General features: G+C 38.1%; 5 protein-coding genes across 15 annotated transcripts; 2 read left to right on the top strand and 3 right to left on the bottom strand.

Annotated features, from left to right (window-relative positions):
• Nucleotides 1–2,481: 2,481 nt before the first annotated feature.
• gkap1 (G kinase anchoring protein 1) lies at nucleotides 2,482–13,684 on the bottom strand. The gene is made up of 12 exons (XM_051904182.1): nucleotides 13,524–13,684; nucleotides 12,657–12,891; nucleotides 11,651–11,812; nucleotides 11,477–11,554; nucleotides 8,104–8,236; nucleotides 7,956–7,984; nucleotides 6,355–6,498; nucleotides 6,116–6,202; nucleotides 4,786–4,849; nucleotides 4,630–4,700; nucleotides 4,450–4,527; nucleotides 2,482–2,837 (listed from the first exon to the last, which is right to left on the bottom strand). Exons 2-12 carry the CDS (start codon nucleotides 12,882–12,884, stop codon nucleotides 2,796–2,798), a joined length of 1,116 nt encoding a protein of 371 aa, XP_051760142.1. The 5' UTR covers nucleotides 12,885–12,891; nucleotides 13,524–13,684; the 3' UTR covers nucleotides 2,482–2,795.
• Nucleotides 13,685–15,171: 1,487 nt separating this feature from the next.
• qng1 (Q-nucleotide N-glycosylase 1) lies at nucleotides 15,172–22,956 on the bottom strand. 2 transcript variants are annotated; one of them, XM_051904313.1, is made up of 5 exons: nucleotides 22,850–22,956; nucleotides 18,248–18,590; nucleotides 17,895–18,151; nucleotides 15,686–15,881; nucleotides 15,172–15,472 (listed from the first exon to the last, which is right to left on the bottom strand). In XM_051904313.1, exons 2-5 carry the CDS (start codon nucleotides 18,582–18,584, stop codon nucleotides 15,243–15,245), a joined length of 1,020 nt encoding a protein of 339 aa, XP_051760273.1. In that variant the 5' UTR covers nucleotides 18,585–18,590; nucleotides 22,850–22,956; the 3' UTR covers nucleotides 15,172–15,242. The 2 variants fall into 2 exon arrangements, with proteins under 2 accessions (XP_051760273.1, XP_051760274.1); XM_051904314.1 differs by having other exon boundaries at nucleotides 22,554–22,898.
• Nucleotides 22,957–23,889: 933 nt separating this feature from the next.
• On the bottom strand, nucleotides 23,890–37,602 carry hnrnpk (heterogeneous nuclear ribonucleoprotein K). Of its 8 annotated transcripts, none has more exons than XM_051902431.1 (19): nucleotides 37,456–37,602; nucleotides 36,446–36,555; nucleotides 36,021–36,071; nucleotides 33,944–34,041; nucleotides 33,808–33,864; nucleotides 33,135–33,178; nucleotides 32,257–32,329; nucleotides 30,423–30,536; nucleotides 30,217–30,345; nucleotides 29,819–30,135; nucleotides 29,635–29,724; nucleotides 29,187–29,240; nucleotides 29,009–29,051; nucleotides 28,594–28,606; nucleotides 27,616–27,657; nucleotides 26,033–26,068; nucleotides 25,202–25,263; nucleotides 24,957–25,126; nucleotides 23,890–24,868 (listed from the first exon to the last, which is right to left on the bottom strand). In XM_051902431.1, exons 2-19 carry the CDS (start codon nucleotides 36,501–36,503, stop codon nucleotides 24,838–24,840), a joined length of 1,482 nt encoding a protein of 493 aa, XP_051758391.1. In that variant the 5' UTR covers nucleotides 36,504–36,555; nucleotides 37,456–37,602; the 3' UTR covers nucleotides 23,890–24,837. The 8 variants fall into 8 exon arrangements, with proteins under 8 accessions (XP_051758391.1, XP_051758392.1, XP_051758393.1 ...); XM_051902432.1 differs by having other exon boundaries at nucleotides 37,460–37,593; XM_051902433.1 differs by lacking the exon at nucleotides 27,616–27,657.
• rmi1 (RMI1, RecQ mediated genome instability 1, homolog (S. cerevisiae)) lies at nucleotides 37,566–40,102 on the top strand. Of its 2 annotated transcripts, none has more exons than XM_051902429.1 (2): nucleotides 37,566–37,712; nucleotides 38,196–40,102. In XM_051902429.1, exon 2 carries the CDS (start codon nucleotides 38,227–38,229, stop codon nucleotides 39,859–39,861), a length of 1,635 nt encoding a protein of 544 aa, XP_051758389.1. In that variant the 5' UTR covers nucleotides 37,566–37,712; nucleotides 38,196–38,226; the 3' UTR covers nucleotides 39,862–40,102. The 2 variants fall into 2 exon arrangements, with proteins under 2 accessions (XP_051758389.1, XP_051758390.1); XM_051902430.1 differs by lacking the exon at nucleotides 37,566–37,712 and adding an exon at nucleotides 37,719–37,909.
• Nucleotides 40,103–43,096: 2,994 nt separating this feature from the next.
• ntrk2a (neurotrophic tyrosine kinase, receptor, type 2a) lies at nucleotides 43,097–108,484 on the top strand. Of its 2 annotated transcripts, XM_051903846.1 has the most exons (18): nucleotides 43,097–43,627; nucleotides 44,034–44,108; nucleotides 44,197–44,268; nucleotides 44,433–44,501; nucleotides 45,771–45,913; nucleotides 51,263–51,399; nucleotides 52,271–52,403; nucleotides 59,853–60,152; nucleotides 60,248–60,274; nucleotides 60,604–60,615; nucleotides 60,711–60,748; nucleotides 62,089–62,188; nucleotides 88,899–89,087; nucleotides 95,723–95,853; nucleotides 95,955–96,127; nucleotides 97,252–97,492; nucleotides 101,159–101,317; nucleotides 105,445–108,484. In XM_051903846.1, exons 1-18 carry the CDS (start codon nucleotides 43,422–43,424, stop codon nucleotides 105,628–105,630), a joined length of 2,391 nt encoding a protein of 796 aa, XP_051759806.1. In that variant the 5' UTR covers nucleotides 43,097–43,421; the 3' UTR covers nucleotides 105,631–108,484. The 2 variants fall into 2 exon arrangements, with proteins under 2 accessions (XP_051759806.1, XP_051759807.1); XM_051903847.1 differs by lacking the exon at nucleotides 60,604–60,615.
• Nucleotides 108,485–118,755: the final 10,271 nt, after the last annotated feature.

Raw genomic sequence — 118,755 nt, 5'->3', positions numbered from 1 at the left:
AGCTAACAGAAAACGTTCTCAGAACTATATGGCTAACATTCTGGCTCTCACAAAGTTACGAACAGACGTTCTCCCGGTAACGTTAATAGAATGTTTGTTCATAGTTATCTGGTCTTTAATAACGTTCTCTGAACGTTAGCACAAAAACGTTATTACATCATGTAAGGTTTTAGTTGGAAGTTCGTCTAACGTTTTTTAAACGTTACTACTTGTTTCAAAACATTCAACATTCAAAAAGTAATGTTGCTATAATGTTTGTAAAATGATAAAAATGGAACGCTCCCTTAAAGCTGCAGTCCGTAACGTTTTTTGGTTTATCCGAAATCAATTTTTGAGCAAGTACATAACCAGCCAGTGTTCAAAGCTATCTGCTTACCTTAGCCCGATTCACAATGGTAAGCTTGTAATAATGTTTTATAATTCGAGTGGTACTGGTGGGTTTCCGCGGGAAATTCGAGCATCCAGCCGTTCGTCTTTGCGTCATTACGTCACGTCTGTAAACAGAAAGAAGGAGTCCCAGCTAGTAGGCCATATCATGTGAGGATGGCGGATCATTTATAGCCTTTTCTCACAGCAGCTGCAATAGTTAAACTTATCATTTTGATGGCGGATTGTAATCCAAAATGGTCCAAATGACAATCATCAGTGACAACTGGAGATTCACCTGTAGTCACAAGCAAAAGTCTTTGGACTGCAGAGTGGCTACAGAAATTGAAATCTACAGATAACGCTAATACATACACATAGTCACGCAATGCTGATGTTGTTAACATTAACAATTTGAGAACAAAGAATAACAATAACAATAATTTGCACGTTTGAAGTGATCTGAGCTAAGCGATTGTTAGATTTAATCACCATTGGCAGCACGATTTATTGCTTTTTTATCAGTTGGTCAGAACAAAAGTGTCAGACATGATACTTTCTTGTTCAGATGACACTTTCCGGTGAAAATTCTTATTTTGGTCATACTTCCAAGATGTACAATCTGTAATCCTGAAGTACAGTATCCACGCCGTCTGACAGCAAACATTAAATTCATCCACGCTGAGGAGCTGTGCCGATGCACAACCCATGTAAAGATGATAATTTTGCAAATAACTGCAGGTTTCAAACAGAGATGGCAACAAAGAGGCAAAACTTATGGACTGCGACTTTAGAGTTTTTGCTAATCTTCGCATAAACAAAATGTTTTGACAAAATGTTCTGAGAACATCCAGAAATAACAATTCCACAACTTAATGGGAACATTATCAAAGTGTTCTTATGACATATTTTTGTTAGCTTGGTTACTGGCTAACTTACATTTTAGACACAATGCCAGCATCCGAATATGCCTCTTTTTCTATATTGCATGTGAAAAGCAGTATCATGAAATAAGGTAAGTCAAATGAATAATTCAATGACTCATTCATAAAGATGATATAATATAAAGATTCATTAAGACTTGTCGCCGCCTGCTGGCGTAGTGATGTAACGTAGAAAAAGTCACTGAAAAATGCCCAACGCTGATGCACAGACTGACAGTCTGTCTAGAACACTGTAGTTACACACAACACGAGTAAATTGTGAGGAAGACTAATGAACATGTAATATGTAGCCTACTTATTTCCTGAAGCAGCTTACACACAGTAGTCCTTTTGTAGGTTTACATGCAATGTGTGTAATGAATCCAAACATCCAGTATACTGGACATCAAATGTCCACTCAAAGAAAAATGAATGTTATAATTTATTTTTTATTTTTAATATATTTTTTAATTTAAATATGGTCATTCTACAGTAGTCAACATTTGAAGTGGATCAAAAAAGTTCATCAAAGGTTTTAGGACAACTTTGATGAAAGGTTTTGATCCACTTCAAATGTTGACTACTATACGTACAATTGTACAAATATATTTCAGAAAAAAAAATATGGGATTAATTACTTTTAATTAAAATAAAAATATTACATTATTATTCAAATTAAAAAAAATAACCCAGTGTCAAGTGGTCTCATGCTGACTAAAAAACATCCTCCCAAAAATGACCAATCCATGTTCTCCGAGTTACATAAAAATACCCAGAAGTTTCTTAGATAATCTTAGATATATTTGTCCAATATATTGGCTATTTAGAAGGATACGTTTATATAGGATCCCCTTCAAACAATCTTGCTTTTTAGCAAATATTAAATATATACTTAAATATTAATAAGCAATTTGCAAAAAGAGTATACCTTTAATGTACCTTAATAATCCCAAGCACACAAACAAAATATTTGAATATATTGTATATCAAATTAGATCACATATAAAGTGTTAAAACATGTCGATTTCAATGTCCTCTTAATTTTACTATGTTTGTCTTAAAGCATATTCCACTCGAATCATTATGGATTTATTGAGCGAAGTAAACAGGCTGAAGACGTTCGATACATTCATTAAACAATGCTTAGCATGAATGGAATAACAGATTGTTACAAATAAACAACTATAAAAAATAAGATTAACATCTTTATTGAAAAGAATTCAAGATTGTATGCCTTTCATTGATAGTGCACAGAACAGAAGTGGATTTATTCTACAGTGTAAATCCAGTGGCACTGACAGATGAATGTCCATTCCAGAGAAAATCATCCTCTGTTGTTATCATAAGCCACGGTGATCAGAACTGTGCAGCAATAAGCAGGAATACAAAATGCATGTATGATGGTGGTAGTTTGGTTAAGAGTGTGTGTGGTGTTTTGAATAGATTTTAAAGATATTAGCAGCTTGACAAAAGACATTCAAGCTGTCTGTCCTTTAACATGCATCTTCATACATCCCCTTCTGATGCTTTTTTACCCTTCCGGTTCCCCTGTAAAAAAGAAAATACAAACATTTTAAATTAAGATACTGGTGATGTCATATTTATTTTTCACTGTAGGATGAGTCTAAACATAAACAATGTTATGCTCATATTGATGACATTTTGACGATTAAAAAAAAAAAAAAAAAAAAATCCAGTCCAGACATAATTTTGATTAAATTCAACATATTAAAATCTAAAATATAATAAATTAAATAAAAATATATCAAAATTAAAACTTTATATATATATATATATATATATATATAAAACCAACTTGATCATGATCATTTTTTCAGAAGCTGCATCTGAAGTGGCATTTAGGTATATTTACACACTGTTTAATGCAGCTCAGGTGGCATGAATGTGAATTTTAAAAAAATGAATGATACTCTTAATATGAAACTAAAACCACCAGTAGGTGACGGCAAGTCACTGTCTTAATGAGTGAGTCATTCAATCAACCGATTCATTCAAATGGCTGATTCATTCAGAAGTGAAGCTAGTGACCGTCATGAATGGGTCACTTCATCATTGGCTCACCTGATTCATTAAAACCCTCAGATTCATTCAGTAATGAAACACGGCTGTGTGTTGCTCAGAGACACACAACAATTCTGCTGTGGCTTTGTTTGGAACTATTTTCATTAGCAAAACTGAGCAAATACTGACAATATTGTGTCTAAAATGTAACAATATTAACTTCTTATTTATTTCTGTTGTATAAAATCAATAACACATTTGTAATTGTGCAGATATTCAGGAAAAAACAGCACTCTTGCTCGTGTGATATTGCTGAACTATATCATATGACAAACATAAGACAAAAACCCATACAGGGCATTCTTGCCCACATATCTTGAATTTTAATATAATATATATATATATGTGAAATAACCAAAATATGTGGTATGTCTGAACAGTTAAACACGTTGACGATTCAATTTTCACTAAAAAATAAGCCTTGTGGTCATTTATTACTCACTTGTTATTTCTAAAGGCGGGTGCACACTGTGCAATTTTGGCCACGATTTGGTCGTCTGAGACAAGTTTTGAGAATCCTAAAAGATTCCTCTAATCCTAGGCTAAAATCTGTAGTCTTTGATCACTAGTTTGACATGTTCACAGACAGCCGATTAATGACCGTTGTGATCAAATTTTACCTCTGACACTGCCGGAATTTCGTCTGAAGATTTGGCGCAAAGTCCTGTAGTTTGACTTCTCCTACGACGAATGTCAAATTGTGTTTGTTTTTCAAGACAAGTCATGATCAAAATTAACGCTAGAGATGTCTTTGTTAGCCACCATTTCAGTCCCGCGTGTAATTCAGCTCACAGTCGCCGAACGTGTATGGGTTGATGATGTAAAACTCCGGACAAGTTGTTCATGCACACGTCCGTTTTTAAAGCATCTTGACTGTCGTACAGTCTGGCATAAATGACAGCTGAGATCACATCATTAAATGGGATTTAATGGTGCCTTGGAATTGGGTCCAAAAAAGTGGTCAAAAACTGTCTGCATGGAGAACTCACTGGGCAGTGACCCAGACACATACACTCATGAAGTTCTGCGGTACATATGCTAGAATGTGATAGTCATTGTAGGTTTGGATGCATCATACCTGATGTTTCGGTTGCTCTGACTGTAAGCCCTTCACTTTTGACCTCTCTTGCTCCAGAGCTGTGTGTAATTGTGACACCTAGAAAGGGGAAACAAAATTTGGTATGCTCAAAACATCACAACACAACACTAACATTAAGGCAACTGCATCCAGAGAACGACTGAATGTACAGACACACACCTGCGAGGACAACTCCTCTTTAATGTTTAGGAGCTCCTCCACCTGCAGCAGAATTTCAGCTTTGTCCTTCACTGAATATAAATAAATGTTATATAAATAACCAGAATAAATGCAAGATTTCAGTCTGTCAAGCTGTGTTTGCTGTAATGCACTTACTCTCTCCCTGTTGAAGCATTTTAAGCAGCTGACCGTTTCTGGCCTTCACTTCCTTGTATCTTTCCTGAAAAAGACAGCAATTTATCATTGAACAGAAACATACTGTTAATCACACTGAAATCATCAGTTGTTAATTTTGCATTAGTCAAAAAGACAAGACAAACATTTCATTAGAGACAGCAGAATATCAAAATCATCAGAGCAGTTATTTACTAACTTTATTCTAATTTAGCCTAAATGTCTTTTCTTATGTTGATTATTAGCCTTGATATTGTAATTGTAGTTATTATTGCCAAATAATATAATTCACATTCCAATAAAATGTGTGTGTGTGTGTGTGGCAAATGCATGCCATATTATTTATGCCATTCACTTCAGTTCAACCTGAGTTCTGCACTCTCAAAAAACTGTTATAAATCAATAAAGCTGTCTACACCAGTGACAAAAAAAAAAAAAAAAAAAAAAATTAGGTGCAATGTTTTTCCCCTTAAATTGATTGCTTAGATTTTATAAATTTACAGCACTTTTTTCTAACCTTTCTAAATATATCAGTATCGTATTTTGTCAAATTCTTAAATTTAATCAAATTCAATTACAATTAAAATAAGACACTATAGGCTGTTACCATTCAAGATGAAATCAGCAAAAGCCACCTTTGAGTCACAGTGAGTCATTGAATCATTCATCCAACCATTCATTCAGGAATGAAGGAAGTGACTCTTCATTGGGTCATTAGCCATATTTGAACGGGACTGATTTTCTAAACAGTTGAGCTACAATTCTTTTCACTCAACGTCTGTGATTTCATGTACTGATTTGGACGAGACTAACATCTCTGTGTTTATTACAGAGGTGTGAGTGTGTGTTTTCTAGATGTGGGTGATTGTAATCATTTTTTTTTTTTTTTTTTTAATTGTGCAGCCCTATGACACAGCTAAATGAAAAATTAGCATTTCTTAAAACATCAAGATCTAAAAATAACAATGAAAATAAAAGTTACCATTGGTTAACATTTTTAGGCCTGGTTTCACAGACAGGGCTTAGATTAAGTCAGGATTAGACCTTAGTTCATTTAGGACATTTAAGTAGCTTTTATAAACGTGCTTTAGAAAAAAAAAAAACATTACTGGTGTGCATCTCGAGACAAAACAATGGAATATGCAAGTTGCTTTCAGTTAAAACAGCTCAAACATGCATTTTGGGACTACGCTTAAGCCTTGTCTGTGAAACCGGGGGTTATTTTTGGAATGTTCATTAAAACTCTAAGACCGAAATATACCAATGAGAATAAAAATGCTGCCACACTTCATCGCTCATCACAACTTCTTACCTCCCATTGTGAAATTGTCTTTTTCAACTTCCCAATTTCCTGGTCTTTCTTTTCCAGTTCATATTTTAACTGTTCAGTTCTCACATCCTGAGAGTTTCAGAAAGAAAACAAGAACAAATTTTGGTGTTATACTGAGCTACATTCTACATTATGGTACATCTGACCACAAATTCTGCCTTTTCTTCTTTTATCTGCGTCAAAGACTGTGAATGAGTAAATATATTGGCAGAACGTCTGACCTGCTCCTGCTCTGAGGATGTGTTGACCTCATGGCCAGCACTGTTGCTGTACTGCTCTCTGCGTTTGTCACGTTGGACGATCTTGCTCACATCATCCTCTAGCTGGTTGAAAAACTTGTCGTCACGCAGCGCAGGATTCACAGGCTTAAAAAAAACAGGAAGAAGAAACTGCAAATCTGACAAACGCTTCATTCCACACTTTCAGTCAGTATCCAATAATCTCGTGGCATCACTGGAGTATCAACATGTAACACACTGTATGATGCTTTATCATAAGTGGAAATCATGAAGAGATTTCAAACGTTTTGATACCAAGCACCCCCAAATCTACCAATCCCCGTGAGAGGGAACCGAACCATAAAATATAAAGACAGCTGTAAATCCATTTATACCAGTGTTGTTACTGTTACCTAAAACCAAAACCATTAAATATCCTTGTCATTAATTGAAAAAAAAAAAAAAAAAAAAGATGACAAATATTAGATGAAAAGCTTAAAAATCTAGAAATGTTTCCTTGACAACTAACTGAAATTAAGTAAGTTTAAGTACAAAACTTACTAAAACTAAAACAAAAATAAATTAGAGCCAGTGTTATTTTACCCTGAGATAACATTATAGTTGTTAAATTTTTGAATCAGTTTATTTATATATATATATATATATATATATATATATATAAATAAATATAAATTTGGCAACCAGATGTGATAAAATATTTTTTTTTCCTATTTTATTTTATTTCAGCTAATGGTTATTTTATTTCAATTAAACTTTTTTTTTTATGGTTTCAGTTTTAGTTATAATAATTCTGATTAGAAGTAAATTTAAATATTTAAAAAAGTGACAAAAACACATAAAATAAAAACACTAAACTTAAAATAAACTGAAAAGCTCATTCAAAATATTAATAAAATGTTACAATTGTTTATAAACAATAAAAAAAAACTTAACACTGTAAGAAAAACATTAAGTATGATATTACAAAGACATCCAAAATTAAGCTATTATAAATAATTTTTTATATATAATTCTAAGTATTTCATGTCATCATTGTACCAAAGACAGAGAAAGTTAAGTTATAATTAGAATATTATCTAGAGAACATTTATTTTGTATTAAATTGACAATATCTTTTTCTACTCTTAGAGTAATATTATAATGTATGAACTTCTAAACAGATTTTTTAACTCATGAAGTGGAACCATCAAATGTATTAATTTTGTTAATGCATTAAATGTATTTAATATCTTAAGGTAACACTAACTTTGACAGGCCCTAAAAATTCATGTAGTAAAATTCTTTTTCGCTCATATTTTCTGTGGAGCCCTCTAGTGGCCCTCTGGGTGTTTCAAACCCTAGTTTGAAAACTCCTTATCTAAATTACACCAAGAATTAAGTGTTTATATGCAAATGGCATTTGCTTGAAATATATAAAACATTTATGGCTTTAGGGTATATAGGTAGTCATCATCAGTTCCATCATGCTTCAGATATTGCTGTCAGAACCGGAGTGACTGACTCTACCCTCATACCAGCCTAAACTTGTATGTTTCATATTAATTAGGCCTCTCCCATACATCTGCAACTACACGCTCACTCACCTCTCTGTCAGGCTTCTTATTCTGCTGATCTGCAATAGAGAGAGTCAGTTAGAACGGCCTCTATCCCTCTCACACAGCAGTATAGTAACAGAGATTTGTCCGCCATCTCTCTCTCTCTCTCTCTCGATAAGAATACAGCATTTCTCACCCACGCCACCCTCCTGCTGGAAGTCTTTAAGAGATACAGTGACTCGTTTGTCCTTCCCCTGTTGATTCTTCTTCCTGTCCTTCTTTCCTCCTGCCTTTGTCTTTGGTGACGCCGTCTCTGTTCTTTCAGGATCCTTGAGAGATTTATAACAATATACATTAAGAATCATGCAAAATATGAAAAAGCTGAAATAAGTAGTGCAATAGTTGCCATTCATAGTTTCATAATCAACTGCAATTATATTATATTATACAAGGTATTATAGACCATTTAACTTCTAATATACCACTCTAACCACAAGAGGGAGTAGTTACACTTGTCATTACATTTAAAAGAGCTAGGAATGAACCTTCACAAGAATGAACATGTAGCATATTGATGTTTTGGCAGTGTGGAGATGTAGAGAACAGTGGACTGGTGCTCAATACACTTAAAGGAATTGAATATCTATCATTTAAATCACTCTGTTCCTCAAACGCCTTAACCCTGTAAAGCCTGACATGAAATAATAGCCAGAAAAAAAAGAAAAAAAAACCTGTTTCAATATAGGTTCAATTTAGGGATATTTATATGGCCTAAAAGGTAGATGAAATTCTGATAGCTTGCCATGTAAATCAGTGAGATCTTTATAACAGTATAGAGACTACTTGCATAAAATGCATAGAAATATCAGTTGTCACTCTATATCTCCCAATATGCCTTAGTTAGATGATATTTAAATGCTTACTTTTATGATCAAAGCTGTAGTTTTAAAACATATAATGCAATGCAGTACAATGATGATGAACAAATAAAATGTTCCTCAAAAGCCTGTTGTATCATATTTGAAACTCACACTTTAACATGATTTTTCTAAAAAATGATGTATGGATAATCGAGTAAACCTAAGTTTCTTCAGTCCAGTAAATGTTCATTTTGAAATATTAAATCAGAGCTTTCTGTCCCTCCGTTGACAGCTACGTAACTGACACTTTGACACTTCAAGAAGTTCATAGAGAGATCTTAAAACTAATCCATATGAACTGAGTGGTTTAGTCCAAATTTTCTGAAGACACTCAAACACTTTATATGATGAAGAGATTGAATTTAGCTTTTATTCACATATAAACATTGATCAGCGAACAAACAGAAGCTTAACGAACCTGCTTGACGCACGAGAACAAAGCTCATTTGTTCATGTGAAAGCTCAAATGTGCTGCGGAAAGGCCCGTTCACAACAAGAACGATAACTATAAAGATAACGATAAAGATATAGTTCTAAAAATCGTTCTAAATATAAAAAAAAAATAGCAGAATCCACACCACAGTTATAACGATAACAATATAGAGAAACGATATTGTTAAAATCACATTCAGAACAATTTTTTTCCAGCTGTTGAATGATAAAACACTGACAGCCAATCAGAATCTGTACTAATTTAAAGGCTCGCGCATTTAAAATGGCGGACGGACATTGCGGAAAAGTTTAATCGTTGAGGTCCAGAAAAAGCCGCCACTGTTTGACAAGTCAAATCCCCTTTTCAAACATACTTCAAAGAAAATGGATGTGTGAAAAACAATTGGTCATACCCTCTGAATAAACTGTGAGAAGTATCAACGATGAGATCATTATGCCAGGCTAGCAAACAGCGTTACATAAATTTACCGCTAGTTTCAACAACATTGTCTTGCTTCCTTTGAAGTTGCAGTGAAAAAGAGTAGGCGTTGTTTTTATTCCACTATATTGACTTTGTCAGCTAAATTCACTGTTAGATTAGATCGATTACACTAGCTATTCACTCGAAACATAGCATGAGGACATCTGCTGGTTAAAGTCATGTAAATGCAACAAGAACAGCAAAAACATGTTCACATGTTGAAACCACAGCATGTGAGCTTAAGGCTGCGCTGAACCCAGCGGCGAGCGCAGCGCATACCGCACCCTGTGTGAAAGCCCCATTAGAATAAACAGACCGTTATAAATATAAGTTTAGCATAGATATATTTTCACTCGCTGAACACTGACTGAGCGCTTGAGAGTTTCGCTCTCCATCTGCGATCTGTACTATTTCAATTCAGCTCAATGGATGCGCAGCGTACCTGTATTTGACGTACCGCAAACTCTAGTGTGAAGGCGCACAACTCACCGTCACTTTGCTGAAAGCGCCGTTTCTAAAACACGTAAAGAGCAAAGCAACAGCAAAGAACCCCCATAACAAGATTGGACCACCTCCATGTTTGACCGTGGAGATGGTGTTCTTCTGCTCATAAACTTTGCAGCTTTGCCGAATGCCACTCTTGACCAAGAAGAACATAAAAGGCTGACTTGAATATGCTTAAATTCATTTGGATATACCTGTGGAGTTGTGGAAGAATGTTTTATGGAGGGATGTGACCAAACTGTAACTTTTCGGACCCATTGATCAGCGGTACATCTGGTGTAAAAAAGGCAAAGCTTATGAGCAGAAGAAAACCATCTCCACGGTCAAACATGGAGGTGGTCCAGTCTTGTTATGGGGGTTCTGTGCTGTTGCAGGAAGTAGAAATCTTGTCTGCATGAAGGACATCATGAATTCTCATGAATCAAGTAGGGCTGGACGATTATGACCTAAAATCAAAACCTCGATTAATTGAACATTTTACTTCGATTACGATTATTGAACGATTATTTTGTCTCTTTGGGTTTTTTTGCCCCCATAGTTCACTTACAAGGTTTGTACTGTAAATATGCTTGACTATTAAAGGTTGGATATTTTTTTCCTATTGAAAGAGTGATCTGACATAACAGCTCACTTTCAGCAGTTATTTTATTTATGGTTCGTAACATTTCTTACAGATTTCTGCAGATACAGATAAATTAGCACAGTACCAGTACATAATGAGAGCGACTGCGTGTGTGAATTAGTCATACCGTCTCTCTATTAATTGTGAAGCTGTAGGTTGCGAGTAGTTACTTAAAAAGTAGAAAAATATATGCTATAATAACTTTTGAGTTTCTAAGCTACTTTAGTGATAAATCACAGGACAGCGCTGACAACTAGTTTCTGCGTTCCTCACTGTGCGCGCAATCTTCACGTGAAGTGCAGCTACTATTTGTATGAGTGTTCGTCTCTGTGTGTTGAATATTTGGTGGAATTTGTAGAAAGCAGTGGTAACATGGAAACCAAAGACTATCTGTGAACCTGAAGCTTTTTCAAGCAAGGAATGGGCCAAGACTGCAGCAGAGAGGTGACAGAAGCTTCTAAGCACATACAGTTTATTGGAGGTTATAAAGAATAAAAGATTCTGCACTGCAATTCTTTTGCCAAGGTGTGCGTAGAGGGTTGAGTTTTAACTTGATATTTGCATGAAATTACATTTTTAGAGTCCTTTTATTTAAACTATGAAAATGTACCTTTTTATGTTCCTCAAATTCCAATTTACTCAGAATCAAGGCCTTCTCAAGGTCTGCCTCATACAGGTCACTGGTCAACTGTGACAAACACAAACATGAACATGTTTGCATAAAGCAAGGAGAGAAATGGGCCATAGGAAAGTCAAATTCTGGGTTTTTGGGAGAAAGGTTTACCTGTTCATCTCTCTGTTTCCACTCCTGCCAGTTCTCCTGGGGCTTGGAGCCATGCTGGACAGCTGCCGGGTTGACCAGATCATTCGCTAAATCCTGCAGCGTAAGTGTGGAGGGAGGTACCGCAGACTTCTGAGGGATCTTCTTAAAAGCAAGACTCCTGAGCTACAGTGTGTAACGACAAAGACTCTTTGTTAGTAGGCATTTAGCTGATGCTTTATCTAAAGTTATCTAAAGCTAAATCTCTAAGACTTTAGCCCAAAACATAATGACTACACCACCCTCTTCGCATGTAAGGATGTTAGAAACGTCAACGCTGACTCATCATCATTGCTATTTCCAGAAACAAACAAGGGGCCTAACAGCCTTTTTAGAAAACAAGATAGAAAGAAAGAAAGAAAGAGAGAGATAGAGAGACAGCTATAGAGACAGACAGATAGACAGATAGATAGATAGATAGAAGGGCTGGGACAATAAATCAATGCATCGTGATTCGTGGAATCGATTCTGCGATTCTCTCTCGAATCGATACTGAGCTTAGTTTTAACAGCAGATGGCGTTCTAGGCTAGCTTTTAACCGCACACTCAAATGCTCAAGAAGAAGAGCTCTCATGAGTTCGGCTGAGTCTGAGAATGTACTTGCACCTCAGAATGCTTTTATGATGCGAGATTAATGTAAACAGCCCACTGCAAACACCCTTGTAATCTGCTTTAACTTTTTCGAACTTTATGAATGATTCTCTTATAGAAGGTTCAAGTGGTGTGTAACGAATTGGAAGCAAGCAGAGTATGGGTGTTTCTAAAGCCATCTGCTGTTAAAAAACTAAGCTTAGAATCGATTCGAGGAAGAATCGCGATGCATTCGGAAAATCTCAGAATCAGTCCAGAATCATTTCTCGATTCGCGATGCATCAATTTATTGTCCCAGCCCTAATAGATATAGATAGAAAGACAGGAAGAGAGTAACAGCTATATAGACAGACAAAGAGATTATATGAGGCAGATAGACCTCATTGGCTTCACTCTGCTGCTGTTCCTTCTTTCGTCTTCTCTTCTCTTTCTTTTTGTCTGCATTTTGGTTGGTCTTCCCGCTGGGAGATTTCCCTGAGCGAGGCTTCCCTGCTCCACGACCAGCCTTTGGTTTTCCTGCATCCGAATCAGTGTCCGAATCAGAGTCGATCTGCAGCAGAGCAAAGCGTGACGCTGTGGTGGGAACTGAGATCACTGCTGATGCCATCCTGAATCTGCCAATGAGACAATCAACACATGATGGTCAGTTTGGATGCTGCTGCTTGACATGAAATGATTGTATCAGATTAGTGTGAGACATTTCAGTGAAGTGCTGGTGGTCTCTGGGACCAAAATAGAAGAACATATATCTTATTAATAGCATTCAAGAATCAGTGTAATGTACACATTGAGGACAACTCTTTTCGCATAATATACTGTTAATACACATAATACACACTGTTAATATAATACAATCAAATAAACCAGCTTTAATTTGTATTGCTCATTGAAAAGTATAAATCTGCGTGCTGCAGAGTTAATAAACACTTGTCAACTAGAATGTGTAGTAAGTCGATTTGTGCTGGATGGGTGAATGTAGCGCTTGCTAAAGAACAGAATTCGTTGTTATATTTTAGTCTGTTTAAAATGAACTGCCTACTAGACTACACATTATTTGACACCTAAAATGTCGCTAGCTTAGAATTTTTTTTTTTTTTTAGCTCGCCAGTGCTGAACACAAGTAACAAACGAGCCCCTATCGCTTTCATTTTTCCTGAACACGTTTCATTCAGTTCAACATGTCTTGTGTAAACCTGCCGGAGTTTTGAGCGTAGGCGCTGTTAAAATGAACTAAACAAACTTTTACCTGGTTATGACTGTCGGTATCCTCGCCTCGGCTTCGTGCAAGTGGAAACTGCAAACACAGACGAGAGCATGGCGGCCTGAACGGACACAAAAGCTTCAGTGCTATCATTGAGTAGATCATGTTAATAACCGTTCATATAGTAGTACTTACTCCAGAGGGCGCTCTGAGGCTCAGGAAGCAGAATCTTCTTTGAACCACGTTCAAATATCAGAGCGATTGTTTGTCTCTCTGAAGACATTTGTATCCTAAAAATAATTTAATTCTATGAATGTATATACCTGACATGCATAGTAGTACCTGCCGCAGTAATCTATAGGCTATAGGATTATTAAATAAATGTTTTATCAAGTAATCACAAATGACTGTTAAAAGTCTATGCTAATCAACGGTGAGAAAAGGAATGCATACCACGTGACTACGCCAACTGATAATTCAGAAGCGGTCTGGAAAATAATTTAGGCCTGAATAATGGCACTAGGTAACTTTAAAACATCTGAATTAAATGACACAAAAAGTCAAAACAGATCTCAGACCCAGAAACACCGCCCACAGCCAAGCCCCAAAATCCAATTTGACGATTCTTACAAAATTTTTTTAATGAAATATTAAAGTATTTATTATAAATTGGGCCTATTTATCTGTGCACATCCCCCCCTCCTTAATTTTTAAACTCATGTGCCCTTTAATCAAAATAACTTCCCCTCCCTCTTGCAGGACATCTCTTCTCTTCTCTGATGACATGTTTACTGGTGCGAGGGCGGGACAACCTGTCAATCACATGAGTTCACAGCAATAGCAACAAACAAGCCAACAGACAACAATCCAATAAATTCTCGATGGACAAAATAAAGTCCTGCCCTACATTTTTTCTTGTTCGAGAAGCCGTTTCACTCAGAAGTCACAATAGGGAAAACTGCAACTTTTGCTTGATGTCGACTTTAAGGCCCATTCACACTAAGAACGCTAACTGGGAATGGATAACTATAATGACTACATTCATTTTATTGTATATGCGTGCGTGCTAGTTAGCCTATGTCATCTGCTACTTTAAGCTCTGTTCTATCTTCTCCTGTATGTTGGACAGGACTCATAGCTTCTGCTGTTCACTTAAGCCTAGTGTCAAAAGACATTATAAAAACCAAGTCTACTACAGTTTAAACCTGAAATGCTGTTTTAAAATCAAGTTAAAATCAAGGTTTATTCTTAGCTTTTCTGTGGGTGTACTGATTGGCTGAGGTATGTCTCTAATGAAGACATGTTAGACATAATGAAGACATAGGCCCGGTTTCACAGACAGGGCTTAACCTAAGCCAGGATTAGGCCTTAGTTCAATTAGGATATTTAAGTAGCTTTTATAAAAGTACACTAGAAAAAAAGCATGGCTGGTGTGAATCTTGAGACAAAACAGTGGCATTGACATATTGTAAGATGTCAGTACAAGTTGCTTTCAGTTAAAACAGCTCAACATGCATTTTAGTCTAGGACTAGCTTAAACCTTGTTTGTGAAACCGGGTGATAATGTTTAAAATCTATGTTACTTAATACTTCATGGAAATGTTGTAGTATTGACTGTTGATATATACACACAATGACTGTTTCCCCTCTATTCTCTTTTTAACAAAAGTATTTATACCAAATGCAAATCACCTCATTTTAATAACTTTATTTAAAGGTATAAACAACATGATACAAAAAGAACTTGGCAAAAAAAAGATGCTGTCAATAGTAGATGCAGCGAGTGTGATGTATTGGAATATGTGCCATTTCTTTGTGGTGTTTTTTAGCATATGGCCACAGGTAAAAATCAATAAGAGCAGAGTTGATGTGACAGCTCTTCCCATCTCTCTCTTCCACAAGCTTCCACAGATGGTGCCGGATTCTCTCCACACACCAGATGGAGCAACCCCTGATCTCCACCTCTCGCCTCTCACCCGAGCTCAACAATTCACCTGTGAAAGAACTAATAATCACTACAACAATACTGGTAAGAGTATCTGTCTATTATGTAAGGATTAATCAATTATGTGACATAAAGATATTTTTGTGAAATTCACCTATAATCGAATGCATGTTGCAGTCCTTCAAATAGAACAAAGGTTTTGAATTGAACAAAAATCTCCAGATTAAATTAATAGGACAACTGGAATAAAGGCACAACAAACCGTTTTTCAATGTCTCCATAAGGGCATCAGAGTAACGTAAAGCCCCAAGGTACACAAGGCCTTGTGGCACCCTGTAGTCAGCAAACATGGTCAGGTAGTCAAGGTTAGGGATGTTGCCCTCCCCTCGTGCCTCCATGATGCCCCAAAAGTCTGCCACAAGGATTTGAGCCCTCTTGTAAAACGAGATCCTCTTACCCTACAATAAAAACAAAGTATTACACATTATGATGTGATGTATCTTGTGAAAAAGAAGTACACTTTAGCATACTTTTAAAAAAAGTACTTTTTACAGAAATAATATACTTTATAGTGCCCATATTATCCTTTATCAGATATTACCCTTCATGTAATATAGCTGTTTGTGTATGTAAAAGGTCTACAAAGGTTGAAAGATTAAAGTGCATGACAAATAAAGTGATTTTCTCCTAAAAGAATAATCGATTCTGAACTGCCGAAACGAGTCGTCAGTAATTCAAGTCTTACTTCCCGTAGGTTTGTATCATTTGCATAATGCCAGTCTATGGTCTTCATTAGCTGCCCACAAACTACTAAATCTACTTTGACCCGGCATCAATTACTGTAGTTGTAGCTTAGGCCTGGAAACTTTTGGTTCGTGTTGTTGACATGTTGAGAAGACGCTGTTTTCAGCGCTGAAAATCCACTTCAAAAGGATGAGAACTCATGCTGGAATTAATACGGTAAAGCCGACGCCACCGTTACTGTTCGTATCACAGTGTATCAAGTGAGGAAGATCCGGAGCTGAAATTCAGTTATGGTAATGGCCGTTTCATTTCCGACATGTGCTGTAAGTGGTAGATCAATCACAACAGACTGAGTCATCTGACCAATCAGAGCAGAGCAGGCTCGTGGAAAGGAGGGGTTTAGAGAGACTGGATTTTCGAATTAACCGTTTTCAGAAATGAGGTGATGTGTAATGTATATACGAAAAAAATTAAAGTGTTGTTTGATCTGGGTCCATGTAAACCTATTGTAGGAAATAAAATGAGGAACCTTTAAAATGGCATAAGGGGGACTTTAAAAGAATATACTTAAGTACAAACTAAATGTAATGCTTTTAGACTCTTAACTGCATATTATTTACAATTAAATGAAAATGTATTATAGTTTACATTTATATTAAACAATTAGTTGAACTTAAGAGTTCTTGTTTGACATGTTTCTATTTAAACTGTATTTAAATTACACATATGTAATGATAAAGTTGTAATTTAGTACATTTAAAATATATTTACTGTAGATGTAATACTGAATAACACACTACAGTTAAAAATTAAAATCAAGTACTTTACATTTGCTATAGTTTTTTAGTTAACACATAAGTGTACTTCTTTAAAGAGTACTTGTGCTTTAATACATGTTCAGTTTTCTTTAGTGTGTAATGCTGCTGTTTGAACACGAAAATTTTTGCAAAGTTACAAAGCACAAAGTCACTCCAAAGAGAATTATTCTCTATATCAGCGTCACTGTTTCTGAACTCCCTGAAACGCCTCCATTGTAGTCTTGAGTTTTCTTCAGAAACAAACATGTCACAATATTCCTAATTCAAATAATTCCTGTCCATGGCAAACGCAAAAAGAGGCCTGGTTGAGTTAGTTAGTTGTGTGTTGAAACTCACGGGTATGGTAAGGGGTGTGACATTTCCAAAACGCACTCAAAGCGATTCACCAATCACAACACACTGGTCCAACTGACCAATCAGAGCACACTGTGCTTTTTGGAAGGAGGTGCTTCATAGAGATAGGAACTAAACAGAGCGTTTCTGACAGACTGGGAAAAGAGGAGCTGCAACAATGTCAACTATGTGTAAATTATTTTTTTTCATGTAAACCTATTCTAGTAGACCCCAAAAACAAAATCAAGATTGAAAAGGGGCATAATAAGTCATAGCATAATAAAGGGGCATAATAAAAAAGTGAATTTTTTAAGTTCACTTAAGTGGTCTTTTATTTCAGTTAATATTATACTTGAAAGGATATTTAAAAAAAAAAAAAAAAAAAAAACTTTTAAAATTTGAAGTACACTACAAGTGCACATTCAATACAATTAAGTGTGCTTATTTTTCACAAGGGATCTAACATGCAAGTGAAAGCTAAGCAAGTTGAACTAAAGTTCTCAAAAGCCATGCTTTAAATGACTAAACTGAAATTGTACTATTGATTTCAAAAATGTTTAATGTGAATATATTCACCTCATATGTGGCTTCATCTCTGTATGACGGTATATTCTGAACAATATACTTCATCATCCTCTCTGCATCATTCTCACAATGACTCATGAACATCCGGAAGGATCCACCATGCTCCATGAGCACTCGTCCGGCCTCTGTTAGGGCCTGGTGACGCTCTCTCAGCATGGGCATGGGAATAGTGTTGTCCGAACGCAGGACTTTGGCCAGCTCGGCCTCACTGATCTGAGAGAAGTAGGTGGGGCTCGTAATGGGCACTCCTAAATGAAGACATCATAAAGTTGAACTCTCACAGTACACAAAATGGTTCTTATAAAATGAAAATGCTATAAATTCAGAGATACATATTCAGTCACCTTCATCCATAGCTCTAGTCACAGCAGCACAGAGAGACATGTACCCTCGATAGGTGTTTCCCCTGCATGTGACCTCACACTGTTCTTCCTCCTTCTCAGGCCAGAAGGAGAAGTTCATGGTGTCCGTCACAAATACCCAGTTGATGGCATCATCTGAGTCTGGTGAAGGTGCCAGAGGATTCATCATTTTCCAGCCGCTGGCTGTGAATTCTTCGCTGTCACGGAGCTCGTAAATCATCTGCGCTACACGTTCAACACCATCTTCATCCACGAAAACATCTCGACTCCGCTCGGCCACAAACTGACCAGACTCTCGAGGGGACAGTGGCTCCTCCATTGTTTTCTGTTTGGGAAGAAACATTACATGACTATGGCTATGTTCACAATTGAATACTTAGCTTGCTTAGTTGGGGACACTTAAAACTGGGCTGAATTGAGCTGGATGATGATGACTCGACTGTTTTCTGCAGAGCTGCTTCATAGCTGATTCGACATTGTATCATAATTGATGAATTCTGCAACATCGACATTGTTATTGAACTTAAAGGTGCAATATGTAATGTTTTCTGTCTGCTAGAGGTCGCTAGAGGCCTATTCAAAACAAAGGCGTAGCTTGATGACGCCAAGTTTGAGCGTGGAATCTTGGGACATGTGGTCTTCACCTCGACGGACGGTGGAAAAGAACTGGGATGGGACTCGGGAAGAAATCATGTTCATGGATGCGATTATTAACGTTACTGTAGTATGAAGCAGAGCAGGAGCGAGTGTTGTGGGAGCTGAACGAGGCCTCTGGAGCGATTGCACAACACACGCCTCAGAACATTTATTATGCCACAGTCGCCGGCGCCGCTTCCGCTTTTCCGGTCATGAGTATGAGGTAACACAGCTCTGTTTATCATATTAGATATATTCGAGTGTGCTGAAAATGATGTTATAACGTTACTCTGTGCGTTCGCTCAGCGGCTGCTGTGAGACACTTGTTTGAGACACACTGCAGTAAGGTAGATCGATTTTAGAATATCATATTAATAAATGCTGGATGTTGCTTGTGTTGATAAATGGCATGTAATTAATTTTAAAACGTATTGTATGATGGAGAAAATGCTGTATTACTGTTACTAAAAATAGAGCTACATCTGATTATGCTATGTTAGCTACTTCACAAAATAGTGTTTTTCTCTGAGGCATGGTAAAGCATGGTACTCGCGAAAAAATCAAGAAAATTAGATTTAAACAATAAGACTAAACGTGGTGAGCTATTTAACAATAATTAGTTTTCTGTCTATAAATATATCAAAACAGCTGTTCCCTTGTCTATTAAAACATGTAATATATTAAAGCGTCTTTGGTGTTTCCATGGTTTCTACAAAATAAAACCGGAAACCGAGGGTAACGCGGGTATGACGCAATTGACAGGCGACTCCTCACACGTCCCGGAGCCTTGGTTAAAATTGCAATTTTCTCACGATTTACAAATAGTTGCAAACATTTGGGATATTGTAAGTACTCAAGTGAACAAAATATATAACACTGGCCTAGTGGTTTTTGGATATTTTACTGCAAAATTCTTACATATTGCACCTTTAATTGAATCAACATTGAACTGATTCAAACTGAATAACAACACTATTGTCTTCTGTAGAGCTGCTTATAGCCAGTGCTGGCTCTGGATAGATTACTTGTAGATCACAAATTGTAGTCTGTTACTGATTTAAAATTACATGACAAAAATTGTAGTTAGTAATCCATTACATAACACATTTTAGGTAACATAATCTGATTCGTTTTGGTACTTTTAGATTACGTTTGACCTTACTCGTTTATCACATTGAATCGAATAGGATAATATTGTACCAAATTGATATAAAAATACAAGGAGAAAGAAAATATATTCCATTCTTTGTTATCAACAATATGAAGTGCAATAAAACATTACAATATGTAGACTGGGGTTTGTGATGGAACTGCACTAGGTTTGTGAGTTTAATAAAAAGCTTTTAAGTAATTGAATCATAATTTTAAAAGTAAAAAAAGTAACTGTAGTCTGATTTAAAAATGTAATATAATCTAATTACAAATACTACATTTTTTACTTAACCCAGATTACTTCAGTTATCAACCAGTACTGCTTACAGCTGAATTGAACTCATTTCATAATTGATTAACTTTACACAGTTATTGAACTGAATCAACACTGAACTGATTTCAGCTGAAATATGACACTATTGCCTTTTTCAGAGCTGCTTCCCAGCAGAATTGATCTGTTTGCATCACTGATCATTATTTTCCTGTTTATCCCTGTAAAGCTGCTTTAAAACCATCTGTATTGTATTTAAGAACTATAAAAAAGGTGACTTGACTTGACTTAGTACTGCATACTATTAAAACAAAGTTTGTGAAATGCTATACTATGATCAAAATATAGTATGCATCATTGTCACATGACCTCATTCTTGGAAACAATAAAAATAAAACAAAAAATATTTGTAATTCAAATCTAATTATGCATACTGTACTGAATAATGAGTCAAAATAATGAGCCATTATGTTAAAAATATAGGTTTGATATTACTTGTTCATTGGTTGTAGTGGAAAAGTTGAGCAAACTGCATTGTGGGATACTATATTTCACACAGGCTGCATCCGAATATGCATACTTACTATATGCCTATAATAGACGACAAACAGTATGTGAAAAACAGTAATATGTTGTAATTTACAGTATGCATAAAACAGTAGGCAAAAAGTACCTGGATGACCTATTTGTGCATCCAACAGACACTTTACTACATTATTAGGCCACGGGAGAAGATTTGTGAATGGCAGTGAGGCAATGCAACTGGCGCTGTAGGTCACATGACAATGACAACATGACATCATATGCACTTTCGGTCTTGTGGACTTAAGCCTCGGATATACTCCAGTTCAGACGCATACACAAACAGCTGCGGACAGCACGGATGTGGACTTACTTGTATTATTCCAGCTTTTGTGCTTTTGTAGCCGAGTGACAAAAAATGGGAGGCATGCGGATGTCCGCAAACAGCCTCCGCGTACACAATTTTTGACGATGACGTTTTTTACGTCACGTAGACCCTAGCGGACCCTCGCGCACTCATGGAAAGTAGAGCCGAGGCTTAACAGTAGGTAACAATGACTGCCGCATACGCATGTCCGTTAAGTCCCCCAGACCGTAGGGTGTCCCATTTGTCATTTTAGGTTTCAGAAGGATGCTCGCGAGTGCCACTTAGTGGTCGATATGCGATGCGCACTTTTGTCGAGCCCGCACCAAATAGGACTTGCTGGACATCCAAGTGTGATGTCAGAAGTCACGCCCGTGCCCAATACATCACCTCGTGACTCCCCACTAAACCACTTCACCAGAAATCCCATCCTGCAGGTAATTTCATTGGTTACAATGATGGGTAGGTTTAGGGATCAGTGTTGGGTGTAGGCAATCAGTACTGTGATTAACATGACCAATAAAATCTTAAGAATCGGCTGCGGGGCGGCATGGGCCTGGCTTCTGACGTCACACTTGGATGTGGGCCGGTTGGATGTTCACCGCAGGCTGTAGCGAGACGCTTCTCGCCCACACTGAAAGTCAGCTCTGCAGCAGACTTCTTCCCGACAGTCAAAGCGGCATTACGTCACGAAAGTGCGGACTCGTAGGAAGACCGCGAGTGTTTAGGGTGCCATTTGGGACAGGGCCAAGGCCAAATTCCAAACAGCATTTCTGAACCCTTCAAGAGCACTTCGGGAAGGGGGACGCCATTTGTAGGGGCGTTCCAAATGGCTGCATTACACGCAAATGCTCTGCTCCATCCAAAGTCCCCAGTTCAAGGGCTCTGCCCTTCGGAGTGAGTATATAGGGATGCTCACATCCGATTGAAATTCAACCTAAATGTAGTATGTCCAGATTATATTCATACTACATACAACCAAACTTTATAGAACATACTTTTTTTTAACAGTCATGAAGTATGTACTTAATAAAAAGAAGTACCTACTCAGAGAGTATGCGATTTCAGAAGGCAGTCCTCCTGTTAATGTACAGGTCATCTGAATATACTGAATATAACTGGAGAGTTACATACTATGCACAATATACTGCAGAAATTGAGTAGTAGCCTATGCTATTCCATCTTTGTTATTCAAAAATGAAATAATTAGCAATTAAATAATTCCTTAAAAATGACTTAGATTTCTTAATCCTTGTTTTATGACCATTTTTCAACAGTTGTAATTCTAACATTTTTCTAGAAACTTGCATTTTGTGTCATGTGCCTCGTTAAATAGTACTTACTGAAAAGCCCGTGTCCAAAAATCGTCGCAACTCAAATTAAAGTCCTTTTCAATTTAATCAAGCAATCTTGCTTTAATTTTCAGACCTGCTAGAATATACGGTAGTAGTCAAAGAGGAGAGTGCAGGAGGGTCTGTGTGTGAATGTCTCTTGGTACAAAGTACATTAGGTCGTTTATCTACTGCATATTTACTGACTTTTCTCCTCCTAAGTAAACCTATAACACCTAATAACAATTCGACTTTGGAAATACACACGCTGTAGTTTTTAATTTCCGTGTTGGTCAGGCTAATCTTACCGCTTGTTTTCAAGCTAAAACTCGTGTCACACCATCACGCGGATTTTGTCTGGCCGTTTTGGCTTCAAGCGGATTATAAATGCGCAAAAATGCGCAAAGTATACAGACAAGTTTTTGTACAAAATTTTATAACATGCATGCTATTTGGACCCCCAAAAGTATATGGACATGTAAAAATATCTTTGCAATTTTATATTATAAATAGGGCATATGTTGTTCAAAATGAGGACAAAAAGTCTTGGACACTTTCTGGCTGTCAGACTTCATGGAACATGTTTTTATGTTAATATATAATGACATATGACCTACACTACATCATGAAAAATTACTCTAGATAAACTGGTAAAACATATTTGAAAACATTGCTCAGAACAGAAAAGCTCTAGCGCCATTCGTTTGCACTTGGTTTGATATTTGTGCATCTAATGCAATACATTTCAGAGTTTTGTGTTTTAAGCAAATAAAAATGTCCAAATACTGTACAGTATGTTCAGGCTATATTGAAAACTCAACTGTGTCAAACAATATCTAAACTTCTTTATCACAAAGAAGGTGTGAAGCCATCAAGATTACTGTGGGCCAAAGTGCAAAAAAATCTCTTGAGGCAACCATTTAACTTCATATCTTGCATTGCTTGCATGAATGTTAAAGGAATAAGAACACAGGACAAAATTTTACTGAAAAAGATTCAAATATTGTTTTTGAGTTATATATGGCCTACACAAGTCTTTAACCCCCTTCTAATGATTGAGATTCCAGTAGTTCACTTGAGGAAAATGTAATAATACACAAGTTCTAGATAACTATAATTACATATTAGGTGAATATGGACCACGTCATTCTAAAATCAAAATAATATTTTGCTAATTCGTTTTAACTATTTAAGCCTGTTTTTAGGGCCTTACTTAACTACATTTGTAAAGTAGGACTTCACTTCATGTAGGTATTTTTGTTAAATGTTTGTCCAGACATGATCTTTTCATTTTATAGAAGGGGTGGGACATTAAGTGTATTGACACAATTTAATAATCATACCACACTGAAAAAAATGGCAATTCCTTTATTATTTCAGACAAATGACAAACTCTACAAATGTGCCTGGTTGAAGAACTTCAGAGAAAATTTGAGTAAAAAAATAAAGATAAGAAAAATAAAAGACAGGGAGAGTGAGAATTATCGTCCTGCTCCGACACAAATATAGTCTAAAACTTCAAATCCACTTATGTTTTCTTTTCTTCTTAAAAAGAAAACCGCATACAATGATTATGAGCCTTCTTTTAGGATGGCAAACCTACAAAAAATTCCAGAGGTAGAGTAATTTTTTTAAAACACTAGATTTTAAAAACCCAGCAACAGACAGGAGAAAACACATAAAAAAAAAAAAAAAAAAAAAAAAAGTACTGCAAGCCTTCAGTACCTGGTGAAAATATCTGTATTTTTGCTGAGGAAAAACATCACACGTATGAAACAGAGTGTAAAGGATATATTCATATGTCCATAGTAATCATTTTCCATAGTATCACTGGATATTTACATTTTATTCTCTATCAAATGCAGTTTTAGAACTCTCAGGAGGTGTTTAAAAAATAATAATAAAAAAAGAAGGGGGGGTTGAATGTGTACATTCTGGATCAAGCTTTTGGAATAGTGGAAAATTTTCCTAACTAATAAAACATTCACTCCAAAAGGAAAAAAAAAAAAAAAAAAAAAAAATCAACAACAACGTCCTGTTGAAAAGCAGCTATCTGCTCATCCAAGATTTGTGTGAAGTGATAGTTGGCCCATATAAAATTAATATAAAAACAACCAAAAGAAAGAACAATCCCACAAAATCCACAATCAAGGACAACCAGAGGGCTCAGGCTCGTATGATTCTATGAGGGATTCCTATAAAGGTGACAGACAAGGACGCGTCATGTGTCAGGACATCACGCGGTGACGAGGACTTGAGCTGCGGTTGGATGGATATCCTGAGAAACAAGGGCTGGTTAGTTCTGGCGTCCCAAGAGGTGTAGAGCGCTGGTGAACAGAGAGAGTGGGAGAGAAGATCAGTCAGCATCATAATGCTTTAGTCCACTGTGAGGTGATCACTCAATCTGTAACATACCTGTTCTGTAACAGGTACTGAGCGTTCTGGATCTGGTCTTGGGTTCCTGTGATGGTGATGATGCGGTCCTCAGAACCCTGTAGGGGCTCGTCGATTTTGATTGATGCTCCGGACTCATGACGAATCTGCTTGATCCTCTGACCCCCTTTACCGATGATCGATCCGGCCAGCTGAGAATCACAGCAGGAGGAGTTAAATACGTGTTTCATGTGTAAATGGTATCTCATCAGGAGTGATTTACTCACATCTTTAGGAATAGTCACTTGTGTGGTGATCACAGGACCTTCACTGTAACTACTTCTTCCACCTGAGCATAAAGAGAGGGAAATGTATCATAATGGGAGATGTACAACTGGAGAATTCCAATAAGTCTATTTGAATTTGAATATATATTATATATATGGCCTCTATAGCTCTGGACACACCAAACCGATGGTCAGCCAATGTCGGGCCTTTTTTTCATTGTGTTCTGCACTGCTGGCTCTAGTCGAACACCGCTGGCAGTTTTTTTTGCCCGATTCTGCATGTCACATCGTCAGCAGAGCTCGTCAGTGAGAGAGATCACTTTGATTGGCGGTTCAGCTTAGCGAATCAGCACACGAGAAATTTTTTTTAAAAAAGGCGAATCTGACTAAAGCAAATGACGGAGTAAAGAGGGAACACACTACAGGCACTTATTCTTGTAATTTCATCTCATTTGAACAGTAAATTATTTTAATAATAACATGGCTTTGTGGAATCAGGACATCAAAGCTACACGAGTAAGTCTGTAATGAGCAAGACTGGTGTAAACAATGGTTAAATCAAGCGTTGCTTGCTTTGTATATGCACAGTTCTAGCTCTTCCAGTTTTTTTCGAATACAGACTACTGCCACCTGCTGGTATGGGGGAGTCATGTCCTCACGCAGGCACAGAGCGTACGTTCTATTTGATTGTCGGCTGTAATCTGCGCGGTGTTCAAGCGCAACTCTTCTGCCCCAATCCGAGGTGACGCCACAGTCGGCTTTCATCAGTGCTAGTTCTTTGGCGTTGGTTTGGTGTGTCCCTATCTTATTATAACAGGATGGTGTACTTACCAGACTGATAGGAGGAATCCCAAGATGAATTATTGTCTGATTTGAGAAACACAAAAAGAAAAAGTAAATAATCTTCACTGTAACAGCAGTGGTTCCCAACCTCTTAACTCGCGGCCCACACAACCAAACACCAAGTTTCTGCGGCCCACTGCAAGAATTTTAACGGACCCGACTAGGTGTCGTGTTGGTTAATGATGACTTACAAACGGAGATTAACACTGTATTTACTGAATAATTTACTGAATTTACTCAAACTGGCAATGAACAGAAAATGCAGATAATGGGTTACACCGAGCCCAGGCCCGGTTCCAGAATCAAATCGGGTGCTCTAGCCTTAAAAGGGTTAGTTCACCGAAAAATGAAAATTCTGCCATTTATTACTCACCCTCATGTCGTTCCAAACCCGCAAGACCTTTGTTCATCTTCAGAATACAAATTAAGATATTTTTGATGAAATCCCAAAGCTCTCCAACTCCTCCATAGACAGCAATTTAATTACTACTTTCAAGGTCCAGAAAGGTAGTAAATACATCATTAAAATAGTCCACGTGACTGCAGTGGTTCAACTTTAATGTAATGAAGCGACGAGAATACTTTTTGTGTGCAAAAACAAAACAAAAAAAATGACTTTTTTCAACAATTTCTTCTCTTCCCTGTCAGTCTCCTACGCTGCTGACGTAGTGAATGCAGTGCAGCACTTCCGTGTTTTTACGTCAGAACGCAGTCTCATTATAGGTCGGCTCCTGCGTCAGCAGCTCACACATGCGTCGTGCTGTTCAGTGTACAGCGTCGGCCAATAATGAGTCGGCGTTCGGACGTAAACACAAAAATATCTTAATTTCTGTTCTGAAGATGAACGAAGGTCTTACAGGTGTGGAACGACATGAGGGTGAGTAATTAATGACAGAATTTTCATTTTTGGGTGAACTAACCCTTTAAAGCATGTGTATCAGACTTTTGTCTTGCCCATTGTTATGGTCACATTGACAATCACTGCAAATTTGAGAGTGAATTCCACATTTGCAGCACGTACATGGCTGTTTAATTGATGAAGCTGTCTACACTGCACAATAAATCTCTTTACATCATGTCTACACTTTGTTTGATAAAATGAGATTAAACAAAAGCGGTGAGTGGATTTGGACTAACTTAAACACATCTGACTGGCCTTTGTGTTCCAGAAATGTACAGATATGCCTGTGATTGGCTACATTGCTCAACACTGCAAAAGTATGTTGTAAATACAACCATTTGACAGTCTCCAGAGCGCAAACACAAACACGCCCTGGAGCATTTGCCAAATCTGTCGCCAATATCCTATTATTACAGCTTCAACTGTGGAACAGGGCTGAACGAGCCACAAGAGACTCTGGCACATAACAATTAGACCTTATAAACTAAAATCTTTGTGACTAACCCATTCTAATTGAAAGGTTGGTGTTTAGCATTTACTAAGCACTGTATTTCGGGCTGAAAAGAAGGAAGTTGCAAACGGAGATCAGGCTAGTCACTACTGTATTTTCTTCGTTTAGCTTTATTTTTTGTCTTTTTGATGTCAGGCATTGCTGAAGATTTATCCTTACTTGTAGATGAAGAAACATCTGCATTTGTCCTTTTCAGCGACCCTGTTGATAACCATTTATCCATGTTTAAATCTGTTGTAGCCTACAGTAACTGTATTCAGCAAAATGATGGCAGATAAATTGGTGGTCTATTCTTAAAACAACCGAACAGCGAGCTTAAATAGTGCATATACAGTAACAGTTTAATAAAATTTTTGTTATTTAATTATATATTGAATTATTATATTGAATTAGACATTTTTACATATATTAACAATTATTATTTTTACTAATAGTAAATAGCACCCCTCCACCACAATCTCAAAAACCACCGCTGTACAGTAAAGATATGTAAACTGTGCCACTCTTTTGATAGTCTTGAATGTCAAAAAAAGTGCCCCGCTTTACTTGAATTGAGTAAATAATTAAAACTACAGAGCCCCTAAAAGGACATGGTGATAGTTAGAGAGATGGATGGAAAAGTTGTGTTTCAGTACTTTTGCATTCACTCAAAAACATTTTCGTTTTGTAATGTAAATAATATGTTGTGGGAGGAAAAGCTATATTTCAGTGAATGCAAAGTTTAAAGTAAGAGAATGCAATTCTTTTTTTCTTTTTTTTGGTGAGAGAAAGGAAAAGCATTGAAATAATTTTCCCTTACATGTAATGTTTTCCCATCATCATGTCCCCTTATATTTTAAAAACTACTTTAGATAAACCCACCCCTAGACAACATACAACTAATAAAATTGTGGTTAGTTGCTTCACACACAGTCAGATAATCTTCCTGTCTAAGTGGGCAGTACACGGCCAAAGTAAGTTAGTCAAATAATTTATAAAACATTTCAAAGACTTTAGTGAGACTAAAAGTTGACATAAAAAGGTGAAACAAATTTTCCTCAAGAGAAAAAAAAAAAAAAAAAAAAAAAAAAAAACCATTTCATTATGAGCAATCTTTCGAATGCAGAAAAGCAAATATGTATTTAAAGAAAAACTTACCATATCCATCATTCTGTAAAGCAAGAGAGAACAGAACAGAAGGGTGAGAATCAAAAAACCAAACACAAATGTTTGAAGGCAACTTACAAAAAAAAATATGTCCCTCTCTTCTCTTTCCAAGGCACCTAATTACTCAAACATCATCTGTTACCAGGTAACACAGCTGAGCTGCTGTTTTGGATGCTATTGTTAAAGAAAACTTTTCCTCTTGTGACCGTCTTTTCTTTCATATTGTGATGTATATAAAAGTGAAATGCCTTCTCCAATATTTATTAATTTATAATTTTAAAAAAAGAACAATCCATTTTTATTTTATTGTGACTAAGTGGCATGGACTGTGGTTTTTAAAATGTAGTTTGAGTCATTTCTTGAAACTGAACTAAATAATAAAACTGCAATAAGACTGAATACTGACCATGCTGCCTCCATAACGATCACTGCGCCCTCGTCTTTCCCCACTGGAGAAAAAAAGAAAATTGATAAATATGGCATACAGTGATTAACTGCTTATAACATCCTACACAACACAAGAAAGCATTATAGCTGATAACAAGGGAAAACTTGAACAGCACTGATCCAACTGAAGAACTTACTGCCGCCTTTCTTCCATGTGGCCACGCTGGGAGCTGTAGGAGTACTGGTCATCACTGTAAAGTTAGAAACACAGCATTCATAAACTGTTAACCAACAAAATGACAAATCAATATTTAACGATAAACCAAAATTAAAATTCTTGGGAAAAAAAAAAAAAAAAAAAAAAAATTAAAAGTTTTTTAGACCCTATTTATGTTAAGGCTGGAATACACTACACAACTATTAATTTGAACAGTTATTGAAAAACTGGGCATCATACACAAAACAACTATACATTTTACACGCTAACAGACTTTAAAGTCAAAGTTCTTCAAACACTGAACTAGTTTAAAGTTGCTCCAAACATAAACTCATGCAGAAACATGCGCCTCAATGCATGTGTGTTCTAAAATCAGCTAAAAATATCAAAGACGTGTGATATTCTCCGACAGTCTGTGGCCATCATACACTATACGATTTTCTGTGACGGTCAACTCCGACTGCCCAAAATCTGCAGACTGGCTCTGACTTTCAGCTACTAGCGTTGACTTGTCCAGACTGCAAATAAGGGGAAAAATCAAGGCAAAAGGCATGTAGTGTATTCCAGTCTTTATATTTCAATGGAATAAAAATATATATCAGAATGGCTCACCCTCTCCTGTGGTGTGGGGGTCCCATGGGCATGTTTCGCGGGGGACGACCCCCTCCTCTCCCCCCTCTCTGGGATGGAGGGGGGCCCCTGCGTGGGCTCATGTCATCATAGTCTCTCCTGTTCTGCATGTGGTGGCCACCACGACCTCCACTGGGGGGCATTCGATCAAAGCCACCTCCGCTGCCACGCCCCCGCGAAGAGAAGCCTCCCATGGGCCTACGGCCCCGCTCTTCATACGTACTACTGAAGCCGCCATAGTCGTAGGTCTCGTCGTAAAAGTTGGGGTCGTACTGCTGAGCTCGACCTTTAATGGGAGCCTGGAAAGAGAGAGAGTTAATGAGAAACATGTCTAACAACACAGTGACAAACAGCCCTGGGAAATGATATGTCAGTCTGACCTCCACAATGAGCTCTAGCATGGTCCTAATGCACTGCACCACCCGCTCTGCTTTGCCCCCCACTAGCACCACACGGTCAGTGGACTGAGGACAGCACTCCTGAAAGAGCTTGATGGTGGTCTGGGTGCTCTAGAACAGAAGGTTTTTGATCAGCACAAATATAAAATTCATATTCTATGGTTAAAATTCTCATTTTAGTGTCTTACTTCACGAAGTTCCTTAATCTTGGCACCCTTCACGCCAATGATGCTTCCAGCTAGACTCTGATGGATAAGAAGCCTCAGCTCACAGTCAAAGTCCACGCCCTTATGATGTTGATACTGCTCCATTCAATCAGAGGCGAGAATCAGATGTTCATTTAAATATACAGTAACAGGTTCAGGGAATGTACAGCTTCTCATCGAGGGGTAGGTGACATAAATTACAATATTTTAATATAAGTTGGTCAAGTTAAAATTAATAAATAAATAAATTAGTGCTGTCAATTGGTAAAAAAAAAAATTAAAAAAATAATGAATCACTTTTTTTTTTTTTTTTAAATCGCTGTAATTAAGCGCGATTAAAAACATTTGAGTTTATTTTAATATTGTAATAATTTCACAGTTACTCTACAAATTAATGTAGAAACAATTTAAAGACAGTATATTTTAAATATTTGTGTAATGGCATCTTTTTATGAATGAAGGCCAGTATCACTGAAACTAATACTGGTACTGATGTCTCAATGAAATCGATTTTTTTTTTTAACATTAATTATAGACCTTTAACATTACAGTATAAATGAAATCTGTCAATTTCAATATTAGGCTTAAAAATAAATTTTAATTTAAGTGAACTTAAAACAATCCTCACATAAACCCATTATAATAAAATGTCAATTTACCTGTCTAACAGGTAGGACATATACAGAAATTGAATAAAGTTATCAAACACTTTACAGTCTTGACTGCATAAATTATAAATTAAATATAGATTAATCCTTATTAAAGCTACAATTTTCTCTGTTACCTTTGTACTTTGATTGGCATTAATGACAGACATCACAGCAACTGGTTTATTAGGCTGCTGTGACTTTAAGAGCTGCCGCTGCCAAACATGACGTGGGTCTGACACGCATCTCATTTCCTTACAACTCTTTAAGTTCATTTAAGACTGCTCTTATGAGGATACTAGACAAAACGGAAATTTTGGCATAATTCTGTGTGTTATTGTTTGTTCAAGCACGAAAGAAACGATACTGGTGCGTGTCTTTCTGTGCACGAGTCGTGTGTGTGTCACACGAGACATTCACAGACAGCGCGTTCTCGTTTATCTTGTGGCGCTTGAATGGTTTAAAAGCATTTGCGTGCATAAGAGCGTGATCATAATGTAACACTAGCCAAATTATGACGGAAAAATGGATGCTGGATTAATGCCATTAAAAACACTAAACTATTTAAAAAAAAACGTGTTAACGCACTAATTTTGCACTAAGATAAATAAATACGAACATTTATTTACTTTTTGTATATTTATATATATATATATATATATATAAAAAATATTATATTATATGATAATATTTTTACTTAAAAAATGAAATAAAAATAAATAAAACTATTTAAATTTAAAAAATAATAATAATAATAATAAATATTTTTAAAATTATCTGCTAAATTTGTCATGCTGGATTAATACCATTAAAAACACGTTAAACTATTTATATAAAAAAAAAAAAAAAAAAAAAACGTGTTAACGCACTAATTTTGCACTAAGATAAATAAATAAGAATATTTAATTTTTGTGTATTATATATAAATATTATATAATATTTTTACTTTAAAAATGAAATAGAAATAAATAAAACTATTTAAAGTCAAATTGCAATACTGAAATTTAAAAAAAAAAAAAAAAAATTATAAATATTTTTAAAATGTGATTCCGAAGCAAACCATTTTCTATGTAAATAAATTAAACTAAAATAAACTAAAATAAATTTGAAAATAAATGTGTATCACCCACCCCTACTTCCATGTCATATATGAATTGTGAAAAACTCACCTCTTCTAGAGTAGGTATGATCTTCAGCAGTATCTCAGCTACCGTGGGAATATCGGCACTGATGCTTAGGATTCTGTCAAAGTAATGAATCGCATTCCACGAGAAGAGAGAAGAGAGTGGATATTAGACACACGAACAGCCTGAAGAAAACCGTCAGTGCTTTTGTTAGCGCATTTAAATGTGAGGAGAGGGAACAGACCCCGAAGAGAGTCATGGAGTAATGCACCCCTTGGTCAAAGGGGAGTGGAGAACACAGGAAAACAAAGAAAAACAAACTGAAGCTCCTTCCCGTTGCTGAAATGTCAAGATACAGGGAAGGTCAAGGTATGAAACTGATAGAGGGGTGACAAAGTGCGGAGACAGAGAATGGCAGAGATGAACATGAAATCAAGCAGGTTCCAGATCCAGTAGAGAAAAGAGACAGATGATAGATAAACAGACAGGGGGGTTGGGAGTTGGGGGGAAGCAGTGGAGCAAAGTTCAAAAGTCAGATACCACAGTAAAACAATACAACAGACAAAAGGGAGAAAATGTATTTTGCACTGCCCCTTCACCATAAATAACTAAATTCAGCCTTGTATTAGCAAGAAACCTTTAAAATGAAAACTGTGGAGGAAGTACATTTCCCAAAGGTACAAAATGTTTCTGACGTCGGAGAGGGAAACAGGGTGGGAAAGGGCTTCCCTTACATGACAGAAAAGGCATTTGAACATAGCACAACAGCATTTAAATTCATATTGATCGTCATGGCAGCATCATACTCATGTTTCATGGCAGAAAGGGAGTAGTTTGTACATTAAGGATGTTAAAACAGTTCTGATATTGGCAGTAACAGAGCTGATATGACTTGGAGGTTGGAGTATCTGAGTGGCACGTACCGCTCGGGCCCACTGCTGTCTGGGACTGACACAGTGGCATTGTACTGCAGGGGGCGGGGCCAAGTACCCAGAGCAATCAAGCACACGGATGTCAATCAAGTAAGCCGCCCAATAGGAAGGGCGCGATTATGGGTGTGGCCAACCAGGGAGTCAGGAGGTCAGGCGGCAACGCAGGTGGGCGGTACGAGTCGATCCGGAATATGGGAATTGGCCAAAAATGAACAGAAAAATAAAAACAAAAACAAAAAAACAAGGAAAAGGGGAGAGGGAGTGGAAGAGGAATACATTTTTTAATTGGAAACACTTTCAGTGTGACTTTCAATTCTCATAATGTTGGAGGAGAATGGAGAACAGGAGAGGAACAGATTATGAGAATATGTACTAGGCCAAATACTATTTTAGCCAGCAACAAAGATTCAAATATACTCTTCAATTAACTCAAGAGTACAGTAGAATGTGGGGTATTTATTACACAGCACTGCTTTTGTAACACAAACTGCCTTGGTTCCACAAAATCTATCATTTTCTTTGGACAAGGATGATGAGTTTAAAGTGTTTTGTTGGTTTTTATACATATTAGCATTATCATATTATAACCCAGTTCTACAGACATCTGAGCTCCATCTACCACAGAAAGAGTGAGAATGTGCGAACTAAACAAAAGAGTACTCACATCTGTGCGCAGAGCTTTAATATTCTTCCCACCCTTTCCGATCACCGCTCCGGCATTCTGGAGGGAAGAGCCAATCGGCATTGAGGTACAGCAGTAGAAACGAAACTCAGAAGTCACGGGAAACTCAGGGACTTACTTTGCTCTGTAGCAGAATTCTGAGCTCCACCATGTCGTCAGAATTTCGTGATCGCTTATGGGGCTTGTCCTCCTCAGTATCCTCAGCAGAACGCTTACCTGAAATGGAATTCGCAACACATATGTTTATCATGTAAAAGTTGCAATGAAACGGAACTAGCGACAGATCTTTTCTTCTGTATTGTGACGTACATTAAAGCAGTGTTTCCCAACCCTGTTCCTGGAGGCACACCAACACTGCACATTGGATGTCTCCCTTATCTTTGTTCCACTCCAAACTTTCATGCCCTTCACTCGCTAACTTTCCTCCGTCTCATGGAGTCGGATATGCGTCATTGCTTACATTGCATGAGTGCCCACTACTGGCGGAACTCACGCATAAGGTTTAAATGAAACGCACTTATCACTTGGAATTCACTGTGGAGCTGATTTATTATTTAAACCCCTTTTACTAATTTGTTTTATGCACCATTCTAAATGCATATAAGCTGTTGGAGAAAATATATAAAATCCTATAGGTTTATGAGCTGTTGGAGAAAAATAAAATGACCAAAAAAAAAAAAAAAAATCAATAGTATAAACTTTGAACATAAGCTACGATTATTATGTGATTAAATCTCAACAATTAATATATTATACACTATTAATTCAAAAATAATTAATATATCTTGCACTTCAGTTAAGCACTGTGACATCACAATCAAGTTGAATTGTGAGATATAGAGCTGCTTGAAGTGTACACCGAAGTAGACTCGCTCCCTCTGTCAAAATCGAGGGGACAAGGGTCTGTCCATACAAACTTCCCTTGTTCAAGTGGACACACTTCAAAATGGCAGCGAGAATCCCCCGAGGGGAAGTGCTTAGTGAAGTTCATGAGTGTGTGTCTAAAAGTGGAGTGGAACACAGCCCAGTCTTGGAGTCTCTACTAATGGGTTGTATCAGGTGTGTTTGATTGGAAAGAGTTTGAGTTCAGAGTTGGTGTGCCTCCAGGAGCAGGGTTGGGAAACACTGCATTAGAGTGTAACATTATCGATAAAGAAAAATTTAGGTTGGGGAAATGTGGGGTATGCATCGGTTTTTGATTGGATGTTGAGATGTGGTTGTGGCACTCAATAGTGCAGGTCAACGATCTTCAACCTTGCTCCTGGAGGCCCGCTGCCCTGTAAACTTTATATCCAACCTGATTCAGTATGTGATTTTCAAGCAATCCTGAAGAGCTCGATTAGCTGGTTCAGGTGTGTTTGATGAGGGTTGGAGCGAAACTCTGCAGAACAGTGGGCCTCCAGGAGCAGGGTTGAAGACTTCTGGTGCAGGCAGATGAATGCAAGTTTGCAGGGGCACGTTTAAGTGGACTAAATGACTGGAGAATTTGGCATATGTCATCAATGAGAAGTTCGTTGAAGATCCAGTTAAGACACTTTGATTAATTTACGAGGTCAAAACAATGTTTTAAAAATTAAATCTATACACGGGATGAACCGCTCATAATAATATCTATAACATGCATTTAGAAAATAGGGTGAATTTTCATTTCATGCTAACTTTAGCCTACTGTATGATATTTGCTATCAAATTTCTAAGGCCTCTAAATAATCAACATGATCAAAAATTTGCTGAAAAACCTGTGGTACACCATCTACTACATACCTTCTGTTATCTGATTGATAGTTTAGCCTTTTTTTTTTTTTAGCAAGTAAAAGGCCATTAAGGGCCTATTTACACCTGGTCACTTCATGTGTTTTCTCTGATCAGACAGCTATCCAATCGTGAAAAGACGAAGTGTAAATGTCCTCAAGTGCTTTCGAGAGGAGGTGGTTTGAGACGCATTTCAGATGAAACTGGATAACTGTAAATGCATCTGGTTGTTGAAACCACATATGTAAATTTAACTCCTCCCAAAATGTTAAAAATAAATGTGTGAGAGCGTGTTATAGGCTATATGTTATAACCAGATATGATGGCGCTGCCGATGAGTAGCCGAGTATCTCTGGTATCTCTTTAAATGAAACTGAAACTAAGTCGCAGACGCTCAAAACACAATAATCATCATTAAAAGTAGTGAGACTAAATGATCTTACCAGTGCTGATGCCGCTCTTTCTCCTATTGCGGTCTTTGATCTTGAAATTAGCTGATGATAAATAAAATGCAGCTCATACATGTTGCTTTCATTGACGTGAACTCCGTTAAATTTGCATACAGCGCGGGATTTGAAGATCGGATTTATATCCGTTTTGCGGAGACACAAACTATTCCATTTCATAAATTAGATTTTTCTAACTATTATTTCATGTGTCTGGATTTAAAAGGTTAAACAAGATACTGCACAAGAAACAGCAGGATTTTGGGAAGTTGGGAAGTGGATGGTGAAAATTGGATGATGACTGACATTTTTTTTTTCTTTGGAAAAAGAATGCACAATAACAACATTCAATATATTGGTTCCATTTTGATTTTATGCTGCTTTATAAAAAAATAAATAAATACATTTTCACAGGATCTTACCATTACTGTCTTTGTTGCTGTAGGTCTCCTCTTCCTGCGGGTCGTTTTCTGGCTCCATTATCTATCTACAACAAGCGGAGATGAACAGCTCTCTCTTTCCTTACGGATGCCTAGGGGAAAACACAAGTAGTGCATGACAGAAAATGTTATATGACCTGATAGGATGCTAGTTCCAAGATTGTTTGTATGAACATTCTAGGGATCTCATCAGAATAAACGGTTCTCTTTTTGTCCAAGGAGTATGACTAGTGCAAAACACAGTATTTTAAGAGAAGTATTTAAAACAAAGCAGAACTGAAACTAAATGTTCTGGTAGCTATTCTGCAGGAATAAAAAATACTTAAATATGGACTGAAAAGCAATACAACGTACCAAAAATTAGAAAGAAACTCAAGAACGTATTAAAAACAAACCTACACTTGGGTTGTGTATCAAAATGTATTGGGCTGCCTACCTAGACAGCATTGTGCGCACTACAAGGGCATATGAACGTTCGAACGCGCCTGTGATGCTCACTAACTATTCGCCAAATTATTCCTAACGATGTTGTCTAGACATGCAACTTACAGTGCTTTGAGACACAGGATTACTGTAAATAAATTGATTAGTCGCCATCTTCCTGTACGGAATCAGCTGCCTGACGGGCTAATTAACAATAGTTTCAGGAAGCTAACGAGCTAGCTAACTACCATAAAGTATTTTTTCAATAGAATTACTCGTGGTTACTGCGTTTGGTGGTAAAAATTAATAAAACAAATAAATACAACGCAAACGCTTTCTTCAACACATGCCAAACTGTGGAAATTACAGTAGATGAAATAACTGATTAGGATTGCTAGCTTCCTTTAGCTAACAGAGATGAGGTTAGCTATCTAGCTAGAAAAAATGCAACTTAACCGTGTGCACAAAAATGCATATCGATAATTTAGAACTGTGAACATGTTTTACACTGGAATATATTGGTTTACTGTGTTAATAACAATAATATAATGATCAGGAAATGTACCTACCGACCTGTTCCTGTCTTACTCCCCCTTCGTAACAACAATGACGCACTAAATCTTTCTACCGCCGATGTAGCTCGGACCAATGAAAGCACCGCCCTCCACAAAGGAAACGCGCTCTGATTGGCTCAAACCACAGCATAACCGAAACTCCAGCAGCGTCACGGACAATCATTGGTCAAATGAAACGCCAATCTTTTATGACCGCGTTCATGATTAGCACGACTGGTCTTGCAGAAAGTACAGTTGTGTTTTGACATGAGGTAAGTTTAATTGTGATGTTTCTTTGTAAGTTATTCCATGAAGTATCAAAAACTAAATTAGTCGCTGTAAGGAAACCACAAGACGACCTGTAGTATAGATTATGATAGCAACACACTCATTAGAACAAAGTGGCGCTCTCAAAAATTAGGCACCATTCAGCCTGCACAGGAATAAAGATGGAATTACTCATTTTCTGGTAAGGTATCTACTTTAACTAATCATAAAAAGGATGTATATACTATAGTACAGTGTAGTGTTATATGGTATAGTATAGAAAGTTGCAAGTTATTTGTTTTTTATTTTAAAAAATGAAAGAAAAATGTTTTCAGAATATATATATATATATATACACACATAAGGTTTATTATTTAATCATAATTGGATGTGGAAGCATTAGGATTAAAATGTTTTAATATATGCAATAAGTCTTTATTTAAATCCTAATTCTTTACTACACATTTGCCTCTTCCCATGTTTAAAAGATAAGGCTCTAGTGTTTGGGACAGTGAGAGGATGTCCGTGGGTGAAGTCCAGGTTACCCAGGCATGGCTGCACTCTCAATGGCACGTCCAAGTCCCTCCTGCCTGGCTGGACGCTTGTGTGAACTGGATAAAGGAGGAGGCGGATAGAGAATCCCTGCCTCAGTCGCAGCTGAACCAGCGTGTCTTGGAGCAATGGCTGCTGACGGACCTGCGAGATCTGGCCCACCCAGTTCTCCCCGAAAGAATTTCGGAGGCGCTGAAGACACAACTGGACAGCTGTTACTGTGTTCAGATGGACTCCGTACTAGACATCAGCCAGCCTGCCTACACTCAACTGCAGCGTATTCGAGGAACCAACTGCTCCAATGATCAAGTCTCGGCTGTTACGCAGGAAACGCAGAGGCCGTGGGAGGCCAAGCCCACTCGCATGTTGATGTTGCAGCTCACGGATGGAGTGCAGAGTCTGGAGGGTATGGAATACAGGCCCATCCCGGCTCTGAGTACCAACCTGCCTCCCGGCACGAAGCTCCAGCTAGTTGGGCCAATCGTCGTCCGTCTAGGGGTGTTGCTCTTGAAAGCTGAGAACGTGAAGGTGTTGGGTGGGGAGGTGGAACAGCTTTTGGAGATATACTCTCAAGGAAGAGTGCTTTGTGGGACACTTGGTTTGCCTGAGGAGAACCATCCACGAGGTGAGGAACCGGATGACCGGGAGCTTCTGGCCAGCGTAGAGGCTGTGGGAGATCATCAGGTAGCCGACAGCGGCTATGACAGCCTAACTTCAGAAGCTTCCTCCAGACCATCTCACCATCATTCACAACCCCATCCTCAAGTGATGCCCATTTCCAGGGAAGACAACTGGGATAATATGGATGAAATTCCAGATGATGACTTCAGAAATATTCCAGACAATTTTGATGATGTTCCACAAAATGCCGCTGATGATATGATGGACTACATTCCTGAGGACTTTGATGACATCCCGTTGGAGGAGCTGGACAGTGTGATGCGCCCGATAGATTCAGAAGTCTTGCCAAGTACTCGGGAACACTCTGAAATCCAGCAACCTGACTCAAAGTTACCAACCCAGCCCAAAACGGAAGAACTTAACCCTCTAAGTTTTCGCTCCAGAACTCCTCTTAGCAACACTCACCAAAGCAGAAACTTAAATGAAACTCACGATACATCTGGTGCAAGTTCCTCTACAAACACCGTAGAGTCTTCTGGTTGCAAACGAGACGCACCTGTTCCCATGTACCTCTGCAGACTACAGGCAGGCAGTTGGCCACCCGCCAGCGTTCAGGTTTTTCGTCTACAAGCTTTCATCGTCACACTGGTGGGAAAGTTGCGCATTAGCGGCAGCACGTGGAAACTGGAGGCCACCATATCAGATGGAACCGGGTACTTGGACGTGGACCTGTCTGATGCCATGCTGGCCAATCTCATTGGCTTCTCGGCAACGGAGACCCGAGTCCTGCGGAAAGACCCGGTGAGACGCGGTGAGGTGGACAGTGGGATACTGCATTGTCAAAGAGAGCTGGTGGATATGTGCTGTATGATGAGCGTGCAGGTGGATCAGACGGGCAGAGGAGTCGTGTTGAGTGCCAGTCCGCTCTCTGACAGAGAATGCTCCGAGCTACAGAAAAGAGTGAAAGAGAGGAGGAATTAAGCACTGCTTATTCTCTTGACTCTCTTTTTAACCTAACCTCACAGTGTTTGTACTGATTCAGTCAGTGGGTTCAATGAGATTTGAGTGGAATAACTTGTTTTGGTTGTCTCAGTCTCAAGAAAACTGTTACATTTCAGAATTCATTGTATTCTATTTTCGTAATTGTTTTTGATCAATTTTTGTGGTTTTAATGTCTTCCGTGGTTTAATTAATTAAAAAATAATAAAGAATTCCAATTTCACTTGTTTTTTTTTTTATTTTTAGCACAATTTTTATTGTTACATTTTCTGGAGAAAATGTAAGGTGTTGTAGGTGGTTGCCAGGGCGTTGCTATGTGGGTTCTACTGTGTTCTGAGAGGTTTTAACGTGTTTCTTTATTAGAAAAGTAATAGCGCACTTTTCCCCATAAACCACATGATTTGAAGTACTACTATATCAAGTATAGTCATAACGAAGTGCAGTTGTAACACTGGAAGTCTTTCCAACTTTTTTAATGAGATCCTTTCTGAAAACATTTTAGAATTTTTAATTCTTACGTAATTTAATTTATTGTATTTTTCAATTTTATTTTGATTGGTTTTATTTCTACTATGTAATTGGTAGAAATGTACAACGCTGCCATGCCAAAATCGCCTCAGCTGCTGACATGGCATTAAAATTATCTACTAACTACCATGGAAATCTTTCCTCCTCATGCATGTTAGAACTCTCATCTGTGCGCACATTCACATTAGCATCTTCTCTGTGCATTGACAATTTCAAGCATGTGGACCACATTCCTGCAAATGTGGGTAAGTTATGCATTTTTATTGTGAATATATCATTATTCCTGTCGGCCCTGCTGAAACGGAGAAAAACAAAACAGCTAAGCCGTTTAACCAGTCCAGTCATAGCTGGTTTAGCTGGGTGGTTTAGAGGGGTTTTAACCAGCTAAGACCAGCCAACCATGCTGGTTTTCAGCAGGGTGATCATGAAAACCAGCAGCATCTGTTGAAATTACTGCTTTGTCTTTCTTGAAGTAAGGTTTTTAGGACATGATAGGTTGCTGAGAAAATCAGGCAAAAATCCAAGCGGTAACAGTTTGCACTGATGCTGGTGGAAGAATGTGTGTGTCATCACTGTGAAAATGAGTAGAAAGACATAAAAATACTAAACTGATACATATGTATTCCTTCAAAACTATTTGAAAACAATCAGAGTATAAAATGTGTCAGTGAATGAGAGTTATCAAATGGAGCACATTAAATATCAGTGTTACTACCATCCTGGGTAGTAAAAGTAGTAGGCTAATAGTAAAAGTGCTCCTTGTTTTCAATCATTATTTGTGGGAAATAGAAAATATGTTGGTAGACAGATAAAGACATTTAATGGAGAAACCCTATTCTGGTCAGTCTTTGTGCAGTACAGCAAAAAGCAACAATGCTACAACTGTAATTGATCTACACAAATCCGTCATCCTAAACAATAAGAGTGATGTTTGCCTTTAGCATGGATTTCATAAAAGTCCATAAACAAATACCAAGGGGCACCGGTAGATGGCAGCAGTGGAATGTAATTCCAAGCACATCCCAAATGGACCATTTAATGAACCAGCTTGGATATTCTTCCTGCTGTGTACATAAAGGTACCTGCTGTTTAAAAAAAAACCATACGGGAAAAAAGTATGCACAATTCAAGACCACAACAAGGCAGGGCTTTCATAATGAAGTATCTCTTGTTTTAAGTAATCCAATACTCCATCTGTTAAATTCAAGCATATAGTAGTCCTGGCTTTAATCATATAGCCTACATTCTACAGCTTTATCTTTATGGTTTATGGTCTTGGCCTAAAAATACTTGAGTGTCATTAACTGAGTGCACGTAAATTGCCCCTTCACGAGACTCCCACAGTGCTAATCTAATTCTCCTTTGATTTATATTCCCGCGTCGTGCGTCAATCCTGACGTCATTAGAATGACGCTTGACCGGGTAACGGTTGAGAGAGCTGCTGTTCTGAATCGGTTCATTAAAACGATTCGCGAGTGCCCTTTTGTGTTATGAGCGAGTCATTATTCGATTCGTTAAAAATCACTTTGTCGTGCTCGACCGAAACAAAATCTTAAAGTGCTTTATTCTTTTCTTGTCTACAAATCAGCTAATGCCGCCAACACACTACACGATTTTAGCCCTGATTTTCCACTCGCCGGCAGTTAATGGCGATCGCAAAAAGACCAAAATCTGAGGTAAATCAATGCTCCTTCACCTGAGTGAGGTTCACTGTTTGAAATATCAGAGGCTGGGAGAAGTGCTGATGATGCCCGAGAGATATTTAGTTGTCTAGCATAAATATAGACATAAACAGATCATAATTGCTTATCATCATCATCATAAAACAGATATTAGCCTTAATTAAAATCCATTATGATTTCCAGTAACGATCTCGTGATTTTAATCGTGTAGTCATTATTTTTTTATTTTTTTACACAGCCTAATTCTTCCGTCAGCTAGTTTCTTTCCTTGTTGTAAATCAGACTGAACGACTCACTTATTTGATCATACTAGAACACAAATTATAGTCCTACTGTGAAAATTAATATTATGAATAAAATAATATTTGGAAATATTTAGTTTCTATTATGTTACATTAGGCTATTAGCCTACGTTTTTTCTGCTCACTATTGCTGTAGGCTATCATTTTTTAGATGTATTATTTTTTAAATCAATTTACATGTATTTATTTATTTTAATCAACGTTTTATTATTGTATTCAATTTATTTATAAATGTATTTAGTTTAATCTAATTTTTATTATTTATTTTCACAATTTTTACACTGTTTTTCCATGGACACCCTAGCACTCCATTGAGTCCCAGTTTGAAAACGCGCTCCAAAAGAGAGAGGCTTCAGGGAACGAGTCGAAAACTGCGAGTCAGTGCATGGAAGAAACGAGAACAATTCGTTCATTTAAAAAATTCATTCACGAACGAAACACTATAACCTACTGCTGTGTGTTAATTAGTGGCTGTCATTACCATAATCTGAGCAACATTCCTGAAAGGAGATAAAACAACTGTCCTGACTTACTACTGACTTATAACAGAAGAATCACGACATTTCTATATGCGGTTTATCCATACAGCAGTGTATAATCCATACGCCTTAACTTAAAGTCTTAAATCGGTGTAAGGATGTTGTCAATAATCAATAAAGTGCTTTAATGATCTCTTCTCCTCCTCTCATCGTCTCCTCCCCTCAGATGCGCTGCGCATCATCCAGCGCTCGCACTCTCTCACTTCAGCACTCGCGTTTCTCAAGAGCGCGTCTTCTGTCCTTCTCCGCTCACCCGGACGCGTCATTGAACGCCAGCATCATTCTAGGTAGAGCGAGACGTACAGAGGCAAGAGGAGGAGAGGAATACGAACACTTCGCGTAGATAGAAGCCCGAGACAAGGTCGACTGAGTCTTACGATCCGTTTTGCGTGTCTCGCGCTCGGACGCTCCAGACGCGGGCGCGTGTGTTTTGCGCTGTCTCCACGCGTCGGATTCCAGGGGGTCTTAAATCTGGAGGCGAGGACCCGGGGATGAGCCTGCTGTCGAGGGGCTTCGGCATGTCGGGCTGGGGGCTCAGTTGGGTTCTGATGCTGCTCGCGCTCTGGAGGCCCGGTACCGCTTGTCCGGAGCCCTGCACGTGCACGGGCGTTCGGATCTCGTGCGTGGATGCGGAGCGCAGTATTGTGGCTTTTCCAATGCTGCAGTCCGAGGCAGAGATGGAGAATATCACAGACATGTAAGTCATACATAAGATGCCAGGGGTCACTGAAGATGATGCATGTTGTGTCAACTCTTTAAAACAGACAGCCAATGAATTACAATGTCATTAACTTGCATAATTGTGCCTGATTTCTATGATTTATTCAGTTTGATTTATTGTACATGAATTACTGTGCCAAAGTAATTTCATAAGTACAAACCACATTATTATTGCCATTATATTCGCTTCAGTGCGGCTTCTCGTATGTTGACAGTTTTACACAAATGTTTGCAAAAAATAATGATATGAATCAGATGTCATTGAAGACATTTTGATGGACTTTAGGTTAAGTTGCTGTTACAAATCACACCAGAGCATCAAGGCTTTATTTAATCGAGCTGGATGACTGTTTTAGAGACAATGTTCTTGTTGCTGTTTACAGATACATTTCAAATCAAAGCAGTTTCACATCCATTAATGAAAAAGATCTCAACTTATACCGCAGCCTCAGAAACTTGTGAGTACTAAAATGTGGAACCACTTTAATGTTCTTTGTATGCTGTGAGATGGAAATTTGTGACATCAGTGTTTGTCTAATCCTACAGAACTGTAACAAACACACGGCTCACATATATTTCGAGGCAGGCCTTTCAGAGCAACCTGAAACTACAATATCTGTGAGTGTTTTTGGATGAGCTGGAGGAGTTTTGATTGTTTACAAAGTTTCATTTTAGCTAAAAGAAAATTAATATGAAATAATAATTGTACCTAAACATCTGATGTTGTAGGAATTTAGTATATGTGTTTCTTTGTCAGAGCTGATCGTTGCCTCCTTTTACAGGAATCTCAAAGAGAACAATCTGTCGTATCTATCCTGGAGGACGTTTCATCACTTAAACATTTCATACCTGTGAGTCTCAGAATGTTCATTGAAGATATATTACAGTTACCATTTAGTGTACTTAAAGGGTTAATTCACCCCAAAAAGAAATTTCTGTCATTAATTACTCACCCGCATGTCCCGTAAGACCTTCGTTCATCTACTAAACACAAATTAAGATATTTCTGTTGAAATCCAATAGGTTTTTTTTATCCCCCATAGAAAGCAACGTAATTACGGTCATTCAAGGTCTAGAAAGGTACTAAAAACATCATTAAAATAGTCAACGTGACTGCAGTGGTTCAACGTTAATGTTATGAAGCGACGAGAATACTTTTTGTGCCTGAAAACAAAACAAAAATTACGACTTTATTCAACAAATTTGTCTCTCCCCTGTCCTACGCTGTTTACGTTCGCCGTTCTGACGTAGAACCTGGAAGCGCTGAGCGTAAACAGCGTAGGAGAATGATACAGAAGAGAGGATACTGTTGAATAAAGTCGTTATTTTTGTTTTGTTTTTTCACACACAAAGTATTCTCGTCGCATTTACTCACGAATTCTCGCAACATGGCGACAGAAGAGCTGTCAGTCAATAACTGGGAAAACAAAGTAACTTGAGTTACTTATTTGAAAAAGTAACTCACATATTTGTTGTAAATTTAAAAGTAATCCATTACTTTACTAGTTACTTGGAAAAGTAATCTGATTACGTGACTTGTGGTACTTGTAATGCGTTACCCCCAACTCTGTCTATATCCACAAAACCAGTCATAAGGGTCAATTTTTTGAAATTGAGATTTATATGTCATATGTATAAATGTCATATTGTTGCTGAACAAATAAGCTTTCCATTGATGTATGGTTTGTTAGGATAGTGCAATATTTCCCCGAGATACAACTATTTGAAAATCTGGAGTCTGTAAAAAATCTAAATATTGAGAAAATCACCTTTAAAATTGTCCAAATGAAGCCCTTAGCAATGCATATCCACTCACAAAAAGTACATTTTTGATATATTTACGGTAGGAAATTTAGAAAATATCGTCATGGAACATGATCTTTACTTAATATCCTATTGATTTTTGGCATAAAAGAAAAACGATAATTTTGACCCATACAATGTATTGTTGGCTATTGCTAGAAATATACCCGTGTGACTTCTGAATGGTTTTGTGGTCCAGGATCACATATACTGATTATGATGTAGTTGAACCAGGTTACATGTAGAGTTATTTGGGTTGAGTACTGCATGTTTCATGGCACTGTTATAATACACTTGTATGCATTTATATGTTGCAGGTTGCTGGCAGGCAATCCTTTGCAGTGCTCATGTGAAAACGTGTGGTTGAAGCAGTGGAGAGGAGAGGAGGCTGAGGAGCTGCTGTGTGTGGAGGAGGGAGGAAAGAGGAGGGCTCTGTCTATGCTCACACTGCCTAACTGTGGTAAGAATTAGTTGATAAAGAAAAGGTATGGACAACACAGTCTAGACCTTACTTTTACAGGGGTCATATCATGAGAAATCAAATTTTCCTTGATATTCTGTGTAAGATACTGCATATAGTAGGAGCTCTATGAAAATGTACTGTAACTTTTAGAACTCAAAACTTTAGGCCATTTATTGAAACAAAGTTGCAAAAAACATTCTGTACTTCCCCCAGCTCTCTGATGTAAGACAGTCACAGTAAGATAATATGAAGCTGGTTAGATTATTGTTAGACTGTTATTCCTAAACTAATGATAAATGCGTAATATAAGCAAAAGTTGGGTCAAACCTCGTACTTTCTGGTGCTGAATGATCCCGACGTTTGAAACGAGTGACTGAATTTTATTTTTAACAAGGCCCCTGATCATTTCAGTCTGATTTTAACAGTGTTTACTGTTCATTTCACCACAGTTTGTTTTGTGAACCTGTCATAATGTATTATAGACTGCAAAGATGGGACAGTTAAAAACATTACTGGAATCAGCATTAACCCAAAGCTTGTAAGCGCAGTTCTGTATCCTATTTCACATGCGAGAGTGTGTTTATATAGAATTATTAAAGGGGCCGCAGCAAAAATGCTGTTGAGATTGAAGGATCAGAAAGAAAGTAAAAAAAATAAATAAAAAAAATGAAGAGGAAAATTTTTTATTGTGTCTGTTTTGGTGAAAAAAGAACATGAGTACACCTGAGGGGAAAAAATAAATAAATAATAATAATAAAAAATAATATCTATTGAAAATTTGCATTATAAGCTGCTTTCAAATGTGTCTTTATCAGTGTTAGTTTAGTATCATTTACATACTATTTTAGTATTTATTAATAGTGAGTTATAGGGATGCACCGATACCAAGCTTGTGTACTTGTACTCGTACTCGTAAAAATACCCCCGATACCAAAGACCGATACCTCACGTAACGTAAATGACAGAATTTTCCATCCACAGAGACACCAGCAGCATAAACAATGTCAGCCTCAGAGGTGTGGAAATACTTCAAAATTAATGATGACAACACACACATTGCGAACTGCATGCTTTCAGTCACAATTCGTTATCGATTAGTGAAGGCGGGATAGGCGGAATCGCGCTGAATGACACAGACCAGAAGCGCTCTCTCTCGCGCGCGTGATCCCAGTTCTCTCAGACAGCGCGCGATCAGTTCTCCTCGCGCCCGAATGGTCAAATGCACACATAGTTGTCAAAATGTCTATCGTGTGGAGTATATCATGTAAATACAGTCGGTTATGGCTTAAGTGGACGTAAACATTTGGGTGTAAACAGGATATGTGTCGGTATGGATGGATTCGGTCTTAAAGGGTCCGTAGCCTATATTTGTCATTAATGTTAATAAAACAACAAAATATGTTAAATAAATGTATACATGGTAAATAATCCTACTGTATCTGAAAAACAATTTTGTTTAATTTGTATCTCTATAGTATTTGTTGTATTGTTTTTAATTTGTGTGTAAATTTCTTTTTATATAACAGCAATTATATGTATTGGTAATTATGCCCTTTGAAGGTTATTGGACACTGTGAAATTTTTGTTCTTTAAGTTTGTGACAAGCACATAAAAATTATTACTTTTTTCATTAGAGTAATAATGAAGAAGCTGTCCTACATTCATTAGTCTCACTGTGTTGTGCTTGGAAAACTGCAACATCACCAAAAAAAAGAGAGAGAGAGGAATTAATAAATATAGGCATCGGTATCGGTATCGCGAGTACCAGAAAAAAAGTATCAGTACTCGTACACGGTCCTTAAAAAATGGTATCGGTGCATCCCTAGTAAGTTATTAAGTTTTAGTAATTTTGTTATGTGCTTTTGTCATTTTTATTCTATTTAGCTTTTATTTATTTTTAATATTTTTAATAATTCAACTTTAACTTAATTTATTTCAGTTAGTTGCCACAGCAACATTTCTATTGTATTTCAGCATTATTTAAATTACTGAAAATGATTTATAACAGTTTTAGTTTTACTTAACAACACCAACACTGGTCTTTATTATAAGCTTTCAAGAATTGAATATCAACCAGATGTGTTTCTGTGACGAAGCCAGTTGATTAGAAAGAATTAACTAAGACAATCCACTATGGCCTGTATAACTAAGAATCAGCATATTTTAAAGGAAACTTGCGGTTTCACTCATATAATATTCAAGACTGAAGTTTAGGTTTGTTTGTTTGGTAAGATGTGATTTGTCCAGGCTGTAGTTTTATGGCTGCGGCTTTAGACGCGGATCATTATTGATCCAAAGATCAGCCTCCAGCCAGGCCTATTTTAAGCAATACCACAGCAGAAGGCCCTCGAGGGAGGAAGAGAGAGAGAGGGAGGAAAAGGGAAAAATAGAGACAGACGGGGGGATCCCCAGAATGCAAAAACACTGAGACATTTAGACTCTGCTGCGAGTGTCTGCTGGCCTGTGTCCAAGTGCTGCCTTTCTTTTCCATTTTTTGTGACATGAAAGAAAATAAGCTGCTCCACTGAATCGTTTTAACTTACCATTGTTTTTGGAACATCTCAAGTGCCAAATGTACATGAGAGATTTTTTGCCATTACAATAAAGAGAAACTTGTTGCCGTTTAATCCCAAAAATTGTCGTTCTAAACCTGTATGACTGAACACAAAAGAAGATATTTTGAAAAATTTTTTTTTTTTTTTGGAAGTCAGTGGGGTCCAGTGATATTTTAGACCCCACTGACTTTCATTATATAGACAAACACAGTTGAAAACTTCTTCAAAATGTCTTCTTTTGTGTTCCACAGAAAGTTAAAGCGGTTTGGAATGACGTGAGCATGAAAAAAACAAACAAACTTCAAGCATAAATAACAGCACGAGTCTTGAAATGATCATAGTTGCGTGACCTGCAGTTTCCTGCAGCAGAAAGAGATAGCAGGGATGCGATGATAAGGATGTAACCTGCAGCAGCCTGGGAGCAGATGGAGATAAAGATCTGATTTGGCTGTCCATTCATGACAGAGACAATCAGAGCTGTCTGCACTCTTTGGCCTTGAAATTAGTGGGAGCGCCTAGCGGGTTAGAATGGCATTCCTGTGATGCAGATGGAAAATAAAATCAAATATACACTTCGGTGTCACTTTAAATCTACCCTGAAATTGGCTGTTAGAAAATAAGAAATAAAATTTTAAAACGATTTCTATAATATAATATAATATAATATTGATAGATTCTGAATATACTTATATACATCACAAAAATTGTTTTTGAGAATTGGTCAAATGTTTTAAAAATATTTTTAAAATGTTTTCATGTTAAACTACTGCTACAAGGCATTATTTTACTATGCAAAACAAAAAATGCATAAAGATACAAAAGCTCACGTGAAATAGCATACATTGCTTACAGTATAATCACTTATTAATATTTCGCTGGTTCTCTCTTGTTTTTAGCATGTTCATAATTTTTTTGTATGACAGATGGCCAAAAATGATGTCCACACAATTTGGAATGTTTCATTGTGTTATCACAAATAAAACTATTGACTTAAAGCTCAGATACGCAACATGCTTACAAAACCTGTAAAAAAAATTTAACAATACTTGAATAAAGAGTGAAGATGACAAAAAAAAAAAAAAAAATGTTTTTAAATTCATGTTAATTTTAAAGCTGCAGTCTGTAACTTTTTTTGGTTAAAAATGATCCAAAATCAATTTTTGAGCAAGTACATAACCAGCCAGTGTTCAAAACTATCTCCTTACCTTAGCCTGATTCACAATGGTAAGCTTGTAATAATGTTTTATAATAAAATCGGTCCTGGTGGGTTTCCGTGGAAAATTCGAGCATGCACAGATCTTTGCGTCATTACATCACATCTGTTTACATAAAGAACGAGTCCCAGCTAGTAGGCTATATCACATGTGAGGACACTACTGGTAGCGGATCATTTATAGCCTTTTCTCACAGCAGCTGCAATAATTAAACTTATCATTTTGATGGTGGATTGTAATCCAGAAAGGTCCAAATGACAATCATCAGTGACAACTGGAGATTCACCCATAGTCAAAAGCAAAAGACTTCGGAGTGGCTACAGAAATTGAAATCTACATGTAACGCTAATACACACTAAATACACAGTCACGCAATGCTGATGTTGTTAACATTAACAATTTGAGAACAAAGTATAACAATAATAATAATTTACATGGTTTACGTGATCCGAGCAAAGCGATCATTAGATTTAATCACCATTGGCAGCGCAATTCATGCTTTTTTCTCAGTTGGTCAGAACAAAAGTGGCAGATATGCTACTTACTTGTTCAGATGACATTTTCTGGTGAAAATTCTTATTTTGGTCATTTTCCAAGATGCAGAATCTGTGATTTGAAGTATAGTATCCACACCAGTATAGTGACTGACAGCAAACATTAGATTCATCCGCGCTGAGGAGCCGTGCTACTGACAAAAAAATTAGTCATTCAAAACAATATAATATACTGAAATTAGATTCTGAATATATATTGGGTTTGTTTGAGAATTTGTAAAAGGTTTTCAATAAATTGCAGTAGCCCCTCACTGCAGAACACATGAGATCCAGGGGGTGGAGACGGGTAGGTTAAGGGATATGTAAAGTGGGAGGAGTTGGATCCAGATCCAGGGGGCGGAGACGGGTAGGTTTAGGGATATGTAAAGTGGGAGGAGTTGGATCTGGATCCAACCTCGCCCCCTGGATCTCGTGTTCTGCAGTGAGGACCATCTCGCTGCATGATTCATGCAATCAGCTGATCACTCAATATGACCTTATAGATTTCTGCACACAAAACCAATAATTAGAACTGTTCACTGTCATTTTTGCAAATGTTATCAGATCTGTTTGTTCAGACAGTGTGGTCAATATCTGGTGTACGTACATTATTGGCTTTAGTAATGATGCAGTCGACAGCGTAATGCCAAGAGATACAACAACTGAGAATAGCTGTCAGTACTGAAAGAAACGATGGAAAACTGGAAAGTTCACTCAGTTTTCACTACATAGTAAAGATCACATATAGTAGTTAACTAGGCCGATATGAGGGAAATTTGAGCGCAAGTGAGTGGATTCAGACACAGATACAGATAATATTGTTCCGTTTGTATGTTGTTACATGTCCCAAATGGCAAACTACTGCCAACCTGCCGATTCAGACTGAAACACATTTTGAAAAAATCGGATTTCAAACCACATATGTTCTAAGGAACTTTAAATATTTTGTATTAAAAACTAAGACAATGACTTTTTTTTACTTAAATACTTTATTGTTATTTAGTGTATAAACCTTGTGGTTTGCGGTGTGTGTTTTGTTTCTAGTTCTCCCCACTGTGACTCTCACTCCCACTAAAGTTACCATGAAGAAAGGGTTAAATGTGACGCTGATGTGCAACACCTCAGGAACGCCCACGCCTAGTCTCAACTGGAACACCTGCAAATTAAATTCAGCGTATGAGGTAAGCTTACCTTCATTACAAGCTTACCTTCATCTCTAAGTTGATTCAGTTGTAATTATCAGCGGTTGTTGCAGTTTCTTTTCATGTGAATGCTGCAAAGAGACTGTGGGAGTATGGGTAACCACACCATTTAATTTCACTATTTTCACTAGTTTTTTTGGTCTTGCCACAGCATTTTAAAATTGTATTGCAAACCAGCATTGTTCAGTCATTTGACATTTTGATGACACATTATGAAAGTTATGTATTATGAAAGCCATTTCTTATGACATTTGCTTTAGATTTGTGCTGAGAGGATTGCTTGTAATAATTTTAACACATATAATATATGATATACACATATACACATGATTTATGGAACTGGGCAAAAAACCAATACACACAAAAAATTCAATAGCCGCTTTTCCACCATCGGTTAGCTAACCGTGCTGAGAATTCTGGGCTGAGAACGGTTTGTAATCGTGCCGAACCAAGCAGAAGTGGAAATATTATAACCATAATCATTCCTTACCATTCTTATAAATGTTAGGCCCAACGGAGGAAAAGTGGCTAATGTATATTGCAATTTGCAAACCATTTTCTTAATGTGGCGTAACAGGATATTCACAAAAACAACAATGTCCGAGCTATTGGTTAACATTATCCAATTGGTCATCTGCCTAAGTGACGCCAACGGAAAAGGAAAGTCATTTCAGAGGAAAAGCAAGTGATTACATTTTGATTAAATATAGTTTTCTTTGGAAAAACATGCAACAATGATTTGTTCACAATAAGGCTAGGAATCTGTATTAAGACTGTAAATAGGGAGGAGTTCGATTGCATAGACTTTAAATAGAAATGACATTGACATTGTTGTAACTCACACCCCCAGCAAGAACGCTCAGGTCAGATGTCAGAGCTCAAGCTCTTGAATGTCTCTTCACTGGACAACGGATGCAAAATCACCTGCAGATCTGATAACATGGTGGGAGAGTCTGAGGCGTCTGTGCATCTGGACATACTGTGTAAGTTATCGAGAGAAACACACAGCTGTAATACCAGCATGTTTTATGAGAATTATTACACAAGTCTGGGATACTGCCATAATTACCACTCATTTATACCGGATATTACATTTATACTTTTTATTATACACACTACCCAAGTTTTAAAGGGGACCTATTATGCAAAATTCACTTTTGCATGGTGTTTGGACATAAATGTGTGCTGGCAGTGTGTGTACACAACCACCCTATAATGATAAAAATCCAACCACTCCTTTTTTTTAATCCCCATAAATCATAAGCAGTGTCTCAGAACAAGCCGTTTCCAGATCCCTGGCAATGTGACATCACATTAGCCACAGGCCCCGCTGACGAATGTTGACAGACACTGCCGTTTTAACATAGAACCGCCCTGAGCAAGTCCACAGCCAGTTGTACAGTCCACCATTACTGCACTGACAAGAACATCTCCCAAGCATTTTAGGTGTTCTGTAGCTGGATGGATTAATCCACATAGCTCTCTCCATTTACTCCCTTAATCTGAGTCGCTGAAGACGAGGTGGATTCATTTTGTTTTTGAAGAAAATACTCCCTCAACTCTACCGAAATTTGTTTATGTCTGCGCAAATCATTTCACACCGGACTGCATTGTGAACGAATGTCAATACAAAGGGACAATACAAAACATACAGTCTCCAGAGTGATACTGGATACGGCAGTAATAAAGGTGAGCGCACTTTATTACAGTTCATCGGAGTTTACCAGTTTATTAAGCACCACCCGAAAAGGCATAATGTCTTTATATATCTGTTTACTGTTAGTTGTAACAAGTGTTTCTGTGTACTTCGCTGTGTATGTTGATGATAATGCAAGGGAGAGAGAGAGAGTTTATGGATAATATTTTAATGCACACTTGCACTGTGTTTTATTAAGCTCTTACAGTGATTTTCTAGAGTGAAAACAGACGCTTCATATTTTGTGTTAAGTACAATAAACGTTATAAATCTCATCGGTAAACTGGCTTGTACTAATATAGTGGATAAAAACAAGAAGACAATATAATTTATAATGGTAACTGAACTAAACTATACCTGTTCTATCCCCATGCAGCATACAGTGGCAAGAAAAACTTTGTGAACCCCTTGCAGAATCTGTGAAAATGTGCAAAATTTTTACAAAATAAGGGAGATCATACAAAATGCATGTTATTTTTATTTAGTACTGTCCTGAGTAGGATATTTTACATAAAAGATAATAATATAATCCATAAGACAAAAAAATAGCTGAATTTATTAAAATGACCCAGTTCAAAAGTTTGTGAACCACTGATTCTTAATACTGTGTGTGGTTACCTGGATGATCTACGACTGTTTTTTTGTTTTGTGATGGTTGTCCATGAGTCCCTTGTTTGTTCTGAGCAGTTAAACTGAGCTCTGTTCTTCAGAAAAAATCTCCAGGTCCTGCAGATTCTTCAGATTTCCACCATCTTTTGCATATTTGAACCCTTTACAACAGTGACTGAATGATTTTCAGATCCATTTTATCACACTGAGAACAACTGAGGGACTCAAACACAACTATTAAAAAAGGTTCAAACATTCACTGATGCTTCAGAAGGAAACACGATGCATTAAGAGTCGGGGGGTGAAAACTTTTGAACAGGATGAAGAGGTCCAAATTTTTCTTATTTTGCTTGAATATCATTTTTTTTTCATTTAGTACTGCCCTTCGGAAGCAACAGAAAATGCTTGTATGTTTCCCGGAAGACAAATTAAATACAATTTACCTTGATCTTCAAATTCCAAATGTTTTCACCCCCCGTCTATTAATGCATCATGTTTTTTTTCTGGAGCATCAGTGAATGTTTGAACCTTTTTTAATAGTTGTGTTTGAGTCCTTCAGTTGTCCTCAGTGTGAAAAGATGGATCTCAAAATCATTCAGTCACTGTTGTAAAGGGTTCAAATATGCAAAAAATGCTGGAAAACTGAAGAATCTTTGGGACCTGGAGATTTTTTCTGAAGAACAGAGCTCAGTTTAACTGTTCAGAACAAACAAGAGACTCATGAACAACCATCACAACAAAACAAAATAACAGTCGTAGATCATCCAGGTAACCACACAGTATTAAGAATCAATGGTTCACAAACTTCTGAATGGGGTAATTTTAATAAATTCAGCTATTTGTTTGTCTTGTGAATTATATGTAAACATCTTTTATGTAAAATATCTTACTCAGGACAGTACTAAATAAAAAATAACATGCATTTTTTATTATCTCTATTATTTTGTTAAAATTATTAACATTTTCAGAGATTCTGCAAGTGGTTCACATACTTTTTCTTGCCACTGTATATTGGCAGTTTCTGACATTAAAGTGCAGTGGTCGGCAATAGGCGGCCCGCGGGCCAAAAGTGGCCCGCCAGCAATAATATCTGGCCCGCGCCCGCAGCCAGAGTATTTTGATAGTGGCTGGTTCTGAAATAGATCTTCGTCTCGTGGTGCCATCTATTATCACTGTGTCTACACCAGACACAATTTTTTTCGCGGCGCAACGCAACAGCTCAAAGCTGTCTACACTGAATGTGACCGTTGCAAAGCACTTGGACTACGTGAGAAAGAGAACGGGGAATCCATTTACTGTCGGGAATGTGCCGCAAACTGCCGCATCCAGTTTAGACAATATCACTGATTAAAAGGGTTCTATTATCATTTGAGGCGTCGCATCGCGCCACTCGCGTCCGGTTGTAGACACGGTGTTATATTCTTTGAAAATAGCGACAATATTGTTGCAGATAAGACACACCGGCTTTGCATTCACAAAACTAGGTAGGATGAACGCATAGTTGTCTTTCCATTCTTCTTTGTATGCCCTTTTTTCGCTATCAACTTTCCTCTTTAGACTCTTTGATGGAGCCATTTTCTCTCACCAGCTAGCTTAAATGTTAACATCACTCTGCACTCGACGTAAAAGCGTACCTCCAGCACACAAACAATTTAAAATACATGCAGTTTAGTATGTGAGGATGCCAAGGAATAATTCTGAGTGTAAAGTAGGCTACGTCAAATAGTTATTACAATAAGTTAGGCTCCATTGTGTAACATGCAAATTAAAATGATACACATTTATTATTCACAATATGGAAAGAGGAAATAAAATATAGTTCGTTATGAGCATGACTCAAACATGCTATTAATGGGCTTATTCAAGTCCTCTTTTATTTTTATTTTAAGTCCTCTTAGTTATTTTTTATCCATTCTGCATCTCCCACATATGTGTGTTTTAGCAAGGCGGTCTGTGTTTCAAGTTGGTGAATGAAGATACTTGCCAGGTCACTACTCTACTTTATTAATTTATCTAGTGTAAAACCCGGACACCAGCCACACAAATGTGGCTTTTTGTTAATGACTGTCCAACTACAGGATTTAACACAGAGTAACAGCTCACTACCAGTAACAAAAGACACTGTAACAGTCTGTCACAGGTAATTCTTGTTGCATGTTTCATCAATTAATTTAAATTATCCTTTGACTATGTTCTGGCCCACCATCTAGTGGCGAAATTTTTTTTTGGCCCGATGCCAAACTTAATTGCCGACCCCTGTTATAGGGTGCTTCTCAATATCCCTCCTTGTTTCCTCACTCCTCCGTCCTCCATCCTATGACCCGGAAACCGATCAAGCTCAGCCATCTTGAAAGACATCTAAATTTTCTAAATGCACCGCGAGGAGGCGAGGAACGAGGAGTGAGGAAGCTTCCTAAGGAGTCATGAGCGAGGATACACAGGTGTATCCTTTGCGGAAGTCTTTCTCGTCGAGAAACCTGACGCACGTATAAATTCTCCTCCCCCTTCATATCTGTCACAATAATTTAAATGTATTCTTTACTTTTGCAGTTTAAATAAACTTTATATCTCACATATTTCAATGGGACATCTTGCTTTATTAATATTTATTATAATTTTTTTTAATAACCACAATTCATGGGCAGATCCCTCGAGTGCAGCTGATGACGCTTTGAAATGCTGATAAAGGGAGCGAGGATATCATTTCACTTGATTCAATTCCTCCATCCTCGCGTCTTTTCCTTGTGTCGAGGATGCACAAATAAGAATTGAGAAGCACCCATAGTATGTCCTGCCTGAATCCTGACAGGGAGAATGAGCTCTTGAAGCTCCACCCTCTTAGGCCGAGCACAGCAGCTCATTTGCATTTAAAGGGCACACACTGAAACGACGCGTTTTTGCTCAACCCCAAAAAGTGGCAATTTTAACATGCTATAAAAAATTATCTGTGGGGTATTTTGAACTAAAACTTCACATACACACTCTGGGGACATCAGAGACTTATTTTACATTTTGTAAATGAGGGCATAATAGGTCCCCTTTAATGTTTTTAACAGAATGCCCAGATAGCAACATTTATTTGATACAAAATACAAAAAAAGCAGTAATATTGTGAAATATTATTGCAATTTAAAATAACTGTTTTCTTTTTTTAATATATTTTAAAATGTAATTCATTCCTGTGATGCAAAGCTTAATTTTCAGCATCATTACTCCAGTCTTCAGTGTCACATGGTCCTTCAGAAATCATTTTAATATGCTGATTTGTTGCTCAAGAAACATTTCTTATTTTTATTAATGTTGAAAACAATTGTGCCGCTTAATCATTTTTTCCCCCAACCTAACAGCATTTATTTGAAATCTTTTGTAACATACATTTCTTTACTGTAACTTTTGATCAATTTAATGCTGAATAATAGTAAAAGAAAAAAAAAAAATCTTACTAATCCCTAACTTTTGAACAGTAGTGTAATTCCACATTAATTAGATTTGTTCACCAAAATATCAGAGTTTAGTTCACAATTTGGTACCTTTAAGTAGTGATCGACCGATATTGATTTTTTAGAACCGATACCGATAATTTGTCTGTTTATGTGCCCGATAACCGATATGCAGAACCGATATTTATTTACTGTTATACTTCTGTTTTTGACACTATTACAACACCACTGAACTAAACAAACCATTTTATTTATAACAATCACTCCCTCCTTGCATAGAAAACAAAACAAATCTTATTTATACACCAATAAATTTTGTTAATTTTAATCTTCATATTACAAAAATAATTTTATTTATAAAAAGCATCAGCAGCAACACTAATGTTAACAATAAGCAAAATAAATGTAGAATGTCTAATGTTTTCAAATGGAGAAAAATTAAAGACAGGAGTCATATCAACTTTACAGAAATGTAATACTTCATTTTAAACTACAGTTTTAGTAGATTTATAAGCTGTTTAATAGGCTAAAGAGTGAAGAATTATTCGCTGGATAATGTTAAATAACTGAATAATATTCTCTGGAATATTGAAATATAACAAACAAAACATCGTATTTTATTGCATTTCTCAACTGGTATGTTATATCAGAATTATTAATAATGTTTTTGTCATTCTAGATTATGAAATATCTGCTGACAAAGCGCTGTTTATCTATGCATTTACACAGAACTATACTCAAACTGCGATAGCTCGCGGAGGTAATAAATAATTAATTTCCATAGAGTTGTGTTTACTTGGATGTTTATTAGCGAATTAATGGTTATATAGTAAATGTTTATATAATAACAGTGTTTTAAACAAGTGAATCTTGTTAAAAGTTACATGCGGTGGCCGAGCATCAATCCGCTGAGTGAAGAGCAAAATGCAGACGACTTCACGAGACTAATGATGAGCATAGACAACAGAGAGAGAATTAAAGTGCTTTTATTTCCAACATGTGCTCATTCATGGCTGTATTATTTAATTCATGCAAAGTTACATCTTTATTGGGACAGGACTTGACGGATTATCTTACGTGACTCCGTGAGCTTGTCTCTATTTCTTAGGGACAAGCTGCATAAACTAGCTACATTTCAGGCATTTATGTAACACATCTAATTTGTGCATTAATGGCTGTTATGTTAAATAAAGTTTACTAATTACAGCAAAGCAGGTAAGTATACTTTACCTGTGCACGCCATTGTCTCGTCTCCCCTCAGATGCGCTGTAATGGCGATCCTGTGCGCAATTCTCAAAACACCCACAAGATGGCGGCGTTTATCGGTAAATCCGATATTACAAAACCGATAACCGATTATGGTAAAAATGTCGGTAAATCGATATATTGGTCGATCTCTACCTTTAAGATTTCTGTATATAAATGATCTTTGATATGATTGGCTAACCTTCATCAGTTTATAGATCACAATGTTGTTTATCGAGTTGTTGAATATGTGATATGTAAAAGCAGGTGATCTTATGTTAATGAGCTGGTTGTTACTGAGGCCGATAATCCTTTTAATCCATTCATCATCTATTAGATTTTTGGTTACACTTTATTTTGAGTTGTCATTGATACAGTGTATTTTAAGTACTGAGTAATATTAATTAACTACATGTACTTATAGGGTTAGGTTTAGTGTTAGTTGCATGTCATTATGCATAATTTATAGTTATTATTACTATAGTACACTGTAAACCCTAACGCTCAAAATAATTAATTGGTTTGAGGAGGACAAACTTAAAATAAACAGATTAGTTCAATCAAATTAACTTTTATGAGTATGTAGAACTTTCTTTTTCTTTTGAGTTCACAGAACTGATATATTTTAAGTAAACTGAACGGTTTCATTGTTTTGAGTTTTATGAACTTATTTCTTTTAATTTTGACGAGCATGCTTTACCCATGGCATTTGAAAGGGAGAGTAAATGCTAACATTAAGTGTTATATATATATATATATATATATATATATATATTTTTTTTTTTTTTTTTTTTTGTGCAAGATTAATGCTAAGTGGGAGATTTAGTTGTGATTAATGTTTTGTTATGCTAATTTAAATGAGTTCCTGTTAATGTGGGTTTTTGGAGAGTTACCATCATGGTGACAAGTAGCACAAGGGCTTGGTTTGAGAGCAAGTATGTCATTTGCTTTATATTGCTGTACTCATTCAGCAAGTGCTATAACATGCTATTGTTAACATGTTAGCAAATGAGCAAGTTAGCATTTTCTGAATTAGCTTGTTGTATCTAGCTAAGTTTAAACTAATAAAAATGTTCACATTGAGGTTACATGAAAATTTTAAGTTAAATGTATGAATTAGTTTACTCAAACATTTCAAGTTAAGAACAATTAAAATGTATGAGTACAAAATAAAAATCTGTCAATTCTGCTTACTTAAACTGAATTTCTTAACTTCTCAACTGATTGCCTCAAATTTTATGAGTTTTGCCAGCTTATTTTTGTTTACAGTATAATTAAATGTAACGTGTAAGGACACTGTAAAATAAAGTGTTACCTTATTCTTTAATCATCAAATAATACATTTTAATAAGACTAAACCTGTAATGCTACCATAAATAATTAAGTATTCAAGTTATTTATGTTTGTTTATGCTTGTCTTGTCCATTTATTTGGGATGCCAGTTGCACCTGTAATCAGCAAGCTGATGGATGCTATCTCAGACCACCATTGGTGCATTCCCTTCAGCGTGTCGGGCAACCCAGAGCCTAAACTGAGCTGGTTATTAAACGACAAACCCGTGGAAGAGGGCAACTTTATCCATACCATGATCCACGATTATTCAGAGGGTGAATACCACGGTTGCTTACAGCTGGACAGTCCCACACACATTAACAATGGAAAGTACACGCTGCTGGCCAGTAATGCATACGGAGAGGACAGCAAGGCAGTATTCGCTCATTTCATGCATGAGCCGTGGAACGGTGAGTTGAAATTAGCATGCAACCAAATCAAAACCTTTTCAGTGAATGTGACTGAGAACTTGCCTTTGTTTTTCTTTTTCATGTTTATTCATCAGAATCAGTTACTGATCCGCAGTATTATGGTGAGTCTTGTTTAAGAACTTAGAATTGAATTATGGAATATTATGAATGATTAAAGTCATAGTTCACCCCAAAATGTAGATTTTGACATCATTTATCCACACTCATGTCATTTCAAACCCATATGGCTTATTTCTTGTGTTCCATGCAAGAAAGTCATATGGGTTTGGATCAAATGTTGACAATTTTCATTTTTGGGTGAACTATTGCTTTTTTTAGTCATTAATTGCATAATACATGTATTAATTATAATGTTATTAAGTTTTTATTACAGTGATAATTCATAATAATTCTTACATTTTCTTCTTCTGTTTGTCTTCTTGTGTGTGAGATCCCACAACAGGTATGAACAAAAGACACAGGAACATGCACATTAGAGATGATAGATTTATAATTTAAGATGCACATATATCTTAGTGTTTCTTCTCTTCCAAACAGATGACACTCCTCTTGGACCGCCTGAGGAAAAAGTTGCTGTGAGCAAAATTTAATTATTCTTCATAATTTCTGTTGACATTTTACTGCATCAAAATCAAAAACCAAGTCTGTGTGTTACAGTGATTTTATTACAAGTATGATTTTACGCACAATGCAAAGTGGAGTGCTTAAAACCCCTTAACAATGTTAAAATCATTGTAACACACCCTCAAGTGGCTTTTAGACTAGGTATGTATGACTATATTCTTTCGGACCAACACAATTGGAGTTATATTAAAAAAATACCCTGGCTCTTCCAAGCTTTATAATGGTAGTGAGATTTTGAAGCCCAAAAAAGTGCATCCGATCTGCCCATCATAAAAGTAATCCATACGGCTCCAGGGTGTTAATAAAGGCCTTCTGAAGTGAAGCGATGGGTTTTTGTAAGAAAAATATCCATTTTTAAAACTTTATAAACTATAATATCTAGCTTTCGGTAATGGCTGTACCTAATTCCAGCGAAAGAGTGACCTCTGACCCGACGAATGACGAAAGATGTAGGACTCAAGCTCCTCTTGTCTTATATCGAAATCCTCCGACATTTCTATTTAAAATTTTTCCTAATTTGTGACCGGTGTTTTGTCTTGCTCTATCCTCTGCGCTTGTTCATTAATACGTCTTGCATCAGGTCAGAGGTCACTCTTCAACCGGAACTAGACTCGCGTACGGCTGTCTGCTGGAAGCAAGTTATTATAGTTTATAAAGTTTTAAATATGGATATTTTTCTTAAAAAAGCATTGCTTCGCTTCAGAAGGCCTTTATTAACCCGTGTGGATTACTTTTATGATGGATGAATGCATTTTTTGGGCTTCAAAATCTCATGCCCCTTAACTCCCATTATAAAGCTTGGAAGAGCCAGGATATTTTTTAAAATATTGTGTTTGTGTTGTGTGATTGTGTTCATCTGAAAGAAGAAAGTCATATACACCTAGGATGGCTTGAGGGTGAGTAAATCATGGGGTTATTTTTAATTTTGGGTGAACTATCCCTTTAAGCTTGCCACATTAATATGTAATGTATGTTTATAGTAATTTTACAACAGCTTCAAATACATTTCAACCAATCAGAATTAGTCTTATTTAAAATAAGTACACTTTTATAAATTTCATCAAATCACAGTGTTAGGGCATCAGTACAACCTAGAATGAAATACATTAAGCCATCTGTGATGCATGTTTGTAACCTCTAGATTCTCAATCAGTTTTTAGCATAGTAAACTCATAAAACTCGTATAAGAGAAAACTGTCAAAATCTCATCCTCATGGAGAGCAAGTATTTTTACCCAATGAAGCTTTGAATGCACCGGCTGCTCTTTGAAGACTCTTCATTCTGCCCGTAGGTGTACGTGGTCGTGGGAATTGCAGCAATCACATTCACAGGCTTCATCTTGATGCTTGTCATTCTGAAGTTTGGACGCAACTCAAAGTTTGGAATCAAAGGTAAGCACCTCTCAGCTCTGTGTGCGGCTCTGCCAAACCTTCATTAGGGACTGTAGCTTTGGAAAGACATATTGTTCTGGCCGGAACAAGTGGGTTTCCTTTGGGAGAATTGAAAAAGAGGAATGCTCAAGGAAAGACTGTGCTTCGACTCTTTAATGAGCTCTAATAATTACTAATACACGCTTAATCTATTATAACATTTGTTTCTGATGGAGAATTTTAAAGAGGACCTATTATGCTTTTTTACGTTGTCATTAGTGTGTAACGTTGCTGTTTTAACATAAAATGTTCTGCAAAGTTCCAAAGTCTCTCCAGCAGGAGTTATTCTTTATATCAGTGTCACTGTTTCTGAACTCCCTGGAACGCCTCCATTGTAGTCTTGAGTTTTCTTCCGGGAACAATCACAATATTCTTTATTTAAATAATTCCCGGCCACTGCTTAAGCAAAATAAAGGGGCGAGGCCTGGTCAACTTGCGTTAGTGGCGTGTTGAAACTTGTGACATTTCTCAAACACGCTCGAAGCGGTTGACCAATCACAACACACTGGTCCAGTCGACCAATCAGAGCACATTGTGCTCTTCAGAAGGAGGAGCTTCATAGAGACAGGAACTAAACAGAGCGTTACTGACAGACTGCGAAGAGAGCAGCTGCAACAATGTCAAATAAATGAAAAATAAGGTGTTTATTTTGAACATTGAAGCATTTGAACCTATTCTAGTAGAGTCCAATAACAAAATCAAGACTATGTAAAGGGCTTAATAGGTCCTATTTAAAGTGCACACTAATATATTAAAGTTTGCTTAAATAATCTTTCTTTACTGTTAGATGACTACTAAAGAGTTTTCTTGCATTCTTGTCTCTGCCAATGGTTTGTGCGTAAACATGACTCCTCTTATGGAATAAATGTCTGCATTGTGTTGTGGAGGGGTGATTATTTTTCTTATGTTTCTTAGAAGATACATTTTCTTAAGAAAATGGTGTGAACGTGCAGATGTTGCTGCCGCAATGCTAGTGTGGTTGTCAGGGTGTTGCTACAGTATATAGTGGTTAAGGTGCTCTTAGTTTCTATTTCATTGTTATATGGTTGCTAGGGTGTTTTGGGTGGTTGCTAGGTGGTTACTTACTGCCCCTAGTATAATATTTTTGATATTCTGATTGCTATGCCTTTTGTCCTCCAAAGTAAATAAGGGATTTTTCACTGATTTTATCATCAGAAATTGTAAATTTGATCACTAAAAATAATTGCACACCTCTTATCAACAAATTGCATAGTTTATTTTTGTCTGTAAAAAACAATGCATGAAGAATTTTTCACCAAAGTTTAATGCTAAGTGTTAGGGTGCAGTCACATTAGCGAAATTCTGGTGAAAAGTGTAGCGGACCCTTTAAAACGAAGAGGCTTTCTTTTGGTCAGCGCGGTGAATCCACCCGTTGCAAAATCTGTGTGGGGAAATCTTTTGCCTTTTGCTTGAGGAAATTTGCAGAGTAGTACAGTATGGTATTCAGTTATTTCCGTTTCAATTGTCAGAAGTTGTGAATGATACTAAAATACTGAACCATTCCGTGCCACTTTTTTGGAACCCTTCTGTTGGGGTACCTAGCACAGTAGTCCGGTACCTAAAGGGTGGAGCTAGACTCACTGCAGAATGTTGATTAGTTGACAGCGAATCGTCACTTGCGTGTGCTACAAGGGGAATGTCAATACAAGAGGCGCCATTTTTTATATACAGTTGAAACACAATACCGTTGCAACACAATGTCTTCTTGTGACAAACAGCCAAGAAGCAAGAACAAGATCTGCTGTATGTCCTCCATTGTTGTTTACTGTGTTGCTTACACTTTCTTCTTCACGTGAGTTTGACGTCAATCGCTACTTTCCGGTGTCGTGAGAAATCGAGTCCCCCCCAGGAATCAGTTCTCCTTTAGGACCCAGGCAGTAATGCCTGATCAAAACTTGTTATCATGATGTCTTGACTAATTAAAACCTATTTAACTATTGTATGATGTTCATTACATTAAGTGCACAAACAACATGCTTGAAATATAAAGCAAATGCCTATGTATTGCATAATAAAACAAACTGGAAACACCATGCCTAAAAATTTATTTTTTATAAGGCTAAGGATGGTTGCAACATATGTTCTGTAAAAGTAATTTAATATTAATTTTACACAGTAATAGCAATGTGGTATAATATATTATGATACTATAATCAATTTTTAATAAATTAATTGTCATGCTAAGTACACACAAATATTATTAATTTGAAACATGTAATTGGGAACTATATTGGAAGCAAAAAACATACCTAATATAATATAAGCTAAGCTAGCAGGCTAATCGGGTAGATGTATGCTATGCTAGTACATAAGCCAACTAAAAAAACAGTAAGAACGAGAAATGCTTGATTTCACAAACTATTGCTTCAGTTATATGCTGGTATTTGAACCATGTAATTTAAAAGACATTAATGGTCATTATAATGCATTTTAAATTAGGGCCGTGCAATATGACGATATATATCGTTACCACGAAATAAAATGTCTATCGTTAAAGATTTTGCTATATCGTATGTATCGTAGTATGTAAATATATTGCACTATTGACACTTCAGAGTGATGAAATGCATGAATGAGAATATAAAGAGTGGGACGTGCTTGATGTTAAAAGAGTTATAAGCGCAATATATCCTGAAAAGGAACTCGGTGCAGCACTCGATATACTGGTAGACATGATTAGCCGGTAGAAATTTGTCAGCTGGTAGAGATTTTGGATGATCGTCTCTGTCGCGTGAGGTTGCTATGCTGCGCGGTCACGAAAGCTTATAATTTGCTTGAGTTTTTTAGCATTGTGTAGGGGCTGCCATTGTTTGTTTCGCAAGCTATGTGACGTGACATCAGAGCGCGGAACTGGGAGTACATTGATCTAGTACGAAGTCACGGGTTTGACTGCCGTTCCAGTGCACTTTCACAGGTAGAAGGTTGGAAAAACACGGGTTACTGGTTGCCTGGAATGCGGCATATGTCTTAAGTGAAGGTACAGTTGAGAAAGACAAGGCTCGAGTTAATGGATAGGTGCAGTCAGTCTTAAAGGGACAGCATCCAAATTTACCTGCTGTCATTATTAATGCTAATCAAACAACAAAAAAGAGAGAAAATCTCTCACTGCTTGCTTTTGTACCGTTAATAATAATAAATGTATATTTAATTTACACAGTAAAGACTATGCATTGTTTTTTATACCTTTGATTACTTTATACATTTTCTAGTGCTGAAGTTTTTTCATGTAGGTCTATTTCATCTCTTTGTTCTATTGTAGTTTGTTTTCATTGCTCTTTCTTTATCGCAGTTTATTTGTCTTTAGTAAGCTTGAGAGTTTTTTTAGGCTAGTATTAATTTTTTTAATTATATTGAAATTGATGATAATTATGAAATTTCAATGATATGGAAAATTTTGATATCATAAAAATCTTATTTAAAGCAAAAATAACTATATTGTGATATATATCATTATCTTGAATTATAAAATTTACTCATATCGTGATATAAGATTTTGGTCATATCGCCCAGCCCTATTTTAAATTATATAAATCATAACATGATTTTGAAGGAATTATAATCAAGCACTTAAAATACTCCCCATTAAAAGTCTGTTGAACCAATGGGATCACTTGGAGTCCTAAAGGAGACCCGATTCTTGGGGGCATTCGATTTCTCACCACGCCTATCAAGTACGGGTACCGTTGGCAGTGGAAACTCAAGCCGGATCAGGGTTTACTGCCCCGAATCATACTGTACTGTACTGTACCACTCGGTGGAAACGAGCCATAAATGTGACCGCACCTTTTGGGATTCGTTCAAATCACTAATCCTGAGCAGAAGTAAGAGTGACGCTTGGTTTAGCAAATAATCTCGGTACTTTCTCTGTAATTTACTAATTATCCTCTAAAGCAGATTTTCAGGTTCATGCTTGAATGTTTTTTTTTTTTTCCCACATGAACGTGTGTTTGCGTTTGTCTTGCTCATGACAGCTTGATAGTCAGTTGGTCTCTGAGTGAGAGTGTGTGATTGTTTTTGTGGTTTCTCTGAGAGGAAGTGTCGAGTTAGATGTCCTAAGGGGCTTATTTTCGCACAGTGGTCTTGAGTGTGTGCGAAAGTGCCTCCTTGTTGTCCACAAGGACAAAATGCATGATTACTTACTTATATGAAAGTTTCATGCCAATATTTTTTTGGTTCTAAGCGTGCTGTAATCACTGTGAATGTGTTTCTCTCTATTTCACTCTATTATTTTGCGTTTTTCTAATTTAATACACTTTTTTATTTATACAAATTATATTGTAAGAATAATATTTGAGTGAAAACGTTATTTCTAGATTTTTGATCCCAAATTTCCAGTGTGTTCTCAAACTTTCAGACCCCACTGTAGATACACACACAAATACACAAACATATCTCACTGCAGCACAGAGAAAAGCAGACCCCTGCACCATTCAGAGAGGAGAGGAAGTGGAGTGGGAATGGAACGAGGTGAAATTGTAGCCCTCAGGTTCAGGAAGTGTGGGTGTCTGAAGAGATGCAGCGCTCCATCTGCCTGACAGAGAGAGAGAGGGAGAGAGTCAGCAACCTTGTGCCTATCAATGATTCAGAGGGCAGGTATCAGTTTTCTCTGGTTTGGACGAATCAAAAAAATCAATAAAGCTTGTCAAGGTCAGAAGTATCATCAGTCCTGGACTCGTGGCCTTTGGTTAACAATCTAAAGGTGCACCTCACCCTCCTCTCAGCCATTATCCCACAATTCTCCTGTCTCCATCATCAGACTGGAAGGTTTTTATAGGAATGTTCCCGGTTCAAAACAACAATTGAATATTTTGGAAATGACTCAAAACAAACCAAACAACATGTTTAAAATAATGCACAAGTCTATGGGGAAAGGCTCTGGAAAAGAGTTAAAAACACACTGTTTTGAAAGTACAGTCACAAGTGAAAGGTTATATCCAATATTTCAACTTCTGTCATGACCATAGAAATCTGGTATACCAGTAACTTTTACATGGATATTAGAAAGAGTCTGTTTACATTGGTAATACTTTACAATAAGGTTCCATTTGTTAACTGCAACAGTTAACTAATTATGGAAAAATACTTCTAAAGCATTTAATAATCTAAGTTCACATTCATTTCAACATTTACTAATACATTATTAAAATTAAAAGTTATATTATTTTTAATATCATGAGCTATCATAAACTAGCAATGAATGTACTTAGTATTTTTATGCTAATGTTAACAAAGATTAATATTGTAACAAATGTATTGTTCATTGTTAGTTAATATTAGTTAATGCAACATGTCACTGCTAAGAATTATGTTGGTAATCTATAACAGAATGTCTAACCCGATCTCATGAGAAAACATAACTATTTTACGAGGAGGTGATTTTGTATGAATTAGCACAATGCGAATTATATGAAAATGTATGATTTTACAGATTAGCCACCGATTTGCAAAAATGTTAAATAGCCACAAATTGCCATGAGATTGTATTAGCATGTCCATCACTAAAAATATGAATTTACAGCTAAATTAACATATTTTTATTAGTGCTGTCAAAACAATTAATCGTGATTAAATTTAGAACATTATATATATATATATATATATATATATATATATATAAAAGTGTGTATATATATATATTATATAAAACTTTTATTACAAGATGTAATATAAGTCTCTGGTGTCCTCAGAATGTGTCTGTGAAGATTCAGCTCAAAATACCCCACAGATCATTTATTATAGCTTGTCAAACTTGCCCCTGTTTGGGCGTGAGCAAAAACACACTGTTTTTGTGTGTGTCCCTTTAAATGCAAATGAGCTGCTGCTCCCTGCCTGCTTTCCAAAAGAGGGCGGAGCTTTAACAGCTCACGCTTCAGTTGCTCAACAACAACAAAGCTGGAGAATCTCACACAACCAAAATGAGGATTGTCAGTAACGGTGTTCAGCCTTACATTGTTCAAACAGTCAGACACTGATGGAGAGACTCAGGAGGAAGTTACAACTTTTAGAATGAAACTGGACGTTTCTGAATGGTTAGTGGATAAATTTATGTAGTTGCTGTGGAGTTGATTCAATTCATCAACTAGCATGTGCCGTCATGTTAATCTTTTGTGCAAATCCAGCGTTGAATTGACCCTCGTTTGTGAAGCAGTCCGGTGTAAAATGACATTTCTGTCAAACACAAATTCTGTTTGTGCAAGCATAAAGTAATAATAGAGCATATGGAGGCTAAGGGAAAGCACACGGAAAGTGGAGCTGCCTGAACCGAAGAAACACATTGCAATACTTAAAAATACTTACATTTTCTTCATCTGCAGCTTTGCCTCGTTCAGTTGGTATCGCTCCCCCGTTCAGGAACAACTTTGAAGCAAATTCTGCTTTGTACTGTCCAAGGTTGAGAAAGCACTCTGGCTTGAAGTGATTAGCGCACACAAGCAGGTTTTTGCTTACTGTTTCTGGGGTTTTTCCATTGAAAATAAAATAAATCCACTGCTCTCTTGTCTCCTCTGAGGCGGGGACTGTAAATAGTGTTCTGTGCTCATCTGTACAGCCAACAACAGAACAGATAGCATGCTTGGCTGGAACTTTTGCCATGGCGTTAGAACTGGTACACCGATGTTGCTTGCGAAAACAAAATGGCGGCGCCGTGGGTGAAAACGGGAAGCACGGGGGGAGCGAAACCTACGTCACAAGGGGAGCGAAATTCAAGCGGCTCGTTTTTTCATATGCTTGCAGAGAAAGGCTTACCAAAACAAAGTTACTGGGTTGTTCTTTTTTTTCACATTTTCTGGGTTGGTAGATGCACCGGCGACCCAATTATAGCACTTAAACACGGAAAAAGTCAGATTTTCATGATATGTCCCCTTTAAAAATCAAGCTGCGTATTTCTGCTTTTAAACTGTTACGCTTGTCCCACAGACTTCCATTGTTAGAGCATTACTGTAAAATGCACTTTTTGCTTACTTAAACAATTAGTCTAAATTAGTTTCTGTGATAGTCAACAGCATGCCAGAGATGCTATAGATAGATAGATAGAGCTTAACTTCTTTTGAATACAGAACATTCCTTTAAGAAACACAAAATACAAGATCAATCTCGGGTTAATGCACTAATGTGCCTTTTGTAACTGTAAAACAAATATAATAATTAGGTTCTAAATGTATAGTGTTTTGCTCACATTATTTTAAAGAACCATTAAATCACAACCAATGTCACAGATCTAGATGAGGCGCACGATTGCTGTGGATGTTGGATTTATTAAGTGCAGTACCACAGTAAAAAGTCCAGCCGGTAGATCAAGGGCACATTACAGTGTTTCTGAGAACATTGATGGTTCATTATTGTGAAGAGAGCGTTCAATACTCAAGTGCATTCAAGCATTCAAGTGGTTGACCGATGCTAGATGCCTAGAGAGCAGGGTGGCTGTTATAATGTCAATATATACATGGAATAACACAATTTAATGATGATAAATGAGATGTACACTATTGTTTAGATTAAATGGACACTTATTGTAGACAATATTTTCTCAAATTCCATAAAAAAAAGGGTTTTGGAACTGACACAAGAGTGTACTACCAAACTGACCAACCAGTTCCACAATAGCCAAATACTGGCTAATTAAAGAATATTCCCGATTCAGGTAAATGTTGATTACTACAAAAATGTATTTCTACAACTTCTTTTCAACTTCTTTTGAAGAAAAAAAAGCAAGAGTCTAGCTTATAGTAAGACATTTACACTGAAGTGAATGGCACTAATTCGTAAATATTAAAATTCTCACATTTGTTTTTATTGTGAAATAATTTATGTACCTGGTTGAACATTTCTTTGTAAAGTTATATCCAATTTTACAACAAAAAAAAAAACATTAAAACGGCCACAAAATTAAGTTATTTTAGTATTATTTATATACTATTATAGTATTTATTAATATTTTTAAATACCTTTTCTTTTTATTTTTCATTTTAGTTTTAATCATTTTTTTATGTGTTTGTCATTTTTGTTATTTTTTTAAATATTGCCATTTAGCTTTCAATTTTATTTTAGTTTTAGTAAATTTAGTACTTCAACTTCAGTTTATTTCAGTTAGTTGCCACTGTTTTTTAGGTGTTTAAGTTTTTCATCTGTTGTTTACATTTTGTTTTATTTTCTGATTTATTTCAATTGCAATAATTTTTAATGTTTTTTACTTTTAGTTAACAATAACAACACAGAAGTCAAAATGCTTCAACGTAACCTGTAACCTTTTTTTTTTTTTTTTTTAAGAAAATGAGAGATGAGTCAAAATTATTTTTGTGGTAATCAACATTATGGCAAAAATGTTGTCGACTGAACATAACTCATATAACTATACTAAACTTGTAATTACTAATTAATTACACCATATAACTAAAGTACATTTTGTGGATCTGCTTGTAATTGAAACATTATAATAATTAATTGCATGTAATATTTGTAACGGGCACTGCAGTATATAAAGAGATGCCATTTAAAGTAACTCTTTCATTCTTCAGTTTCATCAGTCGTTACAAAATCTATTCGAATATGATTATATTGCTAGTGGTATATATCTCTGGTAAGGGTTAAAGGACTCATTTCGTTGAATTCTTTAAGACGAACAGAATAAGCCCTGATTAAGCGATCTGAAAACTGTCATTACCAAACAACGACTTCCGTCTGTCATTCAGAGTGCGCTCGGTGTGTGTGTGTGTTAAGAGCTTGGCTTGGGGGTGGACCTGCCATCCCACCACATGCACTGTTGCCATAGTTACAAGCGTCATAGTTACTCTATTCCAATGATGAATCATTCTCACAGAGCATGAATCACCGTCAGCTGAGATCAAACACACATTCACTTGTATAACATGCACAAAACTCATAAACATACATGCCTAAAAAATTACAGTTATATATTTGTAACAATATCAGTAAACAGTAAGTTTATTCTGCTACTGTAACCCTTGTTTGCTTAAGAGTGTCTTTATTATTGAGATTTCTTGTTTTGTCTTCTCTCTGGTTAGATTATTTGTACATTGATTAGAATCTGATATAAATTATTGGCTGTCCACACTGTGTTGGTATGCGGCACTTTGCAACAACACAACCTTGTTTCTGCAGTGACTTTCAGCATGTTTCCTATAACAATGCCTGACATGTTTCACATGGTGTGAGAAAGTGACATAAACTACACAAAATCTGATCAGAGCAGTCAGACTGAAACGGATTTCTAGAAATGAGATTTGAATAGGATTTCAAACCATATATGAATGCAGCTCACAATGGATTTGTAAAAATCCCATTTCATGTAATTTTTTTACCTTTCACACTTGTTAAATATGTTCGAATTCCAATCGGATATGCACAAAATCGGATTTGTACTGACAGTCTGAACAAGGCTTGACTACTGGTTTAGTACAACCAAAAAATACACCAATAAAGCATTTTTTTACTGAAATATGGCTAAGAAAAGATGTACCTCAGATCAGTGTGTTTTCTGGTTTCAACTGACACATGGATCATTTTGTTATTAATGTTGTGTGTTTACTCCATAAAATGTTAACCATTATGACTCCCCCCAGGGACAATAATACTACTTCCAACTTGGTAAGCGTACTCTGGCTAGTGGCCACTTAAATGTCACAAATGTCATGTGACATAATTAATATTCATGTGCTCTTCCCCAAACACACAGTTTTAAGATAGTTTGTATGCTCCAACCAACTGTATTTCCAAACACCCCAGGAGTGTTGTTATTGTTAACTAAAACTATTGAAAATCATTTTTGTTAAATGAAATAAAGCTGAAATAAAATAAATATAAATGTTAGATGAAAACTAAAAACTTAAAAAATAAAATAAAATTTAAAAAAGTTTAATTTAAGACAAGCATCTAGCATCAGCTGCTAGTGCACCTCCTGAGATCAAGGAAGTGAGGTTTATCTGCACAGCTCTTACTAGCTGGCCCTAAACCTCACTCCCATCCGGGTCACGGCACCAATATAATCCCTAGTTCACCTCCTGAGGTCAAGGGAGTGAGGTTTATTGGCACAGCTCTTACTAGCTGGCGTCCGTTACATTCACCACCCAAACCTCACTCCCATCGGGTCACGGCACCAATGTAATCCCTCCAGTTCTACTCAAACCGCTCTGTGTGGGATTCGAACCGCCGTTTCTGGCATAGGAGGTGGGCACGCTAACAAGGACGCAGCCTCTAGCATCAGTCACTAGTGCGCCTCTTGAGGTCAGGGGAGTGAGGTTTACATGCACAGCTGGCCTCCGTTACGTTCACTCCCATCTGGGTCATGGCACCAAATGTAACCAGTCCTACTTGACCTGCTCAGAGCGGGATTCGATCCGGAGTTTCCAGCATGGGAGGTGGGTGCACTAACAAATACACTAAAGACTGCAGCCTCTAGTGTCAGTCGCTAGTGTGCCTCTTGAGGCCAAGGGAGTGAGGTTTACTCGCACAGCTCTTACTAGCTGGTGTCCGTTACATTCACCCCCCTAAACCTCACTCCCTTCCGGGTCACGGCACCAATGTAATCTCTCCAGGTATACTCAAACCGCTCTGTGCGGGATTCGAACCGGCATTTCCAGCATGGGAAGCGGGCACGCTAACAAGGACGCAACCTCTAACGTCAGTTGCTAGTGCGCCTCTTGATGCCAAGGGAGTGAGGTTCACATGCACAGCTCTTCCTAGCTGGCTTCCGTTACACCCACTCCCATCTGGGTCACGGCACCAATGTAATCCCTAATCGAACCGCTCCGTGCGGGATTTGAACTGCCGTTTCCAGCATGGTAGGTGGGCACGTTAACAAGGACGCAGCCTCTAGCGTCAGTCGCTAGTGCACCTCTTGAGGCCAAGGTAGTGAGGTTTACTCGCACAGCTCTTACTAGCTGGCTTCTGTTACACTCACTCCCATCTGGGTCATGGCATCAATGTAACCCCTCCGGTTCTACTCACCTCACTCCGAGCGGGATTCGAACCAGCATTTCCAGCATGGGAGGCAGTCGCACTAACAAAGACTTTAAAGACTGCAGCCTCTATCGTCTAGTGCACCTCTTGAGGTCAGGGGAGTTAGGTTCACACACACAGCTCTTACTAGCTGGCCTCCATTAAATATACACTGAGAAATGTAGGCTGGAATTTGGTGAAACCGTGGGTAAATTTGAGGAAAAAAGCTTAATTAAAGAAATTAATTTTGCATATGTTATAGAACCACTTCCAGTGTTGCTTGATTGGAAGTTTAATGGTTTTTGATTTTGGCTCATCTTCCATACTAAATCACTAGGACTAACTATCCCTCTTTTGTATGTCTGCCACACTGCTTTTGACTTTAATCTCTAGATGCTAATAACATTTTCGCAGTTTGATTCTTACAATGATGCATTCCAAAAACTCTGAAATTATTTAATTTTTATTTTATTAATTTATATTTTTTTCCTTTTCATTGGTTAATTTATTATTAGATATTTCAGTTTACAATGTTTTTTATATTTTCTTGTTTATTTTTATATGTTGTATTGTGTTATGTTCATTATGTTAATGTTGTGTTGTGTTTTTTATGTTTTGTTGTGTTTTGGTTTCTTTTTAGGTTTTGTTTTATTTTACAATGTTCCCGTCGAGGTTGTGGCAAGATAAGAATGACTGTGGTCACACCAGACTGAAGTGGACCAAGAATTTATGGACCATTTTGGGAGAGAGGTTTATGGCTGACCCCACCTGCAACTCGCCAAGCCATCTAGCCAATCATATGATAGCTCATTATAGACAGGGTGGATTCTTATTGGTTGTTGCAGAAGAATGGTTCTCTAACTAACCCAGTCTGCAGTGGGGGAATGGTGTGACCTGGTCTCATACTTTTGCTGAGTGGAATAAATGGGTGAATCCATCACTGGGTTTGGACTGTAAGCTGCTAGAATCTGTGTCAGTGGGCAAATGAACCCTTGATGCTTTAAGAGAGATGGACAGATCGCACCCAAATGGAGTCGCTCATAAATGAATCATGCCAGATGGGCCTTTTTTCACCCTGTTCACACATTTAATGACCAGATAGCAAAGTAACAGCTGAACCATAAAGATTTGCACGTACTGAAAACAGACACATATGTGTGAAACGAGACACAGTCTGTACAGTAAAAACTGATATGTACGAGACACAGTGTCTTGTTCATCTTTTCATATTTATGGTATAAATGCAGATAAAACACTTATAATATATTTTTAATAGTGCAGATTTGTGGTCACTATTACTAAAACAGTATCAGCTGACACTCAGGATGTTCAGTTCATTTGAGTCATAAAATCAGACAACCTCTGAAAAAGAGGATATCTTTAAAGTCAGCATGAAATCACAGTCGCTTTGATTTACTTTCTGAATACATTTTCATGTTCTTACTGTGAACGATTGATCAGACGGAGAAAAAAAAAAATTTGTCCACTGCTGAATTACTGTCCTTTTTGGCCATCACAAAATCCTTTCGTTTCATATGACAACTTCTGCACAATCAAATCTGGTGTTCGAATATGCTGTTTCATGCAGAAATTCATCACATTATGGAAGTAAAATGGAGACGAATAACATTTAATGTTGACTTTAAATGAAATAAAACTGCATTTGCGCAATTGTTTTATCACTGTATTTTGCGAAAAGTGTACATATCAGTACAAACAAAAGTTTAATTTTAGACATCACAGACTAACATACAGTAAGTGTAAAATGTAGTTCATTTTAACTGGACGTGCACAGCTGCTTTGATGTAGTCTTAATTTTACTCCTAAAATGATTTTATCTTTATGTTTGTTTTTGTTTGATTTATTGTGTTGTATATTGACTTAAGTTTTGATTTTGTTAATACAATATATTATAGATATAATAACCCCAAGCTCATCAGGAGTTTTGTTATTTCTGCCAAAAGAGATTGCAAATCAAATTTAAAGTGTCTGATTTATTAAAATATCATAAAAAACAAACAAGAGATGGTGCTGCATTTAATAAAATGCATTATTTCAAATAACACGCTGCTGCTTTCTTATGTCTGGACATCATCATCACTTCAGTCGACCAGACAGAAACGCTCTTCAACACGCAACACGAAACAATCCGTCTCATGTCCCAAAGTGGAGGTGGAAGAATTTCCTCTTTTGCCCCCTCTCCTACTCTTTTTCTCTTTCTGTGTGTGTCTCTCTCACACACAAACACAGATGTCAAGAATGGGAGGCGTAATGCAGTATGATATTGCAGCACAGAAGCAGTGATTGGCTTAGACAGAGAAACTTGCCGGCATTTCTGCAAAGACCTTTGGGTGTCTTTGAATGTTCAAGTTCCCCGGGTGCAGCTTGGAAAAACGAAAAGTTCTTTTGAAATAAGCTTTTTATCCCTTTTCACTTCATTGTGAGTGGCAATTTGATAAAGGCATGGCCAGGGCCGTCCTTTATCAAGGGGGCTTTAGGAGGCCCCTGCGGCGAACAGACCGAGGGGGACCCCACCAGCTGAGGGTGGCCACGCCCCATTAACACAACCGGCCTCACCACAGTAGGTGGTTGTAGGGAAAAGAGATCAGTGTTATACATCTGGGCAGTTCATCTACATACATTATCAGTGGCGTATGCTAAGGCAGAAAATCACTATTGCTCATATTCCGGCTAAAAGTATTAAACTGTAGTAGGTCCCGCACTGTTTGTTCTATAGACTTTATGTGGCTTGTTGAGGAAGATATGCTATTGCTTTGGGATGAACTCCTTTGACTGGCTATTACAAGCAGCAGTAAAGCTACATTAAAACTATATTCGTTTGAAAAAAGAACTTACAAAATGTATATATAACTACACTGATGCTTTTTTTCAAATATATAGCTATCAATGATATAATTTATAATGTAATCAGACCAGTTTTTAATGATCTGGCACTAAATATTACACAATCAAAAAATCTAACTGATAAATGTTGACTTGATAAAACAGAAACGAGCAGTCAATTTGCAGACACAATATATGTGACATTAAAAGAAGCGATGTAGTGTTTAGTTAACTAATTAGGGCTGCACAATTTGAGGAAAAAATCTAATTTCTGATAAAAATTGTGATTGTGATTTAAAATGCAGTTTTTTAAAGAGCCATGCTTGTTTGTAGCTCTGAATAATTTGACCAAAAATTATATATCAATATGACTATGATGATGATAATATCAGTCTATCCATTTTCCAGAGTATTGCTATTAGTGCTGTAAAATCGATTAATGACCATTAATCGCATCTAACATAAAAGTAGTCAACCAAAGAAAAGCTTTAGGGGTTCTATACTCTAAAAAGTAATTCAGGGGACCTGTTACCACAACTTAAATTAATGCATGATTGCAAGTTAATAATTCTAATTTATTGTTTTAATTAAACTTTTTAAGTTGCAAACATTATTTTGTTGAGTTCTGTTGACATAATAATGTTGATCATTTCATTAACTTAATATGGTCTGTAATTTAAACTCAAGTTTCTGCGTTATTTGCCTTTAAAAAAAAAAAAAAAAAAAAAAAAGTTGTAGTAACTTAATGAAATTGTCTTGATAACTTCGAAAATTAAGCAGTGGATTTGTAGTTCCCAGCATGCTTTGCATAGGACAGGATAAGGAGAAAAAATGTTGAAATTAACTGTTTTTTTATGTGTTTTTAGTGAAGGGAAAGACCTGTTAGTGTTTAATGCTGTTATGTTTGACGTTTAAAAGAGTTTCTGTAATGTGTTTCTGTAAAGAGTAGACACATGAAGGTAAACACTGTTGAGTCTATAAGCAATGACTGTGCTAATGCCAGTGACAAGTAATATCTTACTTGTTCATTGAATGTATGTTAAATAAGTTATGTTAGCTTGTGCTATGATAGCTGTTGATTTGAACTGAAATAGATAAGATTAATTGGTTCTCTCAACTCTGGTAGTTGGAGCAACTTAATTTTTTGAGTAATCGACTTAAAAATTTGTGTTTATGCTACAAATTACAAATTATTACAAGTTCCTCTAACTCCTCTAAGTGTAGCTTGTTGGTGGAACGTAAATTCACTCGAAGTTGTCATAAGTCATATATATATATGCAAACTGTTGCGTTAATTTTTTTTTTTTTTTTTTCAGAGTCTATGCATTTTTCCTAAATATAAGCTTGATGGTATTATTATTATTATTATTTAAAAAATATATATATATATTACTGTTGTAATAATACAATTTCATTGTAAAATAAAGCATTTAAGACAATAATAATAAAAGGTTGCATTCCTAAATGCACATTAAATGTGACCCAAACACAGCAGATGCAGATGCAGATGGCATTTGTGTGGAGCAGCATTTATTGCAAACCAAGCCACTCTGAAATGCTAAAAACACTGAATCATGAGCTGCTCACGTATAAAAGAACACAATGCCACACTTTGCTCTGGAACAGGCAGTGCATTTATTTATTTGATAATCGCACTAAAGCCAAATCGTGATTTTAGTTCAATTAATTGTTCAAACCTACCAATAATCATTGGAAAATAGCTAATTACTGGAAACGCTACCGTTTTGAAAGCAGATGAGCTACTCTCATGCAGCTGAACAAGTTAGCATTGCTACTTTTAGTTGCTACCCTTTAGCAGTGTACTAAATAGTACTCAAAAGACCTTAGCAACTGCAAAGCAACATGTCATTGTTGTGGTAGTGGGCTTTGCACAGACAAGCACATTTTCTGCAGAAAACATAAGAATTTAGATGTAACTGTAGACCTGCTGCTTCGCAATGAAGAACCAGAAAAATATGGATGTCAAAAAAAGTGACGTATGTCGAAAAGCTGATTTTTGAGGTGTTTATGGACAGCTTATCTTTTAATCTAATCTCCTGTATTCCTGTTTCAGTCGTATAATGTGTTGTATTATGTATAAACCTGCTAGGCAGCCCATCAGCCACTCCCCAATGTCCTGCATGGCAATTTTGTTTAGATAGTTGCCGTCCTCCCTTCTGTTCACAACATCTGTTCTCTCTATATGATTTCTCTTTCCATTCCTGAGAGCCACAGTCCCTCCTCTGACCCCTGTGAAAATGCTTTTTTTTACTTCAAATATTTTCTTTTCTTTACCCTGAAAATATCCAAAGGGTCTCATGTTGATTTAGAAGTTGAGACAAATCTCTCAACAACTCTGTGACCAAAAAGAGGACAAGTGAAAGAATATAGTCTGTAATTTAACTTTTCACCTTTGGACTATGTAGTTACCTTCAAACATGCTGAGTGATGCACTCCAGTTTAAACAACCCTCAATGTGATGACACATGGTTAGAAAATAAAATCATTAGTACCATCACTTTAAAAAGCTTGGCTGAAGGATTCAGCTGTAACATTCCAGTTATTTTATGTTTGGAGTGAAGGATGTTGATGAATTTAGCAAGGTTTGCTTTCAGATTACACTGTTGAATTTCTGACCATCTGTGTTTTCATTGGCCATGTTCGTTCAAAGAGAAATGCTCATGGGGGAAAACGCGAGCCTATGTTTGGAAAAGCATACTTCCATACTTCTCTTGCTGTTTACTGTGTACTATGTATATTTCTCATATGGACACTTTTATATGTCAAAAGTTTGGGGTCAGTAGGATTTGTTTTGAAAGAAATTAATAGCAAGGATCCATTTATTTGATCAAAAGTGTCAGTAAAGACTAAGTAACAAAGACTTAATAAATCTTTTATTAAAATAAATTACATTTTAAAAATAGAAAACATTATTTTAAATTGTTACAATATTTCACAATATTACTGTTTTTTCATCAAATAAATGCAGCCTTGATGAGCATTATTTCAAAAACATTTAAAAATCGTATTCCCAAAGTTTTGAATGGTAGTGTACAATTACCAAAATGTGCATCCCACAATGCAATGCACCTGACTTGATCTTCCATTTCCAGTGTAAGTGAACCAGAAGTAATAACAGCCAAGATTTTTTATACTTGCTGTGTTCGTGATAAGGCCATGTGACAGCGTTTATCATTACATAATAGTGTTTTTCATACTATAGTATAGCCAAATAAAGTATATACTATGCAATAAAGTATATACTATACATACTGTAGTATACTAGTACAGCCCTGGTTACCATTCACAGTGTCAAATGTGAGGAAGATCTGAGAGCACAGTTTATTTTTAACTTTCTTAATTTAGTTTTATGGGGGTTTAGGATAGATTTTCATCTCAGACCAGCGAGAAAATGTGAATGAGACACATGAGGAAGAAAGAGAGAGTGTTTTCCATTGTTACTTGAACTTCCTGTGACCTTGGGGTCTTCAGAAGGAAGAGGGGCTGGAGTTTTACTGTCACACGAGAGGGTGAGAGCATTTTTGGTCTTTAAAAATAGCAGCAGGCATTAAAAGCGAGAAAAACGATCAATCTCTGTTATTTTTGGGAATATGATATTTTTCTCTACATGTTCTGGCCTGAATGTGTCTCTGAGAGCGCTTGACACAGGGGTCCCAGTCAGTATTGCTGTGTAACTGAAATCCAATCCTGAAAACAATCCATCCGTTGCTGTTCTCTCTACGCTCTTTCCTTTCCACCCCTCATCCATCATTCCATCCATCCGTCTATCCATCTCTTCTCATTAACTCCTCTGATCGATAGATCACTTCCTCTCTGCTAGCAAGAAAAAAACAAGAGTGTAAGAGTGTGCAGTGGCTGGGTTTCCTTACCGGATACACACACACACACACACAAATGTGCGCAAGGGCTCTCGGTTCAGCCTGAGAGTGTTTGTTTGTATTTTGGCCCATCTACTAAATGTGTATCTGAATGTCCTCATTTAAAACAGCTTAAAACAAACCAGTGATTTTCACTTGTGCATGTTGCATTTCTGTGTACAAGAATTTAGTGTATTTTACATTTTTGTTCGATAAAGTTGGAAAACATTTTTTTTGTGTGTTTGTATATAATGTATATATTTTATCGTTGATCGTTATCGTTATCGATCATATTTCACATATTCACGTATTTTAGCGAAATTTTGCTGGAAAAAATGTACTGTCAATAGTAGGGTTGTCAAAAGTACCGACTTCAATACCAAGTCGATACTGAAATTTAAAAAATGTGACGATACCAGCATTATGTCTGTGATTGGCTACAATGATCAACGCTTCAAAAACATGTTGTAAATTGGCATCTTTGACGCTCTTCACCGAGCGCTTACACAGATACACACGGGAGCGTTTGAAAGCAGGCGTCTATCAGCAGATCCGTCTATCAGCGGATATATTAGGCATCCTCTGATAAATGCTTGCTTTCAAACGCTCCCTTTTACAACGTTTTTGAAGCGTTTATCATTGTAGTCAATCACAGATATATCTGTTGAGCGCGTGAACACAATGGCCAATCAGAGGTGTTTAAAAATCCACTCAACAGCGCTCAAAATGCTAGGGGGAAATGCTGTTATCATCACATTTTTAAAATGCCAGTACCAACTTGGCCAAAATCAGTACTTTTAATAGCCCTAGTAATGCATGAAGCACTACTCACACCAAAGTCACAAAACCAAGCACCATTCTGTTGCTTCTGTTGCATTCTGTTCATGAGTCGCCGGTCCTCCTCGACCCCCTGGCTCCAGCAGCACATCCATCACCGGTCCACCTCAGCCCTCCATCCCTTCAGCTCCACCGGGCTCCTCCTTCTGTCTGGCTCCTCCTTTGTCCTCACTCCCACTGGCTCTGCTTCGGTCCCCCAACTCTCCAGTTACGCCTTGGTCCTCGGTGCCTGCAACATTGCCCTTGTCCTTCATCCCTCTGACTTCATCTTGGTCTCTGGCCCACCTGACTCTGCCTCGGTCTGCAGTTCCCCTGGATTCGCCCTGGTCAACACTATGGAGGGCTCCACTGTGGACCTTCAGCCATCCAGCATGCTCAGGGAGGTGGATTATCCAGCGTTAGCGTCAGTTCTGGCAGGTCACGTCAGTCAAGCTTGCATCAGCTGACACCCAGGTGACTCACGTCTACCTATAGGAATACGACACCTATCACAGCATCCATATATAAGCTCCTCAGTATTATCAGCAGCTATTGCATTTCTCAGGAGCTAATTACCCTCCTCCATCCCCAGCTTCTCCTCTCTTCAGCCAGGATTGGCCTTATGATTCCCCTGAATCAAACTAATTCTTCAAATATGTGTACATGTTAAATTATTGACATTAATTATATCTGCATATGTTGGTTCTGTTCTGTTTACCCTAGGGGGGTTATTGCTGCTTTCCCCTGCTCTTATCCATGCTAGGCTTCATGGATGCGCAGGAAGTTCTTGCCCAGAACAGAACCATACCGCCAATACAAACTCTATGCAATCATCAATCATATTTGACGATAGTGGTCCTGACAGAATTCAATTCCACCATGGCCTCCTCTGCTGGCCCCTTAGTGATTCCTTTCTCCGCCGGTTCCTCCTTGCTTCACCCTCCATCAGTCCGTCCCTGGAAGCATCCACCTGGCGCTCCTGGCCTTCCTTCCCACCCCTTTGTAGATAATAGCTCCTCCTCCCACCACTTCGTTGTTATTTGTGTTTACGGTGCCAGGAGGCACCTACCAGAAGGGGGGGGGTGTAATGTAACGTGTAGTCTGATCGGTTTTTGTTTGCTTTGTCAAGGACTTTTGTTAGTTCTGTTTCCCTGTATCTTACTACCCGACATGACACTCTCGTAATCTTTCATCAAAATGTCTCTCACCTGTCACTCACATGAGATTACAGCAATAGCAAACCACAACCATCCAATCAATTCCCGATGGACAAGATCAAGTCCCACCCAACATTTTTTATTGTTCAAGAAGCCGTTTCACTTGAATATACGTCACAATAGGGAAGAAATCTTCTGTTTCATGTAGACTTTAACTTTGATTTAAAAATATATGTACTGTTTGTGCAGTTCTAATAGGAGTTGGTAAACTGTTCCACAGTTTAGTTGGGGCCACAGTGAATGCACAATCTCCCCTAGATTTTAGCCTAGACTTAGAAACAGTAACCTCTGGTTGACTGACCTAAGAGTTTTCACTGGATGATGTTCTAAGAAAAGGGTCAAAGATTTAAGAAGGTGCTAGGCCATTTAAAGATATAAAAACAAAGAAAGAGCACTTAAATACAGGGAGTTGCAGAAGTCTAGAGGAAATAAAAGCATGAATCGTGGTTTCAGACTTCTTAAAAGAGTGAAGTTACTTCACTTTAGCCAAAGCTCTTAGTTGGTATATAAACTAGATTTGGCATCTAAGTTAATTTGCTTATCAAGCTAGAGGGCACTATCTAATAAGACTCACATTTTTCACGCACGATTTCACACACAGTTTATCATATGAAGACAAAATGTCAAAGTTTAAATTAGATGATCGACTCAGGAAAGCAAACTGTGTTTGTCAAGCTGTTTCATGGGGCTTTTAATAATGTGAATATTTCATATAAGCCCATGCACAAACCAAAGCAGTGTTACAAAGCTGATAGCTTTAACCCAATGTAATTGTATTAGATGTATTATCATGTTTGAATAGGACAATTGTGAGTTTCGATTCAAAGACAGCATCATGTAAATCACTGAGTGTCATGTATCTCAAGAGACCTTCAACATTCAATTACCCCTTGAACAGCAGAGAGAATCAATACAATGGCCTGAGTTTTGTCCGGCCTCAGGCTCATGCGCTGTAATGTCAGGACCCATGGTCACTTGGTCACTCCTGATTGTCTCCTCTTTCGTCTGCTGCCTCTCTCTCATTATTTTGCCCTCTTCACCCTCACCAGACTGCAGTCTGACCCCTGTCGCTTAACTCCATTTGCAATGATTTTTGCAGTGAAACAAGTACTTAAACCGAAGGGCAATCAATCAAACACATGTAAAGCCTTTGTGTGTTGATAAAAAAAATTATATATATATATATATATATATATATATATATATATATACACACATATATATTCAGCAAGAATATTCATTCAATTGATCAGTATTAAACAATAAAAAGCAAAGTATCATGAGAATGTATCATAGTTTCCACAAAAATATTAAGCAGCACAACACTGATAATAATAAGAAATGTTTCTTGATGAGCAAATTAGAATATTAGTGTAATGAAGGGTCGGCAGAATGGGGATCCATTTGCAGCTTTATTTAGATTAAACACCAAGGCAGACAGGGGCAAAGGCAAAGACATGAACAGGGACAGGCAATGGTCGAGGCAGGCGGCAGACAAACAGTATCGGGTCACAGGCGGAGATCAGGGCAGGCGGCAAGCAAACACAGTCCAGTATACAGGCAAGGTTCAGGGCAGGCAGCAGAGAATCACAACGGGTAAACAGTCCAACAGTAACAGAATAAACAATCCACAAGAAAACGCTCAGAAATGATCACCGGGGCAAAACAAGACTTCGCGGTGAGGTGGTGTGTGTGTAAGTCCTTTATAGTCCAGGTAGTGTGCTAAGCTGTATGTGGCAACAGGTGATTGGTGTGGAGTGTGCATGTGATTGGCAGGGAGGATAATGGGAAGTGGAGTCCAGGAACTGACAGGAACAGACGGTGATCGTGACAATTAGATTTCTGAAGGATCGTGTGACACTGAAGACTGGAGTAATGATGCTGAAAATTCAGCTTTCTTACAGGAATAAATTACATTTAAAAATATTAAAATAGAAAATTATTATTTTAAACTTTAATAACATGTCACAGTATTACTGTTTTACTATATTTTTTATATTTTACTGTATTTTTGATGAGCCGAAGAGATTTTTTTCAATTATTATTTCACTAAAAAAGTCTTACAGACCTCAAACTTTTGATTGGTAGTACTCTGTAAACACAGAAAAGCATGTGAAGAGTGAAAAGTCGCAGTGCTGTTGGATTGTATATCAGCACTGTTGTAACGCCACTCAGCCAATCAAATTCGAGGACCAGAACTTGCCACCGTGGCAATGGGTCAATCATTCGCCCCATTACTACAGCTATCAGTATCTTTTCCAGCTCTAGATGATGTCATAATGGCTGTAAAAAAGGTGTTGACGTCCTGTAAAAATTGTTCATTATTTTCACAGACACTTTTCCTGGTAACAAGACGCTTGGGTTTTCTAGTAAATGCTTTAAGCTGTCACATGCCATCAGAGGGGTCATCGCAACATGGCCGATCTCCAGTTTCCTGTTTTATTTTCTCAGATATCAATGAGGCTAATGCACCTCTATCGCCGCTATATCATTCAACATGCCACCGGCTGTTTCAGCCAAATATTCTGTCTTTTACTTGCTGATGAATAACTCTGTTGTAGAAGTGCAGTTGGCAATCTAAGAGTAAAGAAGGAAGATGATGTCAAGGTTAATGTGATTTACCCAAGTAAGACAAGTTCCTGGATCACTTAGTTGGTCATAGAACAACCGGCTTGGGCTTTGGGCTGGAGTTAGTGGCTTCAACAATATTTTTTACAATATCACGCAGGGTTAAGGATGTGTCATGTGTTTTTACTTATGGAATAGACAGTTCATGAAAAGAACAAGTGTAATTGGCCAAGACACATTCAACATGAATAGCAATCAAACTCCAACCTTGTGCAGGAGGTGCTCTGAAATGCATACAAAATGTTTCTTTCTGTTTCTTTCTTCTGCAGAACACAAAAGAAGATATTTTGAAGTGTATTTAATTTTTATTTTTTATTTAATAGTTTTATTTTAAACTGTTTTTGTCCATACAATGAGAGTTTATGAGGTCCAAAACAACATTAAGCCCCACTGACTTTCACTGTATGATTTGATTGACTATATGAAGATATAATTGTTTGATCGGAAATTTGTTCCAGCATGATTTCTGTCTTCTGTTCGCCCTGCTGTTGTGCACTGTTACTGTTGAGCAACTTAACATGTACAAAAGTAGATGTTCCAAAATCAACATCCTGTTGTTCCTGGAACAACATTCCTATCAACCAATGTGCAGTGGTTTTATGGATGGGACTAGGGTTATGATTGGTAGATTTCCTGTTTTTGTACAAAGACAGCCAAACCACTGATCGTAAGACAAGACACTACAGGCAAAACCATGGTTTTTCAGGCAGTGGTCAATTTTGACTTGTCTTCTTTCAGACTATAGTGGAAAGAAAACTTCCACTATACACATTTAATTGTTTATTTTATTACACTCCATTTGCATCTGTAGATTTCAGTTACAATATGTTTAAAGGCTATTGAGCCAAAATGATTTTTTTCTCCCTGCACTGAGCCTGAAATCTCCATTTCAGTAGAAATTTCTTAGAATTTTCTGATTTGTGGAAAGATGGAAAGAGATTTCCAATATCCCCTTTGTAAAAACCTTAAACTATAATATGCCAGCAAAATGAAACAAGAATTTTGGACCTGGCTTTATCCAGTGTTCCGGTTTCTGTTCTGGAAATTTATGAAAATTACAGCATATTTCATTAGATAATTCATAATTAGCATATTCAAACATACCATTTTAGAAAACTTGTACAAAACAATTGTTTTAATGTACTGTGATGATGATACACTATATTGCCAATAGTTTTGGGACGCCTGCCTTTACGTGCACATGAACTTTAATGACATCCCATTCTTAATCCGTAGTGTTTAATATGGAGTTGGCCCACCCTTTGCAGCTATTACAGCTTCAACTCTTCTGGGAAGGCTTTCCACAAGGTTTAGGAGTGTGTTTATGGGAATGTTTGACCATTCTTCTAGAAGCGCATTTGTGAGGTCAGGCAGTGATGTTGGCGAGAAGGCCTGGCTCACAGTCTCCGCTCTAATTCATCCCAAAGGTGTTCTATCGGGTTGAGGTCAGGACTCTGTGCAGGCCTGTCAAGTTCCTCCTCCCCAAACTCGCTCATCCATGTCTTTATGGACCTTGCTTTGTGCACTGGTGCGCAGTCATGTTGGAACAGGAAGGGGCCATCCCCAAACTGTTCCCACAAAGTTGGGAGCATGAAATTGTCCAAAATGTCTTGGTATGCTGAAGCATTAGGAGTTCCTTTCACTGGAACTAAGGGGCCAAGCCCAACCCCTGAAAAACAACCCCACACCATAATCCCCCCTCCACCAAACTTTACACTTGGCACAGTGCAGAGTAATGCAAGTACCGTTCTCCTGGCAACCGCCAAACCCAGACTTGTCCATCAGATTGCCAGACAGAGAAGTGCGATTTGTCACTCCAGAGAACACGTCTCCACTGCTCTAGAATCCAGTGGCGGTGTGCTTTACACCACTGCATCCGACGCTTTGCATTGCACTTGGTGATGTAAGGCTTGGATGCAGCTGCTCGGCCATGGAAACCCATTCCATGAAGCTCTCTACGCACTGTTCTTGAGCTAATCTGAAGGCCACACGAAGTTTGGAGGTCTGTAGCTATTGACTCTGCAGAAAGTTTGTGACTTCTGCGCACTGTGCGCCTCAGCATGCGCTGACCCTGCTCTGTGATTTTACGTGGTTTTACGAGTTGCTGTTGTTCCCAATTGCTTCCACTTTGTTATGACACCACTAACAGTTGACCGTGGAATATTTAGTAGTGAGGACATTTTTGCACAACTCATTGCACAGGTGGCAACCTCTCACGGTACCAGACTTGAATTCACTGAGCTCCTGAGAGTGACCCATTCTTTCACAAATGTTTGTAGAAGCAGTCTGCATGCCTAGGTGCTTGATTTTATACACCTGTGGCCATGGAAGTGATTGGAACACCTGAATTCAAAGATTTGGAGGGGTGTCCCAATACTTTTTGCAATATAGTGTATCTATTAGTTAAAATACCCCTATTCACCTGTAGTGTCGCACTTTAAAGTCGCCATGAGACAGAAGTTACAATAGTCTTTTCTTTCCTATTGTGGCATATATCCAAGTCAAGCAGCTTCTCGAACAAGAAAAAATGTAGGATGGGACTTGTTTTGGTCCATCAGTTACATTTTCAACTTTCTTTAGTGTGTAATGTTGCTGTTTAAGCATGAAAAAGTTCTGCAAAGTTCCAGTTATTCTCTATATCAGTGTCACTGTTTCTTAACTCCCTGAAACACCTCCATTGTAGTCTTGAGTTTTCTCCCGGGAACAAACACGTCACAATATTCCTCATTTAAATAATTCCCACCTAAGGCATAGACAAAATATAAGGGACGAGGCCTGGTTGAGTTGGGTTTGTAGTGTTGAAACTCATGGTTATGGTAAGGGGCGTGACATTTTCCAAACACGCACAAATCGGTTGACCAATCACAACACACTGGTCCACCCGACCAATCAGAGAACATTGATCTTTTTGGAAGGAGAGGCTTCATAGAGACAGGAACTAAACAGGGCTGCTTTTCCCAAAAGCATCGTAAGTTTATAAGTAGATCATAAACCATTGCCACCGATGGTCTCTATGATCAACTTAGCTCACAATACTTTTGGGAAATACAGCCCAGAGCCTTACTGACAGACTGGGATGAGAGATGCTGCAATAATGTCAAATATGTGAAAATTCAAGCATGAAAGCCTATTCTAGTAGATCCCAAAAACAAAATCAAGACTTTGTAAAAGGGCATAATACGTCAACTTTAAAACTATTACCAGCTAAAATGCATTTTTGCAAAGTATCTTTTCCTGGGAATTTTTCATGATAGATGTATTGCTAAACATTGCAAACCTCACGGAGAACAACTACACCCTTGATGGTAATTCTGTTGAAACTTTTTGGTTTTCTTGGCGCTTGAAGATGTTTATATGTGCACTATTCATTTCTTTTAGTTGGTTCCTTGTGCTATATTCCAGTTACAACAGAAAACTGATTTGAGACACTGATTAAGTATCATGACTGCTGAACACTGTGATTTTTTCTTGTCTGTAGTATTTATTAGTCTTAGAATTAGTTATGTTCCCCTTTTGCTTTAATGACAGCAGCATTTGAGCTGCATGAACTCCACAAGTTTGTATAAAACCTGATGATCTTGTTCTCCAGCATGATTTGAGAATGATCCAAAGAGCATCTTGTGCTTCAGTGAAATCAAGAACATCTGACCATCTGTACAAAGAGTCACAGGATGTCAGTGTCTCAAATTTACTTATTTAAATAGCGACAAAGAAATAGTGCAGAATTTTAAATATTTCATATTCATTTTATATCATAAACTTTACTTGTTTTAAATGATTGTTCTGAATCATACCTTTCTGTTCATTTCCAGCTAGTAATGAAAAAAACAAGTCCCACATTTTCATTGTAGTCTTAGAGTTTTGGACCCTACTGTACATACAAATATCCTGTCAGACAGGAAGCCCCCCACAGTTGTTTTTTTTTTCTTCTTTTTTTTTCATGTATTACATTTTTCCTTTTTGATTCTGCCAAAACATTTGACTTTAAACTGTGCCAATCTTTTCAAATGGGCTTGCCATCCCAGAGAGACCTTGCTCTGATGTTTTTAGTTAAACATTTCTGATGTTTTTATTGATAATTTTTGTTGGAACATTTAATTTTGTTGGAACATTGGATCAAGAGATTGTTTATTGTGGCACTGAATATTAAACTTCCCTTGCAAAAGATCAATATAAAAGTGTATTGTGACAAAGTATTCCTGAAACCAATAAAATTACATTTTAATAGCAGTATACTCTTACCAGGAAGTAAATGTTTTATAAACAGCCTTTAAATGTAGTGGTTCTGAGTGCAAATCTTTGTCTTTGACACAGGTCCTTCCTCAGTCATCAGTAATGACGATGACTCTGCCAGTCCTCTTCATCATGTGTCCAATGGCTCTAACACACCCTCGTCCTCTGACATGAACGCGGACGCCGTCATCATTGGCATGACCAAGATTCCCGTCATAGAGAACCCGCAGTACTTCCGCAGCACCAGCAGTCTGCTCAAATCGGATACCTGTGAGTCTATCTGTCTGTCTGTCTTTGTTTCTTCATTTGTGTCTTCCCAATCTATGAAACAATGACTACAAAATGATTAACAATATGAATATTCTATCAGGACTTTTTTTTTTGCACTGAGACCATTTTAAAGTACATTCCCCCGAATATTACTATATTGGGTTACACTTTTTTTGATGGTCCACTTAAGACAGTCTAACTTTAAGTAACTTTGCAACTACATGTCAACTCTTATTAGCATATTAGTAGACTATAGTGGACTGTTAGGTTAGGGTTCGGGTTAGTACAATAAGTTGATGTGTAGTTGTAAAGTTACTTCTACATTCACACTTCGAGCCTTAGTGCTCAATTCTGATTTATTGCTCGGATCCGATTTTTTTGTGTAGCTATTCACATTGTTGTTTTGAAATGTGGCCAATATCAGATTTCAGTGTGAACAGATCATGGTCCTCAACTGACCCGTATGCGCAAAAGAACGATAAAAAGACGTCACGCATCATGCTGTCATATGGAAATAAACACGGAGGACAATAAAGTAAGCGATTACGCATTTATTTATAGTGTGATCTGCCGTGGAAGCACATTTAAGCGCAGGTAATATAAAAAAAGAGGAGGATGTGAAAAAAGAGAGCAGAGTTTGATATAGAGTTGTCACTTAATTACTTATGAGTTCTGACACATCAATGCCCTTCTACTGACTACCTGTCTTGATAAGTTTGTGTATGTAAAATGTTTGAATAGACTCCCATGAGTGAAAAAGTAACCCAATTCTGCAAGAAAATCACGGACTTGGCAACACACACAGCGCGCTGTCATACAAAAGTAAACACGGAGGGCATTAAAGTAAGCGATTACGCATTTATCTATAGTGTGATCTGCCGCAGAAGCCAGCGAATTTATGCACAGGCAAGATAAAAAATAAAGACGAGGATGTGACAAAAGAGAGCAGAGTTTTGAAATAAATTTTATGATACGAGCCCTCATGTTTTGCTTGTATTATAGAGCTGTCTCTATAATACTTACCAGTTCTGAACATCACTGTCCTTCTACTGACTACCTTTTGCAAATGTCTTGATAACGTTTGTTATGTAAAATCTTTGAAGTGACTCCCATGAGCGCAGAATCGTGGCGAAGGTTGATCTCGAGTGACGTAAAAATCACATGAATTCCAATAAGACTGTTCACACTGCAGTCACATTACAAAACATCTGACCTGTATCGGATTTAGCACCACATATGGAAGTGGCACAAATCGGAATTGAAAAGATCAGATTCCATGTGGTTTGTACTGTTCGCAACAGATCCGAATTGTGTATCCATGCCGCTCTTTTGTTTTCCGGGATATCTGCATTGGTTTCTATGCCAGTGACGTTGAGTTGGTAGGTATACACCAAAAACAACAACAACACCCGCAACATGGAGGGGTTTGCAATACAGATGTTGTCTTATTTACAACATGACAATGTGTATCTGCCGCGCTGTCTTCTGAGGCAGCGGCAGAAACGTAGGAGGCTGGTATGAGAGGCTTTATTCCATGCTGTCGTCTCCGCCGGTCTCAAAACATGTCTCCGCTATATTGCTATTTTCTGCCCGTCAGGCACTTTACAACAACACAACTGTCACAGCCACCAGCTCAGTCACCTTCCCTGCACTCCGTTTCCCAGCATCCCTCCTGTTCCTCACCTGCACTCACTCATCAATCACCGGCACCTGCAAACCATCACCCTCGTTTACACTCGTCTGCACTCCCTATTTAAGCAGTCACCTTCCTCACCAAGGTCTCGTCCATACGTCAATGTGTATCACTTCGTCCCGACGAACCACAAGGACTACCTACCGGCTACTTACCTGAACCGTCCGTCTTCTGTCATCCGTCCTCCATTGTCTGTCTGCCATCCGTCCATTCTCCATTTCTGCAAGAGAGACATTGTATCAGTATCCAGCTATCCAGTATCTCTCCTTCATCCTGAGTCCAGAGGCGACTGTCTCCCTCGTCCCGAGGCGATTCCCGTCCTCGTCCCGAGTCCAGAAGCGACTCCCGTCCTCGTCCCGAGTCCTATGATGGCGTTAGCCTGCGACCAGAGTCCAATGATGGCTTCAGCTCCAGACTCCGCTCCAGTGTCTTCTCCAGTCCCCGAGTCAGCTCCAGACTCCGCTCCAGTCCCTGAGTCAGACCCTGTCCAAGAACCCGCTCCAGTCCATGAACCCACTCTAGTCTATGAGCCCGCTCCAGTCCCTGAACCCGCTCCAGGCTCCGCTCCAGCCCATGAGCCTGCTCCAGCCCACGAGCCCACTCCAGCCCACGAGCCTACTCAAGAGTCTTCTCTAGCCCAAACACCCAGAGTTTGCCCAAGTATTTTTTGGGGGGGGGGGGCTATCCGTCCCCGACCTTGGTGGCCGAGCCTGGGGTCTGGGCCAAGACCACGGAACCTGAAGGGCCTGACCCGGTTCTTTGGGACGCCATGGTGGGTCAGGCCCTTCGGGTTCCGTGGACTAGGCCCAGACCCCAGGCTCGGCCACCAAGGTCGGGGACGGATAGCCCTGTCCCGAAGAGCCTGACCCGCCATGGCGGGTTAGGCTCTTCGGGACGCCATGGCGGGTCAGGCTCTTCGGGACAGCTCGTCCCGAAGAGCCCGAAGGGCCAGCACCGCCATGGCTTCCCGAAGGGCCTACCATGGTGCCCTGAAGCCCCTGATCCGCCATGGCTCTGTCCTGGAGTCTTCATAGCTACCTGCACCGTCACCCTGCTAAGACTCCAGGATGCCCGCCCTCCCTCCCCAGTTGTTCCATCTATGGCGCGAGGACCACCTATTGTGAGGGGGGGAGTACTGTCACAGCCACCAGCTCAGTCACCTTCCCTGCACTCCATTTCCCAGCATCCCTCCTGTTCCTCACCTGCACTCACTCATCAATCACCGGCACCTGCAAACCATCACCCTCGTTTACACTCGTCTGCACTCCCTATTTAAGCAGTCACCTTCTTCACCACAGTTGTCTGGTCTCGTCCATACGTCGATGTGTATCACTACGTCCCGACGAACCACAAGGACTACCTACCGGCTACTTACCTGAACTCTCCGTCTCCTGTCATCCGTCCTCCATCGTCTGTCTGCCATGCGTCCATTCTCCATTCCTGCAAGAGAGACATTGTATCAGTATCCAGCTAAGTCATACTGCAACGTGCTTACTGTGATTTACTCACCTGTTATCACCTCAACCCAGAACCGTGCCTCTGCCTTTAATAAAGTCCTGTTTGCTATACTTACCTGTCTGCTTCCTTCCGTTGCCTGACAACAACCTTGTTTCTGCAGTGACTTTCAGCATGTTTTAATGTCTGATGTTTACGTTTTACATGGCGTGAGAAAGTCACATAAACCACTCAAAATCCGATCAGAGCGGTCAGACTGAAACGGATTTCCAGAAATGCAATTTGAATAGGATTTCAAACCACATATGAATGTAGCTCACAACAGATTTGTAAACATCACATTTAATGTGATTTGTTGCCGTTTACACTCGCTAAATCTGATTGGATTTCAATCGGATATGCGTATAAATTAGATTTGGACTGGCAGTCTGAACATAGCTGAAGTGGCCCAAATCAGAATTGAAAAGATCAGATTCCATGTGGTTTGTGCCGTTTACACTGTCATGACAAAAACAGATCTGAGTCATATGTGAGCAAAAACATCGGATGTGGGCCACATTTACCTGCAGTCTGAACATAGCCTAATAGTCATTAGAATGCCAGTCTACTAATACTCTAATGACTGGTAGTTGACATGTAGTTGCAAAGTTACTTCTTAGTAGAATGTCTAAAGTGGACCATTGAAATAAAGTGTTACCCTTTTATTATTGTTACCTTTTTTATTTTGGGTTGAATGTAAGGTAGCAGATATCATTGCTCTGGCCCACATTATTCACACTCTATATTTTTGTGCTGTTATGCCAATTTATTTTATCTATTTAAACATGATGTAATACTGAAACTGAAGTGTACTGTAGGATTAAAACAGCATAAATAAAAGGCAATAAATAATTTACAATTTAAATAATATACTTAATATTTTCACATTCTGGTAATGAGAATTTGGGCGGAAAACATGCTAAATTGTCTTAATGGCCCTACACAAGGCATCATTTTCTTCAGACAGATATGATTTCTAATTTATTTCTTTTGAATTAGGGGGAACATACCCAGACATTTATTTGATAGGTTTATCTGACTGCACATCTGCATACACAAAAACACAGCATCTTAAATATTTATTTTATAACCCTCATCACTTGCCTCTCATTTTTTATGTTCTCTGTGTTTCCTTTCCTTCCCACTCTGGTTACTTTTAATATAGGGTTATGGTGTACAGTGAGTTACTGTAGATCGATGCAGCCTCATCATCTAGCTCTCGCTAATGTAATCGGCTGACTGGCTAGTTTTTCTTCAAAAGCATTTCTTAATCACATTAAGGATAAATCTCTAAGAGTGCAGTGTCTGTTCAGAATCTTCTCTCTCTCTTTCTCTTTATCTCTCTCTCCTCCAGCACACTAAACGGCTGATTAATCTCGTCTTATCTCTGCACTGTCCTCACTCTCTTAAGGGATGACTGGGATAAAAAAAACATCTCTTTTCCACCAAATCTGAAATAATCTCTAGTACACCTTTTATTAAATTATGTCCAATGTCCGGAATTGCATGTGTCTCATTTTTATAATTGAAGCTCTTGGATACCCATTATTTAATAATAAATAACAAAACTTAGCCATTGGGTTGTCTATAGAACACACACACATTTTTTTCTTTTTATAATTATTTGTGGAGTGTCCAACAAGATGAGTTAAATCAGGTAGGTTTGATTAAGGAGACAAGTCAGTTACGTCTCCCATGCTTTAAATAGCAACCTCTGAACAATATAATTTTTCTCTAGGTTCTCACAAGAACAACCTACTCAGTCCCTACCCATCAGGCTTGTCACTCATCTGAAATTGCTCAACTTACCATGACTGAAGCACTAACGTTGGTCAGGGTGTCTATACTTAACAGATCACTTCCACCCAGTTGCATAGTAGCCATAATGCTGACAGCACCAATCCTACATACTCATCCTGTCCAGATTCCAAACAAAAGAGTCAGCTTCTTCAATTACTTGACCTTGATGTTGATTAGCTTCAGATAATGTATACACTATACTAGTCTTATTGTTACTGTGTTATTAACATTTATTACACCTTGTAATTCAATCTCATGAGTTTGGTTTGTTTCAAGTTTGCTTGAATTTTTGGATTAATGTCATAACTCTTTTTTTAAAAAAATCTGTTTGTATGTTATGTTTGAAAAGGTATGATTTATTGTGTTTCTTGAGTTACTTTTTCTCAATCCTTCGATCTTCGTGGACTTCTGTGAATAAAGTGGCACTTAAATCCTTCAACTCTCGTTCTCTAAGACTTACATTACAGAACATCTGACCGTCAAGCAATGGATCTAACAGCTATTTTTTCTGAACTCAGTTGAAATCACGTTCTCCTCCTTGGTTCAAATTGTTTTTGGTTTAGATCGCATTTCGGTTTAAATAACGTTCCGGGGTGGGGGTCAGATCATCGCGCGGGACTTGAGATCATCCACCTTGACACCGGGCTTGCCCTTGGGTCTCCAGTCTTCAGACGTCATCAGCTTCTGACTCTTTAGCCTGTCAGCCACAATCTCGAGCCCCAAGGTCACAACCAGGGCTTGACATTAACACCCACCAAATGCGGGTGGATTTCAGCAGTGGCGTGTAACATGGCCACTCCAAATAGCCACTTTGACAGGGTGAATTTTATATATAATATATACGTTTTTCAGTTGTAGTCATTTAAAAAGGCATCTGAAATAATAAACTAAGTGCAATGTAGTGTTTTCAAAAATATTGATTTTTCGATACATATTGATGCTGAAATATCGGAAACGCTTCTGATACTCATTTTCCACAGAATAGATACATGATACCAGCTGCTCTTTTTCGCTCTCCCATTACACTCACTTGTTTCATTTGCTCCGGATGAATATTATTGATGTCACAAGGCTTGAATTTCAGCGTTGGATTGCGTGTATTGTGCATAATTTTAATAATTTCTGCAGATTTTGTGCTCACACCCAAAGTGCGCGCACGTAAAGCCGCCTCTCAGTACTAAATTGAGTTCTTTTTCGCTGCTTATTGCTCTTAAACAGTCAAATTACACACAAAATAATGTCAAAATGCCAGTCTTGGTGAGTATTCACGTAAACACAGTCAAGAAAACGCATGTGTAACAGTATAATGGATCTGTGCATCAGGTCTTAAAGTGACAGCAGCCTAATATACCTGCTGCCAAATTATGAGATAATATTAAAATATCTATATGGCAGATTTTCCCCATGGTTTCAATGTCAAAATTGTGGCCAGTGAAAATGCTGAGTGGCTAGTAACTTTGGAAAACCACTAGCCACAGTGGCTGGTGAGCAAAAAAGTTAATGTCAAGCCCTGGTCACGACCCATGTCCACCATGTTTGTCTCCAATCCCATTACAGTATTTTGGGATTGAAGGTTTCAGAGTTAAAGGGCAGTGCAAAAAGGCAAAATGTAACATAAATGTGTGATTGTGTTTTGTTCTTTCGACAGTTGTTCAACACATTAAGAGGCACAACATTGTACTGAAGAGGGAACTTGGAGAAGGAGCGTTTGGGAAAGTGTTCCTGGCCGAATGCTACAATCTGTCCACAGACCAGGATAAGATCTTAGTGGCTGTCAAGGTTGGCTGTTTAATTTAGCATCAATGTTAGCATAATGAACTTTGTGATGAATAAAGGTTGTCAGTATACTCAGTGTATTTGTGCATTTTCTGTGTTTGCAGACATTGAAAGAGGCCAGCGAGAATGCCAGGAAGGACTTCCATCGTGAGGCTGAGTTGTTGACCAATCTGCAGCATGAGCACATTGTCACGTTCTACGGAGTGTGTGTGGAGAGCGATCCGCTCATTATGGTTTTTGAGTACATGAAGCATGGCGACCTCAACAAGTTCCTCAGGTACAGCTTCCTGAATGTGTCTGTGTGTGTTCGTATTGGAATCCAATAGTGCTGCTTAGTCACATCTTTTCTAATTGCTTTGTCCTTGAAAGCCAATAATTACACATAATTTTTCATGTATTAAAAATCTGTCACTAATACAAAGTAAATTATTACTTTCATTACTGCTTTATAAAGTTAGTTAAAGGATTAGTTCACTTTCAAATGAAAATTACCCCAAGCTTTACTCACCCTCAAGCCATCCTAGGTGTATATGACTTTCTTCTTTCTGATGAACACAATTGGAAATATATTAATAAATAAATATCCTGACGCATCCGAGCTTTATAATGGCAGTGAACGGGATCAACGAGTATAAAGCTGAAGAAAGTGCTTCCATCCACATCCTTCCATCATAAACGTACTCCACATGGCTCCAGGGGGGTTAATAAAGTCCTTCTGAAGTGAAGCGATGCGTTTGTGTAAGAAAAATATCCATATTTAACAAATTATAAAGTAAAATATCTAGCTTTTGCCAGACCGCCTTTCCTATTCAACGTACGAAGAAAGTGTAAAACTCTCGCAGTTCAAAAAGCTTATGCTACATCCTACGCCTTCCCTATTCAACTTACGGAAAAAGCATAACTGACACGACGGCAGTTCCGTTTTTTTTTTTTTTCGTAAGTTGAATATGGGAGGCGGTCTGGCGGAAGCAAGATATTTTACTTCATAACTTGTTAAATATGGATTTTTTTTTTTTACACAAACACATCGCTTCGCTTCAGAAGGCCTTTATTAACCCCCCGGAGCCGTGTGGAGTACGTTTATAATGGATCCCGCTCACTGCCATTATAAAGCTCGGATGCGTTAGGATATTTATTAATATAACTCCAGTTGTGTTCATTAGAAAAGAAAGTCATATACACTTGAGGGTGAGTAAAGCTTGGGCTAATTTTCATTTGAAAGTGAACTAATCCTTTAAGCACGTTTTGTAGTTGGTAAACAAATTCTCCCTAAAATCCAAATGATCTACCAAGGGTGCTGATGGCCAATTATATAATGTTTAAGTTTATCTCTGACTTTAAAATGAATGTTTGTGAATTGTGGTCTGGTTGAGGTTGTTACTTTTGTCTGTCCACCCGCAGGGCTCATGGTCCTGATGCAGTTCTGATGGCTGACGGACAGGTGCAGCAGCAGGCAGAGCTCACTCAGTCTCAGATGCTGCATATTGCGCAGCAGATCGCCGCAGGCATGGTGTATCTGGCATCCCAGCACTTTGTTCACAGAGACCTGGCCACACGAAACTGCCTAGTCGGGGAGAATCTCCTGGTGAAGATTGGAGACTTTGGAATGTCCCGAGATGTCTACAGTACGGATTACTATCGGGTAAGAATTGCTTTATAGTTCGTCTATGTTTTTGTCCCCAAAATAAATTTGGATTCTTAAATTACAATTAAAAGTAGGCTACTTGGTTTTATAACAGTACATTGAAAAATATATTTTAATATTATTATATAATTCTAATTCTAATTTGTTTATATTATTAAAAGTAATATTTTATAATTATTAGTATATTATATTATTAGTATATTATGATTAAATATTTATTTTATTAAAAAATACTAATAATCTAATGTTTTATTGCTGTTTTGTTATCTAATGCAATGATATATATATATATATATATATATATATATATATATATACATACATACATATATACAGTACATACAAGGCCATACATATTAGGCCAGAATATATCAGTATTCAGATTCATATTTATTAGTTAAACTGAGATCAAGATGCATTACCTTCCAATCTGTTTCAGTTTCATTAGTTGGAAATTAATGCTGACTTCACAAGGACACTTAAAGGCGGCATTCAAATCCTTTTCCCAGTATATGTATAAATCAATATGCTTCTCATGTTTTTTGCTACACACTGTCTACAGATCACTGAATACCAGCTATTCGAACACCTTGACCCTACTGGCTCTCTTCCTGTATGATGTCAGCAGAATTTCAGTGTGTGTGTGTGTGTGTGTCACTCCCGTCAGTAAGTCTCTCCCAGATTAGGAGTCAGGGAGGAAGGTGGCGTGGGAACAGGAAAGAGGGGTTACTATGGCAACAGCAAAGAAAAAGAATAGAGCGCTTGCGCCGTCAGACAGAAACTGAAAAAGTCATTAAAGATCTCTCATTAGTATTCACCTCTATATTCAGCATGAGGGCATACCGAGAAGGAGAGGGGCCTAAGTTAGGGGAGAAAAAAAAGAGTACAAACAAATGAAAAGATAAAGAAATATAAATTATAAAGAGAAGAAAATCAAGAAACCAATCCTTACACTTTGGGACATAAAGCATTTGAAGAGAGACAGACAACTTAATTTATTCTTTGATAGCAAGTTGTTCCTCTGTTGTGTTCCATTCATGTATTCAGCGTGAATCCATCCAGTGATGAAAATGGGTTGAATGATGTTTATACATGCAGAGATGTGCTATTAGATAACTATCAACTGTGCCAAGTTCATTCAAGTTCATTTATCTCTGAATACTGATGAATATCATGACACATCTCCATTATATGAGTCTCCATTGAGATTCAAATGCAGGTCAGTAGATTTGTGTGTGTGCGCAGTATGTGTACACCATTGATTAGGCCTATAGAACACCAGTTTCCATAGAAACAGCTGGTCAGGCAGAGGCTGATGGGTGGAGTGAAGTTGTGAAAGCATGTTGTGTAACCATAGAACTTCTTATGAAGCCACATTCAGAACGTATGGCCTTTGTCTGCATTTAATTATTTAATAGAGAGTCAGTTGTTTGTCTTTTAAATTCAGCATGAAATCAAAATTCCATTCTTTACATTCCTAATACACATTCTTGGTCATATTGTGCACCATTCATCACTTCACTTTCACTAAAGAAAAAACATGTCTTTTTAATCTTTCATTCAAATGTTAGAACTTGCTCTGCCTCTGCATAAACTTTTTGGCTGATCTCACCAATCCCTCTTAGAAACACACAGTTTTATGAATCAAAGATGATGTTGCCCTACATTTTTCCTCATTAAATATCCAGATTTCCCCAATTATGAAAGCAAAATGGTGTGTAAACAGCTTTCATGTCATTTTAGTGAAATATCTTAATAATCATTCAGTTCTATTATTAATGTAACCTAAACGAACACCTAAATTTTAGGAAAAAAGTGGTCCACTTATTGAACAAAAATTGGAACAAATAGAACAAGGTGGTTAAATAGCTTAAAGTTTTGGGCACTGCTGGTTTTGGCTGATCACCCATCATAACTGGTAAAGCTAGTCCACAAAATAATTTTCACTGAGTAATGGTGTGTTCACATCAGACGCGAATGAAGTGTTAAGCGCGAGTGATTCAATGCAAAGACGCGATAGACATCCTGCGGCGCGCATTGAGCGTTTCGGGCGTTTGACGCGCGTAACGCGTGAGTTGAAAAATCTGAACTTTGGTGAATATTCGCGCCGTGTTAACCAATCAGGAGCTTGCTCTAGTAGTGACGTGATTACGACGTAGCAAAGGGAGGCAGAAATCCGAAACAACAATGGAGGACAAAATTATTGTCGCTGTATGTGGATACCCGAGCTGTACGATACATCTTCGTACTTTATAGAAACAGGAATAAAAAGGAAGAAAGTGAGTGAGGAGGTCGGACAATCTGGTAGGTTGTAAAAAACGCTCTGTACTCAATTTGAGCTATATTTATATACATATTGAGACTACAAGTTGCTAAAGCCTCTGAAGGATCTGATGGACCCAGACACGGCGCCGAACGAGTCTACGCCATTTTTCAGCCTTCCATAGCACATAAAGCGCAGCTACCCGCTCAACAAAATCCATGTCAGCCATTTCGCAAAGAGACTGGAGCCGCCTGGCAGAAGCCCCTCCCATGACGCAAATTCGCGTCTGTTGTGAAGTGAATTTCACGGGCGAATGAAGCGAGTAAACTCAAAATGTTCAAGCATCCATCTACGCGCGAATAGCACGATTTATTCGCGCAAGTCGCGTCTGGTTTGAATGCCCCATGACAATGACCAAATAATACAATGTACAAAAGATAGTGGACAATATCTTTTGTACATACTTCATAATGTACATACTTATAAACTGATGCACTTTAACAGTCTCTTTGACAGTGTGAGCAAAAACATGGTATGACCTGCAACAATAACCAGCTTTGCCAGTAATTGCCCACCAGTTAAAAGAACCTTGGATTTTAAACTGGTGCAAACTGGTCTAAGCTTTTTAGCAGGATGCTGTTGTGTGGATGAGCGTGTGTGTATGTGTGTGTTTGATTGCAGGGGAAAAAGGTTTCTAATAGTGCTTGTGCAGTAGACATCTTTTTAAGTGACCCTTCCAGTCTGTAGCTCCACTATGGGACCAGTGAAAAGCCTAAAAGCTTTTGACCTTAATATTTGATGAGTCCAGTATGTTAAACCAATTAATCTGAGACTAATCCACACACTGGACCACAATCTCATAATTAATATTTCAGAGGCAGCGCATTATAGAGAAAGCTAATAAATGAAATGATTGGTTTTGGGGTTGAGCTCCAGGCCAGACCAACTCCCCAAGCTTACAGCATCCAAATCCTGAGAGGCGCAACTTGTGGCACCATCTGAGGTCCTAAACTGGAAATACTGTCAGCATTTACCTGAGAGCTTTTTGGATTGAACAATGCTCCAGTTGCAACAAACAATCCACTGTCTACTCTTGCGCTAAAAGTCTGTATGGATCTTATCCATTAGCGCTTGTCCGATTCAGGAAGTTTTGTTAGAGTAGCTTGATTTTATGCATCTTCTGTTTTTATCGATTTAAGCACACCTGGTCATCTTAACGTCAAACCGCAGTTCAACATATATTCTAAATGTCAGTGCCATTCTATTTTTGTAATTATTTACATTGTTTGTCCATTATCACTTTTATTGATTTGACAGATTCGAACTTACGTCACCTACATCAGCAACATGACTCAACATGTCGGATGACTCAGTGTGCACTTACTGTTTCACATGTGTAGGTTGGAGGTCACACCATGCTGCCAATCCGCTGGATGCCACCAGAAAGTATCATGTACAGGAAGTTCACCACAGAGAGTGATGTCTGGAGTCTGGGAGTGGTGCTGTGGGAAATCTTTACTTATGGGAAACAGCCCTGGTACCAACTGTCAAATAATGAGGTACTGTTGCATAACATACACATCCATGTGATCTCTATGCAGTGAAATGCCTTTTTTGGGGGGCCATTAAATAAATGAGCCAACAAATTTGATCCAACTAATCTACTACTTGATCAATGTAGTATTACTGCTCTGCACATTTTGGATGTTTTGTACAGTTCTTTAGGCTGTTCTGAGGAGTAACCACTTAGCAATGCCCCAGAAACCACCCAGATCACCATAGCAGCCACCTAGAACACATTAGCATACAAAACAGAAGACCTCAAGACCAACAAGAACACCCTACCAACCACCTAGAACACATTAGTCACTAACCAGAAGACCCTAGAGCAAGGGGTAGCCAACCCTGCTCCTGGAGAAAGGTTGGCTGCCACTCCCCTAGAGATCACCCAGAACACCCTAGCAGCCTCCTTGAACACATTATCAAATGCAGAGAACACCATAGCAAGTGTCTAGAACACATTATAAACCAACTAGAAGACCCAGAGGCAGTGTTTCCCAACTGAAGGCACACCAACAGTACACATTGAACTCTTCCTAATGGCTTGTTGTCTGAGTCAGGGGTTTTCAAACCTGTCCCAGAGGATCCCCACAACTGCACGTCTCCCTTATCTGACACCCACTTCAGGTCTTGCAGTCTCTACTTAAGAGCTAATGAGTTGAATCAGGTGTGTTAGATGAGGGAGACATACAAAGCAGTGCTTGGGGTCCTCTAGGACAAGTTTGACAAGTTTGGACAAGAAACCTGGTCTAAGACCCCTGGTCTAAATGGTGTCCACAGAATAGCATAGGATTCATAGATAATTGGCTGAGTTTTTAGGGTAGGCCTGACCTGCTTCTTTGTAGTGTTAGTGCTTGACTATCCTGGGCCCAGGTCAGAAAGCAGACAGACTTGCTTAACCGACCGTCTGCTAGATGCCTTGAGTTCCCTTGTAGCTTATATAAATTGCAATATTATCATATAAATGTGCCTCCAGGCACAGGGTTGAGAAGCTGTACCCTAGAGACCACCCAGAATACCCTAGCACCCTAGAACAGTGGTGTCCAATCCAGAGATGTTCACGAGTCTTTTATCTGGAGTCCGAGTCAAGTCTGAAGTCTTTATCACTGGAGTCTGATTCAAGTCTGGAGTCTTTTGTCATGAGTCCGAGTCGAGTCTCGAGTCATTAAAAAAAAAAAAAAATTCTCATACTCAAATCCTATTTTTTTATCCTAGTTGTATTATATAGTCAAAATAATATGATCTTTCTATCATCTGTTTTGTTTGAAATTAAGGTCCTATGATGTAAGGGATATCCAGCTTGTTACTTTATAATCCATTACAATGTACAAAACAATCGTCCTGGCAACACAAGTAGTCATTTTCAGTACAGTCGCTAAGCGGGCGCAAGATGGCGCCAGTGAGCTGGTTTGTTATTCAGCAGTTTGTTATACAGCTTCGTTGTTATTGACGACAGTCATTATCAGAAAATATCAAACCTCGGAATGTGTAAGTCAATAGAAAACTGTACGCATGCTGACTGCGATACGTTAAAATATGAGCTTTAAGTAATAAATGGATTAACATCTCTTTCTATCTCTCTCTTATGGACAAACATTAAGAAAGAGAAAAGCTGCATATACTACGAAAAGATTGATAAAACATAGTGCTAGGTTTAAAGGCTAGTTTTTTTTTTTTTTTTTCATATTTTAACAGGCTGGCAATCCAAATGAGCCATGCAGCTACACCGCAGTATAATAGCTAGCTGTGTGAGTTAATGTGACTAACCTTTGTGGATGCGATGTCTCATAAAATTTGATGTTGTCGTTCCGGTGTCTTTAATTGTTTTCCCGCATTCTGTGCATCTAGCCGATCTGACATGTTAATAAACCCAAACGAAAGAACATATGTCACGGTGGCTCCCATCATGTTTCATGGGACTCTTATGACATTTCGGAGTTTATGCGCAATACAAGGACATACGTAATCAAATTCTATGACAAGAGTCCGATCTACCACGACACGTAGGGAAATATATGTGACGCAGATATTATAAAACCATTCAAACACAACACAAATTCTTTATTTATTATATCAGTAGTTAAGGGTAAAAGACTTGAGTTGTTTTTTAAAATATATTCACGTTTTTTGTGTTGAGTCAAGTCTGAAGTCTTTTCAGGTCGAGTCCGAGTCAAATCTGAAGTCCATTAAAATATGACTCGAGTCCGAGTCACTAACTCGAGTGCCCATCTCTGGTCCAATCATGCTCCTGGGGGGACACTATATAGCAGACTTTAGCTCCAGCTTCAAATAAACACATCTAAACCAGCTAATCAAGGTCTTCAAGATTACTAGAAACTTCCAGGCAGATGTGTTGGGACAAGTTGGAGCTAAACTCTTTAGGCCGTTGGCCCTCCAGGAGCAGGACACCCCTGCCCTTGAAACCACCTAGAAAACACTAGCAACTACCTAGAACAGGGGTGTCCCAACTTGGTCCTGCAAAATTTAACTCCAACTTGCCTCAACACACCTGACTGGAAGTTTCTATTATGCATAGTAGACCTTGATTAGTTGCTTAAGGTGTGTTAAATTGGGGTTGGAGCTGAAATCAGCAGGACAGTGGCCCTCCTGAAGCAGGATTTGACACCCCTGATCTAGAACAAATTAGCAGCTAACCAGAAGACCCTAGCAACTTAGAAAGGCCTGCATTCCTTCAAATCTCGGATTTGAAGTTTTCAAACACATATGGCTACACTATATACAGTTGCAAGAAAAAGTATGTGAACCACTTGCAGAATCTGTGAAAATGTTAATAATTTTAACAAAATAAGAGAGATCATACAAAATGCATGTTATTTTTTATTTAGTACTGTCCTGAGTAAGATATTTTACATAAAAGATGTTTACATATAATCCACAAGACAAAAAAAAAAACTGAATTTATTAAAATAACCCCATTCATAAGTATGTGAACCATTGATTCTTAATACTGTGTGTGGTTACCTGGATGATCTACGACTGTTTTTTTGTTTTGTGACGGTTGTTCGTGAGTCCCTTGTTTGTCCTGAGCAGTTAAACTGAGCTCTGTTCTTCAGAAAAATCCTCCTGGTCCTGCAGATTCTTCAGATTTCCATCATTTTTTGCATATTTGAACCCTTTACAGCAGTGACTGTATGATTTTGAGATCCGTCTTTTCACACTGAGGACAACTGAGGGACTCAAACACAACTATTAAAAAAGGTTCAAACATTCACTGATGCTCCAGAAAAAAACATGATGCATTAATAGACGGGGGGTGAAAACATTTGGAATTTGAAGATCAAGGTAAATTGTATTTGTCTTCCGGGAAACACGCAAGTATTTTCTGCTGCTTCCGAAGGGCAGTACTAAATGAAAAAAAATGATATTCAAGCGAAATAAGAAAAATTTGGACCTTTTCATCCTGTTCAAAAGTTTTCACCCCCTGTCTATTAATGCATTGTGTTTCCTTCTGGAGCATCAGTGAATGTTTGAACCTTTTTTAATAGTTGTGTTTGAGTCCCTCAGTTGTCCTCAGTGTGAAAAGACGGATCTCAAAATCATTCAGTCACTGCTGGAAAGGGTTCAAATATGCAAAAGATGCTGGAAAACTGAAGAAGTTTTTTTTGACCTGGAGATTTTTTCTGAAGAACAGAGCTCAGTTTAACTGCTCAGAATAAACAAGGGACTCATGAACAACCATCACAAAACAAAAAAACAGTTGTGGATCATCCAGGTAACCACACACAGTATTAAGAATCAATGGTTCACAAACTTTTGAACTGGGTTATTTAAATAAATGCAGCTATTTTTTTGTCTTATGGATTATATGTAAACATCTTAGATGTAAATTATCTTACTCAGGACAGTACTAAATAAAAAAATAACATGCATTTTGTATGATCTCTCTTATTTTGTTAAAATTTTGCACGTTTTCACAGATTCTGCAAGTGGTTCACATACTTTTTCTTGCCACTGTAAATTTCAAACTGCTGTATATTCAAATGGTGTCACTCCTTGCATGTTGGTTCATCTTAATTAATAATCCTTTTCTACATTTATTGCAGTTTGCCTCACACATTTCTGGACATTTATTTTGTTTGACCTTTCACTCCTTGCTCTTTTGTAGGTGATTGAGTGTATCACCCAAGGCCGTGTACTGCAGCGACCCCGGACCTGTCCAAAGGAGGTGTATGACTTGATGTTGGGATGCTGGCAGAGAGAACCACACACCCGACTCAACATTAAAGAGATCCATAACCTTCTCCTCAACCTAGCCAAGGCATCACCGGTGTATCTGGACATCCTGGGATAAGAAAGCATGTTCTGCGTGTAGGACTGGGAGTGGATTCCTGAAACTGCCTCCCTCCTCTATCCCACCCAAAATCTCTTTCTTCTACAGCTTTAACAACTCCTCCCTTGCCCTTCTCCTCATCGACTGCTCCTCTTCTCAGTGTAAATGTCTAAATACTTTGGCAACAGGATTGTGTCCAGTGACTATGAATTATGTACTTCTTAACAAAAAACGGATTGTATGGAAGAGCCGTACTCAAGTGACTATAATTTTGCTTACGGAGAACAAAATCCCCAATGGTTGACCATCCTAAACTTCTGGACCAAGTTCACACCTGCAAATTCCAGTTCAGTGAATAAATGCATTGGGGACTTGAGGAAGGGCGTCCATCTTAACAAAGAGGAAATGACCTCTGAAAAATGACCAAACGCAAATGAGAAGAGAAATAAACAACTTTTCTTCCCACTAGACAAATTTGGTCCTTTCAGCTCCCATTTGTTACGTCATACATCCGATACAAAGCACAGAACGTGAAACTAGCATGGTGATCAACAGTGACAAACTGCAACTATATCTATATGTATACATGTGTGTTTATAGAACTGGACATTACCAACATAGTTTCGCAGTTGAGCGACTAATTAAATGCTTCTGGACGCTGACAGGATGTTGTTGCTGCCGAGCTAATCTGAAATGCAAAGTATCCCAATAAAATGTGTTTCACTGTTATTTATAGTGGGACATGTATCCAGTGCTTTTGCCATGGCCGATTTTGTCCCAACACTTTATGAAATAGTTTTGCAGCAGGGTTATGTCCAGTGCAGTGAATACGTCTCCAGTTGTCGAGCAGGGGTTTACATTTTGAGTAGCGATCCTTTGGTGGAATTAGATATGATGTATGATTTTTGGACATTTTTAATCAATGTCATTTTTCACATTTCAGTTCTGACTTGGAAACGAGCAGATGCTCCACTGCTGACCTGATTTCCAGATCGATGCTTCATATTTGTAAGATCATGTTAAATTATTTGTGCTTAACCTTATTAATATTCATAAGCTAAGCCTTCGCCACTTTGTGATGTCACAACCAGTGTGTCTGTTTTCCGCCCCTGTGCCCTCCACCAAAATCATAGGTCTGTACACGACGTGCACCATGAAGGGCTAGATGGAGTCATTTGAGACGAGGCCATGCCTCAATACCATCAGCTTGCATTTCTTAAAGGAGCTTAATTACGCAGAGTGGCCGATTATGATGGTGTGGGCTGAATTACGACCTTTCTTTCTCTCTTTCTTGTTCGCCATGTTTTACTACTGAGTTGAAGCACTAATGTAGTACTCAAGCTTCGGGTCGTACAACTGCTATAGTGTAATATATATTTCATTACAGGACAAATGTCTCCTATTAGCAGCAACTCCCTCTAGACTCATATACGCTATCAGTGGGGAGAAGAGGAGAGACGGGAGGGGACAGGATGGAGGGAATGAGACGAGGGGAGGAAAATAGTGTTAAAGAGAGATAAACATGAGTCACCTCACTACAACCCACATTTCTTCTTCCTTTTATCATATATAAATAATCATATCTATCACTATAGAGATCCTATCAAAGCATCCTTTTTGTGTGCGTTGATTATTGCTCTGTAAATCTCCCATAGAAGACTTTGCACACTGTACTAGATGATGTGAATCAGTCAAACAAATTCATTTTGTGAGCGTAAAATCCAAAAAATAGTTTGTAACGTTTAATTTTATATCTAATTTATTTTGTACTTAATGTGAAGCACTTTTGTGTTCAACTGTAAATGATTTTATTTATGTAAAAATAATTATTATTGATATTATATTTCATATTTGGTTGAGAGTGAATGTAGAGGTGGTTTCTGGGTTTAAGGGTTGTGGAATGGGATGTATTGATGAAAAAAAATTATAGAAAGATTACTTATTTTGGGGTGAACATTGAGAAAACTCTACATTAAAGATTACAATGACTACAAAAACAATGAAGCCTAATGTTGGATTGTGACCATTTTTCATGATCATTAAGAACATTTTCTCAAATGCTTATTAACATAACATTTTTTTTCTGTTGAATTTTTGTAATGCTGTTTTTTTTTTTTTTTTTTTTTTACTGAAGAACAATGTTTTTAATTTAAATTAGCATTTCATTTAAAACAGTACAACAAACTACCATGAAGTATGAATATTGAAGTGTATATGTACATGGAAATGTGGTAAAATCTGCTTAATTGTCATGGAAATAATGCCACATTGAGGTCATTCAAACAGATGAAAAAATATGTTTGAGATATCAATATGGAGGAGTTTTTTAGATTAGTCTTGCCTTACGGAAAAATCTCCAAGCGTCCTGCGACAGAACAATAAACTGTGACTGCATATCAAATACTGTCTTCTATATGTACAGATGTTTCAGAATGTCTATAAGCTAAACTAGTCCAAAATTAAACCACCTGACAAGTAAAGTCAACATGGCAGCAAAATTGATCTGCTTTACTTCCTTAAACTTTCCTAGTCTGAAACATCGTTCCTTTTCTGTTCACTAGTTTACAGAAGTAAAATGATTTGCGAAGGCTGTTTCATGTTGACTTTGAATCCAACATTCCTAAGACACTTCCCCCCCCCCCAGTATACTTTTCTTGATAGTTTTTTAATGATACATGCCTACTGACACCTGGAAAGAAGATTTCTGCTAAAAGTATCAAGTCGTGTGTGATAATTTCATTTATGGAATTAGACATTTTAACACTCAGCTACAAAAGTACAATCAAATGTCTTTGTCTGTATGATTTCTCTGAGGTATATGGACTAGTCAAGTTGTCCGCCATTGTATTTATTAAAAGTGTAATGTCTTACCTCATCACGTGTTCGTGTGGAGTGTGTTATTGTGACAGTGAGTTATACGTAGGTCCATGTTTATAGGTTGGTCAATAGAGGTTCATACAGAGTGCTTTGACAACATGGGAACGTATTGACCTACAGGCACTAAAATGCTTTATTGACAGCCATGGTTTTTTATGTCTTACTGGCTGCCAGCCTTAAAATTTACCTCATACAGAAACACGATGGAGACCAGAGCAAGTTAAAAACAATTTATGATGAAAAGGCACAATCCATAAAGTTTATGTATAGCATTAGCATTGCTATAGTAGATCTGAAGCTTCAAGAGTAGAATAAAACAAGAATTTGTTCCAATTCCCATTTCACTAACGTAGGCAGAGGGGGAAAAGAAAGGGAAGACTGATCTATCAGTGGATCGATGGCTTGTTTTGACATTGTACATTAAGACCTAACTAATTGCCAGAGGGCTAAATGCTTTTAAAAACACATCCATGATGCTCAATGCAATCAGGATTTTTCACAGCGTGCAGCAGAATTCTCGAAGGACCAAATGTGTGCGAGTGTGCAAACAACTGCAGCTCTAAACAAACAGAGATCCACTCTTCTGATGTCATCTTTGCAAACCAAATCTTGCAGTTTTATAAACATACAGTACGTTTTAGAGTTTTACAGTTTTAAAATATAGCATGTCAACCATGCTGCAATGTTTGCTCTACAAACATGAATGAGACCTCAAAAATCGTGGCTTGTTGAGAAGAGGTGTGCTGTTACTTTACACGCATTTACACTTCAGGTCATGATTCCCAATTCTGATTTGTTGACTATATCCGATTTTTGACGACCAGCTTACATCTTCTTTTAAAAGTGACACTTGGAGAAACAACCCAAGGTAGACGTACTGACCCAGAAAAGCTTATGGCGAAAAGGAAGTAAAAACTACACGATTTGCAATGGACGCAGACAAAATGATAATACAAGCTTTTGCTTTCCGCACCATCTTTAAAGGTCAGCAAAACGTTGGTTGAGACTTCGTCCTCCATTGAGCCATTGAAAAGAGACATGTGGTCGCGGTTGGCATCCACCTGAGTTGACGTCTACCTAAAGGCAGGAACACACCAAGCCAACACCGACGGACTAGTGGCGACGAAAGCTGACTGCGGGGTTGGCTCACGTCAGCAGCATCTGGGTCCAAAGTTGCCCTGACACACCAAACAGACAGCCGACGGCTAAGTAGCACGTCCATTCTGCGCCTGCGTAAGATGAAATGCCTTTCCGTACCAGCAGGTGGCAGTAGCTGAACAGCCAATCAGATGGCCCGGCGGGCCGACGAGCTCCGACGCCGATTCAACATGTCAAATCGGCCGAAAAAAAGCAGACGAGGACCAACTTCAGCCGACAGTGCGGAAAACTTAGTCGGCCGACCGTCGGCTTGGTGTGTTCCTGCCTTAAGCTTGACGTCATTTGCCTCAGCCGCTTTTCCAATGACTTACGGGTCGCATTGCCGATCTGTCCGCTTACATGGCAGATGCAAACGCACGTATCCGATTCATATCAGATTTATTTCCACATATGAATGATGCCTAAGTCTGATCTGAGAATTTTGGAATCCATGTGCTTTTTTCCCGCTTACACGTTCGTGGGTCATATCTGATCTGTTTCACATGGAAGGAAAAAAATCGGAATTGGGTCACTTGAAACATGTAATGTAAATGCGGCCTAAGCAATCAGGGGCCGTATTCACAAATCATCTTACGGCTAAAAGTAGCTCCTAATTTGCTGATTTAGGAGAAATTAATAATAAGAAAATAATGGGCGTGTCAGTCCTAATTTTAGGACTCCTACATTTTTGCTCTAAGAGTATTTCACATAGCATTTTAGCGCTAAAACTAGCTTCTAAATCTGTGAAACATTAGGAGTAGTCAAGAGGACTCCTGAGTCACTAAGACCAAATCACAAACAATCTTAATGGCCGTTGCTGCCAATCCGCCTCAGCAATCCACCCAAAGACACTGTACACCATTGAGGCAGTAGTGATAGAGCCTTGGGTGCTGAACCTTCTTCATAAATGCAATACATATTTTGATTTATAGAATTGAATCTACAATAAATATTTAATAAATAAATAAATAATGTCCGATTACCTGTGGCAGTTGTTCTCACGAGTTCACATTTACAAATGATCGAATAGAGTAAAAAAATATATATAATAAGCGTATTTTTGCATGCTGTCCAAGGGGATCAAGGACTCCAAGCTTGGAATTTAGCCCAAACCCAGAGTTCTCCCCTGTATCCCCAGCCAAGAGTGAGGAACGGGGTGGCGGAGGGATGCAGAAAACTGTCGAGGTAACTATAGGTGAGTCGGCTCTCGTCTATACCTCCACTCGAGCTGATTATAGACTGTTTGAACGCACTCCTCCAAAACTTTGTTTATAAAACATCATTTGTCGCTTGAATTCTGCAATCTCTCGAGATGCAGACATGTAAGAAGCTGACAATTAGCTGAACATATACTAGTTTAATTAGTGACATTTAGCCTACATTTTAAAATGTTTATTTGAATATGGCAACATTTGTATTTTAAAACCTTTATTTGAATATGGAAACATGATACCTCATTCTACAATATTTCTATGATTAAATCACTGACAGAGACTCCTCCCTCATCAGCCAATCACTGTGTGCATAGTTAGTAAGCGTGTTAACATCATTCATAGCAACGAGGTCAACCCCGCCCCTTTCTCTTAGCTTAAGACTTCTCTCTATTCCTTAGTAAAAGTTTCCCTCAGCAGCTTTGTGAATAGCTTTTAAGAGAAAACACTTTTATTGCCATTTAGGAGAACTCTTAGTGGTAAGATAAAATATTTTGGCCTACAATACATTGAATACATTTACTGTGATAGAGGGATCCAAGCCTAGAGACCACAAATGATAGTAAACTATTTCAAGGGGTAGTTCACCCAAAAATTTCATCATACTTTTTTTCTTCTGTGGAAAACAAAATAAATGAAAATGTTTGTTTTTTTTATTCAGTGGGGTCCAATGATTTTTCACATCCCATTTTATTTATCCCATTTTATTATTATTTTAAAAATATTTTCCTTTTTTTAATAAACTAACCCGTTGTACAGAACTTTTAACAGAGAGTAATTTCCCATGTTTGGTAAGACAAAATTTAAAGAGAGAGACTATTTTTTATGTCAGGGCCCCTCCTCTTCATTCTAAATGGATTTTCCCACCTTACTTCCTCAAGAGATATTAACTTTTAAATGCCACTCCAATACATTATGTGGACAACTGTGAGGTTTTGTGGTCTGTTAAAGAGTAAACACAGATTCATTCTGATGTCAGGGCTTTTTTTCTGGGAAGATCATTTGGGATATTAGCATGTGCTGTCTATTCATCAGATTGACCACATTAGCAGCTGCTTAGTGTCAGCGTGTAGAGAGAAAACAGTCGCTGACAGCATGCCTTGGGTACTCTGGGTCCATGTGTTTCACCACAGTAGTAAATCTGTGTTTTGGTACAATACTTTTTTTTACCTATCAAAGCCTACAGAGCGTGTGCTTGGTGTCTGTTTTACCTTATATACTGTAGATTTAATATAAGCACATTTTCAAAACTGCCATGTAGATCCATAAAGGGATATTTTACCCAAAAATGAAAATTCTGTCACAGAAGAAATGCAGTTTTTAAATAATGATTCACCAGAATTTTCATAATGTGCTTAAAGGGAACCTATTATGCAAAATTCATTTTTGCATGGTGTTTGGACATAAATGTGTGTTGGCAGTGTGTGTACACAACCACCATATGGTGATAAAAATCCAACCACTCCTTTTTTTTTTTCAATCCCCATAAATCATAAGCTGTGTCTCCCACCGACCTGTGACGTCACATTAGCCACAGGCCCCGCCCACGACCGCTGACTGACAGTCCTGCATTACCTTAGTTTCCGCCCTCAGCGAGCTGTACGCTGTCCGCCATTTTCTCCGCGCTCGGAGAGGGGGTATTAACCATAGATATACATAATAAAGGCTAGATGTATCGTCTGCGCTGCTAGCCAATGGAGGTCAACGTCCGCACCTGGCGGCCATCTTGTAACAGTCAGCTCGCTCACTCGTAACATTGTGTTTTAATGGTGCATGTACTTTTTAAATAACCATAACTTGCTCAATTTTCTACCAATTTTCAAACTGTTTGGTTTGTTATAAACGTCAGAGATGTACTTATGACACTGCATACTTATGAATAATTATAACCATGGACTTCCATATGAAAATAACATTGAACAGAACAGATAGGTGCAATGAATATACACACGCACAAGGTATTTATGTTAAATCAATATATAGGCTACTAAAACTCAGTGTACAGAATGGCAACATGAGATATATACACTTTTATAATATGAATATTACTATTATAATAAAATAATTTGAATTATTACATGTTTATTTTAACTTCTACAGGGTTGGGCCATTTACTAGGCTTTTCCCCTCGACATTGCACTGTGCCTACTTCAGAGATCACTGTTCCAAAAAAAAAAAAGGTGTCCAAAAGAAACATTCTGCAATTGTGTAAACAAACTTGTAAAAAGCTTTGGGTCAACAACAATCTTGTAATACTATTATGTCATAGCCCCGCTGTTCCTGTGTAACAGGACCTGTATTGTACATACATCCACTAAGTAACTAACGATTATCCCAAATATAATCATAATATTGTCATATCTTACAGGTGAAAGGTGATCCCACGGCTCTCGTTTTGAGACTACGGCGATTGGAGCATCCGTAGGCTGCACAAAAGTCTGGCATCTTCTCCTATAAAGCCAGCAATTTCCTGTATCATAATGTAAGATGTTTTAACAAACCAAACCGATTGGAAATCATGTGCAACTTAAGTTATATTGAAAAGAACGAGCAATTCTGCCTCTCCCACTGATGTAAAATTGCTGGGTAGCAGCTAAACTGTAACTACTAGGTCTCACTCAAAGCTTCTTGTTATTAGCCAGCTAATAACTACAACCACATCCACAAAGATTGTAATTTAGACAAAAGATTAGTTTTAGATTAAAACCTATATAATTGAACAGCTCGATTGTGGTCTCAGCCTTGATAACTTGCGCAAGTAGCCGTAATACACAACTATGCTGCACTATTAAGTCGTTTTTGAAAAGAAAAACTGCAATTTCAACATGTTCAAGCATCCAGAATTATAACCACGTTAATAACGTTTGTAAGAAACCAAACCATTTGTAAATTCGTCAAGATTTCAGCGAGATAAGAGTATTTGTGTTCGTGCAGATCACTCACCTTACATCAGGTACCACAGAGCCCGCCAGAAAGCTTGCCTGTGACAAGATGGCCGCCGGTGATGACTTTAGAGACTACGTCGTAAGACATCTAGCCTTTATTATGTATATCTATAGTATTAACATTGTCGCGAAACACTGACACTGTGTCGCGGTCTCGCGGACCATGTCGCCGTATGTTGTGACGCCTGCAGGAGTGACTGACAGATGAGTTGGGCAGCTATACTGACGTAATTGCTCAAAATCCTAAATAAATAGTATAACTTAGAGACATATGCTTTTTTTTTTTAATCCAATTAAATGTATTAAAGTCAGTCATATTTTTTCAAACATGTCAAGTTTATGGAAAAAATACTATAGTAAATATAGTAAAGTACTTGAATTAATTTGTTGTGGTAATTCTATAGTTGCTGTGGTAAAATAACTATAGTAATGTAAACAAATTACTAAGGTTAGTATATTATACTACAATACACTGCAGTTTACTGTAGTAAAAACTAAAGTATACTACAGTATTTATTACAGTTTATCAGTTCGTTATATTTTGATACTGCTGTATTTTTTTTTTTTTTTTTTTTTTTTTTTTTGAGCACAAAAAATGAAACCAATGAAAACTGAAAAAAAAGAAAAAAAGAAATAAATCATGGGTCACTACGAATACCGCATTAACGGTCGCGTTTTTGAATGATGCTACAATCACGCCGGTAGGTGCCAGTATAAGTAGGCTAAGTGTATATTGGTCAGCACAAAATAAACCTTTGCGAAAATTAAGGCCTTAAATGGCATTAAAAAGCATTACATTTTATTCCTACAGGCATTAATTTTTTTTACATAGTTTTGAAGGAAAATAATACCAGTTTATATTTACTTTAACTTTGATTTGCTGTCGCAAAATATGTACATTGGTGTGATACACACACGGAACCAGTTTGGTAATTGCCTCCAGCTGGTGCAAAACTGCCATAACGCCGTTTTGACAGCGGCGGGCTGGGACCTGGAGACGGAAGGTTGAATCGGTGTTGCCAACTAAGCGACTTTTCAGACCCCTTTTGCGACTTTTTTCCATGAAAGCGCATTGTGACGAATATACTTGTTAACCTGATCTAGTTTCCGAGACTACCCGGGTTCTGCCGCACGAGCGCGAGGCCTTGCTTTCCTGCCGCAGGCGTACCTGCGTCTGCTCTGTTCAGTGAGTGGCTGAGAGGAGCAGCGCATTCAGTTGAGAATGTCAGAGAACAAATAAAATAGATAGGCTACTATTGCTTCTAACCTGAGTGATCATTTTATGTGTAGCTACATATAGCCAAAATCACAGCAAATGTCTTCATCTGATGTGTATGGTGATTTTGTCAGACAACGTCTCAATTATAAATCAGGATTTTAGTGCTTGTTTAACATGTCAGGGCTCGACACTAACGCTTGTCAGTTAGTCCGGGATAAGTGTGTTTTTTGAAGGGGCAAGTGAGAGAGAATTTTACTTTTAAATTTTACTACAAGGACCTGATTAAAACGTCAATACCAAAATACAAAACAAAACAAACAAAAAAAAAAACGCAAAAATGACTGATTTTATTACGTTTAGTTTAAGTGGCGATCCATAGTGGACAATAATAGGCTGTATAATGTACCTAGTGTCGATAACAAGGTTGTGCTGTTGAGGCTCGCGCACCATCTCGAGGAGAAATGGAAACATGAGCGAAGCACACACAAAAAGAAGTTTTTATAACTTGATACAGGTAAGCAAAATCACACGACCAATAATACTGTTTTCCTAAATAGGCTACCGTCACGATTAAAAACATGACACTGATTTCATACAACTGTTCAGTTAACAAATAGTTAATATTAAGTCACTTACATTTCAGAAGGAACATTGACTGTTTTTGTTCTATTTTAGCAGCAAAAATAGTCTCAAACAAAGATCACAGCAGAACCATGGCGCAACACTCAGCCTTGTTTTCATTACTGAATGATTGAATTGGTTGAGTCAAAGATTCAATGACTCATTCATAAAAAACTGCCTCATTCTTGAACAGCCCTTAGTGTCTTATTCTAATTAAATTTATTGATCGAATTTAAGAATTTAAAATGAAAGATGAATCATACATTTTACATGAATCGTACAAGAATCGTACAAGTGAATGAAAAGGCTTAATGTTGAGCCCTGTATGTCGTCTTAATGGGCCGCGTTTCAGTCACCATTTCATATTGTCTGACAACAAAAACAAAAATATATAGATGAAACAATTTTATTGGGAATTTGGCTGTATTAAAATATATTATGTGAGCAAAAAGGGTAGCAGCAGAGAAGCAAACAAATGTTGGGCTGACACTTGACAGAATGCAAATGCAACAATGACATGATGAATATTCTAATTGCCTTATGATGTCATCTATCAACATTTACCGACATATATATATATGGCATTAAAAATGTAAAAATTGGCATTAAAAAGCATTAGATTTGATGAAACCTGTAGAAACCCTGGTTCCCTTTCGTGGGAACTGTCGACGCTGCGTATAACGCATTGGGAACCTTCTGCGTGTTTGCGTCATTGAAGCACTCATGTATCTAACCAATCGCGTAGCGAGACGTCAGAGGCGGGTGACGTCACGGACCAGGAAACTATAAAGCATACCCGGATGCAGAGATCGCCAGCTTCTGTTGTCTTCAGCAAGCACTCTATGTTATCTTGTGTGTCTTATTTGGTGTTGTTTGTCTACCAACGAAAGTAGCCTGTTTAAAATCTCTTTGTCTGAGGACAAGAGTTTTCACAAGCACCATATATATATATATATATAAAAAGACACGGGAAAAAATGGCGGACGAAAAACAGCAGCATTTTGTTAAATGTGTACATCCCTGCGATAGATATCTGCCACCGGGGGATACACATGAAATGTGTGTTGTTTGCCTGGGGGTTGAGCACGCACAGGCAGCTCTCGAGGGGGCTGTCTGTGTGCATTGCGATCGGCTCACCCTCAGGGTATTAAGATCACGCCGGGCACTCTTTGATAAGGAGGGTGCCTTGGCTGGTGTTCCCCGCGGATCGGGTCCCGCTGCTGCTGAGGCACAGCGCAGACTCCATTCGTGGGGTTCACAAATGGAGCTGGCAGAGGGGATGGAGACGGGCCCAGCCTTATCTCGTCCCTCACCTGCCAGGTCCAGTGTCTCTTCTCTGGTGGTGGAAGCACGCGCTGCGGTTTCTTCCCCCCGGAGAGAGACACCGGCGCTTCACCTCTCTTCCTCCGAGGAGGTTGATGCGGCGAGCGCCGAGGCTGGGGAGGAGGAACCGCCATCCTCTTCCCCAGCGTATGAGGAGCTCTTGGAGGTAGTGACTAGGGCTGTCGATAAGCTAAAAATCGACTGGCCAGCAGAGAGAGCTGAGACGAAACCGAAAAGTAAGCTTGATGAACGGTTTCTCCCTGCCCGGTCACTACCCCAGCGTCGGGGTTTGCCTTTCTTCCCCGATCTCCACACCGAGGTGTCGAGATCGTGGAGAAGGCCAGTTCAATACAGAGTGTTCAGCCCCCAAACATCGATCTATAGTAATATAGTGGGGCTGAAACAGCATGGCTATGGGGCGATGCCTCGGGTTGAAGAGACGCTCGCGGGCTATCTCTCGCCCGAATCTGCATCGTCCCTAAAAACCCCGACGCTGCCCACTAAGCCCCTAAAGACAACATCAGGCTTGGTGGGCAAGGCTTATGCGGCAGCAGGCCAGGCAGCAGCGTGCTTACATACGATGTCGCTGCTGCAAGCATATCAAGCTGACCTGCTGGGGGAAATCGATGAGAGCGGGGAGGCCACGTTTGAGTGCATCCAGGAGCTCAGGAAAGCAACAGACCTGGCTCTCCGTGCCACCAAAGAGACGGCCAAGTCAGTGGGTCGCTCTATGGCAGCCTTGGTGGCCACGGAGAGGCACTTGTGGCTGAACCTCTCGGACATAAGGGACAGAGACAAAACTGCCCTTATGGACGCGCCGCTGTCTCCTGCGGGCCTGTTTGGCGACGCTGTAACGTCAGTCGTCGACAGGTTCCAGGAGACTAAAAAACAATCTGCGGCGTTCCAGAGGTTCCTCCCCCGCCGCTCAAAAATTCCCCCCGGGGCTGCTGAGCGGGAGCAGCCTCGGCCGTCTACGAGCTCCTCTGCGCACCACAGAGCGCAACAGAAGTTTAGTGTGGCCACTCGTACCCCTCCGCAGAAAACCTGGGGGTCGGGGCGGTCCACACAGCAGAAGCCTTCTGGGGGTAAAGCGGACCTGCGGGCCGTTATTATTGCCAAGAAGGCTTCGAAGCGGTCCTGACATCTGTGGGTCAGGACCCAGTGAGGGCGGTCCCCTCCGGAGGGAGCCCGGTGTTAAAATATCTGGCACCCGCTTCCCTTCGGCGCCCTCAGGGGACCGTTATGCTAACCCTGCCATCCAGTGTGCGTCAGGGCGCAGCGGTCCCCGCCGACCCTCCGAGGAGGGCCGGCCGTCACTTGATTCGGCTATCTGTTGCCGGTGCGCCGCTTCAGAGAGCCGAGCCAAGTGCTCAAAAAACACCAGAGGCCAGCCTCGAGAGACTGGTTCCCTTAGTAGATTTTATGGCAGAATGGAAACTTCTACCGAATATATCGAAATGGGTGCTGCTCATTATAGAGAGGGGTTACAGAATTCAGTTCGGGTCTTGCCCGCCCAGGTTCAATGGGGTCCTTCCCACAGTGGTGACCCCCGAGCAGTCTCTGGTGATGGAACAAGAGGTTGTGACACTTTTGCAAAAAGGAGCTATAGAAAGGGTTCCTCCTCCCAGCAAGCTGTCAGGTTTTTACAGCCGCTACTTCATTGTTCCAAAGAAGGATGGGGGACTACGTCCTATCATAGATTTACGTGTGCTAAATCGCTCTATACAAAAGCTAAAATTCAAGATGCTTACACTCAAACAGATTATCCCACAGATCAGGTCCGAGGACTGGTTTGTGGCGATAGACCTGAAAG

The sequence above is a fragment of the Ctenopharyngodon idella genome, chromosome 8, assembly GCF_019924925.1.
Source record: "Ctenopharyngodon idella isolate HZGC_01 chromosome 8, HZGC01, whole genome shotgun sequence".
NCBI classification, from domain to species: domain Eukaryota; kingdom Metazoa; phylum Chordata; class Actinopteri; order Cypriniformes; family Xenocyprididae; genus Ctenopharyngodon; species Ctenopharyngodon idella.
Note: the sequence above shows the minus strand (reverse complement) of the source record. Positions and strands in the feature narration are given on the sequence as shown.

Excerpts from the sequence above, each read along its gene's own strand:
- rmi1 (XM_051902429.1), top strand. The coding sequence starts at position 38,227 with ATGTCCGTGGGTGAAGTCCAGGTTACCCAGGCATGGCTGCACTCTCAA.
- ntrk2a (XM_051903846.1), top strand. The coding sequence starts at position 43,422 with ATGAGCCTGCTGTCGAGGGGCTTCGGCATGTCGGGCTGGGGGCTCAGT. Across the intron at positions 44,502-45,770 it reads CACTTAAACATTTCATACCT|GTTGCTGGCAGGCAATCCTT; the intron begins GTGAGTCTCAGA and ends TATATGTTGCAG. Across the intron at positions 95,854-95,954 it reads AGATCTTAGTGGCTGTCAAG|ACATTGAAAGAGGCCAGCGA; the intron begins GTTGGCTGTTTA and ends CTGTGTTTGCAG.
- qng1 (XM_051904313.1), bottom strand. The coding sequence starts at position 18,584 with ATGGAGGAGCCACTGTCCCCTCGAGAGTCTGGTCAGTTTGTGGCCGAG. Across the intron at positions 15,882-17,894 it reads GAGATGAAGCCACATATGAG|GGTAAGAGGATCTCGTTTTA; the intron begins GTGAATATATTC and ends TTTTTATTGTAG. Across the intron at positions 15,473-15,685 it reads TATGGAGACATTGAAAAACG|GTGAATTGTTGAGCTCGGGT; the intron begins GTTTGTTGTGCC and ends GTTCTTTCACAG.
- hnrnpk (XM_051902431.1), bottom strand. The coding sequence starts at position 36,503 with ATGGAGCCAGAAAACGACCCGCAGGAAGAGGAGACCTACAGCAACAAA. Across the intron at positions 29,052-29,186 it reads CACATGGAAGAAAGGCGGCA|TGGGGAAAGACGAGGGCGCA; the intron begins GTAAGTTCTTCA and ends TTTTTTCTCCAG. Across the intron at positions 25,264-26,032 it reads GGATTCCTCCTATCAGTCTG|GTGGAAGAAGTAGTTACAGT; the intron begins GTAAGTACACCA and ends CTTTATGCTCAG.
- gkap1 (XM_051904182.1), bottom strand. The coding sequence starts at position 12,884 with ATGGCATCAGCAGTGATCTCAGTTCCCACCACAGCGTCACGCTTTGCT. Across the intron at positions 4,850-6,115 it reads AGACAATTTCACAATGGGAG|GAAAGATACAAGGAAGTGAA; the intron begins GTAAGAAGTTGT and ends TGTCTTTTTCAG. Across the intron at positions 4,701-4,785 it reads AATGCTTCAACAGGGAGAGA|TGAAGGACAAAGCTGAAATT; the intron begins GTAAGTGCATTA and ends ATTTATATTCAG.